Source organism: Aotus nancymaae, unplaced genomic scaffold, assembly GCF_030222135.1.
Source record: "Aotus nancymaae isolate 86718 unplaced genomic scaffold, 86718_ANA_hifiasm-v0.15.2.pri h1tg000028l, whole genome shotgun sequence".
Lineage (NCBI taxonomy): Eukaryota > Metazoa > Chordata > Mammalia > Primates > Aotidae > Aotus > Aotus nancymaae.
Genome location: NW_026988441.1, coordinates 40355600 through 40480787, shown reverse-complemented (window position 1 = coordinate 40480787; position 125188 = coordinate 40355600). Strand labels below are relative to the sequence as shown.

The 125188-nt window shown below is 56.6% G+C and overlaps 6 protein-coding genes across 9 annotated transcripts; 2 read left to right on the top strand and 4 right to left on the bottom strand.

Annotated features, from left to right (window-relative positions):
- Nucleotides 1-11189: 11189 nt before the first annotated feature.
- On the top strand, nucleotides 11190-36310 carry TJP3 (tight junction protein 3). Of its 2 annotated transcripts, XM_064382086.1 has the most exons (21): nucleotides 11190-11333; nucleotides 14947-15003; nucleotides 15125-15234; nucleotides 16331-16433; nucleotides 16657-17008; nucleotides 19649-19752; nucleotides 21921-22080; nucleotides 23031-23139; nucleotides 24220-24278; nucleotides 24523-24589; nucleotides 24811-24967; nucleotides 25619-25727; nucleotides 25973-26210; nucleotides 26830-27041; nucleotides 30101-30196; nucleotides 31808-31878; nucleotides 32283-32493; nucleotides 32567-32667; nucleotides 33612-33899; nucleotides 35295-35341; nucleotides 36058-36310. In XM_064382086.1, exons 1-21 carry the CDS (start codon nucleotides 11316-11318, stop codon nucleotides 36158-36160), a joined length of 2772 nt encoding a protein of 923 aa, XP_064238156.1. In that variant the 5' UTR covers nucleotides 11190-11315; the 3' UTR covers nucleotides 36161-36310. The 2 variants fall into 2 exon arrangements, with proteins under 2 accessions (XP_064238156.1, XP_064238155.1); XM_064382085.1 differs by lacking the exons at nucleotides 11190-11333; nucleotides 14947-15003; nucleotides 15125-15234; nucleotides 16331-16433 and having other exon boundaries at nucleotides 16900-17008; nucleotides 21921-22095.
- Nucleotides 36311-36503: 193 nt separating this feature from the next.
- On the bottom strand, nucleotides 36504-45774 carry APBA3 (amyloid beta precursor protein binding family A member 3). Its single transcript, XM_012436150.3, has 11 exons — nucleotides 45685-45774; nucleotides 43863-44475; nucleotides 43735-43774; nucleotides 39946-40091; nucleotides 39768-39854; nucleotides 39510-39674; nucleotides 38583-38762; nucleotides 38274-38486; nucleotides 36912-37031; nucleotides 36689-36829; nucleotides 36504-36602 (listed from the first exon to the last, which is right to left on the bottom strand). The coding sequence occupies exons 2-11, from the start codon at nucleotides 44436-44438 to the stop codon at nucleotides 36531-36533; spliced, it is 1740 nt and encodes a 579-aa protein (XP_012291573.2). The 5' UTR covers nucleotides 44439-44475; nucleotides 45685-45774; the 3' UTR covers nucleotides 36504-36530.
- Nucleotides 45775-46624: 850 nt separating this feature from the next.
- Nucleotides 46625-50837, top strand: MRPL54 (mitochondrial ribosomal protein L54). Its single transcript, XM_012436149.3, has 3 exons — nucleotides 46625-46849; nucleotides 48922-49087; nucleotides 50575-50837. Exons 1-3 carry the CDS (start codon nucleotides 46732-46734, stop codon nucleotides 50705-50707), a joined length of 417 nt encoding a protein of 138 aa, XP_012291572.1. The 5' UTR covers nucleotides 46625-46731; the 3' UTR covers nucleotides 50708-50837.
- Nucleotides 50838-53079: 2242 nt separating this feature from the next.
- On the bottom strand, nucleotides 53080-55634 carry RAX2 (retina and anterior neural fold homeobox 2). The gene is made up of 2 exons (XM_012436148.3): nucleotides 55419-55634; nucleotides 53080-54848 (listed from the first exon to the last, which is right to left on the bottom strand). Exons 1-2 carry the CDS (start codon nucleotides 55632-55634, stop codon nucleotides 54510-54512), a joined length of 555 nt encoding a protein of 184 aa, XP_012291571.2. The 3' UTR covers nucleotides 53080-54509.
- Nucleotides 55635-62282: 6648 nt separating this feature from the next.
- MATK (megakaryocyte-associated tyrosine kinase) lies at nucleotides 62283-83576 on the bottom strand. 3 transcript variants are annotated; one of them, XM_064382084.1, is made up of 15 exons: nucleotides 83316-83576; nucleotides 77506-77627; nucleotides 73528-73658; nucleotides 69068-69127; nucleotides 68316-68429; nucleotides 68102-68217; nucleotides 67787-68006; nucleotides 67107-67200; nucleotides 65583-65648; nucleotides 64019-64118; nucleotides 63855-63939; nucleotides 63698-63771; nucleotides 63314-63509; nucleotides 62824-62910; nucleotides 62283-62737 (listed from the first exon to the last, which is right to left on the bottom strand). In XM_064382084.1, exons 3-15 carry the CDS (start codon nucleotides 73600-73602, stop codon nucleotides 62498-62500), a joined length of 1527 nt encoding a protein of 508 aa, XP_064238154.1. In that variant the 5' UTR covers nucleotides 73603-73658; nucleotides 77506-77627; nucleotides 83316-83576; the 3' UTR covers nucleotides 62283-62497. The 3 variants fall into 3 exon arrangements, with proteins under 3 accessions (XP_064238154.1, XP_012291562.1, XP_012291566.1); XM_012436139.3 differs by lacking the exon at nucleotides 77506-77627; XM_012436143.3 differs by lacking the exons at nucleotides 73528-73658; nucleotides 77506-77627; nucleotides 83316-83576 and adding an exon at nucleotides 69315-69861.
- Nucleotides 83577-85977: 2401 nt separating this feature from the next.
- Nucleotides 85978-124070, bottom strand: ZFR2 (zinc finger RNA binding protein 2). The gene is given in 20 exon segments (XM_064382151.1): nucleotides 85978-88134; nucleotides 89164-89261; nucleotides 91463-91574; nucleotides 94056-94151; nucleotides 94588-94682; nucleotides 99124-99262; nucleotides 100780-100794; nucleotides 100796-100952; nucleotides 104483-104673; nucleotides 105629-105752; nucleotides 106692-106831; nucleotides 107397-107516; nucleotides 108609-108766; nucleotides 110883-111060; nucleotides 113384-113566; nucleotides 118302-118537; nucleotides 118635-118853; nucleotides 119978-120092; nucleotides 121067-121253; nucleotides 123535-124070. Coding segments are annotated over 20 exon segments (3285 nt in total). The 3' UTR covers nucleotides 85978-87948.
- Nucleotides 124071-125188: the final 1118 nt, after the last annotated feature.

Below are 125188 nucleotides of genomic sequence, written 5' to 3'. Positions count from 1 at the left end.
CTAATTTTTGTATTTTTAGTGGAGATGCGGTTTCACCATGTTGACCAGGCTGGTCTCGAACTCCTGACCTCAGGTGTTTCGCCCGCATCGGCCTCCCAAAGAGCTGGGATTACAGGCATGAGCCTCAGCACCCGGCCAAAATGAAGGGAGAGCTTTAAATGCTGGCCTGAAGCCATTTGGCTGTATGAAATTAAAGGACATTTTTTTCCCAAAACGGTAAAATCATAACTCTCACATAAGTACAAAATGAGCAGGTGCTGTATGCGTTTACTTAACTCATTCATTCATATGGGAACCAGTAAGATTTTATAGCCTATTCAGAGGGAAATTAATTTTTTTCCTCCCTCCCTCCCTCTCTCCCTCCCTTCCTGCCTTCCTCCCTCTCTTTCTCTTTCTTTTTGAGACAGAGTATCGCTCTTGTTGCCCAGGCTGAAGTGTAATGGCCCCATCTCGGCTCACCACAACCTCCGCCTCCCGGGTTCAAGCGATTCTCATGCCTCAGCCTCCCCAGTAGCTGGGATTATAGGCCCCCGCCACCACACCTGGCTATTTTTTTTTTTTTTTTTTGAGATGGCGTATTGCTATGTTGCCAGGCTGGAGTGCAGTGCATGATCTTGGCTCACCGCAACCTCTGACTCCTTGGTTCGAGCGATTCTCCTGCCTCAGCCTCCAGAGTACCTGGGATTATAGGCACGTGCCACCATGCCTGGATAATTTTTGTATTTTTAGTAGAGACGAGTTTCACCACGTTGGCCAGGCTGGTCTTGATCTCCTGACCTTGTGATCCGCCTGCCTCCACCTCCCAAAGTGCTGGGATTGCACACATGAGCCACCACACCTGGCCTAGTTTTGTGTTTTTAGTAGAGACAGGTTTTCTCCATGTTGGTCAGACTGGTCTTGAACTCCCAACCTCAGGTAATCTGCCTGCCTCGGCCTCCCAAAGTGCTAGTATTACAGACGTGAGCCACCATGCCTGGCTCTTCCTTTTTTAAAAGATTGAAAATAGAAATGGGGTTTTACTGTGTTGTCCGGGCTGGTCTTGAACTCCTGAGTTCAAGCAATCCACCCACCTCGGCCTCACACAGTGCTGGGATTTCAAGTGTGAGCCACCTCGCCGGGCCTCAGCCTTCTTGACTGCCACCGTGTTTGTGTTCTTTCAATTCTCCTTTGGGCCAGATGCAGAAGCTCACACCTGTAATCCCAGTACTTTGGAAGGCCGAGGTAGGTGGATCGTTTGAGCCCAGGAGTTCGAGACCAGCCTGGCCAACATGGTGAAAGCCTGTCTCTACCCAAAATACAAAAATTAGCCAGGCGTGGCGGTGTGCACCTGTAGTCCCAGCTACTTGGGAGGCTGAGGCAGGAGAATGGCTTGAACCCTGGAGGCACAGGTTGCAGTGAGCCGAAATCGTGCCACTGCACTCCAGCCTGGGTGACACAGCAAGACTCTGTCTCAAAAAAAAAAAAAAAAAATAGGTGTCAGGTGTCTTCCTCTACACCCAGCCACTGCCCAGAATGACAACACGGTAATGTAGTCGGTTTCCAGCGGGCAGGGCCCCTCCAGCTCTGGGACACCGTAATTCACCTTCCGTCTTCCTACTGGGGGCCCAAGTGGAGCTGGAAGCGTGGAGGGGCATCTGAGGCTAAACATTGGAGCATTCCTTGAAGTACTGCTCAGAGTTAAAACTGGGATCCCCATTTTACAGATGAGGAAACTGAGGCAGGGGCTGGAATTCCTGTGGGCTCGGCTCTTCTCTCTCTGTTGTGGAAATTTTTTCTTTTTCTTTTTTTGCGATGGGATCTTGCTATGTTGCCCAGGCTGGAGTGCAGTGGCGGTTCACAGGCGCGATCCCACTACTGATCAGCATGGGAGTTTTGACCTGCTCCGTTTCTGACCTGGGCCGGGTCACCCCTCCTTAGGCAACCTGGTGGTCCCCCTGCTCCTGGGAGGTCACCATATTGATGCCGAACTTAGTGTGGACACCCGATCTCGGCATAGCGCGCTACAGCCCAGAACTCCTGGGCTCAAGAGATCCTCCAGCCTCAGCCTCCCGAGTAGCTGGGACTACAGGCACGCGCCACCGCACCTGGCATGTGGAACTTTTTTCTAGAGCTCGGCCGTCCTCCCTTTTGTGGGAAAAAGCATCTTTGGCATGGCTTGGTGGCTCCCACCTGGAATCCCAACATTTTGGGAGGCCGACGTAGGAAGACCACTTGAGCCCAGCAGTTCAAGACCAGCCTGGGCAACATAGGGAGAGCCTGTCTCTATGAAATACACAAAAATCTGCTAGACGGGGTGCCGTGCGCCTGTGGTCCTAGCTACTTAAGAGGCTGGGGTGGGAGGATGGCTTGAGTCCAGGAAGTCGAGGCTGCAGTTAGCTATGATTGCACCACTGCGCACCAGCTTAGGTGACAGAGCTAGGCCCTGTCTCAAACCAAAACAAAACGAAAAGTCCTCTGTTGAGCCCCCTGAGCTGCATTCCACAATCCAGGCTTCCAGCAGATTCCACACTCCCCTCCTACTTCAAAATGCCCCCCATGAGGTCCTCCGGCCTCCCCAGGACGCCAAGTGCTGGGACATTCTTCAAGCCTCCAGGGCATTAGGGCTGAGCCGGCCACACCTTGAATCTGTCCTTCCTCAAAGGTCCTTCGGCTCAGCAAGCCACAGACCCGGGCGTCTCCTCCCACCCGGCCGCCCTCCGTCTCTGCCCTCTGTCTCTGCTCCTGCCCTGTCCTCTCCACACAGCTTCGTTAAAACCTCCCAGGGTCCCGCAAAACCCATCACCCCAGTCTAGTCAGGAGTGAAACTGCTGGTCCCCGATGTCCCCACCTTGAGGGACGTTCTGCAAAAGACCTGCCCAGCACAGACTGATAGGTCACAGAACAGGAAAGACAGAATCGGTCACAGTCCAGTGGCGTCTAAAGAGACGTGAAACTAAATGCCACGTGGAATCCTGGATGGGGCCCTGGGGCGGGAACGGGCCAGCGGAGAAACGTGAGTAAGTGTGGAGCTCAGTGAGCAGGTGATGCTTATGCTGGCGTCTTGCTTGTAATAGACGTACCCGGGTAATCGTGCAAGGTGATGTCAGTGGAAATCAGCTGCGTGTATAAAGGAATTCTCGGCATATTTACTTCCCTGCCCCTTTATTTATTTATTAATTGAGACGGAGTTTCACTCTTGTCACCCAGGCTGGAGTGCAATGGCGCGATCTCGGCTCACTGCAACCTCTCGCCTCCCGGGTTCAAGCGATTCTCCTGCCTCAGCCTCCTGAGTAGCTGGGACTACAGGCATGCGCCACCACGCCTGCCTAATTTTGTATTTTTTTTTCATTAGAGACGGGAGTTCCTCCATTTTGGTCAGGCTGGTCTCGAACTCCCGACCTCAGGTGATCCACCCAACCTCGGACTCCCAAAGTGCTGAGATTATAGGCCTGAGCCACCACACCTGGTCATAACTTAAAAATTACTATTATTATTATTATTACTTTTTTTTTTTTTTTTTGAGATGGAGTCTCACTCTGTCGCCCAGGCTGGAGTGCAGTGGTATGATCTCGGTTCACTGCAACCTCCACCTCCCCGGTTCAAGCAATTCTCCTGCCTCAGCCTCCTGAGTAGCTGGGATTACAGGCACGCACCATCACATCCGGCTAATTTTTGTATTTTTAGTAGAGACGGGGTTTCACCATGTTGGCCAGGACAGTCTTGATCTCTTGACCTCGTGATCCGCCCGCCTCGGCCTCCCAAAGTGCTGGGATTACAGGCGTGAGCCACCGCGCCCCGCCACGAATATACCCCTTACAGGCTTCCGCTGGGCCTGGGGCTCCCCCCCTGCACCGGCTCCCTCGTGACCTTCCCAGGAGCGTCCCTGTCCAGCCAGACCGCACCCACTGCCGCCCCATCTCCCTCCCACCTAATCCGGTCACCCCAGAGGCTTCACCCGCCGCTTCCGGAGGCCCAGGCATCCACACCTGGGAGTGGCCTCCCTTCTCCTCCCACATCCCGTCTGTCCCCAGTGGGAGAGGCTCCGCGTATAGGTGTTTTCAGAATCTCCCCGCGGTTCGCCCACCGCCATCTCCACCTGGTCCGGCTCCAGTCTCGCCTACCTGGGCGGGTTCAGCTCCCTCTGTCCTGGTCCCGGCTCCCATCCTTGCCCCCCACCGTCTGTCCTCCCTGTAGCAGCCACCAGAGGGCACCTGTGAGCACCATCGTCAGGGCCCCTCTCTCCCCTGCCCACAGCCCTCAGTGGTCAAAGCCCAAGTCCTCCCTGTAACCCGCAAGGCCCTGCTTGACCTGCCCCATCATCTCACCTCCCTGCCCTTCCCTTCTTCCTCTCTCTCCCTCACTCTGCCCCAGCCACACGGGTCTCTTCACTCTTACTGTTTCTCCAATGCGCCAGGCATGGGCCTGCCCCAGGGCGTGCCCTCTGCCCGGAACGCCATCCCCCAGACCTCTGCACGGCTCCGTGCTGACTTCCTGCAGGTCTAACTACCCCTTGCCTGGATTCCCCTCACCTAGTTCACTCCCCACACTCTTTTTTTTTTTTTTTTTTTTTGCCTGCAGTGGTGCAATCACAGCTCACTGTAGCCTCAAACTCCCGGGCTCAAGCGATCCTCCCACCTCAGCCTCCTGAGTACCTGAGACTATAGGCATGGGCCACCTGTATACCCGTGCATACAGGTGCATACATAAAAAGCTTATTTATTTATTTATTTATTTATTTATTTTTTTGAGACGGAGTTTCGCTCTTGTTACCCAGGCTGGAGTGCAATGGCGCGATCTCGGCTCACCGCAACCTTCGCCTCCTGGGTTCAGGCAATTCTGCCTCAGCCTCCTGAGTAACTGGGATTACAGGCACGTGCCACCATGCCAAGCTAATTTTTTGTATTTTTTTTTTTAGTAGAGACGGGGTTTCATCATGTTGACCAGGATGGTCTCGATCTCTTGACCTCGTGATCCACCCGCCTCGGCCTCCCAAAGTGCTGAGATTACAGGCGTGAGCCACCGTGCCTGGCCCGCTAATTTATTTATTTTTTTGAGACGGAGTCTTGCTCTGTTGCCCAGGCTGGAGTGCAGTAGCATGATCTCGGCTCACTGTAATCTCCGCCTCCTGGGTTCAAGCGATTCTCCTGCCTCAGCCTCCTGAGTAGCTGATGCCCAGCTAATTTTTAATTTTGTTTGTTTTTTTTTTTTTTTTTTTTTTTTTTTTTTTTTTTTTGAGACGGAGTTTCGCTCTTGATACCCAGGCTGGAGCGCAATGGCGCGATCTCGGCTCACCGCAATCTCCGCCTCCTGGGTTCAGGCAATTCTCCTGCCTCAGCCTCCTGAGTAGCTAGGATTACAGGCACGCGCCACCGTGCCCAGCTAATTTTTTGTATTAGTAGAGACGGGGTTTCACCATGTTGACCAGGATGGTCTCGATCTCTTGACCTCGTGATCCACCCGCCTCGGCCTCCCAAAGTGCTGGGATTACAGGCTTGAGCCACCGCGCCCGGCCATTTTGTTTTTAAAGAGATGGGGTCTTGCTACATTGCCCAGGCTGGTCTTGAATCCTTGGGTCCAAGTGATCCTCCTGTCTCAGCCTCCTCAAGTGCTGGGATTACAGGCATTAGCCACTGCACCTGGCTGGCCACTTGGCTTTTATTTATTTTTTTTTTTTTGAGATGGAGTCTCGCTCTGTCACCCAGGATGGAGTGCAGTGGCGCTATCTCGGCTCACTGCAACCTCTGCCTCCCGGGTTCAAGCGATTCTCCTGCCTCAGCCTCCCAAGTAGCTGGGACTACAGGTCTGGCTAATTTTTGTGCTTGTAGTAGAGATGGGGTTTCACCATGTTGGTCAGGCTGGTCTCAAACTCCTGACCTGGTGATCCGCCCGCCTCGGCCTCCCGAAGTGCTGGGATTACAGGCATGAGCCACTGCACCTGGCTGGTCACTTGTCTTAAAGCTCAGTCCTCCTCTCCAGCGCCACCTCCCCAGGGAAGCCCTCCCTGAGCTCTCAGCCTGGGAGAAGCCTCCCTGCATTGCTCCCTCCCTCTCTGGAGTGCAGTGGCGCAATCATAGCTCACTGCAGCCTCGACCTCCTGGGCCGAACGATCCTGCTGAGTAGATGGGACTGCGGGAAGCTCTCAGAGCCTAGACTGTACTTCTTAGTTCCGTATGCGATTATTCAATGATCCTCTGTTTCCCATAAAGACTTCGGGCTTCCACTGAGTCTGTCAATCAGTCCTCCTCCAGCCCCATCACCGTGTATGCAGTAGGTGCCCAATAAATACTAAAAGAATGAGCCAGAACCCAGGGGCCTGCAGAACTGCCTCAAGGCATCCTTGGGTTCTGGTCAGACCTGTTTGGCTACAGATACAATCTCAGCCTCCTCCGGCCCAGCCAAGCAACCCAAACCAGAGAGACCAAGCCCCAGAGTAACCCCCGCAAGGCTCCCCAGCTCCTGGTGGCCCTGAGTCCCCGGAGGACCTCAGCCCAGCCCCTGCTCTCCCATACGAAGGCATACATGAAGTAGATTGCTGAAAAGCAGATTTTCTCTTTTTTTCTTTTCTTTGTACCACTATTATTTTGACTTCCTGAGGTAATAGCAGAAAAGCAGGTTTTTAATTCACGATGGTGAGCTGAAGGTCAGGGGCGGTGGGAATAAGACGCTCAGGGCTATGCCCATCTCCAAAGCCTGGGATTTGAACTCAGGTTCGGAGAATGGTACTAGGGAGCCACTGAGTGTTCTTGAGCGTGGCACGGATATGGGAGCAGGCGGTGGGTGGCTGGATGTGTCCTGGGGTGGTTAGCCTGCTTGCTCTCTTAAAGGGGTGACAGTGTGATTTCTCTGCCCTGGCCATTGACATCTGGGGCCGGATCCTTCCTTGGGGTGGGCCGTCCTGGGCAAGGCAGGGTGCGGAGCAGGTCCCTGGCCTCCGCCCACTCCCTGCCAGCAGCACCTTCCAATTTTTTGTTTGTTTTTGGTTTCGTTTTGTTTTATTTTTGAGACCGAGTCTTGCTCTGTCGCCCGGGCTGGAGTGCAGCAGTGCGATCTCGGCTCACTGCAACCTCTGCCTTCCGGGTTCAAGTGATTCTCCTGCCTCAGCCTCCCGAGTAGCTGGGATTACTGGTGCACGACACCACGCCTGGCTAATTTTTCTATATTTAGTAGAGATGGGGTTTCGCCCTGTTGGCCAGGCTGGTCTTGAACTATTGACTTCAAGTGACCCGCCCATCTCAGCCTCCCAAAGTGCTGGGATTACAGGCGTGAGCCACCGCGCCCAGCTGTTTTATTTATTTTTGAGACAGTCTAGCTCTGTCACCCAGGCTGGAATGCAGGGGCATCATGGCTCACTGTGACCTCCACCGCCTGGGCTCAAGTGATCCTCCCACTTCAGCCTCCTGAGTCAGTGGGACTCCAGGTGCCTGCCCCACACCCAGCTCATATATACACGATCTCGGCTCACTGCAACCTCTGCCTCCCGGGTTCAAGCAATTCTCCTGCCTCGGCCTTCCAAGTACCTGGGATTACAGGCGTGTGCCACCGCGCCCAGCTAACTTTTATATTTTTAGTAGAGATGGGGTTTTACCATGTTGGCCAGGCTGGTCTTGAACTCCTGACCTCAAGTGATCTGGCCGCCTCGGCCTCCCAAAGTGCTGGGATTACAGGCGTGAATCACAGCACCCTGCCATAGCTAATATATATATGTTGAAACAGAGTCTCGCTCTGTCGCCCAGGCTGGAGTGCAATGGTGTGATATTGGCTCACTGCAACCTCTGCCTCCCAATGTCCCAGTCTCCTGAGTAGCTGTGATTACCGGCGCCTGCCACCACGCCTGGCTAGTTTTTCGTATTTTTGTAGAGCTGGGTTTCATCATGTTGGCCAGACTGGTCTTGAACTCCTGACTCAAGATCCACCTACTTTGGCCTCTAAAAGTGCTGGGATTACAGGCATGAGCCACCGCACCCGGCCTAAGATATTTTTAAAATTTGTTGTGGGTGTGGAGATGGGGGTCGCACTAGCGGCCCCGGAATGAGAGTGCGGTGGTGTGATCAGGTCTCACTGAAGCCTCCACCTCCCTCATGGCAGCCACGAACCCTGACTTGTGCAGGCCAGTAGGGAATTATGCTTTTTTTCCCCATGACTCACTAAAACAAATACACAGCTATTTAAAAACCGCTGGACTGGCCGGGCGTGGTGGCTCACGCCTGTAATCCAAGCACTTTGGAGACCAAGACGGGCGGATCACCTGAGGTCGGGAGTTCAAGACCAGCCTGACCCACGTGGTGAAACCCCGTTTAGAAAAAAAAAAAAACCGCCGGACCTTGTTCACCTTAAATCATTTTGGCGCCACCTGCTGGGGACCGGATGTCACACAGGGAAGGGCGGAGCTGCCTGTAGGTACACAGCAGGGGTTCAGCAAGCCTTAGTTTTCATTAATGGTGATTCTACATTGGCTCAGCATGGGGGCCTGGAAGGAGTTTGGGGGCCAGGAATCCTTCACTGCAGCCTTCAGTGCGCCTGGGGCCCTTTCTGAACCTTCACCTATAAAATATGTGTGTGTGGCTGGGGCGGTGGCTCATGCCCGTAATCCTAACACTTTGGGAGGCCGAGGTGGGCGGATCACTTGAGGCCAGGAGTTCTAGACCAGCCTGGACCACATGGTGAAACCCCATCTCTACTGAAAATAGAAAAGTGAGCTGGGCGTGGTGGCGAGCGCCTAGAATCCCAGCTACTTGGGAGGCTAAGGCAGGAGAATCGCCTGACCCCGGGAAGGCAGAGATCGCCGTGAGCAGAGATTGTGTCACTGCACTCCAACCTGGGCAACAGTGAGACGCTGTCTCAAAGATAAAATAAAATATGTGTGTGGAATTCCCTGATAAGTATAATAGCCAACACATAGTGAGATCTTTCTAAGAATATTGTGCACATTTACTTATTTAATGCTTTGAGGCAGACACTATTATTATTCCCATTTACAGATGGGGAAACTGAGGTACAGAGTGGTTTGCAGAAGGACATGCTGCTAGGATGAGACGACACATCACATTTACGTTCTATTCTAGGCCCCTTTTATTTATTTTATTTTATTTTATTTATTTATTTATTTATTTATTTTTGAGACGGAGTTTCGCTCTTGTTACCCAGGCTGGAGTGCAATGGCGCGATCTCGGCTCACTGCAACCTCCGCCTCCTGGGTTCAGGCAATTCTCCTACCTCAGCCTCCTAAGTAGCTGGGATTACAGGCACGCGCCACCATGCCCAGCTAATTTTTGTATTTTTAGTAGAGACGGAGTTTCACCATGTTGACCAGGATGGTCTCGATCTCTTGACCTCGTGATCCACCCGCCTCGGCCTCCCAAAGTGCTGGGATTATAGGCGTGAGCCACCGCGCCCGGCCTTCTATTTTTTTTTAAATAGAGATTGGATCTCACTATGTTGCCCAGGCTGGTCTTGAACTGCTGGCCTCAAGTGATCCTCCCACCTGGCCCTTCCAAGTGCTGGAATTACAGGCGTGAGCCACTGTGCCTGGCCTCTAAGCCCCTTTTAATCCTCTTGACACCCCTGTGATGTAGGGGCTACTATTTTCCCCAATTACAGATGTGGAAACTGAGGAACAGAGAGCGGAAAGTAAGTTGCCTGAGGTCATACAGCAAATAGGTGAGAACCGGTATTAGAACCCTCTCAGCTCTGAAGTTTCAAGCGGGTCCCTACCAGGGCCTTTGGGACCCTTGCGGGGCTGACTGTAGCTGACCTGGTCTCTGGACTAGTGCTTTGGGTAGAACTGCAGTGCAGGAGGTGAGACGTCATCTTCGGGGGCCCTCTAAGACTTTGATACCGTTAGTCTTGTTCACTGAGCAAACTCTTAACCAAACTTCAAAACCCCAGCTGTGATGCCCCCTCCTCCAGGAAGCCTTTCTTTTAGCCCCTAGAGTTTCTTCCATGCCTTCACCTCTGGCCACAATCTGGGACTCCTCTCCTTGCCCAGCCCTGACTGGAGAAGGCTGGAAACGGGTGTTTATGGGTAGGTTTGCCCCTTTAACCTTGGGGTGGGGCCCAGGCTCACTGGGGCTCAGGTTGTATTTTTTTTATAGTAAGGAATGTGTGGGTGCAGCCACGACCGGCCCCGCCCGCCCAGGTGACTGGCAGGTTTCCTACGCTGGTCCAGTCCTTTCTAGGTCTAACCTTAGGAATCCCAGAATCCCAGGCCCCTAGAGGGGAGGAGAAGGAAACCTGACCTTTACTCCCAGAGCCCAGAGAATTTCCTCCCGCCCTGCCTCTGTCTTTTTTTTGTCTTTCTTTCTTTCTCTTTCTTTCCTTTTCTTTTCTTTTTTCTTTTCTTTTCTTTTTTTTTTTTTTTTTTTGAGATAGGGTCTTGCTCTGTTGCCCAGACTGGAGTGCAGTGTGCGATCTCGGCTCACCGCAACCTCCGCCTCCAGGTTCAAGCGATTCTCCTGCCTCAGCCTCCCGAGTAGCTGGGATTATAGGCACGCACCACCACACTTGGCTAATTTTTGTATTTTTAGTAGAGACGGGGGTTTCACCATGTTGGTCAGGCTGGTCTCGAACTCCTGACCTCAGGTGATCCGCCCGCCTCAGCCTCCCCAAGTGCTGGGATTACAGGCGTGAGCCACCGCGCCTGACGCCGCCCTGCCTCTTTCTTTCCTGGGTCCTGGGTGTGAAGACAGAGCCCAGAGGCCAGGACCGCAGGAAAAAGGCATGCAGCCGCTGTTGTGCCTTCAGAAAGTCCACGCCCCTGGCCTCTGGGGCCTCAGTTTCCCCTCTGTGGAACCGGACAAACCTCCAGCAGATAAGGTGACCCAGGGACCAACCCTATGCTGCGGAGGTCTCTGGCCCTCGACAAACTTCTGATCCAAGAGGCCTCCCAGACGCACCTCAAAATATGCCCATTTCGCGGACGGAAAGAGCTTCCAAATAGCAGACTCCATTCCGAGTGCGGGGCTGACCCCTGCCGGGTCTTGCTAGCAGCCTTGTCGGGTCGGGCTCCAGCCGCGGCCGCCGGCCCCCGCTCGGCTGCGTGGACAACCCGGCCTGGCGATTCCGCCCCAGGGCTTGGCTCCTGCGATGGGAGGGGGAGGGAGAGAAAACCCGCGGTGTCCCGGGGGCGTGTCCGGGCAGGGGCGGGGCCGGCCTGGGACCTGGAGGAGGAAGAGGGGCAGGTGCAGCCGGGAGCTGCGGAGCTGGCGGGAGGAGGGCGACAACCGAGCCCTTGGCCCGCCGTGACCCTCCCAGCCTCCTCCCCCAGCCCGGGGTGGGGGCCGATTGACTGTTTCCAGGCCCCCCTCGGGTAGGGGGGTTGGAGAGCTCCGGGGTGGACCATGGCGGTGAGATTCCAGGCGAGTAACCCTCCAAGGGCGGCAGGGGGAGGGGATCGCTCTGGGGTAGGGGGAAGCAGGGTTTGGGAGTCGAACCCAGGACCCCAGAACACCTTTTACCTACATAACAGGCAGGGAAACTGAATCCCAGCGGGATGCGGTGGCTAGCTGGAGATGCGTCCAGGGCCCCCATCCCTACCTCCAAAGACCATCTCTCCCGGAGCCTCCTCTGCCCCAGGACCCGCCTCCTTTAATCCTGCAGAGCTGGGTTCAAATCCCGGATTTTCTGTCCACTTGCTATGTGTAACGTGGGGCCAGCGAGTGAAGCCCTTTTCTTCCCTCATCCGAAAGATGGGTGATCAGCACTTTAAACAGAGAGAAAACTGTGTTTTCAGAGATTGGGGCATCGTAGGTGGGCACAAAAGAAGTTCATGCCCCGTTGCCCGGGGTGTGCAGCCAGCTAAGCTTGGGCGCCCACAGCGGCACGGTGGCCAGGGGCTTCATTTGTGGGCTGGGTGGCTTTGGTGAACACTCACCTCTTGCAAAGCTGCAGGAGGGAGCACCAGCATTTATTGGGTGCCTACTGTGTACAGAGCCGTTAACAGGCATTACCAGGTGGAGGTGGCTGGGGTGTGCCATTGGGGTGGGTGACCCTTGTTTCTGGAGGGATTTCACCATCCAGGCATGGAGCCTGGACCGGCTCCTTCACACCCACCAGCCAGGGTAGACTGAGGCTGCAGAGGCGTGTGGTGAGACCCGCCACTCCACCCAAAGCTCCAGGACCCAGCACTCCTGGTTCCCGCTGACTTCTTCCTGGCCTCTAGGCAGAGCTCCCAGAATCCCTGCCCCAACTGGTGTATTTGTTCGCTGAAACCTCCCCCTCTGCCATTGTTCCTGGAGGTGGGGTGGGGAGGGGGAGAGGGGACGGCCGCCTGGGAGCCCCTTGCCCCGGGGCTGGGGGTGGTGTGACTTAGTCCCAGCCCTTGCCCTCTGGGCGGATCCCTTGCTTGGTGTTTGTGTCCAGCGCTGGGCGGAGGCCGGGGACAGACTCAAGCCCCGCCCTGTCAGAGCTCACCTGCACAGGGGCAGGGCTGGGAACTCAGCACACACCTGCTGAGTCGCTGGCCAGACTGTATTTTATTCCACCATTCACTTATTCTGAAACCTCTTCCTTAAGGGAGCCTGGTCCTATGGGGTCCCGGGGGCCCATCCCTGCTCATCGGGAGCCCTCCAGACTGAGGGGGAAGGCGTAGGGTGGACAAATGCAGTCTGACATCCCACAGCGCAATCATCACAGTTGGGCCAGAGCGAAGGATGTGAGATATGCGTATGGAGGAGGAGACTGGGGCTGTGAAGGATGAATAGGAGTTTGCCAGGGAGTCGAGCACCAGCACTCAAGGCCTGGAAAGGAGGCTTATGGCTGATCACCTGGGCCTTAAGTAGCTAGAGAGAGAGACACGCCTCCTTTCACAGCCTAAGAGGAAAGACCAGAAACTTACCAACCTTACCAACTGATGGTTACAGACAATAAAGATGGTTTTAGACGCCTGGAATAAAAAATAATAGAACAATGCCCGGCGCGGTGGCTCACGCCTGTAATCCCAGCACTTGGGAGACCGAGGTGGGCGGATCACGAGGTCAGGAGTTCCAGACCAGCCTGGCCAACACGGTGAAACCCTGTGTCTACTAAAAGTACAAAAAAATTAGCTGGGCGTGGTGGCACACGCCTGTAATCCCTGCTACTCGGGAGGCTGAGGCAGGAGAATCCCTTGAACCCGGGAGGCGGAGGTTGCAGTGGGCCCAGATCATGCCACTGCACTCCAGCCTGGGCGACAGAGCAAGACTCTGTCTCAAAAAAAGAAAAATTATAATAATGATAAAATCGGCAGGAGTGATAGGGGACCAGAGAAGATTGGTTAGCTGGGTGGTCAGGGAGGACTTCCTGAGGAGGTGGCATTTGAGCCTAGATCTCAGTGACAGGGGCCAGGCAGGCAGGAATCCCGTGAAACATGTCCCAGATCCGGAGGACAGACGAGGGAAAGGTTTGGAGGTGAACTGAGATGAGGCGGACTGTGGGGTTCGGCTAATCTCTCAGGCACTGAGGAGCCAGGAGCGTCTACACAAAGCTTCCGGTTTCCACGGAGACGAACCCGCACAAGCCGGGACAAGCCTGGACCACCTGCACTCCCTCAATTCTCTCCCCGTCTCGGGGCCCTGGTTCCCTGGGGACTGCCTCTTAACGTCAGGAAATACAAATTCCTTCGGGCCATTTTTAAAATGTTTTGAGACAGGATCTTGCTCCATCGCCCAGGCTGGAGTGCAGTGGCATGATCACAATTCACTGCAGCCTCCACCTCCTGGACTCAAGCGATCCTCCCGCCTCAGCCTCCGCAGGAGCTGGGACCACAGGTGCATGCCACCATGCCCGGCTAATTTATATACATAGACAGAGATAGAGTCTTGCTCTATTGCCCAAGCTGCAGTGCAATGGCACGATCTCAGCTCACCGCAACCTCCGCCTCCCCGGTTCAAACAATTCTCCTGCTTCAGCCTCCCGAGTACTGAAACTACAGGCAAGCACCACCACGCCCAGCTAATTTTTGTATTTTTAGTAGAGATGGGGTTTCACCATGTTGGCCAGAATGGTCTTGATCTCTTGACCTCGCGATCCACCCACCTCCGCCTCCCAAAGTGCTGGGATTACAGGTGTGAGCCCCCGCGCCAGGCCCCGCTCAGCTAGTTTTTGTATTTTTTTTTTTTTTGAGATGGAGTTTCGCTCTTGTTACCCAGGCTGGAGTGCAATGGCGCGATTTCGGCTCACCGCAACCTCCACCTCCTGGGTTCAGGCAATTCTCCTGCCTCAGCCTCCTGAGTAGCTGGGATTACAGACGTGCACCATGCTCAGCTAATTTTTTGTATTTTTAGTAGAGACGGGGTGTCACCATGTTGGCCAGGCTAGTCTTGAACTCCTGACATCGAGATCCACCCTCCTCGGCCTCCCAAAGTGCTGGGATTACAGGTGTGAGCCACCGGGCCCAGCCCTGGGCCAATTTAATGACACAAAGTATAAGATCAAAGCAGGTTAAAAAAAAAAAAAAGACACTATTTTGAAAAATAAGCTCAGAAGAAAAAGAATAAATCATCAGAAAGCCACTGTGGCCTGATGGTTAACAGCAAGAGTGAGGCCGGGCGCAGTGGCTCACGCCTGTAATCCCAGCACTTTGGGAGGCTGAGGCGGGTGGATCACCTGAGGTCAGGAGTTCGAGACCAGCCTGGTCAGCATGGTGAAATCCTGTGTCTACTAAAAATTCAAAATTAGCTGGACTTGGTGGTGCATGCCTGTAATCCCAGCTACTTGGGAGGCTGAGGCAGGAGAATCGCTTGAACCTGGATTTTGCAGTGAGCCGAGATCGTGCCACTGCACTCCAGCCTGCAAGACAGAGCCAGACTCCGTCTCAAAAAACAAAATGAAAAACAAGCAAAAAACCCTGAGGCCTGAGAGAGGTAGTAACTTGTCTACAGCCTCCAACCACAGGCCTGGCCGAGCTGGACTCCCTGGGCTGGGGACTGGGGCTCCCCCCGTGCTCGGATGGACCTGTGTGGCCTGACGCCCGCCTTCCCCATTCCCCTCCAGGTAGCTGACATGGAGGAGATGACCATCTGGGAGCAGCACACGGCCACGTTGTCCAAGGTGAGGCCGCCCTGCCCTGCCTGGGTGCCGGGGGGCATGTTGGCTTAGGCCCAGCTCAACAGAGGGGAGCCCCCTATCCTGGGGGAAATAGCAGCTCTTCCTTCCCCTTGTCCTCTCTCAGGACCCCCGCCGGGGCTTTGGGATTGCCATCTCTGGAGGCCGAGACCGGCCTGGTGGATCAGTGGTTGTGTCTGACGTGGTACCCGGAGGGCCGGCGGAGGGCAGGCTGCAGTGAGTATCCAGCAGCCGGGTTCTGGCAGCGGGAGGGCCTGTTCAGAGGAGAAATCAGGCCGGGCACAGTGGCTCATGCCTGTAATCCCAGCACTTTGGGAGGCCGAGGTGGGCAGATCACCTGAGGTCAGGAGTTTGAAACCAGCCTGGCCAACATGGAGAAACCCCATCTCTACCAAAATTACAAAAAGTAGCCAGGTGTGGTGGCGCATGCCTGTAATCCCAGCTACTCAGGAGGCTGAGGCAGGAGAATCACTTGAACCTGGGAGGCAGAGGTTGCAGTGAGCTGAGATCGCACCACTGCACTGCAGCCTGGGTGACAGAGTGAGAATCTGTCTCAAAAAAAAAAAAGAAAAAAAGAAAGGAGAAACCATGGTGAGCCAAATCGAGGGGACTTGAAGTGCCTGGTGCCTTCCCGCTCTGTCAACACAGGGCTTGGAGCTGGCAGTAGGACAACATGGGAGACTTGGCCCTCACTTCCCTAGGGCACTTCCTGGTCCGTCACAGAAGATCTTAGGGTCATAGTGGCCCCAGGGCCTTTTTTGGGACATAAAGTCCTGGAAACCTTTTTTTTTTTTTTTTTTTGTAGGAGAAAAGGAGACCCAGTGTCCTGAGTCTTTGAGGGTTTGAAGCTTCTTGGAATTATGTTGATTAAATGGTTCTGGGCCCCGAGTGGCTGACAGGTGATATGGCTTGGCCCAGCCCAGAATTAGGGACCACCAGGGCCCTGTAGTCCTAGCTATTAGGGAGGCTAAGGCAGGAGGATCACTTGAAACCAGGAGGTGGAGGTTGCAGTGAGTTGAGATCGTGCCATTGCACTCCAGCCTGGGTGACAGAGCAAGACCCTGTCTCAAAAAAAAAAAAAAGTAGCTTCCTACATTTCTATGATTAAAGTAAGTTCTACACTTGGCCCATTTTACAGATGAGAAAACGAACACCCAGAAGGATGAATGTCTTTGTGAACCTAGGGACACCAATAAATTAGAACCAGGCTTTGTAGACCTGGAGGTGCCAGGGACACCCCCTCCCCAGGAGGGCTTGGTACAACGGTCTTCTCTGCAAAGCCTCCTCCGTAAGACCCTCCCTCCTCTCTCAGGACAGGCGACCACATCGTCATGGTAAACGGGGTCTCCGTGGAGAATGTCACCTCCACGGTTGCCATTCAGATCCTCAAGACCTGCACCAAGATGGCCAACATTGTGAGTGGGCAGGCCCTGGCATGGGCGGCGTCTGACCCCAGCCTCGTCCTGCCTCGTGGGGGTTGGAAGCTTCAGAGAGCAAGCAGTCGCCTTCTTATCTTGCAGTTTGGACACTGAGGCCCAGAGAGGGGCTGGTGTCCCCCAGGACCACCCAGGGGCTGAGCAGAGAGCCTCCCCCAGCCCCTGTCTGCAGCTGACCCCCTCCTGTCCCCTCCTCTAACAGACAGTGAAACGTCCCCGGAGGATCCAGCTGCCCGCCACCAAGGCCAGCCCCTCCGGTCAACAGCACCAGGACTCGGACGAGGACGATGGGCCCCGGCGGCTGGAGGACGTGGACCAGGGCCGGGGCTATGACGGCGACTCATCCAGTGGCTCCGGCCGATCGTGGGATGGGCGCTCCCGCCGGCCGAGGCCTGGTCGCCGGGGCCAGGCCGGCAGCCACAGGCGTAGGAGCCCGGGTGGTGGCTCTGAGGCCAACGGGCTGGCCTTGGTGTCCGGCTTTAAGCGGCTGCCGCGGCAGGACGTACAGATGAAGCCCGTGAAGTCGGTGCTGGTGAAGAGGAGGGACAGCGAGGGTGAGCGGGGAGGTCGGGCCACCGTCAGCACTGGGCACGGAGCACCGTGGCCGGGTGGGAGGGGCTCGATGTCTCTGCCTTCGTCCCCGGGACCTGCTGCTTAGACCACCTCACTTAGCAAGCGGGACTCAGCAGGTGGGATGGAGTGAAGGACCCTGAGCTGGGAGGGGGTCCTGGATGATCTGGGGGGGTCAGTGCCACCACAGCGTCCTCATAAGAGGAGGCCGGGCCTAGTGTGGTGGCTCGTGCCTGTGATCCCCGCATCTTGGGAGGCCAAGGTGCAGGCAGATCACTTGAGGTCAGAAGTTCCAGACCAGCCTGGCCAAGATGGTGAAACTGTGTCTTTACTAAAAATACAAAAATTAGCCAGGTGTGGTGGCAGGTGTCCGTAGTCCCACCTACTCAGGAGGCTGAGGCAGGAGAATCGCTTGAGCCTGGGAGGCGGAGGTTGCAGTGAGCCGAGATCGCACCACTGCACACCAGCCTGGGCGACAGAGGGAGACTCTGTCTCAAAAAAAAAGAGGAGGCGGGCCAGGCTCAGTGGCTCATGCCTGTAATTCCAGTACTTTGGGAGGCCGAGGCGGGCGGATCACCTGAGGTCAGGAGTTCGAGACCAGCCTGGCCAACATGGTGAAACCCCGTCTCTAAAAAAAAAATAAATAAATAAATAAAATAAAAAAAGAGGAGGCGGGAGGGTGAAAATCAGAGAGAGACTAGAAGAGGCTGCGCTGTGGCTGTGAAGCAGGAGGAAGGGCCCCCTAGCCAAGGAATGCAGGCGCCCCTAGACGCTGGGAAAAGCAGGAGCTGGATTCCTGCCTGGAGCTTCCAGGAGCTCCCACCGCGAAACTGCGACATGACACATGTACATTATATTAACGCCACAGACTTGGTGACAGTTTGTCCTAGCTGCCACAGTAAATTCAAACATCACAACACGACAGAGTCCTGATATCAGAATTCCCATCATCTCATCAGCAACAGGCATGTGACTTCGACCCTTTCTAGGCAGCTGGCTTTTATTATTATTATTATTTTTTTGAGACGGAGTTTCGCTCTTGTTACCCAGGCTGGAGTGCAATGGCGCGATCTCGGCTCACCGCAACCTCTGCCTCCTGGGTTCAGGCAATTCTCCTGCCTCAGCCTCCTGAGTAGCTGGGATTACAGGCACGCGCCACCATGCCCAGCTAATTTTTTGTATTTTTAGTAGAGGCGGGGTTTCACCGTGTTGACCAGGATGGTCTCGATCTCTTGACCTCGTGATCCACCCGCTTCGGCCTCCCAAAGTGCTGGGATTATAGCGTGAGCCACCGCGCCCGGCTATTATTATTTTTTTTTGAGATGGAGTCTTCCTCTGTCACCCAGGCTGGAGTGCAGTGGCGCAATCTCAGCTCATTGCAACCTTCGCCTCCTGGGTTCAAGCGATTCCCCTGCTTCAGCCTCCCCAGCTTCAGCCTCCCCAGTAGCTGGGATTACAGGTGCATGCCACAGTGCCCAGCTAGTTTTTGTATTTTTAGTCGAGATGAGGTTTCACCATGTTGGCCAGGCCGGTCTCAAACTCCTGACCTCAGGTGATCCATCTGCCTAGGCCTTCCAAAGGGCTGGGATTACAGGCGTGAGCCACCGCGCCAGGCTGAGGCAGCTTTCTGACTTCAGAATTCTTGTCATGATATGACAGATGGCCCTGGGACACTCCTTCCTCACTCCCGCTACCATTCTCCCAGTCGTATTATTATTATTGTTTTAGATGAAGTCTCTGTCGCCCGGGCTGGAGGCAGTGGTGTGATCTCGGCCCACTACAACCTCTGCCTCCTGGGTTCAAGCTCCCAGTGCTGGGATTACAAGTGTGAACCACCAGGCCACCTGGGATGTGACTTTTTTTTTTTTTGAGACAGAGTCTCGCTCTGTCGCCAGGTGCCAGGCTGGAGTGCAGTGACGCGATCTCGGCTCACTGCAACCTCCGCCTTCCAGGTTCAGGCAATTCTCCTGCCTCAGCCTCCCGAGTAGCTGGGACTACAGGCTCACACCACTATGCCCAGCTAATTTTTGTATTTTTAGTAGAGACGGGGTTTCACCATGTTGGCCAGGATGGTCTTGATCTCTTGACCTCATGATCTGCCTGCCTTGGCCTCCCAAAGTGCTGGGATTACAGGCGTGAGCCACCGCGCCCGGCCGTGACCCTTGATGATAAAATACAACTGGGGCCAGGCACGGTGGCTCACACCTGTAATCTCGGCACTTTGGGGAGTCAAGGCAGGCAGATCACCAGAGGTCAGGAGTTCGAGACTAGCCTGGCCAACATGGTGAAACCCTGTGTCTACTAAAAATACAAAAATTAGGGGTGGTGGAGGGAGCCTATAATCTCAGCGACTCTGGAGGCTGAGGCAGGAGAATGGCTTGAACCTGAGAGGTGGGGGTTGCAGTGAGCCGAGATCGAGCCATTGTACTCCAGCCCATGCCATAGGCATGAGACTCCTCGAAAAAAATAACTCTGTCCGATCTCAGGTCCCACAGGCGACATCACCGTTCACATTATGATGCCATCAAGGTGTTAGGAAGGGAGGGCTGGCAACCAGACTCTGTCCTTACAGCAGGAGAACGTTCCCAGAGTCCTGCCTCAGTTTCCCTCCTCCCCCCTTACAGAGTTTGGCGTGAAGCTGGGCAGTCAGATTTTCATCAAGCACATTACAGACACGGGCCTGGCTGCGCGGAACCGAGGGCTGCAGGAAGGAGACCTCATTCTACAGGTGAGGCCAGGCTTCTCGTCCTGCGGGCAGGGAGACTGAGGCTGGGTGGGCGCGGGGTGGGGGCGGACAGTGCCAAGGAGTCACACAGCAAGGTCAGCGGAGCTGGGCCCCAAACCCGTTCCCTTCGGCGTTGGTGCTTGTATCTCAAAGGTTGCGGACGGCTGGGTATAAAACCCCCTTTCTCTCCAGATGTTGGTCTCCATCTGTTTCTAGTCCCCTCAAGCTTTGATGTGCATGAGACTCATGTGGGCAGTTGACTGCTGGACCCACCCCAGGTGGCTGGATGCTAATGACCCAGTCACCAGGTTTAGGGGAGCTGCCCTGCCCTCAAGGCTGGTTTCTTTCTGGATTCTTCCCCCAAAAGTGTTTCTGGTGACCTCCAGCGTTTGATTTCCAAACTGCTTTCAGCTGATGACTTCTAGTGTCTCCAAAAAGTTTTTTTTCTTTTTTTTTTTTTGAGACAGAGTCTCCCTCTGTCGCCCAGCTGGAGTGCAGTGGCGCAATCTTGGCTCAATGTAACCTCTGCTTCCTGGGTTCAAGTGATTCTCTCTACAAAAAAGAAAATTAGCTGGGTATGGTGCCACGCACCATGGAGGCTGAGGTGGGAGGAACACCTGAGCCTAGGAAGTTAAGGCTGCAGTGAGCTTGAGCTGTGATGGTGCCACTGTACTGCAGCCTGCGGGACAGAGCGAGACCCCGTGTCAAAAAATAAAAATAATTAAAAAAAAGGCAGGGCGTGGCGGCTTATGCCTGTAATCCCAGCACTTTAGGAGGCTGATTGCTTGAGGCCAGAAGTTTGAGACCAACCTGGGCAACACAGCGAGATGCCCGTATCTATTAAAAAACAAAATACGACAAAGCAAAAGAAAATAACAACAACAAAACAAACAAACTAGAAGAAACTGACAATCCCCAGGGTTACCGGGAAAAAAGCCCTCCCAAGGGAAAGGGTCAGAAGTGGATTCTTGGTGCCACTGCAGATGACGTTAAATGCTTTCTAGGAACTGTATGTTCGAATCTACCTCTAGATGACTTGGTTTTTCGTTTGTTTGATATGGAGTGTCGCTCTGTCGCCCAGGCTGGAGTGCAGTGGCGCGATCTTGGCTCACTGCAATCTCCACCTCCCAGGTTCAAGTGATTCTCCTGCCTCATCCTCCCGAGTAGCTGGGATTGGGGAGACTGCAATGACACCCAGCTAATTTTGTATTTTTAGTAGAGACGGGGTTTCTTCCATCTTGGTCAGGCTGGTCTTGAACTCCTGACCTCAGGTGATCCACCCGGCTCAGCCTCCCAAAGTGCTGGGATTACAGGTGTGAGCCACTGAGCCTGGCCCTAGATGTCTGTATCTAATATCTACCGGAGATTGTGTATTTCTAGTATCTTTTTTTTTTTTTTTTGAGACAGAGTTTTGCTCTTGTTACCCAGGCTGGAGTGCAATGGCGCGATCTCGGCTCACCGCAACCTCCGCCTCCTGGGTTCAGGCCATTCTCCTGCCTCAGCCTCCTGAGTAGCTGGGATTACAGGCACGCGCCACCTTGCCCAGCTATTTTTTTTGTATTTTTAGTAGAGACGGGCTTTCACCATGTTGACCAGGATGGTCTCGATCTCTTGACCTCGTGATCCACCCGCCTCGGCCTCTCAAAGTGCTGGGATTACAGGCTTGATATTTTTTTGTATTTTTAGTAGAGACGGGGTTTCACCATGTTGACCAGGATGGTCTCGATCTCTTGACCTCGTGATCCACCCTCCTCGGCCTCCCAAAGTGCTGGGATTACAGGCGTGAGCCACCGCACCCAGCCCTCTAGTATCTTTAAGTATCTGACACTCCCTCTCCTCCAATTAGAGCTGTTTATAATCACCCTCACATCTGTTCCTAGTATTCCGAGAAATTTCCACTTTTGGTCAGAGAGGAGACTCAACCTGTGTCTCATTTTCCCCAGCGTCTCCAACCCCTCTTAGAACATTTTCTGTTTCTAGAATTCTGTGGTCGGTTCTTTTGTGGTCTCCACTCACAGCAGGAATCCACTTCTAACATTTTCCTTAGGGGGTGTCAGTTTTTAGCAACCCCTGGGGGAATTATCTGTTTCTAGTCCCCCCACCAAGCTGTTTCTACTGTCTCCCATCTCTCATTTACTCACGTCCTCTCTTCCATTCCTGGTCCCTTTTAGATCAATGGGGTGTCCAGCCAGAACCTGTCACTGAGCGATACCCGGCGTTTGATTGAGCAGTCGGAAGGGACGCTGACCCTGCTGGTGCTGAGAGATCACGGGCAGTTCCTGGTGAACATTCCGCCTGCCGTCAGTGACAGCGAAAGCTCCCTATTGGAGGGTCAGGACCCAGGGGGTAGGGCCTGGGAGGGGTTGAATGGAGGGCGGGGAAGGTGGGAAGCCCCAGGCAGGGTCAAGGAGGAATCAATGAACCTGGTCCCTAAAGGTTCAGAGAGTGACAGGAACTTGCCAAAGGCCACACAGCAAGTGAGGAGGTCAGAAGCTGTGACCTCAAGTGAGGAGGACGCGGTGGCTCATGCCTGTAATCCCAGCACTCTGGGAGGCCGAGGCGGGTGGATCACGAGGTCAGGAGATCGAGACCATCCTGGCTAATACGGTGAAACCCTGTCTCTACTAAAAATACAAAAAATTAGCAGGACATGGTGATGGGCACCTGTAGTCCCAGCTACTCGGGAGGCTGAGGCAGAAGAATCGCTTGAACCTGGGAGGCGGAGGTTGTGGTGAGCCGAGATCGTGCCACTGCACTCCAGCCTGGGTGACAGAGCAAGACTCAGTTTCAAAAAAAAAAAAAAAAAGGTTGGGTAGGGTGGCTCACGCCTGTAATCCCAGCACTTTGGGAGGCCAAGGCTGGTGGATCTCCTGAGGTAAGGAGTTCAAGACCAACCTGGCCAACATGGTGAAACCCCATCTCTACTAAAAATACAAAAATTAGCCAGGCTGGTGGCGCACGCCTGTAATCGCAGCTACTCGGGAGGCCGATGCAGGAGAATCGCTGGAACCCAGGAGGCGGAGGTTGCAATGAGCCGAGATTGTGCCACTGCACTCCAGCCTGGATCACAGAGCGAGACTGCATCTCAAAAAAAAAAAAAAAAGGAGTACAGGGGCGTCATCTTGGCTCACTGCAATCTCCGCCTCCTGGGTTCAAGCGATTCCCGTGCCTCAGCCTCCCAAAGGCCCTTTGCTTACAGTGGCCTTGATATGCCCCTCTGTAAAACGGTTCCAGTCCGGAAGGCGTGACCACGGCTGATGAGATGTCCTCTCCCCCCACAGACATCTCGGACCTTGCCTCGGAGCTGTCTCAGGCGCCACCATCCCACATCCCACCACCACCCCGGCACGCTCAGCAGAGCCCCGAGGCCAGCCAGACCGACTCTCCCGTGTAAGTATCCCCCGTTGGCCAGAATAGTCGATGGGAGGGAGAGGGGAACGTGGGCAGGGCTTTCCAACTAGGGGTAACCTTGAGGGCGCTGTCCTGTATTTCTAGCACACGCCTCAAAATGCCCCCAGCCTCTACCCATTACCCAGTTCCAAAGCCGTGTCCACATTTGTAGGTGCTGGTTAAGCAGCACCCCACTTCCTGGTATCAAACGGTGCCTTAGGCCAGGCACGGTGGCTCATGCCTGTACTCTTTGGGAGGCCGAGGCAGGCGGATCACCTGAGGTCAGAAGTTCAAGACCAGCCTGGCCAACATGGTGAAACCCCGTCTCTACTAAAAATACAAAAATTAGCCGGACTTGGTGGTGGGCACCTGTAGTCCCAGCTACTTGGGAGGTTGAGGCAGGAGAATCGCTTGAACCCAGGAGGCAGAAGTTGCAGCGAGCTGAGATTGCGCCATCACACTCCAGCCTGGGAGACCAGAGCAAAACTCTGTCTCAAAAAAAAAAAAATTTGTTTTTCATCTATTGATTTGAGACCAGGTCATGTCAAACTGGCTGCTGTTTGTATTTTTGGTAGAGATGGGGTCCATATTGCCCAGCTATGTTGACACCCAGGCTGGTCTTGAACTCCCGGGCTCAAGCATTTGGCCTGCCTCAGCCTCCCAAAGTGCTGAGATTACAGGCATCAGCCACCATGCCTGGCAGATACATTACAATTCCCTCTATTTTATTTTTGGAGACGGAGTCTCGCTCTGTCGCCCAGGCTGGAGTGCAGTGGTGTGATCTTGTCTTACTGCAACCTCCACGTCCTGGGTTCAAGTGATTCTCCTGCCTCAGCCTCCTGAGTAGCTGGGACTACAGGCACCTGCCATCACGCCTGTCTTGTTTTGTATTTTTGTAGAGACAGGGTTTCGCCATGTTGGCTAAGCTGGTCTTGAACTTCTGACCTCAGGTGATCCGCCCACCTTGGCCTCCCAAAGTGCTAGGATTACAGGCGTGAGCCACCGTGCCCGGCCTAAAAATCTTTTTAAAATGGCCCCTTGACATCCACCCTGCCTCACTCCCAGTCTGCTCCCCACCAGGGAGAGACCCCAGCTTCAGCGGGAAAGTTCAGTGGATTCCAGAACCATCTCAGAACCAGGTGAGCGACGGGCAAGGGGGTGGTGACTCCGAGCACCCCTCTCCCTGATATTTCTGATACCTGACAGCGAGGCTGTGCCAGGCAGAGCTGGGGGAGGTCGGTGTGAGCCTAAGAGGTGAGACATGGTTTCCTGAGAAGGATTTGAGGTGGGTGACAGTCCTTCCAGGGTGAGGATATAAAGCCAAGGTTTGGAGGCTGGACCGAGCCAGTGTGCTTGGGAAAGAGACTGGCTTTTCCCTTTCAGAGTTGCCCAGGGAGAGCAGCTATGACATCTACAGAGTGCCCAGCAGCCAGAGCATGGAGGATCATGGGTACGCTGCCCAGAAGAAAGCCCACGTGCGCGAAACTCCTACATCTCTGCCTCCCTCATGCGAAATTCTGCCTGCTTGCATTAGTTGTCTTGAATGGGACCATTAATTGGGGACTTTGGGAAAACCGAGGCCTGGAGGGGGTAGGGGCTTTCCCAAGGACAACGCCGGGTCCTCCCCGGTCGGCCTGTTGTGGTCTGACCCCACCTCCGCTCCCCCTGCAGGTACAGTCCCGACACGAGGGTGGTCCGCTTCGTCAAGGGCAAGAGCATCGGGCTGCGGCTGGCAGGGGGCAATGACGTGGGCATCTTCGTGTCCGGGGTGCAGGCGGGCAGCCCGGCCGACGGGCAGGGCATCCAGGAGGGAGATCAGATCCTGCAGGTGCGCCGGGGCGACCGGCCACGCCCATCCATCGTGAGCGTGTCGTGTGCGAGGTCCTCCCATCCACCCTGGGGACTGCAGAGACCCCAGATGGGTATTTTAACACCCATGTCTGTATATTGCTGTCCCTGTCGTGACTCTGAGAGCAGGTGGCTGTGTCTGTATATTGCTGTCCCTGTCCTGACCCTGACAGCAGGTGGCTGTGTCCGTATATTGTCCCTGTCATGACCCTGATGGCAGGCATCTGTGACCCACCGTGTCCCTGTGTCTTGTCCATCACAACCCTGTGACTATGTCTGAATTCTTTCGAGCATTTCACAAAATCTCCACCGAGCTCCATGCCATGACATCTGTTCCCATGTTTTGATATCGACAACCTACCAAGACTTGATTATCAAGGACAGCGCAGTGCCTGTGCCCCCGTTTCTAGGTCAAAACCCCTGTATCTTTATAATGTCACCAGCTGTGTCACATGTCACACAGCCACGGGGTGATGCCCCCATCAGAAAGCCCTCCTGGAACTGCCAGGGCCCATGGCAGCAGCTCTGGAAGCAGCTGGGCCTGGGTTTTGCCCAGAGGAAGGTACAGGCTCTCATGCACGGCCAGGAGGTACCGGAGCCTTAGCCTACAGCTGTCCCTGCTTCCTGGCAGGTGAATGACGTGCCATTCCAGAACCTGACGCGGGAGGAGGCGGTGCAGTTCCTGCTGGGGCTGCCACCAGGCGAGGAGATGGAGCTGCTGACACAGCGGAAGCAGGACAGTGAGTGCGTGTGGATGTGCGTGTGCCTGTGTGTGTCGGGGGAGGCCCTGGCTGTGTGGCCTGATGGTGAGTGCACAGGTGTGGTCAAAGCTGCATCCCTGCACCCTCCATCCCTCTCCTGGCCCCTGCAGGGAGAGTGCCCCAAGTCTCCCCAGGGCGGGGTCCCTCCCTCCAGGCCCACTTTGCGGGGAGGGCTACGAGCAGGCAGCAGCCAGGCAGCTCACGTGGCCTCCCCCTCTCCGCAGTCTTCTGGAAAATGGTGCAGTCCCGTGTGGGCGACTCCTTCTACATCCGCACGCACTTTGAGCTGGAGCCCAGCCCGCCGTCCGGCCTGGGCTTCACCCGTGGCGACGTCTTCCACGTGCTGGACACACTGTACCCGGGCCCTGGGCAGAGCCACGCACGAGGAGGCCACTGGCTGGCGGTGCGCATGGGTCGTGACCTGCGGGAGCAAGAGCGGGGCGTCATTCCCAACCAGAGCAGGTGGGGACCGTACGCTCCGCATCGTGGCCTCCCCGTTAGAAATGGACACGCTGGCCCTGCTGAGCAGTGTTGCCGGCTCACTCTGAGGACGTCCACGAAAGGAGTGGGGTGGGACCCAGTTGATGCTGGTATGAGCTTCCTGTTGCTGCTGTAACAGATGCCCAGAAACAAGGGCCAGGCGCGGTGGCTCACGCCTGTAATCACAGCACTTTGGGAGGCTGAGGCAGGTGGATCACAAGGTCAGGAGATGGAGACCATGCCGGCTAACACAGTGAAACCCCGCCCGTCTCTACTAAAAATACAAAGATTATCCGGGTGTGGTGGCCGGTGCCAGTAATCCCAGCTACTCGGGAGGCTGAGGCAGGAGGACTGCTTGAACCCGGGAGGCGGAGGTTGTGGTGAGCAAAGATCAAGTCATTGCACTCCAGCCTGGGCAACAGAGCAAGACTTTGTCTCAAAAAAAAACAAAACAAATAATAATAAAATAATGATCCCATCTGCAAAGTCCCTTTTGCCATATGAAGTAGCCAGTCCACAGGTTCCCAGGGGGAGGATGAGGACGTCTTCGGGGCCGTCGTGCTGCCGACCAGTGCCCAGTACTGTCCCCTCTTCTCCGCAGGGCGGAGCAGCTGGCCAGCCTGGAAGCTGCCCAGAGGGCCGTGGGAGCCGGGCCCGGTTCCTCTGCAGTCTCCAATGCTCGGGCCGAGTTCTGGCGGCTGCGGGGTCTCCGTCGAGGGGCCAAGAAGACCACTCAGCGGAGCCGCGAGGACCTCTCGGCCCTGACCCGACAGGGCCACTACCCGCCCTATGAACGAGTGGTACTTCGAGAAGGTGGGGCCCGGGCGGGAGGGGGCCCTGGGGAGGCTCCACACAGAGGCAGTGGCGCAGCTGTTCACCAGCGTCCAGCCTCTAAAAGGCACAGGCTTGTAGACTGGAGGCTCACGCCTATAATCCTAACACTTTGGGAGGCTGAGGTAGGAGGATCACTGAGACCAGGAGTTCCAGACCAGCCTGGGCCGTAAAGCAAGACTGCATCTCTACATCACATTTAAAAAGACGGCTGGGCATGGTGGGGCCACCTGCAGCCCCAGCTATCCCAGCTACTCAGGAGGCTGAGGCAGGACGATCGCTTGAGCCAGGAGAGTGAGGCTACAGTGAGCTATGACTGCATGACTACATTCCAACCTGGGCCAGATTGACAAAGAAAAGAAAGAGAAAGAAAGAAAGAGAGAGAGAGAAAGAAAGAAAAGAAGGAAGGGAGGGAGGGAAAGGAAGGAAGGAAGGAGAAAGAAACAAAGGAAAGAAAAAAAGAAGGAAAAGAAAGAAACAAAGGGAGAAGGAATTTCTAACCACTCTCCTTCTATCAAAACTACTACTTCTGGGGCCAGGTGCAGTGGCTCACACTTGAAATCTCAACAGTTTGGGAGGCTGAGGTGGGCGGATCTCCTGAGGTCGGGAGTGTGAGACCAGCCTGGCCCCCAAGGTGAAACCCCATCTCTACTAAAAATACAAAAAATTAGCTAGTGGCTGGTGCCTGTCATCCCAGCTACTCAGGAGGCTGAGGCAGAAGAATCACTTAAACACAGGAGGCGGAGGTTGCGTTGAGCCGAGATCGTGTCATTGCACTCCAGCCTGGGTAACAAGAGCGAAACTCCATGTCAAAAAAAAAACCAAAAAACTTTTGGGTTATTTTAGGGGACAGAAGGAGACAGGAAGGGGCTTCACTCCTTAAAAATCTATTTGTGTCTCCAACAGAAATATGATTCAAGCATGTATATAGCCTTTAAAAAGGAAAAAGAAATAGCAGTAACAGTCATTTTAATAATTTACCTTTGGCTGGGCATGGTGGCTGATGCTTGTAATCCCAGTGCTTTGGGAGGCCGAGGCGGGCAGATCACCTGAGGTCAGGAGTTTGAGACCAGCCTGGCCAACATGGTGAAACCCCGTCTCTACTAAAAATACAAAAAATTAGCCGGGTGTGGTGGCAGGCACCTGTAATCCCAGCTACTTGGGAGGCTGAGGCAGGAGAATCGCTTGAACCCGGGAGGGGGAGGTTGCAGTGAGCCGAGTCTGCGCCACTGCACTCCAGCCTGGTGACAGAGCGAGGTGAGACTCCATCTCGAAAGAAAACATCAACAACAGCAACAGAAAAGCAACCCAGGTGCAGCAGATTTTCAAAATAAAACCACAGAAGCGGGGTGGGAATAGGAAGCTGCCTGGGACGGGTGAACGGACCTTGAGAGAAGCCTCTGATGCGGCCACTGCAATGCCGCTCGTATCCAGATGCAAAAGTCTTAGAAATACAAGCCCACACAGTTCTTTTTTTTTGAGATGGAGTCTCGCTCTGTCGCCCAGGCAGGAGTACAGTGGTGCGATCTCAGCTCACTGCAACCTCCGCATCCTGGGTTCAAGTGATTCTCCTGCCTCAGCCTCCCGGGTAGCTGGGATTAGAGGCACGCGCCACTACACCTGGCTAATTTTTGTATTTTTAGTAGAGGCGGGGTTTCACCATGTTGGCCAGGCTGGTCTCGAACTCCTGACCTCAGGCGATCCTCCCACCTCGGCCTCCCAAAGTGCTGGGATTACAGGCGTGAGCCACCATGCTTGCCCCACAACAGTTAATTTCTATTCCCAGCCACTGAAAGCATAAAAATATGACCAGGAAGCCTGGAAGAAAGGGAAAAAAGAGTCCGGACGCGATGGCTCACACCTGTGATCCCAGCACTTTGCGAAGGCTGAGGTGGGAGGATGGCTTGGTCCCAGGAATTTGAGTTCAGCCTGGGCAACACAGTGAGACCGCATCTCTATGAAAATCCAAAAAAATTAGCTAGGTGTCATGACTGGTGCCTTTAGTCCCAGCTACTCAGAAAGTTGAGGATCGCTTGAGCCTGGGAATTTGGGGCTGCAGTGAGCTATGATCGCACCACTGCACCCTAGCCTGGGTAACAGAGTGAGGCCAGGCCCGGTGGCTCACGCCTGTAACCCCAGCATTTTGGAAGGCCAAGGTGAGTGGATCACTTGAGTTTAGGAGTTCAAGATCAGCCTGGTGAGCATGGGGAAACCCCGTCTCTACTGAAAAAACAGAAACAAGTCGGGCGTGGTGGCGTGCGCCTGTAATCCCAGCTACTCAGGAGGCTGAGGCAGGAGAATCACTTGCACCTGGGAGGCAGAGATTGCAGTGAGCCGAGAGCAAGCCACTGCACCCCAGCCTGGGTGACAGAGTGAGACTCTGTCTCAAAAAAATAAGTAAATAAAACAGAAAGAAAGGGAGAGAAGGATTAACTTGCCAAGATCCTGAGGTGCCGCTTTCCCCCACTCAAGATGCTTCCGTGACTCTGTCTTCAGTGGTAAAATGGTGTATCTGGTAGGCCAGGTGTCAGCACACTTTTCCTGCAAAAGATCACGCAGCAACTATTTTAGGCTTTGTGGGCTAGTCTGTGGCAGAACTACTCAGCTTTGCTCAAAAGTAGCCACAGACAGGACATAAACAAGTGGCTGTGACTGTTTCAATAAAACTTTATTGACAAACATAGGCAGTGGGCCAGATGTGGCCCTTAGGTTGACTATGAGTTAGCTAGGTTCAACTGCTAAAAGAGACTCTACAGCCAGGGAGAAAAGGAATGAAGGCAGGAGAGGCGCTTATTCCTGCTCTTGAAGGAAGAAAGCCAGTAATGCGCCCATCAATTCTGCTCGCACTCCATTGGCTGGAATTTACTCACATGGCCAGCCTAGCTGCAAGGGACGCTGGGAGATGTAGTCTTTGGCTGGGCAGCCCATGGTCCTGGTTAAATAGGCTGTTTATTATAAGGAAGTGGAGGCGTTTGTACAACACATTAGCAGTCTTTACCGCAAATGGGACCCTGATTGTTTCACTTGTCTCTGCCCCTCAGCCAGTTTCAAGCGCCCGGTGGTGATCCTGGGACCCGTGGCCGACATTGCTATGCAGAAGTTGACTGCTGAGGTGCCTGACCAGTTTGAAATCGCAGGTGAGAAGCCAGATGCCCTGGAAACCTCGTTGGTGAATCGTGTTACAACTGCTGTTGTGCAGGGGGTGGGGGAGAGTTAGACTAATGATGGCAAATATGAGGCAGGCGAGCCGCCAGCACCCCTCCGATGCCCAGGCCAGACATGCTCAATCAATCCTGCCACTGTTGGTCTGGATTTGGAGCCTCTGAATCCTTCTTAAGGTGGTCACTGCCAGCTGAGGCAAAGTACCACCTGTTACTTGTTGAAGTTTATTGATCTTCTGAGACAGCAGTGAACAGGACAGGCAAGGTCCCTGGAAAAGACCCCAAATTCACAACCACAGAAGTGACTGGCCAGGCATGGTGGCTCACACCTGTAATTTCAGCACTTTGGGAGGCCACAGTGGGCGGATCACAAGAGATTGAGAGCATCCTGGCCAACATGGTGAAACCTCGTCTCTACTAAAAATACGAAAATTAGCGGGGCGTGGTGACACATGCCTGTAGTCACAGCTACTCGGGCTGAGGCAGGAGAATCACTTGAACCTGGGGGATAGAGGTTGCAGTGAGCTGAGATCAAGCCACTGCACTTCAGCCTGGTGACAGAGCAAGACTCTGTCTCAAAAAAATAAAAAAAACAATTAAGAAACAGTTTAGGAGGCCAGGCACGGTGGTCAGGAGTTCAAAACCATCCTGGCCAACATGGTAAAACCCCGTCTCTACTAAAAACACAAAACATTAGCTGGACGTGATGGCATGCCTGTAATCCCAGCTACTCAGAAGGCTGAGGCATGAGAATTGCTTGAGCCCAGGAGCCGGAGGGCACAGTGAGCAGAGATCATGCCACTGCACTCCAGCCTGGGCGACAGAGGGAGACCCTGTCTCAAAACAAAAAACAAGCCAAAAATAGTTAAGATGGCAAATTTTGGCCAGGTGTGGTGGCTGACGTCCAAAACTCCCAGCAGTTTGGGAGGCCAAGGTGAGAGGATCGCTTGAGCCCAGGAGTTTGAGACTAGCCTGGGCAACATGGCAAAATTACGTTTCTGTAAAAGAAAAAAAGAATTTAATTTAAAAAAGATGGCAAATTTTACATCTTTAACCACGAAAACAAAAAGTGGGGAAGAGGTCGTGGCTCCCTCCTTGAATCCCTCCATGGCACGCTGTCTCCTTCCTGAAACTTCACACAATACAGGAGGGCTTCCTGGAGGAAGCGGTGCTCCTCTCGGGTCCTAGAAGACAGGTGGGGGTGACAGTGGAGCTTCCTGAGGGGTCACAGCCTGAGCAGAGTCCCGGAGTTGGGACTGAGCCTGGGAGAACCAGGGGCTGCAGCTCAGGCCTCTGACCCTGTGACCCTGACCAAGTGGCCTTTTGTCTCTGAGCCTCAGTTTCCCCATCTACCACATGGGCCAGTACCAGCCCGCCCCACTCCTCCGAAGGAGGTGAGGGCTGAGGTCAGGAAGGGGCGTGAGTGCAGTGGCTGGCACTTGGCCAACAGGACTGCTGCTGGAGGATTTCTCTCCAGGGTAATGGGGAGCCGTGGTGGCTTCTTGAGCAGGGGTGGGGCAGGTAGGCATGAATCTGAGGGCCGGGGGCTGCCCTCCTGAAGCTGCTGGTCCCCTCTCCCATCCACAGAGACTGTGTCCAGGACGGACAGCCCCTCCAAGATCATCAAACTGGACACTGTGCGGGTGATTGCAGAAAAAGTAAGCCGGGTCCTACTACAGGTGCCTTTCATGGATGGGGGAAGCCAAGGCCTGGGCATCCAACTGAATGCTCTGACCTGTTCTCAGCCCGCACCCCATGAGTGCAGCCTCCCATGGAGCCCCTCTAGGAGGCTTTGTGAGGCAGAAGGCCCGAGACAGAAAAGGGCTTCCCGGAGTCAAACAGCAGCCAGCCCTGGGCAGAGGCAGCGAGACTCAAGCTGGGGCTTGAATGCCCCAGGATGCTGTGGCCTTAACTATTACCCACCCCCATCCCCAACATGCTAGCCCGTGGACGTAAGAGGCTGGGGTCCACTCTGACCCCAGACTCTTCATCTTTCTATCTGTCTCTCTCTGTCTGCCCTGCTGCAATCACCCTCACCCCAACCTCCGCGGGCCTGGCCCAGGACAAGCATGCGCTCCTGGATGTGACCCCCTCCGCCATCGAGCGCCTCAACTACGTGCAGTACTACCCCATCGTGGTCTTCTTCGCCCCCGAGAGCCGGCCGGCCCTCAAGGCACTGCGCCAGTGGCTGGCACCTGCCTCCCGCCGCAGTTCCCGCCGCCTCTACGCCCAAGCCCAGAAGCTGCGGAAGCACAGCGGCCACCTCTTTACAGGTTGGATGTCCCAGGGTAGGCGGGTGGGCCCCGGCCTGAGTCTCCTGCGCACATTAACGTCCCCTCCCTGCAGCCACCATCGCTCTGAATGGCACGAGTGACGCCTGGTACCAGGAGCTCAAAGCCATCATTCGAGAGCAGCAGACACGGCCCATCTGGACGGCAGAAGATCAGGTACTGCTGTGGTACAGGTGGGCAGGGGGCACGGGGGTCCCGCAGACCCTGCGCTGGCCCAGCTGGGGTTTGCAGCAGCCTGTGTCTGGGGTTAGGGCTTGGTCGGGGGTCAGGATTGCAGCTGAGGTCAAGATGGGACCTGAGATGAGGGGCTTGGCCTGGAAGCTGGGTAAGATGAGATTGGAGGACCTGCTTTCTGTTTGATTTGAGAGGGAGTCTCGCTCTGCTGCCCACGCTAGAGTGTAGTGGCTCGATCTCAGCTCGCTGCAACCTCCGCCTCCTGGGTTCAAGCGATTCTCCTGCCTCAGCCTCCTGAGTAGCTGGGACGACAGGCATGTGCCGCCACACCCAGCCAATTTTTGTATTTTTAGTTAAGACGAGGTTTCACCATATTGGCCAGGTTGGTCTCAAACTCCTGACCTCAGGTGATCCACCCACCTCAGCCTCCTAAAGTGCTGGGATTACAGGTGTGAGCCACCGCACCCAGCCCGGAGGAGCTGTTTTGAGAATGGAGTCAGTCGGGGAGGGGCGCTCAGGCCTGTAATCCCAGCTACTGGGGAGACTGAGGCAGGAGAATCCCTTGACCCGGAAGGTGAAGGTTGCAGCGGGCAGAGATTGCGCCACAGCGCTCCAGCCTGGATGAGGCTGTCACACACACACACACACACACACACACACACACAAAAAAAAAACAAATAGAGAACGGAATCTTCTGGGGCTGGAGTCAAGGTTTGGGGCTCAGCTTGGATTTGGGGACTGAGCCTCTCGGGTGAAGGGTCAATGGACACAGCTCACCTGCAGTGTGACAGTGATGGCTCCACGGACACTGGAGGTGCCAGGATCCTTGGCGTGATCTGGGACTGGAGTTTGAAGGTGGGGGCTGTCGTGGGTGGGGACTAGGGTCCTGGCCCGGGCCAGCCACGGCATCCACGCTCACCCCACAGCTGGACGGCTCCTTGGAGGACAACCTAGACCTCCCTCACCGCGGCCTGGCCGACAGCTCCGGCGACCTCAGCTGCGACAGCCGTGTCAACAGCGACTACGAGACGGATGGCGAGGGCGGCCCGTACACGGATGGCGAGGGCTGCACGGACGGCGAGGGGGGTGGCCACACGGATGTGGATGACGAGCCCCCGGCCCCGGCCCTGGCCCGGTCCTCGGAGCCTGTGCAGGCGGATGAGCCCCAGAGCCCGAGGGATCATGGGAGAATCTCGGCTCACCGGGAGGCCCAGGTGTGTGGGACGTGGGGGGCAGTCCTGGGAAGGGTCTCTGGAGGGGACCCCAGCACAGGGCAGACACACACTGGGAAGCCTGTTTTCTACCAAAACGTCAATGAACACGGCTTCCCTGGTCAGATCAGTTACCGGGACTCAGACCTGGGGTAGCCGAGACCCACGTGGCACTGAGCAACTTCAGCCATTGTTTTTTTTGAGACGGACTCTTGCTCTGTCGCCCCGGCTGGAGTGCAGTGGCTCGATCTCGGCTCACTGCGACCTCTGCCGCCTGGGTTCGAGCAGTTCTCCTGCCTCAGCCTCTTGAGTAGCTGGGATTACAGGTGCCTGCCACCATGCCCGACTAATTTTTGCATTTTTAATAGAGACGGGGTTTCACCGTCTTGGCCAGTCTGGTCTCAAACTCCTGACCTTGTGATCCACCCGCCTCAGCCTCCCAAAGTGCTGGGATTACAGGCGTGAGCCACCGCGCCCGGCCTCTAGCCAACATTTCAGCCTCTCCGTGCACTTGTTTCTCTCTCTAGGACGGGGTAGACGGTGTCAGACTTGGCAGCCCGTGGCGGTGGTGAGCACTGAATACGCTCAGCCCGAGCCGTGCACGTAGGAGTCGGGTTTTTGTTTTTCTGAACTTAACCTATTTAATTTACAAATGTATGATTTTTTTGGTAATTCTAGAGTTGGGATCCTGCCCTGCTGTCCAGGCTGGAGTGCAGTGGTGCAATCATAGCCCACTGCAGCCTCCAACTCCTGAGCTAAAGGGATCCTCCCCGCCCAGCCTCCCAAGGAGCTGGGACCACAAGCGTGCACCATCACACCCTGCTAGTTGTTATCATTTTTCGCAGAGATGGGGTCTCGCTCTGTGGCCCAGGCTGGTCTCTAACTCCTGGGCTCAAGTGATCCTCCTGCCCTGGCCCCCACAGTGCTGGGATTACAGGCGTGGACCACTGCACCCGGCTGTTGTAACGGTAACACGTGTACGTAGCTCTTAGTCTCTATGCCTCGGCATCATCTTCCACACTCTATGATTAGGATGATTTTCCTGGGCTTGTGCAGTACCCAACCTGCTCAACTGTCCATGGCAGCCTGCATGTGGAGCAGCCACTGTTCTAAGTCCCTTACATACATGGACTGATGGCAGTGGCCCTCTAAGGACCTGCGCAGAGGAGAAACCCAATTCCCCCTTTGCTGACAGCCTAGGAGGTCTCAGCTGAGGCCTTTCCCTATCCCAGCCTCGGTTTCCTCATTTAGGTTTGGGGATGACCCGCAGACTTGTCAGGGAGTTAACACATGGGCAGCACGGCCCAGGCTGGGTCGGGGATGGGATGATGGCAGTGACTGATCCCGACTTACCATGCTCTGGGGTGAATTGTGAAGCTCCTCTCCCTCTCCTCCCAGGTGGACAGCCGCCACCCGCAGGGTCAGTGGCGACAGGACAGCATGCGGTAAGAGCTCCATATTCCAGATTGCGGGCCCCCAACCCTTCCCTTGGGACTCAGACTCTGGGGTTAAGGCAGAGCTCTACATCCAAGCGCTGCCGTCACGGTGTCCCTACCCCCTAGTGGGGAAGACACAGCCTGATAGAGCCTCTGTAAGCCCTGTATCATCAGGGCCAAGGGAGTAGGAATCCACTTTCTGGGGGAGGACTGGGAAGGCTTCTTGACGGGCAGGACATTGCAGCTGGGGCTTTGAGGGATGCATAGGAGTTTGCTAACAATGCCCTACCCGGCCGAGTGAGGTGGCTCATGCCTCTAATCCCAGCACTTTGGGAGGCCGAGGCAGCAGATCAGCCGAGGTTGGGAGTTTGAGACCAGCCTGGCCAACATGGAGAAACCCCGTCTCTACTAAAAACACAAAGTTAGCTGGGTGTGGTGGTGCACGCCTGTAATCCCAGCTACTCGGGAAGCTGAGGCAAGAGAATCCCTTGAACCCGGGAGGCGGAGGTTGCGGTGAGCCAAGATTGCGCCACTGCACTCCAGCCTGGGCAACAAGAGCGAGGCTCTGTCTCTAAAAAAAAAAAAAAAACCAAAAAACAACAAAAAACAGACGTGCTTACCTCTGCCACACCCCCCCGCGCCCGGCACGGAGTCGGCCGCAGCTTCTGGTGGGCAAGTTCACACCCTCCTCACCCACAGCCTCGATTCTATTTCCTGGTCCCCAGAACCTACGAACGGGAAGCTCTGAAGAAAAAGTTTACACGAGCCCGCGACGCGGAATCCTCCGACGAAGACGGTTACGAGTGGGGGCCGGCCACGGACGTGTGACCTCCCCAGGCTGCCAGCCGGTCCGTCCTCCTCCTCCCTCCCTGGGGCTGGGACTCAGTTTCCCTACGGAACCCGCAACCCTGCCTCCCTCCGCCTGGTCTTTAATAAACCGAGTATTTTCACAGCACCGACTTCCGACGGCTTCCGGGAAGGACAAGGCAGGGGAGCGGGCCGGCCCCGGACTCACTTTCCTCGGTCCCACAGAGCCTGATCCGAGGCTTTGCCGACTGGATAAGCTTTTACTGTTTTTGTATTAGGGAATCATACAGGACCAAGGAACCGCTGGGGTCCTGGCCAGCCAAGGCGGGCCCGGGATGGGGCTCCAGGGCCGTGGAGGCGAAGGCACGGTGGCGGGCGGGGGACGGGGCGGTCACAGGTACACGGGCTGCTCCTGGCCTGTAAGGAGGCGGTATGTGGCGGCGGGCATCGTCTTGATGTGCACCTGCGGAGCGGAGGCGGATGAGGGTTCAGGGCAGGCTTGGGGCCGCGGCGGGGGACGCCCCGGGACACCGCCCACCACCCGCACACCTCGCCGTAGGCCTCGGTGAGCAACTGGACGATGCGGGCGTGCGGCGTGGCCACCACGCTCTGCCCATCGATCTCGATGATGCGGTGGCCCACGCGGATGCCCCCACGCTCGGCGATGCCCCCGCGGAGGAGGCTGCAGATCTGAGGGACGAAAGGGGGGTCACTCGGGGGCCGTGCTCGGGGCCGCCCCACCCCCCACCCGGGCCAGGGGCCAGGGCCTCACAATGCCGTCCTCCACGCAGAAGCCCAGCTGCTCGCGGGCGTGGGGCCGGCGGATGATGGCCGTGGTGACGGGCGGGCAGTGGACGATGCTGAGTGTCACTGACGTCTGCGACTTCGTCTCCTGCGGGATGGGGGCCGTTGGCGTCGCTGAGCTGCCGGACAGCTTGGCAGGCTGTACCCCCCTGGGCCTCAGTTTACCCTCTTGTAAACCAGAGACCTGGAGTCCAGGGGCTCAGTGCTGGTAGAGCCTCAGATGTGGTGAAGGACAGACTTGGGCCAGGTGGGCTCAGAGTGGAAGCCATCTGAACCGAGCCCTACGGCTTCCTTATGGCCGAAAGCCAAGCTGACGGCCGGGCTCTCCAGGCAGGTGTCAAACGTTCTGTATGAGGCTGTGCAGACCGTGGCCTCATCCCTCCGACTGGGGCAAGTCCCTCCCTATCTCTGGGCCTCAGTTTCCCCATCTGAGCAACAAAGGTTAAGATTCAAAAACAGGCCGGGCACGGTGGCTCACGTCTGTAATCCCAGCACTTTGGGAAGCCGAGGCAGGTGGATCACGAGGTCAAGAGATCGAGACCATCCTGACCAACATGGTGAAACTCCATCTCCACTAAAAATACAAAAAAATTTAGCTGGGCATGGTGATGCACGCCTGTGGTCCCAGCTACTCGAGAGGCTGAGGCAGGAGAATCACCTGAACCCGGGAAGCGGAGGTTGCAGTGAGCTGAGATTGCGCCACTGCATTCCAGCCTGGTGACAGACCGAGACTCCATCTCAAAAACAAACAAACAAAAAAAATTCAAAAACATGGCCGGGCGCAGTGGATCACGCCTGTAACACCAGTCCTGTGGGAGGCCAAGGCAGGTGGATCACTTGAGGCCAGGAGTTCAAGACCAGCCTGGCCAACATACTGAAACCCCATCTCTACAAAAAGTAAAACAATTAGCTGGGCGTGGTTGTGCACACCTGAGGTCCCAGCTACTTGGGAGGCCGAGGCAGGAGAATTGCTTGAGCCCAGGAGGTCAAGTCTGCAGTCAGCCACAGCTGCACCGCGGCACTCCAGCCTGGGCAACAGAGTGAGACCCTGTCTCAAACAACCCCCTAGACATCAGCTGTCTCTTGGCAGAGAGAAAGCCACCCGGCCCTGGAGCTGGGCCACCCGCATTTCCATCCTGGCTCTGGTGCCCTGGACAAGCAGCCTCCCTTCTCCAGGCCCAGTTTCCCCAAGGGCACACCAGTGGGACTTCTAAAGTTTGACTTTCTCCCTCCCAGCTGGGCTGGAGAGACCTGGAGAGGGAAGAGACCTCTCTGGGACTCAGCTCCCCTTCCTGGGAGCGTGGGGGCCCTGCCACCCCGGGAAACTCACGCGGACGGCGGCCTGGCACGCGGCCAGGGGCAGCCCCACCAGGCTGGTCCCATTGATGGCAGTCAGGCGGTCCCCGATGCTGAGGGCCCCTGAGCGCTCGGCGGGGCCCCCGTGCAGCAGGTTGGCGATGACGGCTGTGGGCAGCAGGGAGCCCCAGCCCGACTCCACCAGGGCCACACCCAGGCCCTCCCCTCGCCGCTTCTCGAGGCACACCTGAGACACAGAGGGGACGTGGAGGCTGCTGGGCGGGGCCTGGTGCAGGAGCGGGTGGGCAAGGGCCAGGCGGGGGCTGCCCAGCGCCTCGCTCACCTCCCGGCAGTTGTCGCTGTTGGAGAAGTGGTCCAGGTCCCCGTTGTGGAGGTGGCCGGGGCCGGCGGTGCCCAGGCTCGGGTGCGTGCCCACCTGGCTGGGGTCAATGCCGCTTTCCCGCAGGAACTGGCTGTAGGCAGCGGCGAAGGCCTGGCCAATGGCCTGGGCGATGAGCTGGGCCTGCAGGGAGGGGCGGCGTGTCCCTGGGGTGTCCCACCCCCTCCTCCAGGTTCCCGAAGTCCCCAGGGTCCTCAGAGCTCAGCCCTCCTGTCCCCACCTGGGGTGAGAGTCCCAGGACTCAGCCTCCTGCCCTGGGGCTTTGGGGGAACTGGAGAGATGGTCGGATCCTGGGGAGTCTACAGGGAGGAGGAGGGGGCAGCCCTGGGCTGGGGAACAATGAGGGACCAGCTCCCTGGGCACGGCTTGTGGGAAAAGCTACCAGAGAGCCAGCCAGGGGACCTGGGCCTGATGGGTCCTGTCAGGGGTCCCACAGGGACAACCCAGGAGCGGGCAAGGTTTCTGGGAGTTGGCTGAGTCTTGGAGGCTTATGGGAGGCTGGGCGAGGTGGCTCACGCCTGGAATCCCAACACTCTGGGAGGCTGAGGTGGGTGGATCGCTTGAGCCCGGGAGTTTGAGACTCTGTGTTTACCTGGGCAACAGACTGAGTGAGAACCTGTCTCTACAAAAAATACAAAAATTAGCCACACGTGGCGACATCCCTGTGGTCCCAGCTACTAGGGAGGCTGAGGGGGGAGCATCACTTGAGACTGGGGGGTGGAGGCTACGGGTACACTTCGGCCTGGTGACAGAAGGAGACCCTGACCCAAAAAAAGAATGGAAAAATAAGCTTATGGGTGGGAGGTTAAGTGCCAGGCGCAGCGGGGGGCACCGGTGTGGTCGGGAGGCGGCCGGGCCCCAGCTGCTCACGTCCTCCGCGTGGAACACGTGGCACAGCATCCTGTGGAGGTGGCGGCCGTGGTCCTGGGGTGCCGGCCCCCGCGCCCGCCGCCGCCGCCGCGCGATCAGCACCAGCACGCAGCCGATGTCGGCGATGTAGGAGATGGTATGCAGGGCGTGGTCCATCATGGCCTCCTGCGGGTGGGAGAAGCAGCCTGCGTGGGCTGGGGGCCGTGCCGGGCCCGGTCGCCCCACCCTCGTCCCTGGGGTCGGGTCCCCGCCCCGCACCTGGGAGTCTGCCGTCAAGACCTTGATCCTCTTGGTGGAGACAAAGAGGTCCACCTCCGTCATGGGCTGGGTCTCCCCGTCGGGGGCCTGTGGGTGCGGTGTGGGAGGTGGAGGCCCCCGCAGACCCAGCCAGCAGCGCACCGCCGCCCGCCCGCCCGCCCCCGGCCCCTCTTCTCACCTTGACGCGCTCCATGGCCTCCCGGGCCTGGGCCATGCGTGTGCTGGTGGGCGGGTTCCGCTCGGACACCAGCTGGGTGGAGCCCAGGTACCTGGCCCCAAATATGACACCATCCAGAAGGTCCTCATGGTCACAGGGACCAGGCACTGAGGGCGACAGCGAGCAGGTCGGCCCTCGGGAGCCCACTCCCACGGGCTCTGCCCCGGGGCTGCGCTCTTCGAGATGGTTAGGAGGCAGAGTTCTAGCTGGTGGCTTAGCACTCTCCAGCCAGGAAGCACCGCCCACTGTTCTAGAACCATCCAAGCAGCTTGGCCCGCACAGGCTAGAACCTTCTGTCCACCCCTCAAGGACTCACAGAGCGGAAAGCCAGCAAATCCAGACGATGGCTGGATTCAAAGCCAGATGTACCACCCACAGATACCTTCACCCCGGGTTCCCAGAATTCCAAGATCAGGCCAGAACCACACACTCCCACTCTATTTATTTATTTATTTATTTTTTGAGTTAGGGTCTTGCTCTGTCACCAGGCTGGAGTGCAGTGGCGCAATCTCGGCTCACTGCAACCTCTGCCTCCCGGATTCCAGTGATTCTCCTGCCTCACCCTCATGAGTAGCTGGGATTATAAGTGCACGCCATCACACCCGGCTAATTTTTGCATTTTTACTAGAGACATGGTTTCGCCACGTTGGCCAGGCTGGTCTCAAACTCCTGGCCTCAAGTGATCCGCCCGCCTCAGCCTCCCAACGCGCTGGGATGACAGGCATGAGAAACTGCGCCCGGCCCCGCTCCTATTTCTAAACCTTACAACATTCTGGAATGACAGCTGTCCCCTGCTGCTTGGTTCTGGAATTCCCTCAATAAATCTAGAACCGCCCAACTCTGCCCACTGCTCTGGAACTGTCTCCGGCCGGCCGGGGACAGCGGGCAGTTCCACAACCCGGGAACAGTTTTGTTCCGCCAGGATAGAATAGAGAATCGGCGCACGTCGAACACTCCCATACAGTCCAGAACCCCAGCTGGGTTCTGACCCTTGATTCCAGAACTCTCTGACAGGTCTCATCGCAATTCTGTCAGAAGTTCTAGAAACGCATTCTCACTCTGGAATCAGACTTCTCTGCTCCATGATTCCGGAACAGCTTAGTCACCATAGCATCAGGCAGCTCCTCCTGTGGTTCCAGAATCTCCTTCAGTAGTTCACACCTTTGGCTACACTGGGGATTCTAAGAATTCTCCCAATCCAGCCCAGAATACATGAAGCTTTACTCCTGGCCAGGCACAGGGGCTCACGCGTGGAATCCCAGCACTCTGGGAGGCTGAGGCGGGCGGATCACTTGAGATCTCACCAGGAGTTCGAGACCAGCCTCGCCAACAGGGTGAAACCCCACCTCTACTAAAAATACAAAGATTAGCCGGGCATGGTGGTGCATGCCTGTAATCCCAGCTATTTGGGAGGCTAAGGCAGGAGAATCACTTGAACTCAGGTAGCGGAGGTTGTGGTGAGCCGAGATCGCGCCACTGCACTCCGGCCTGGGCGAAAGAGCGAGATTCAGTCTCCAAAAACAAAAAGGAAAAATACAAAGCTTTACTCCCATGGTCTAAAATTCCCTGAGGTACCTAGAGCCAGAAGCTCTGCCAGTAGCCCGAGCGTGTTCTACTAACGAGTAACTACCGCATTTTGGTTTAGAAGCACAGGCCTAGGACCCAGTTCAGGACACCCCTAAGTGAATTTACACCACAGCCAGTCCTGCCCACTGTCCTTCAGGAGGTAAGCATTCTGGAACAGCTCCACTCTGGGGTTCCAGAGATGTGCCATTCACTGTGGAAATCACCAGGCACATGTAGCCATCACAGACTTGAAATGTGGCTCATCTGAATCGAGGTGTAAACAGAGAACAGACACTAGGGCCAGGCACGGTGGCTCACGCCTGTAATCCCAGCACTTTGGGAGGCCGAGGCGGGTGGATCATGAGGTCAGGGGATTGAGACCATCTTGGCCAACATGGTGAAACCCCGTCTCTACTAAAAATACAAAAAAAATTAGCTGGGCGTGGTGGCGCGTGCCTGTAGTCCCAGCTGCTCGGGAGGCTGAGGCAGGAGAATTGCTTGAATCCGGGAGGCGGAGACTGTAGTGAGCCGAGATCGCGCCACTCACTACAGCCTGGGCGACAGTGCTAGACTCCATCTCAAAAAAAAAAAAAATTTAAAAACAGAATTTTTTTTTTTTTTCCACTGAAATGGAGTCTTGCTCTGTGGCCCAGGCTGGAGTGCAGTGCTGCAGTCTCGGCTCACTACAACCTCCACCTCCTGGGCTCAAGCAATTCTCCTGCATCAGCCTCCCGAGTAGCTGGGATTACAGGCATGCACCACCACGCCCAGCTAATTTTTGTATTTTTAGTAGAGATGTGGTTTACCATGTTGGCCAGGCTGGTCTCAAACTCCTGACCTCATGATCCGCCCACCTCGGCCTCCCAAAGTGCTGGGATTACAGGCGTAAGCCACCACACCTGGCCTTAAATTATTTTTTCATACTAAATCTTCAGTATTTAGTGTGTATTTCTTTCTTTGTTTCTGACTGAGTCTTCCTCTGTTGCCCAGGCTGGAGTGCAGTGGCGCGATCTCGGCTCACTGCAACCTCTACCTCCTGGATTCAAGCTATTCTCCTGCCTCAGCCTCCAGAGTAGCTGGGACTACAGGCACATACCACCATGCCTAGCTAATTTTTTTTTGTATTTTTAGTAGAGACAGGGTTTCACCAAGTCGGCCAGGATGGTCTCGATCTCTTGACCTCATGATCCACCTACCTTGGCCTCCCAAAGGGCTGGGATTACAGGTAATGAGTCACCATATCCATTCTAAAATATCATTTTCACATGTCAATAAGTAATATTCTTCTTTCAATTAAAAAAAGAAATCCATTAAAAAGTCCAGGCAGGGTACCTGTAATCCCAGCACTTTGGGAGGCCAAGGCGGGTGGATCATGAGGTCAGGAGATCAAGACCATCCCGGCTAACATGGTGAAACCCTGTCTCTACTAAAAATACAAAAAATAAAAATAAAAAATTAGCTGGACGTGGTGGCACACGCCTATAGTCCCGGCTACTCGGTACTCGGGAGGCTGAGGCAGGAAAAATGCTTGAACCCAGCTGGTGGAGGTTGCAGTGAGCCGAGATTGCACATCTGCACTCTGGCCTGGGCAACAGAGTCTCCATCTCAAAAAAAAAAAAAAAAAAAAGCCAAGGCCATCCAGCATGATGGTTCACACCTGTCATCCCAGCACTTTGGGAGGCACAGGCAGGCAGATTGCTTGAGCTCAGGAGTTCGAAATCAGCTCGGGCAACATGGTGAAACCCCATCTCTACCCAAATAAACAAAATAAAATTAGGTGGGCGTGGTGGCACGCACCTGTAGTCTCGGCTATTCAGGAAACCGAGGTGGGAGGATGCCTTGAACCTGGAGATGGAGGCTGCAGTGAGCTGAGATCCAGCCACTGCATTCCAGCCTGGATAACAGAAATCATCAAAAAAAAAAAAAAAACAAAAAAAACCATCTTTAGCTGGAAACCTACGAGAGCAGGCACCGAGCTGGATCTGGCCCTCGATTATAATTTGCCAAGCCCGGCTCTGGAACTGAGTGTGACCAGTGGCCACAGCTGCTCCACAGTCCCCTCCTCACTCTACCCCATTGTCAAGGCTAGCTCGCCTCTCCCTGGCTAGCCGGCATCTGCTTTTGATTGATTCTGGCTGTCTGGGAACCCTAGGTGCCTGAGGCCAGGTTGGGCAGGACACTCACCCTCCTGGGGGGCAGGGTAGGAAGCCAGGGTCTCGGGGCTCTGGAAGAAGACAGAGGAGGGGCAGGACTGAGTCCCCCTGCTTGGCTCCAGGCAGTCCAGGACACTTGGAGGGTGGGGCGGGCACTACCTGGGCACCAGCAGGTGGCTCTTCAGCTGCGACTAGAGGCACCGTCTCCAGCCAGGATTCCGGGGAACTGCTTGAGCTCCTGCTGCCCCCCTGCTCAGCAGAGGCCCCCTCCGCCCATTCTGGGGGATCAGGATCCTCCTCTGGGTCCTCAGGGGGCTGCAACAGTCGGGGGGCAGGCCGCAGAGGCTCTTCAGGACCAGGCAGGGAAGGCGGGCATTCCTCAAAGCGCAAGAGGCCCAGCAGGTCATCCCGGCCTGCCTCCGCAGACAGGAGCCCGTGGGCATCGGCGATCTCCCCGGGGGCCAGGCCGTGGCCTGTGGCAATGTGTAGGGGGCAGGGGGCTCCGTCTGGGGACGGGCCCACCAGATCGCCCGGCAGAGCTTCAAACTGCTGCACCAGCTCCTGAATGCTTGACTCATCGAGTTCCATCTGACTCAGGCTGCCGGGGCCTCCTGGCACCGGATCCCACTGGCTGTCAGGGCTGAGGTCCTCAGAGGGCACAAGAACGTCCCTGGCCTCCTCCAAGTCCATGGCTGGAGGCCCCGAAGAGGATCGGGAGATCGTGGGGAAGTCCATGCCTGGACTCCAGGCTTAGGCCGGCATCTTCAGGCAGCTGAAAGAGAGAGGGTCAGCGCTGAAGTTTTGCCCAGGTACAGTGGCTCCTGCTTGTAATCCCAGCATTTTGGGAGGCCAAGGAGGGCAGACTGAACTCACGAGTTTGAGAGCAGCTTGGGCGACATAGCAAGACCCTATCTCTACAAAAATTACAAAAATTAGCTAGAGGTGGTGGTGCACGCCTGAAGTCCCAGCTACTTGGGAGGCTGAGGTGGGAGGATGGCCTGAGCCAGAGCAGGGGGAGCCTGCAGCAAGCCTTGATTGTGCAACTGCGCTCCAGTCTGGGCAACACACTGAAACCCTGTCTCAAAAAAAAAAACAAAAACCCAAAGGCTGGGCGAGGTAGCTTATGCCTGTCATCCCGGCACTTTGGGAGGCTGAGGTGGGTGGATCACGAGGTCAGGAGTTCGAAACCAGCCTGGCCAACATGGTGAAACCCTGTCTCTACTAAAAGTACAAAAATTAGCCAGGTGTGTTAGGGCACACCTGTAGACCGAGCTACTTAGAGGCTGAGGCAGGAGAATCACTTAAACCCAGGAGGTAGAGGTTGTAGTGAGCCGAGATTAAACCACTGCACTCCAGCCTGAGCAACAGAACAGAACTGTGTGTCAAAAAAAAATCCCCCCAAAACAAAAACCTTGAGGTTTCCTGGGTGCCTATCCAATGCTAGGCCCTAGCTGGGTACTGTTCGTACAGGACACATAATCTAATCCTCACCAACCCTTTCAAGGAAGTTCGGATTCTCATTTAACAGACAAGAAACTGAGGCACAGAATGGGGAGGGGTGAGGCAGTGGCTTCCCGAGCCCCTGTAGCTCTCACCCCAGACCTCTCCCAACTAATGGAGTCTGTTCACTCCAGCCCTGATTCTTGCAAGTCCTCCTCCCGCCAGACGCGGAACCCAGGCTGGAGACCCAGACCTCACACCCTGACTCTACAGACTCGTCAGAGGCAGGTCCCCAAGACCCCAGTCCCATGACCTCAACCCCCAATACCCCCATCCAGAACTTCAGACCCAGGACCCTGGACTTAATACCAGAGACCAAAGACGCCATAAAGCAGACCCCAGTCTCCAAACTTCCAACGCTACTCCAGATTCAGACCCCGACTTCAGGACCCAGCCCCAATCCCATATTCCAGACCCCGCCCTCAGACCCCCGACCTCTGACGCCGACTCAGATCCCGCTCTGCACCTCGAGGACACTCACTTCCCAAACCGGGGCCGCCTCAGCCCCGTGCAGCCTCCAGGACTCCGCGCCCCCAGGAGTGCCCCGGCATAGCCCGTGCCGCACCCCCAGAAGCCGCAGCTCTAGGATTCCGGTCCCGGCGCCGGACCCTCTTACCAGCGTAGCGCCCTGGCCCACTGAGCATGCGTGGCCTCGCGAGGCCTGCTGGGAAATGTAGTTCTCCCAGTCAGTCTCGCCACGCGGGGGCGCTGGGACTACGGCAGGTGTCGGAGCCCATGGTTCGAATCCCAGGCTTCCCTCCCCGCGGACAGCCCGGCCTGGCCCCAGGAACCGTTTCTTCTGCAAAACAACGTTAATAATCACTGCCTGGCTACTGGGGCTGTGTTCATTATTGCAAAGGAGGGCAGATGGAGAGAAGTGGGGTTGGGAAATATTAAAGAAGTGTGAGCGGTGGTTTCCTTGGGACCTTGAGGCACCGGAAGCGGCGTGGGGACTCTGTTGAAGATGGACTTCCGGTTTGGCTCACAGTTGGGAGACAGATTGATGCACCCTGGACTTGGGTTCGGCCTGAGACTTTTATCTCTTTGGAGCCTCGGTTTCCTCACTATTATTAGCTGGGGATAAAATAGTACCTACCTCCTAATTGTGAGGATTAAATTAGATCAAGCGGGTCAAGGATTTAGCAGTAGGGCTGGAAAAGAATATACATATGCAATATATAATAATGTAAAAAATATGTTATAAAAATTAACAATGATTAGACTCCAGCCCTACTGCTGGAGTAAAGGGCCTTACTTATTGGCTGGAATCAGGAACATATAAAGTGTGATATTTTTAGTAAATGTTACGTAATTGAAGAAGGACAAGAAGTCAATGAAACATACCTTGAACGTCTTCTCGTACAGCAACTGGTTATGTCTACAAAAGTCTGAAGAAACCCCCGTAGAGTATGAAAGCTTGGGAGACTACATTTCCCAGACACCTCCACGGGGCCTACAACTCCCAAGTACCCCTTGGGCCACTGACATCTCCCGGAAACGTGCACGTGCAAGCTGCCTGCAATACGTCATGGCGACCAGACACCTTTTCGGGGCTACCCGGACGTGGGCTGGCTGGGGGGCCCGGGAGTTCCTAGAGCCCGCCGCTCCTGGAAGACTCCTGGTCCGCGATTATGCCAAGAAACCGGGTGAGCGGGGTTAAGAGCTAGGGTCGGTGAGTACACTGAGGAATTGGCAGTGCGCAGGCGCTGGTTGGGGAGGCGTGTTAGACCTAATGCGCACGCGCAGAGAGAGAGAGCGCGAGACGGCTGCCAGGCTACAAGCGCAGGCGCAGTTTGAGGGACCCAGCGCCGCTTTGAGCGCGGGCGTCTGTCTCAGATACCTTAGCCATTGGACTCAATGCGCAGGCGCCAGCGTGGGGCGGATCGGCCTGGGAGGAGGATGTCGGTTACGTAGACCCCACGCGTTGCACTGCGCCGGCGCGGGTTGGAAGGGCTTTGCAGGGAGGCTGGGGAGGTCATGAATTTGGGTTCCAATCCTGTTTCTCTGCCTTTCTCCAAATCGTAGGGTGACCTTGGTCAAGCCGTTACCAAAAATTCAAGGAAACTGTGGAGCGCATTTAAGTCTTAGCCACTTAAGCAAGAACAAAACAAGGTTATTAAGTTTCAGCTGGATACAGCCTTGCCTGATTTCCTCTGTTGAACGGGGGAAATTGGCAAATGTTCAGCCTTAAACACAGTCACATAGCAGCCAGTGGAGACTTTCTCAGTGAGATAAACAGAAGCAACCAAAATGTAACTTAAAGGGAATGACTTGGTCACTTCGGGCATCAGAGTTGTTTAATGCTGTGTCCAAATTATACTTAAAGTGATTTTGAGGCCAGGCAGGGTGGTTCACACCTTTATTTCCAGCACTTTGGGAGGCCGAGGAGGAGGATCGATCACTTGAACCCAGGAGTTTGAGACCAGCCTGGGCAACATAGCAGGACCCTGTTTGTATAAAAAATAAATCGGGCATGGTGGCACACACCTGTGGTCCCAGCTACTTGGGAGGCTGAGACAGGAGGATTGCTTGAGCTTGGGAGTTTGAGGCTGCAGTGTGCCATGATCCATGATCGCGCTTCTGCACTCCAGCCTAGGTGACAGAGCAAGACCCTGTCTTTGCTTTTTATTTTTAAAATTTTTTTATTTTTTATTTTTTTGAGACAGAGTTTTGCTCTGTCGCCAGGTGCCAGGCGGGAGTGCAGTGGTGCTATCTCGGCTCACTGCAACCTCTGCCTCCTGGGTTCAAGCAATTCTCCTGCCTCAGCCTCCCGAGTAGCTGGGACTACAGACGCATGCCACCATGCCCTGCTAATTTCTGTATTTTAGTAGAGACGGGGTTTCACCACGTTGGCCAGGACAGTCTCAATCTTTTGACCTCGTAATCTGCCCGCCTCGGCCTCCCAGAGTGCTGGGATTACAGGTGTGAGCCACTGCACCTAGCTATTTTTAAAGTTTTTTTAAATTATTTTTGAGACAGAATCTTGCTCTGTCACCCAGACTGGAGTGCAGTGATGCCCACTGCAACCTCCGCCTCCTGGGTTCAAACAGTTTTCCTGCCTCAGCCTCCCAAGTAGCTGGGATCACAGGCATGCACCACCATGCCCAGCTAAGTTTTTTTTTTTTTTTTGTATTTTTAGTAGAGATGAGATTTCACCATGTTGATCAGGCTAGTCTGGAACTCCCAACCCCAAGTGATCTGCCCACCTTGGCCTCCCAGAGTGCTGGGATTACAGACATGAGCCACTGTGCCTGGCTGAGATCCTCTTGTCTTTAAAAAAAAAAAAAAGTTTTGAGCCAGCACGGTTGCTCACGCCTATAATCACAGCACTTTGGGAGGCTGAGGCAGGCAGATCACCTGAGGTCAGGAGTATGAGACCAGCCTGACCAACATAGAGAAACTCTGTCTCTACTAAATATACAAAATAAGCCACGTGTGGTGGTGCATGCCTATAATCCCAGCTACTCAGGAGGCCGAGGCAGGAGAATCGCTTGAACCTGGGAGGCGGAGGTTGCGGTGAGCCGAGATCACACCATCGCACTCCAGCCTCGGCAACAAGACCGAATCTCCGTCTCAAAAAAAAAAAATAAGTTTTGAGTGTAGCAGAGTTCCGCCAGTGGCTGAGGCCACCTGAGACGGGGACAGGGAGCTCTGGGAGGGAGGTTGGCTTTCCAGGGGTGGAGCTGGGTTGCAGTGACTCTCGCTCTCCTCCCCACAGCTGTGAAGATGGGCAAATCGGGAAAGGGTGCAGTGGCCAGCGATGCCCTCAAGGACCCTGAGGTGTGCACAGATCCCGTCCAGCTCACCACGTACGCCATGGGCGTCAACATCTACAAGGAAGGGCAGGATGTACCCCTGAAACCGAATGCTGAGTACCCCGAATGGTGAGTGGGCCAGGCTGTGTCATCCTGCACCAACTCTTCCTTCCTCTGCCCCAGGAGGACCCGTTCCGGGAGAGGCGAATCCCCACTCCAGCCAGAAGCCTAATGGTGACAACTGTCCATCCTGGCTTCAGGGCTCTGCGCCTGGGTGGTCCCGTCTTTAACAGGGGGTGATGGGACCCATCCCTCCATCCGAGGACTATGAGGGATTCATGAGATTACAACACTTGTCAAGTACCTAAAACAATGCCCATTTTGGCCGGGCGTGGTAGCTCACGCCTGTAATCCCAGCACTTCGGGAGGCTGAGGCAGGCAGATCACCTGAAGTTGGGAGTTCGAGACCAGCCTGACCAACATGGTGAAACCCCATATCTACTAAAAATAGAGAATTACTGGATGTGGTGGCATGCGCCTGTAATCCCAGCTACTTGGGAGGCTGAGGCAGGAGAATTGCTTAAACCTGGGAGGAGGAGGTTGTGGTGAGCTGAGATTGTGCCATTGCACTCCAGCCTGGGTGACAAGAATGAAACTCCATCTCTAAATAAATAAATGCTCTTTTTTCTTTAGCAAATACTTAAAAACAAATTTTTTTTTTGAGATGGAGTCTCGCTCTGTCACCACCATGCGCCACCATGCCTGGCTGATTTTGTGTGTTTAGTAGAGACAGGGTTTCACCATGTTGGTCAGGCTGGTCTCGAAATCCTGACCTCAGGTGATCCACCCGCTTCGGCCTCCCAAAGTGCTGGGATTACAAGCGTGAGCCACCGCGCCCGGCCTGCAAATACTAACTGAGCACGGACTCCATATCAGGCCCTGTTCTAGGCTTCAGGGACACGGAAGGACTCGAAATAGGCCCAAGTCTACACCCGGCGGAGCCCGCTGGGGAGGCGGACAGGAAGCAGGGAATCAGGCAGCTTCGGTGGTGACACGCCCGGGAAGGGGGCAGGAGTGACACAGCGGGGGCGTTTGGCTGCTCTAGTCTGAGCTCTGGGGGAGGAGACACAGAAGCCAAGACGTGAGTGGGTGGAAGGGGCTTTCTAGGCAGAGGGCCCAGCCCGTGCAAAGGCCCTGGGGCAGGACCGCACCTGGGGTGCTGGAGGAACAGCGGGGAGGCCTGTGTGGCTGGAGCACAGTGAGGAGCGGGAGAGAGGATGGAGGTGAGGGTAGGGCCTGTGGGCTGTGGGGAAGGCTCTGCTCTGGTTGCAAGCTGATCTGAAGGCTGGGGAGGGTCAGGAAGGCTGAGCAGGTGTGGGCAGCGCTGGAGGCGGGACGGGGCTTGGCGCTGGTGCCGTTGGGATGGGGTTGGCTCCACTGCAGCAAGGCCAGGGACCCACCCAGCCCAGGGTCGGGGAGGGACCAGCCTGACATGATGCAGCCAAGCAGTGGGACTGGGACCCAGCCCTGTCGCCGCCTCTGCCTGAGGTGCCCAGGACGCCAGGGAGCCCAGGGGGTTGCCGTGTAGCTCTGACTCCTGCCCGCGCCCCCGTCAGGCTGTTCGAGATGAACGTGGGCCCCCCGAAGAAACTGGAGGAGCTGGACCCCGAGAGCCGGGAGTACTGGCGGCTGCTGCGCAAACACAACATCTGGCGCCACAACCGGCTGAGCAAGAACAAGAAATTCTAGTGCGGTGTGCCCGGACTCCCAACCCCGGCCCCGGCCCCGAACCCGGACCCCTGACCCCTGACCCTGGACGCCCAACCCTGGACCCCGGACCCCCGACCCCGACGCCCAACCCTGGACCCCAGACCCCCAACCCGTGACCCCGGACCCCCGACCCACAACCCCGGATGCCCGATCCCAGACCCCGGACCCCGGACCCCCGACCCTGGCCCCTACCCCGGCCCCTGGACCCCTGACCCCCGACCCCGGACGCCTGACCCCGGGCCCCCGACCCTGGACCCTACCCCGGACCCCAGACCCCCGACCCCGGACCCTAGAGCCCTGACCCTGGACCCCAGACCCCGGACCCCTTACCTCGGCCCCAACCCTGGACCCTCGACCCCCGACCCCGGCCCCTGGACCCCTGACCCCCGACCCTGGCCCTAACCTCAGCCCGGAGGACTTGCCGTTTTCCCAGAGAACGTGGACTTTCATGAGACAGAAGGCGGCTCCCCAGTCTGGTTTCCCTGCGACCCCACAGCGGGGCTGGACCAGGGCCGTGGAGGGCAATAAAGACCTCTCTGGGTACACCCTGGTCCCCCTTGGCTACTGTCTGACGTCAGCCCCGCGGGAGGTGGGCCCCTCAGACCCCGGGGATCCCGGCCTCCACCCCAGCCAGTGGCCGGCCGGCCGCAGGTCCCCTGTACCTCCAGCCCTTGGCTTCTCTCCCCAACTCCTGGAATTCCTGACACCACCCATGAGGCCCCAGCTCCGAATCTCAAGTTGAGGGGTGATGGGGGGGTCCTAGCTAAGCCTCTCGGTTGCAAGGGACTAAAACCAATTCAAGCCGTCAGTCAGAAAAGAGGCTTTGTGAGCTTCAGGAACGGAGATGTCGGCCAGGCGCGGTGGCTCACACCTGTCATCCCAGCACTTTGGGAGGCCAAGATGGGCGGATCATGAGGTCAAGAGATCGAGACCAGCCTGGCCAACATGGTGAAACCCCGTCTCTACTAAAAAAAATACCAATATTAGCTGGGTGTGGTGGTGCGTGCCTGTGGTCCCAGCTACTCCGGAGGCTGAGGCAGAAGAATCGCTTGAACTGGGGAGGCGGAGGTTGCAGTGAGCCGAGATGGCGCTGCTGCACTCCAGCCCAGGCAACAAAGCAAGCCTCAGTCTCAAAAAAAAAAAAAAAGAAAGGAGATGTCCCGGGGTAGGTGTATGGCTTCAGGTGTGGCTGGATCCAGGTGCTTCCGTATTCAGACATGTGGCTCTCTCTATCTCAGGGTCCATGGATCCCCCAGGGGTGGCACTCATGGGCAGGGTAGCCACAGGGCTCCTGGCTAATGTCCCCCACCAGCGCAGCAAGTAGAGTCAGAGGGAAGGGACCACCCCTTCCTTCCTGCCACAGTCACAGCGTGACTATCCCTGGAGGCCAGGAGCCTGGGCCTTCCTTCCCCTCCCCAAGCCGCCTTGTCCACTCCACTGGAGGCCAGGCCTCAACCTCCGCCTCCGGTCCACCCTCTGGAGTCTGCTTTCGGCACCCTCACCCTGCCCCCGACCCTGACCCTGACCCACAGCCAGAGTGAGGACAGGACTCCCTGCAGTCCCAGCTTCTGCCCTGCCCGGCTGTGATGAGGGACCAGTGGGGCAGGGTCCCGAGGGCTGGAGCCCACCAATTGGAGGAGGTGGGGTGGGGGGATGCCTCCTTAGGGAGTGATGGGGGTGGGTCTCATGGACCCCCATCCTGAAAGACCCCAAGGGTCACGCCCTCTGTCCCACCCTTGCCACAGCAGCCCCGCCCATTCCTAGATGGGTGCCCTGGGGGCTTTGGGCTGGGCTCACCCACCCTCCTGCTTCCTCTGTCCACAAGCCGGACGGGCAGGGCAGAGGCCCAAGGCTAATTCCGCCCTCCAAGGGAAACCCTGACTTCATCCTCTTAGAGGACTCTGGAGCGGATTACCGCGCACCTGCTCTCCTGCCGGCCTCCCTGGACAGGTGGGGGTGTGAGCGCGCCTTGTGTCACACCCCGAAGGCGGTGCCAGCCCTGTTCCCACCCTCCTGTGCTTCCCCAAGGTTCTCGGTAAAAATCAAAGTGGTAACAGCCACTGGCCCTTCCTGGCCTCCCCTGTCCCCTCCGTCCTTCACCTCCTTCACTCTGCTCCAGCCACACGGGCCTCCCCTCCGTTCCTCCAATGCACCAGGCGTGGTCCTGCCCCAGGGCCTTTGCACAGGCTGCGCCTCTGCCCGGCCGCCTTTCCCCTAACCTCCTCCCTCCCGCCCCCGGCCTCCACGCCAGCCTCCCCTCCTCCAGAACTCCCCGGTGAAACTGCAGCCCCGCCAGACTCCCCGTCCGCCCTTCCTGTTTCTTTTTGTGCTCATCACTGATCACTGAAGTCTTACGTTTTAGGTTTGCTTTTTATTGGTTTTGAGTCAGGGTCTGGCTGGGTGGCCCGGGCTGGAGTGCAGTGGCGTGATCACAGCTCACTGCAGCCTCGACCTTTGGGGCTCAAGCCATCCTCCTGCCTCAGCTTCTGGGGTAGTTGGGATGACAGGTATGCTCCACCCCACCCGGCAAATTTTAGAAAGTGTCGTGGAGACAGGGTCTTGCTGTGTCACCCAGGCTGGTCTGCAGCTCCTGGGCTCAAGCGATCCTTCCGCCTCGGCCTCCCGAAGCACTGGGATTACCGGCGTGAGCCACTGCACCTGGCCTGGTTTCGCTTTTAAAGAACACATCTTTCCTGTGCTGACTGCCGTGTCCCGAGTGACTGGTGCACGGTGACACTGGGTGGTGACCGGGCGTTGGGCCTCAGGACTGGTGTGAGGTGCCGCCTGGAGATGGGGTGCCCCGGTGACTTGGGAGCAATCTGGGAGCCTGGGCTGGAGGCGGGGAGGGTGGCCGCCGCAGCTCCTACCCTGGCCTGGGGGGTGGCCCTGGCCCAGGCGGTCCCATCCCGTGGCTCCGGCCTCTCCTGCTGCTCTATGACCGGGTTGGACAGAGCAGATGCTGGCCGTGCCCCCGCGGGACTGGGGGACACGCACGGGGCCTGGAGTCGGTGGGGACGTGAGGAGCAGGGGCTGACAATGACGACACTGCCTCAGCCTCACCCGCCTCTGCACGAGGGTCCCACCAGTCCCTGGCCCGGGACCCACCCTCCCTCCAGAACCTGCCGCCGTGCCTCGGATGGTGGGGACAGGGATGAGTCTGAAAGGCAGCTCCACCCACTCCTGGCCATGCAACCTCGGGGACCTGGCTTCCTGCCCGAGCCCCGCTTTCCCTCCCTGTAGAATGGGCTGACGGCCGTGCCCGAGGTCCAGGGCGGACTGGAGGGGGGGCACTGGCACAGCGGGCACATGGCGAATGGAGGCCGGGCTGGCCAGAGCTGCTATTATTTGTCATCTCCTGGGGACGGGGAGCCCTGGAGAGCGGGTATCTCTGCTGACAGGGATTAGGGGCAGGCAGAGAGATTTAGACTTACGTCACGGAGTCATCGGCCCAGCCACCCACAGCCCAGGAATGGAATCTCAGACGCGCCTATGCCCACCTGACAGATGGGGAGACTGAGGCCCGAGGAGGGGAGGAGGGCCCTGCCCCAGGCCTGGGAATGCTCAGAACGCCTCCTGCCTGACACTCAGGGCCGGGCCACTGCCAGCAGGATGGGTGGTGACGGGGTGGGGGATGGGGGCCGGGGACCCAGCAGGCTGTCTCTCTGGTCCCGCTCCCCAGTGATGGCCTGGTCTGACCATGGCTGCTCCGTGACCTCGGCCTAGCCCAAGGCGTGGTGGCTGTCACCAGGGCACGTCCCCAGGGGCCTGGAGGGGCGCAGGCTCAGGCTGGCGGCCAGGCCCTGTCCAGAGCCTGCGCGTGTTCCTTCGCCAGCAGCCGCAGAGACGCCTCCTCCAGGGCGAAGCCGTCTGCGAAGGGGGGACCAAAGGCATGGGGCGAGAAGGACGCTTGCAGCCCCGGGCCCGGGCCCAGGAGGCGGGGCAGGCCTGGCACAGCCGGCGGTCCGGGGCCCAGCCAGGGCTCCAGGGGCAGCGGCACGGCTGGGGCGCGGGCGAACGGCAGCGCCGGGGCCTCGGGGAGTCTCGGGGCCGTCACGGCGCCTGAGCCCGACTCCAGCCGCTCCTGGCGCCGCCACTTGGCCCGGCGGTTCTGGAACCACACCTGGAGGGTGCCGGAGGGTGCTGTGAGCTCCGTCTCGCCCTGCCACTCCTTGGAGCCTCTCTGCACACCCCAGCCCGGCGGTTCTGCTTCCCGTCTGACCCGACTCCCACCTGCTCTTTCACTGTTCCACCCAAGACGACGAGCCTGGAAAGGATCCAGCCCCTCCCAACCGTTCCCTAAGCCCAAGCTCCCCTCGAGCTCCTCACTCTCCTCCCTGGTCTCCCGTGGCCCTCAGCAAGAAGCCTGAGCCGCCCAACTCGGCATTCAAGGCCTTCAAAAGCGCCGTTACCCGCACGATTCTCTGCCTCCTCCTTCATCCACCTCACACTCAGCTCAAGGGACACACCTCCAACTTATCCCCTCCACATCTTTGCACACACTGGGATACCTAGAAAAATGCCGTTTCCTTCCCCGCTGGCACACTCCTACTCAAACGTCAAAACCTCAGCTCCCACACCCCCTCCTCCAGGAAGCCTTCCCAGCTTCTCTTCTGCTCATGCACCGGGAGGGTCCGGATCTCGCTTCGCCTCCCTCCCTAGGTGGTGGGAGATGTTGGGGTGGTGCCCTCACCTGTACCCGCACCTCAGGCAGGTGCACCTTGGCTGCCAGCTCCTCGCGGCTGTACACATCCGGGTAGTGGGAGGCCTCGAACGCCCGCTCCAGCTGGTGCAGCTGGTAGGTGGTGAAGGTCGTGCGGTTCCTCCGGTGCTTCTTCTTGGGGGCCTCCTCGCCCGGCCCTAGACCCCCACCCTCGGCCACCGGCCCCTCGCCCGGGCTCAGGAACATGGCTCCCACCTGGAGGGATGGCAGTGGGACACATGGCGGGGAGGCGGCCGGGGGCACTGCTGGCAGGGACAGGGCAGGGGAGCCCCAGGCTTGCCTCCCGGCTCCGGGGAAATCCGCTCCCTCCACTGGGGCCGGCATGGGCTGCGCATCCCCAGCTGGCCTCCTGGGCTCAGGGGTCTCCCACTGGGCCTGTCTGCCCGTCCTTCCCTCTGCGTCTGTGACTGTCATGGCCTGTGTGTGTGGGGGGGGAGTGCGGGGGGTCGAGGATGCCCCACCCAGAAGGGCAGGATCTCTCCCTCGTCCTAAGCCCTCCACCCTGGGGGGATCTCTGCCCCCACCACGTCCCACCCAGGCCCACCGGTGCCCGTCCCGCACTCACCGCCCACGGCAGCCCCTCCGTCGATCTCCACGGGGCACCTGCCCCGGCGGGCCGGCGCCGCGTCTGCCAGGTCGGGGTTGGGGGAGGGGTGAGGATTAGCTCCAGGTGCTTAATTGACGCGGCCCCTCCCGCTCCGACTCAGGCTGTTCTGAGCCACGAGGGAGGGCAGGTGGGCGGAGGGCTGGGGCTCTGAGGGGGTGGCTGGGTCGGCCAGGCTCCATTGCCCCTCGCCATAGGATGCCAAGGGCCTCTCCCTCTCTGGGCCTCAGTTTCCCTGGCTGTAAAACTGCCACAATGGGACCTACCCTGGGGGGTATTTCACTTTCTCAGAGCATTGCACAGGGATTAGCATACAGGGGGCACTTAATGAATGCCCACTGTTCATATTATCAGCCAGGGGCAGAAAAAGGGGGCTTAGGACTCACAGATGTCAGAGGGGGTTGGGGAAGCTGAGTTCCCGGAGGTGAAGGCACTGCAGTTGGCTCCTCTGGACACAAGGGGTAGGGGCCCTTTTAGCTGGGTCTTGAGATACGAATAGAAGTTCACCATTCACAGCTGGGCTCGGTGCTTCACACCTGTTATCCCAGCATTTTGGGAGGCCGAGGCGGGTGGATCACCTGAGGTCAAGAGTTTGAGACCAGCCTCGCCAACATGGCAAAACCCTGCCTACTAAAATCACAAAAATTATCCAGGTGTGGTGGCGGGCACCTGTAATCCCAGCTACTTGGGAGGCTGAGGCAGGAGAATTGCTTGAACCTGGGGGAGGTGGAGGTTGCAGTGAGCCAAGATTGCACCACTGCACTACAGCCTGGGCAAAAGAGTTAAACTCCTCAAAAAAAAAAAAGTTCACTATTTATGCCAATAAACATTTACTGAGCACTTACTGTGTACCAGGTACTGCTCAGAGCAGTAGTGACCAAAACAGACAGACATCACGGAGCAGACTTTCTAGCGGGGCAGACAGACAACCGTGTTAAAATGCAGAGTGTGTCCAGTGTCCACGAGCCCAGAGAGAAAACCTACGGGGGGAGGGGGGGGCGTGTGGGGCAAGACGGGTTGCTATTTAATTTAGGTTTTGTTTTTTTTTTGAGATGGAGTCTCACTGTGTCACCCAGGCTGGAGTGCAGTGTTGAGATCTCGGCTCACTGCAACCTCCGCCTCCCGGGTTCAAGTGATTCTCCTGCCTCAGTCTCCTGAGTAGCTGGGATTACAGGTGTGCGCCACACGCCTGGCTAATTTTTGTATTTTTAGTAGAGATGAGATTTCACCATATTGGCCAGGCTGGTCTCAAACTCCTGACCTTGTGATCCACCTGCCTTGGCCTCCCAAAGTGCTGGGATTAGAGGTGTGAGCCACCGCACCCAGCCTATTTTTGTGTTTTTGAGACCGGGTCTCTGTCTTGTCGCCCAGGCTGGAGTGCAGTGGTGCAGTCTTGGCTCACTGCAACCTCCGCCTCCTGGGTTCAAGCGATTTTCCTGCCTCAGCCTCCCCAGTAGCTGGGATTACAGGTGCATGCCACCACACCCAGCTAATTTTTATATTTTTACTAGAGACAGGTTTCACCGTGTTGCCCAGGCTGATCTTGAACTCCCAACCTCAGGTGATCTGCCTGCCTTGGCCTCCCGAAATGCTGGGATTCCAGGTGTGAGCCACCACAGCTGGCCAGGTTGCTATGTTAAGGAAGGTGGGGAGAATGGAAGATGGGGCACAAAGCCGCAGGTTCTGGACACGTTGGGTGTGAAGTTCGCGGTGCTGGGGAGCCATGGGAGGCTGCGGAGCCGGGATACAGTGGCATCTTATACAAACATCAGTGAAGAGCAGCTGAGAAACCAGGGGCAGGCGCCAGGCAGGCGGGGCTGCAGGGCCTGGTCAGGGCAAGGGACGGGCGGTGGGGAAGACGGAAGGGAGTGGGGAGTGATTCCAGAGGAAGGAAGTTTGAGAGGGGCAGGGTGTGGGCGTGGGGAGGCAAGGGCAATACCGAGGCCCATTCTGGGCTGTGAGGTGGGACTGTTTCAGAGGCGGAGGCCTCAGAGGTGGAGCGGGCTCCTCCGGGAAGCCCCAGAGACCAGGATCCCCCAAGTCCAAGGAGCCAGGAGGCTGGAGCTCAGGCAGGGGAGGGCCCTAAACACAGAGAGGAGGGGGACAGCGGGAAGCGGAGATGAGGGGAGGCCTGATTTAGTGACACGGAGTACGGGGGGAGGTGATTGTGGGGGAGTGAGGGGGAGCCCCAGGCCTGCGGATGGCCCCAGTGAAGTAAAGAGATCCTTGCGGAATGTTGGCATGGCGGCTTTGAAGAAAGAGACACATAACGAAAGAGAGAGAGAAAGGCATCACACACACACACTCACACGCTCACACACGTGCACACGCACACACGCTCACACGCAGTCACACACGCTCACACACGTGCACACGCACACACGCTCACACACGCTCACAGTCACACTCACGTGCACACACGCTCACACTCACACACACGCTCACACGCACGTGCAAACACCCACACGCCCACACACATTCACACTCACGCTGTCACAGTCACGTGCACACACACGCTCTCACACTCACATGTGCACACGCACACACACGCTCAGTCACACACGTGCTCACACACAGCCACGCGCACACGCGCGCACGCGTGCACGCTCTCACACTCACATGTACACACACACTCACACACGCTCACACTCACACACTATCTCTCTCACACACACACTCGAGAAATCAGGTGCCCAGGCCTCAGAGGAGCCCGGGTCAGACCCTAGGGAGCAGGTGGCTTTGGCCCAGGACCGGCTGTGGCTGCCCCATCCCTGGATCCAAGTTCAGGTGGGCAAGGTGCAGAGGGACACGGGTTCAGGCTTGAGCCACAGGGGCAGCTGCAGCTTGTGGGGCTCCCGGTGCCTCCCCCGGCCTCAGTTTCCCATCAGCACAGTGGGCCCGCCAGGCTGTGTGTCCAGGGCGGAGCCAGACCTGTGGCCGCTGCAGGGACAGGGCTGGGGGGAGGGGAGAGATAATTCCCCCGATGTCTTCATCACGAGCTGCTTCAGGTCTCAGGCCACAATTAACTAATTGGCCAGGTGGGTTAAGAGGCCGCAGGAAGGATTCAGCGTGAGGTGCAGGGGGCTTTGGGCGACTTAGCCGGACAGGCAGAAGCCGCAGACGCTGTGTCAGCTTAGAGGGCCAGATTAGGAGCGTGGGCCGGCGGGCAGGGCCACGGGGACAGGTGCTTCCCTGCCTCGGATTAGCCAGGGGCCAGGCCACTCCGGGCCCTTCCAGACGCCACCCTTCAATTTTCCCCCAGAAAGAACCACTAACCTGCTTCAGGTGCTGCTGGGGGAAGTGAGGCCGGAGGGCGCGCAGGGCTTTAAGGGGCCACACACACAGGAGGTCGGCGTGACCTTGGGACATTTCTGTCTCAGCTCAGGCTCTGCTTGGGCAAGATGGGAGGGTGGCCTGGGAGTCCTGGGGTGGGGGCTGTGCCCAGCCTGGCCAGAGACCCCTCTCTGTGTATCCTCAAAGGCTGGCTCCATGGGAAACTCAGCTGAGAGCCCAGCAATAATGGAGTGCCAGCTGTATGCCTGCCTTCCAGGTGCCCCTCGCTTCACCACTGTGGGTGCTCGGGGCCCTCACGCCCCTCTGGGAAAAGGTGCCTGTTGGCTGGAGGAGGCTGCTGAGGCTCGGAGAGGGAAAAAGCCCTTGTCTGCCCAGGACTTTTCTGGATTTGGCACTGAAGTCCCACAGCCTGGACAAGTCCTCAGCCCGGAGCAAACCAGGGTGGTCACTCCAGGACCAGCATCACAGCTAGGGGGCGAGGCAGCACTGAACCCATGTGTGCAAACTCGAAACCTCGGCCCACTGTGCCAGAGTGGACGGGGGGAGGGCCAGTGTGTCCCCGTGAATCTGTCCCCCAGCGTCACTGGCTCAGCCAGCTAGGTCCCTGGACATTTGGCCTGCCTTTGTTCAAGGGCAGTGTCATCTGAGAGCTGTCACTGCAGAAGCCGTGGTAAGGCTCAGGGCCCAGAGGGCCAGCACACAGTCAGCCTGAGACAGAGGCTGGGGCGCCTGCGCTCTCAAGCTCCTGGGCCAGCTTCTCGGCCAGCTTGTGGAAGGGTGGCCAGCGGGCGAACTCTGCCTCATGGCACCTGCTCATGGGGACATGCGTGGGGCCTGGACAGCCGTCGGGGGGCTTCATGCGGCACCCCTTCTCCACAGCCCGTGCCACCTCCTTCAGCCTGGGTTTGCTGAGTGTAGGGGAGGGGTGGATGGATGCGTGCATGGATGGTGGGTAGGGAGACACATTGATGGATCAGTGGTAAGTGGATGGAGGGACGCATGAATGGGTGAGTGGACCAGTGGATGGAGAGGTGGATGAATAGAGACCTGGATGGGCGAGTGGATGACATGAGGATGGTGGGGAGATGGGTAGATAAGTGGATGGGTTGGTGGATGGATGGATGGGTAGATGGATGGATGGATGGGTGGGTGGGTGGATCAGGAGATGGTGAGTGGATGGATGGATGGATGGACGGATGGATGATTAGGTGGATGGGTGGACGGGTGGATGGATGATTGGTGGATCAGGAGATGGTGAGTGGATGGATGGATGGATGGACGAATGGATGGATAGACGGATGATCAGGTGGATGGGTGGATGGATATATGGGTGGATGGATGAGTGGATAGTAGGTGAATGGATGGATAGACGGGTGAGTGGACACATGGATGGATGGGTGGGTGGATGGATGCATGGATGGGTGGATGGTGGGTGTATGATTGGTGTGTGGATGAGTAGGTGGATGGGTGGACACATGGGTGGATGGGTGAATAGGTGGGTACACAGGTGGATGGGTGGACCAGACAGGTGGATGGATGAGTGGATGGATGGGTGGATGAATGGGCGTGTGGGTGGATGGATGGATGGACCAGACAGGTGGATGGATGGGTGGATGAATGGGCGTGTGGGTGGATGATGGGCGTGTGGGTGGATAGATGGATGGGTGGGTGGATGGATGGATGGGTAGATCATGGGTGTGTGGATGGATGGATGAGTGGATGAATGGGTAGATGATGGGTATGTGGGTGGATGGATGGGTGGATCTGTGGGTAGGTGGATGGACATATGGGTGGATGAACAGGTGGGTACATGGGTGAATGGATGATTGGGAGGATGGATGAATGAGTGGATGGCAGGTGGACAATGTGTAGGTGACGGACAGGTGGGGATTGTGGGTGGGTGGACAGGTGACTGGTGGGTAGATGCTTGGATCAGGGGATGGTGAGAGGACAGATGGGAGGGTGGATGGGTGAGGTTTTCATGACTGGTTCAGGCCGGCATGAAAGAAACACAAGTGAGGGAGATGCAGAAAGCGGGGGCTGGAACAGGAATAGAGGGGAATGAAACCAGGGCTGTGGACCCGAACAGGCCCAGGTTCAAATCCAGGCTCTACCACGTCTCCCTGGGGCAACCAGTGTGAGCAACCTGCCCTCTCTGGGCCTCAGCGTCCTCGTCTGTGAAATGGGTGTAATCTTGGCATTCACTTCCAGTGGCATTTTTGGGATTTGACCTGATACCATCGACATGGTGCCTGGCCATGAAGGCGGAGGCAGGAGGAGGAGGAGGGTGGCCTCCCCAAGCCATCCCTAAGGGGCTGCTGCCACACACGCAGACCCTCCCAGGGGTCCCATCACGGGGGCTACCGTAGGGTTGTGGGGCGCTGGGGCCTGAAAAAGGGATGTGGTGGGAGGGGAGATTTGGACCTTGAGGGCAGTCGGCAGCCTTGCAAGATCCTTTAAGCCTGGGACCCCATGGGTCGGGACGGGGTCCCCGCCACTGAATACCACATCCCCTGGGGGACTGCAGTGGGGAACCCATGGGCAATGGCAAGTGGATCCCTGCCCAGAACTCCCCAGGGAACCATGTCCCCACAGTGGCCAGCGGGCAGGTTCCAGCTGGGCAGATCCTCCGTGGGCAGAGGTGGGGAAGGGAGACAGACACCTGGAGGCAGGAGGCAGGGGCTCAGGGCCAGTGGGTGCTCAAGACTCGGCCAAGGATCAGTGGGGTCCCAGTGAATTGGTCCCATCGGGTGGGCTGCAGCGGGTTCCACAGAGTAGGGAAGTGAGTGCTGGGGCTGGGCATCCAGGGCACCCAGGGGTGGATCTCTACGGGAGGACCCAGGATGCCTGGCGCCTGGGGTGCCAGAAAGCAGATCGCCAAGGGCGGCCCCCGGGGAAGAGGGCACAGGGACACAGAGAGACACAGGCGCCCGCAGTCCTTGGAATCCATCTTTATCGGGGCGATCAGCCTTCGCTTTCGCAAGTCTGGGGCGTCCACGGGCCGCCCGGAGCCCCCTACGCGGGCCAGCCCCTGCTGTGGGCACCAGGAGGACGCCTTGCTGGCCTGGACCCTCCTTGGCCTGGCCGGGGCTCCCATGCCGCACTCCCCACTCTCTCGGTCCTCTGGGGCCAGGGGCCCTGCCGGGTGGGGTCAGGGCTCCTGGCTTCGGGGCGAGGTGGAGCCGTCGGCGTCCTGCCCTGAGACAGAGGCCGGGGCGCCCGCGCTGCGCAGCTCCCGGCCCAGCTTCTCTGCCAGCTTGCGGAAGGGCGGCCGTCGGGCGGGCTCCGCCTCCCAGCAGCTGCTCATGAGGACATGCACGGGGCCTGGACAGCCCTCGGGGGGTTCCATGCGGTACCCCTTCTCCACAGCCTCTGACACCTCCTTTAGTGACTGCGGACGGCAGGCGTGGGCAGGGGTCAGGGCCACGGTCCCAGGACCTGCCCAGAACCCAGTGCCTCCTTGGGGACCCTGCTCACCATTTTAGGGTACGGAGCCCGTCCATAGGAGAAGACCTCCCAGAGCAGCACCCCGAAACTCCAGACATCCGACTTGCTAGTGAACTTCTGTGGGGCCCAAGATGGGGGTGAGGAGGGGCCCCCTCAGGGCTTCTGCTCCAGCCCCTGCTTCCTCTAGGAAGCCCTCCTTGATTGACCTCTCTGGTCTGTTCCTCATTGACTCCTCCCCCACGCCGCCCACAGTTGAGTCCAGCTCAGCCTCAGTGCAGGAAGGAAGCCTGGTTATTCTTCCCCTCAGTCCTAAGCCCACGCCTGTTTCAGAGCTGGAGAAACTGGGGCCCAGAGGGGGCTACAAGGAACAGCTGTGGGCTGAGAGCTGCCTGGGGAGGCGGAGCCATCGCTCTTGAAGGCTCCAAGGGGCCAAGTGACACACCCAGGGTCACACAGCAGAGCTGGGGGGACAGGTCCCCTCAGACCCCAAAGCCCCAGGGCTGGGTGAAGGGGGGCTCACCCCGTGTTTGAGAGCCTCGGGCGCCGTCCACTTGACGGGCAGCCGGCTCGAGTCCAGCCCCTTCCGCTCTGCTTTGGCTAGGCCAAAGTCGCTGACCTTGGCCACCAGGTCCTCGGAGACCAGGATGTTGCGGGCGGCCAGGTCACGGTGCACCAGTTTCTTGCTCTCCAGGTACTCCATGCCCTCGGCCACGTGCCTGGGGGTGGCAGGGGGCAGCGGGGGCTCAGGTGCCATGACGCCTGCATTCAGGGCTCAGAAAATTAAGGGTGCCGGGGCCACAAACTCACAAAGCCTCACTGCCCTGTGCCTCAGTGTCCCCTTGATGGATCTTGGGGTCCATCCCCGACCACTGCCGTGCCCCAGCACCCCAAGAGCCCCACTCACAGAGAAAACTGCAGGAGCTGGGCAGTGTTCACGAGGGCTCGGCCCCGGGTCCGCAGGAAGTTCACCAGGTTGCCCTGTTGGGCGGGGTGGGAGACGGCTGGGGGGTGTCGGGACTGCCCGGCTGCATGCCCCCCTCCCTGCCGGGGCCCCGCCCCACCTTGCTCACGTGCTCCATGACGATGTACAGCCCCTGGTGCAGGATCACACCCAGGAGACGCACCAGGTTCTTGTGCTGCATCTTCCTGGGGGCGGTGGGGTGGGCGTGAGGGCGGAGCTGGGAGCCCCCATCCCAGGGTCCCCGACCCCCACCCCGGGACTCACGTCATGACGGCTGTCTCATCCAGGAAGGCTTGGGCCGTCACGTCACACTTGATGTTCTTCACGGCCACCTTTTGCCCCAGATACTCACCCTGCAGGACGGCTGGGAGAGTGGGGGTGGGGAATGGGGCGAGATCAGAACCCCCAACAGAAACAGGGACCGAGAGACAGGCAGACAGACCCACTCACACCGATGCCTGTGTAACAGTCACACAGCTGTGAGTCCCCAGACCTTGAAATGCAGCTCCCACGCTCCCAATCCTCCCAGCCCTCACAAGCTCCTGGAGACCCCAAATCTAAGAGATCTCGATCTGGCCGAGCGCGGTGGCTCACGCCTGTCATCCCAGCACTTTGAGAGGCCCAGGCAGGTGGATCACCTGAGGTCAGGAACTCGAGACCAGCCTGACCAACACGGAGAAACTCTGTCTCTACTAAAAATACAAAATTAGCTGGGCATGGTGACACATGCCTGTAATCCCAGCTACTCTGGTGGCTGAGGCAGGAGAATCACTTGAACCCAGGAGGTGGAGGGTGCAGTGAGCCAAGATTGCACCACTGCACTCCAGCCTGGCAACTAGAACAAAACTCCATCTCAAAAATAAAAAAGAACCATCTAAGGCAGGGGTCTGCAAACCTCTACCTGCCGGGGGCCAAATCTACTGCGTCACCTCTTTTTGCAAGGCTCTTGAGCTCAAAATGTTTTTTGCACTTTTATTTTTAAAATATTGATTGATTAAGACAGAGTCTCAGTCTCTCACCCGTGTGACGTGCAGTGGCATGATCACAGCTCACTGCAGCTTCAAATTCCTGAGCTCAAGGGATCCTCCCATCCCAGCCTCCCGAGTAGCTAGGATTACAAGCATGCTCCACCATGCCTGGCTAATTTTTTTTTTTTTTTTTTTTTGTAGAGATGGGGGTCTTGCTACGTTGCCCAGGCTGGACCTGAACTCCTGAGCTCAAGGGATCCTCCTTCCCCGGCCTCCCAGAGTGCTGGGATTCCAGGCATGAGCCACTGCACCTGGCTGGTTTTTGCATCTTTAAATGACTGGAAAAACAAATCAAAAGATAAGTACTGTTTCAGGCTATGTGGGCATTATATGAAATTCAAATTTCTCAGCCACAGTTCTCATGGCCACGCCCACATGTTTACATATTGCCTGCGGTCGCCTTCACTCCACAAGGGCAGGCTTGAGCAGTTGTGACGGGAACTACCTGACCCACAAAGGAGAAAACATTTACAATCTGGCCTTTTACAGAGAGTCTGCCGACCCCTGATCGACACCCCAGAGCCTTCCAGAATAATAATTTCAGGGAATGGTGTTCCGAACAGAGGGACTGACTATTCAAGGGCCTGGAGTGTGAAGAGCTCACTAACATCGACTGTGTGCCTGCCTGAGTGAATTTACTCCTCATGACAGCTGCCGTTACGGCTCAGGCGATTTGTGTGTCCTCAGGTGCACGGCCAGTAGGTGGTTAAGTATGGTCTGAATTCAGCTCTGTGACTCCAAAGCCTCCAGATGCACCCTCCACCTTTCTCCAGCACCCCCAACCCAGTCTGTCCACTCACCTCCAAACTCTCCCTCTCCGATCTGCGCTCCCAATGTCAAATGCTGCAGGTTCAGCAACCAGCCCGCTGTGGAGTGAAGACCCAGTCAGGGCAGTAATGGGCCCCCCAAACCCTCCCACTGGGGGTTCTACTTGGTGAGACTAGGTGATGTCTTTCACAGTGCTGCAGCTGTGGATACACATGTGATTGGCTGCTGGGCCTGGCAATGCCCCTGGGACATATCAGAGACACCCCACTCCTGGTACCAATTATTGTTGTTGGAAGAAACAGAATTATCATCTCAGGCTGACCTGAGCAAAAAGGAGCTTGCAGGAGGGACAGTGGGGTGAATGGTCAAAGCTGGGGGCCTGGCTGAGACCCTCAGACTCCACACTTGCCCTCCAGGAACTCCCTGCCAGGCCCAGGGGGCAGTGCCAGGAAACGTTTCAGGTCTCAGAGATAAGAGCTGCCCTTTTCTCTTTGGCTACCTGGAGACCTCTTGTCCCTCCAAATACCCTCTGGGCTCTTCCCTACATAGTTCTTTACCTCTGACCACCCAGAAACACACACAGGGCGAAAGAATAAATAAATAAAATAAAAACCCATAAAGGTTCCAGAATATTCCAGGATCTGGCCTCCCTAACCCTTCTCCCAGGCACTCCTGTGTTGGCCCCTCCACTGTCCTCTGGTTGGTTCTGCAGGCTTCCCCCTCCCCCTCCAGAAAGCACCCCCTCCAAATGCGGTGCTCTTAAGGGATCATTGGTCAGGGTGATGGTAGTCTCCACTTGGGTGCCATCCCTGATGGGTACAGATTTCCCCAGCAGAGACGAACTTCCAAGGAGGCAGACATGGGGTGGGAGGAGGCATTTGCTTTTGACCTTAAATATTGAGGATTTCACTACTCAGGGGATGGAAAAGCATTTCAGGCGAAGGGAACGGAATAAACAATGGCTCAGAGGCATGAAGGAAACAATGATGATCACAGTTGACTTGGGAGGGGTGGATGCGTGGAGGAAGGGCTTTGCAGATGAGGCTGGAAGGGTGGCTCAGGCCATGCGGGCAGGTTCTGGAAGGCAGAAAAGCTGCGGGCCTGTCTTCCCGGAGGCACGATTTCATGATAGAAAGATAACCTTGGGGCTGCACTCAAGGCCTGGCCTGGAAGGGGGACTTGCCCCCTGGGAAGGAGGTGGTCTGATCAGAGGGACTGAGGCTGGGCTGTGTGGGGAGGAGAGGGGAGCAGGTTCACCAGGTCAAAGAGGGAATGCTGGAGGGGGAGGTGGGTGGAGGTTCGGGGCCAGGTTTCTGGCTCAGATGATATGGTGGATGATGGTGACAGAGATTAGCAGCAAAGGTGGGGGCCTAGTGAATAAAGGACTGATCGGCGTCTGTGGACCCCCAAGGCAGCCCAGGTCTTCTATCCCATAGCTGTGCATGGGGACAGGCTTGGATGATCTGGCCTCAGAGGCCCAGGGTCCCAGGGTCCTTCCTCCTGGGCTGCGCTAACATGGGCGGGGAAGGAGGCGTGCCCTCCCGGGCGTCCCCTACCCCTGGCCAGCTCCTCCTCGGCCGACTTGGTCCCGTGCTTCCGCTTTGGCCTCACCAGCTTGGTGCAGATAGCGCCCTTTTCCTTGGTGTAATGCTGCAGGATACGGGGGTGGCCGTGAGCCCTGCCCCAGGGCAGGGAACCCTGGCGTCCCGTCCCTTTCCCTGGTGGGCTCTGGCTGGGGTGGGCGGGACCAGGGAGAAGAGAGGCTGGTTTCCACTGGAATGGGAAAAGAGGCAGGCCAAAAGGAGCGGAGGTCCTCTGGATTGGTGTCAACCTGGGGAGTCCTGGGGGTCCCCAAAGAAGTCATCCTAGTCCCTGGAGGTAGAACCAGGCTGACTCAGGTCTCCTGTGGGACAGGCAGTCCTTAGGGATCAGCCCCCTCATTTCTGCATTAGGGAGGATACTAGCGTGGGGGTCCCCCTGTCTGCCCATCTGAGATGGAGTGGGGGTCTGGGGGGCCCAGGGAATACTCCCTTCATCTCCGTATTGGAGAAGCACAGAGCTCAGGGGTTCCCGGGTGGTCAGCACAGGAGGTAGGGATGGTGTCTGCCCAGCTGCTGGGGAGGGGATGGGGCTGTGGAGGTCAGGTGACCAGCCCCTCCATCTCTACACAGGAGAGTCTGGGGGTCCCGGGGCTACCCCCCTGCAGGGACGGGGTGGGGCCTCCGGGTGGCAGCACCTCCACCATGTCCATGAGGTTGCAGAAGAACACGGCCTCGTCGATGGTGAGGTGCCCGTCGCGGTGCAGCACGCGGTAGTGGATGACGTCGCGGCCGAAGCTCACGCACAGGACGTAGTCGCCGGGGTGGCGCGCGGACTCTCGCACCAGGAACAGCCCGTCCTCGGGCGGCTGCAGCTGCTGGACTGCCTCCTGGCCGGAGATCTTCCCATGGAACCACCTGTGGCCACAGAAGGGGCGGGTCAGGCCGGGCTGTGGACCGGGCAGGGGGTCACCTCCTGCCCCCCACCCCAGGCCCCCGTCCCACCCACTCACGGCATGAGGCTCAGCTTGGGGTCCGCGGAGAGGGCCTCCCGCTCCCGCAGCGCCCCGGCCGCCAGCAGCCCCTCTTGCCCACTGGTGTGGTGCTTGGCGCGGTACCAGCTCTTGTTCTGCCAGGGAGGAAGCACAGCGTTGGTGTGGCGGGTGGGGTGGGGGTCCTGGGGGAGCCCCCATTCCCGAGCACCCATGCCCACCACCTGCCGCTCACCTCGCAGGCCTCCAGGATGGTGACCACGTCTCCCTTTCGGAAGGCCAGCTCCCCCGGCTTGGGGCGGGTGTGCTCGCATTTGGTGATACACTGGGTGCCCGGGGTCCAGCGCCTCTGCAGAGGGGCCCGGAGTGGGGGAGGGGGGACATCACGGAGATGTGGGGAGCAGAGGCACAGGGGGTGAGAGAGGACAGGAGGGAGAAAGGCATGGAGACTGGGAAAGAGCAGAGAGGCAGACATCGGGGAAGGAGGGAGATGGGGAGAGCGGGGCTCACAGAAAGAAATCGTAGAGTCACAAACAGAGGCGGGGCTCGGGGGCTCACACCTGTAATCCCAGCACTTTGGGAGGCCGAGATGGGTGGATCACCTGAGGTCAGGACTTTGAGACCAGCCTGGCCAAAATGGAGAAAACCTGTCTCTACTAAAAATACAAAAAAATTAGCTGGGCGTTCTGGCGGTAGCCTGTAATCCCAGCTACTTGGGAGGCTGAGGCAAGAGAATTGCTTAAACCCAGGAATTGGAGGTTGCAGTGAGCCGAGATTGCACCATTGCACTCCAGCCCGGGCGACAGAGTGGGACTCCGTCTCAAAAAAAAAAAAAAAAAAGGGTCACAAACAGAGGGGGCCCGGGACAGAAGGTCAGGATGCCAAGGTGACTAAGAAAGACCAGGCAGAGTCCAGCAAGGGGGATAGGGGGGCAGACAGGACAGCCCCCCGAGGAAGGGGGCAGAGGAACCGGCTGGACACACTCACCGTTGGCATCCTGGCTGAGATGGGTGGGGGGTGCCGGGCGCGGAGGAAGCAGGGGCTCACCTGGGGAAGGGGCAGAGTCCAGATGGGAGGGAGCTGGGCTGGGACCCAGGGTCCAGTTCCTACCACTTCCTCCCCAGGCCAGGTGGGGACAACGGCCAGGGGCGGGGTACAGAGAGAGCCCCCCAGAGGCATCCCAGGTGGGACCCAAGGCTGGCTCCCCTAGGCCCTTCTGGGAGGTGATCGTTACCCGGGGAAGTTCCTTAGCAGAATCACAGCCATGAAATGCCCGCCAGGAAACCAGGGAACCTCGACCCGCCATCGCCCCCCGAGGGAAACTGAGGCAGAGGAGAGGCACACTGAGCAAGTGGCCACAGTTGGGGGCGCTGGGAATGGCCTGCCACAGGCTGGGTGGCTGGCACAGGAGGCAGGGAGCTGGGTGCCACTGGATGGAGCCTGGTTCTTCCTCTTTTCTGGTAAGTAGGCAGAGGCAGGGTGGGGAGATAGGGATGAGTCAAGGTCATTCCCAAGAATCTCTGACCCTGGGGTGGAGCTGGGGCCAGGGGCGGGTCCTGCAGCCCTATTGGGCTCCTCTGGCCACCCGGCCAAGCCTCTCTGATCCCCCCCCAACAAACCCAGGACAGACACACAACGTCACTCATTGCTACAGGAGTGGGGGACCCTCCCTGCCTCCCTCATCTCCCCAACTGCTGGTCGATGGGAAATGGAGGGTGTTGGGGGGTGAGTCTCAGCACCTCCAATATGCACTTCCCCTGAAATCATCCAATCCCACGTGTACTCACACGCATACAGATGCATGTACACGCACAGAAACGCACGGGGCTCGGACGCAGGTGCGCGCAGATAAGCAAAGGACCCTGTCCACCTGGAAACAGGTGTGTGCACACGTCCCCGCACGTCCGCGCGCCCAGGCGCTCCACACCCGGGAACGTGCGCACCTGTCCTCAGCCCCCGGCACACACACACAGCCACCCCACACTGCAACACCTGGGCGCCAGCGCCGGGCCACCCAGGCACGCAGGGCGCCACGCAGGGCCGCGCACACGCATCTCGACCACACACGCGCACAGCCCTCCACGTGGACGCGCGGGTACACACGCCCGGGGCTCGCAGCCGCGCACACCCGCACCCGGGAACCCCCCGCCACCGCCACGCCGGGTCCGGTCGCCTCGGAGCACCCTCCGCCCCCGCCGCGCGCCCGCCGCGCGCCCGGGACGCGCACACTCGCGCGCACACCGGCCCTTCCTGCGCACGTCCCGGGCCCACCCCCGCCCCGAGCCCTCGGGGTTTCCCCCACCCCGCCCTCGGAGTGTCCCCACCTCTCCCCGTGGACACGCTCACCTGCTCAGGGGGCGTCCCCGGGCCGCGCCCCGCGCCCGCCCCCAGGAGGGCCTCCGCGAGCCGGCTGCGCACCCCGAGGCGGTCCCGGCTGCACAACTTGGAGCGAGTTGCTCCGTTTCCTCATTTTGGGGGCGAAGGAGGGTCGGGGAGTGGGGGTAAGCGGGAGGCGCCGCGGCCTGAGAGGCCCCCGCGGGTCCTAGCGCCGGCCGCACTGCGGTCTGCTCGGCGCGCCGCCGCCGCCGCCGGCCCCTCCCCGCCCCGCCCCCGCGGCCCCCGGCGCCTCTCGAGCGCCCCGGGCACGCGGGCTCCAAGCCGGGCGCTAACCTACCTCCGTCTGGCGTGCACCCCCGCTCCACCCTGGGAAGCGGGGTTCTTGGGAGCGGGGGCTAGGGGGTGAGAGAGAGTGAGCTGCCCGTCCGGGGAGGTAAGCAAGGCGCCCAGCCCGGACACCCAGAGGGCCTTTCGCACTCTGCAATTTCAACTCTCTCCGTGCCGCCCATTTTAGCACCCAGCGCCTCAGAGAGCTATTTGTGGTTGACCAAAAAAGAGCCCCCCAAAATGTCAGCCACTATGGATATCATCATCATCAACATTAAGGGAAAATTGGGGTAACAGAAAGCATCCTCGGGAGCTTCAGTCATCCGGATGCAAACTCCTTAGACCAGCCCTCCTTGGAGGGTAAAAGGGGCTTCTGGGAGCTGGGGGGTCCTGGCTCTGCCCAGAGGCAGGAGCTACCCATTTTCCAGCCGGGATTGCCTCCTCCATAGGGAGGGTGGGGGCCCCACTCGCTTCCGCCTCACGGAAGAGTTTGCGCTCACGTGGTCTTGGTGGACAGGGCCCTGCCCCTAGCGATGGCTTCGTGGTTCCGGTGACCAAACCACCCAATCCACTTTCACCCATTGCAGGTCCTTATCTTTTTTTTAATTTTTTTGAGACGGACTCCCTCTGTCCCTGTCCCTCAGGCTGGAGCGCAGTGGTATGATCATAGCTAATTACAGCCTTGACCACCTGGGCTCAAGCCCGCCTCCTGCCTCAGCCTCGGGAGTAGCTGGGACTACGGGGTAATTGTTTCTTTTTCCAACTTTTCGTAGACATGAAGTTTCACTTTGTTGCCCAGGCTGGTCTTGGACTCCTGGGATCAAGCGATCCTCCCACCTCGGCCTCCCAAAGGCTGGGATGACAGGCGTGAGTCACCACGCCTGGAACCTTATCTCCTTTCTAAGGGATGAGTCCTCTAAAACAAAGATGAAGCTCATCTCAGGAGGGCAATGAACCAAGGCGCCCAGGTGGCCTGCACCCATAATTAATCGTCTGTTACCCCAAAAGGCTAAGTGTCTGGACTTGGAGGCGTCGCATGATTTTAGAGGGAGCAGAGGCCCAAATACAAGAGAATTACAGAACAGCTGTATTAAGGAACTTAGGCAGCAGACTAGGCAACTATATTATTATTATTAGAGATGGGGTCTCTCTGTGTTGCCCAGGCTGGCCTCAAACTCCTGGGCTCAAGCGATCCTCCTGCCTTAGCCTCCCCTTTGCTGGGACTACAGGTGCACAGCACAAGGCCTGTTATCTTACATCACATGTATTTTATTATATATTATACACCCGGATCACCCAGGATGCCCTCTCATCTCAATAGCAACAATTTAATCCCATCTACAGACTGGGCCGAGTGGCTCACGCCTGTAATCCCAGCACTTTGGGAAGCCGAGGCAGGCGGATCACCTGAGGTCAGGGGCTCCAGACCAGCCTGGCCAACATGTTGAAACCCTGTCTCTACTGAAAATACAAAAATTAGTCGGGTGCGGTGGCAGGTGCCTGTAATTTCAGCTACTCTGGAGGCTGAGGCAGGAGAATTGTCGGAACCTGGGTGGCAGAGGTTGCAGTGAGCCGAGATCACACCTCTGTACTCCAGCCTGGGAGACAGAGAGACTCTGTTCCAAAAAAAAAAAAAAGGGAGGGAGAGAGAAAATCTCCAGTTGTTAGAAACAACCTTACCACCGCCAGCATGCTGCTGTTCAATAAAGAGTCACCACAAGCAAATCCAAGGGGAAAGTTCTAGAAGGAGACTCGCCCGCTGACAGCAGGGTTACCCCAGGGATACGAGGGCAGGTGAGGCTGGGAGGGGACAGCTTTGCTTTTTGTTTTATTTTTTAAAAATAGAGATGGGGTCTGGCTACGTTGCCCAGCCTGGTCTCAAACTCCTGCACTCAAATGTTCCTCCTACCTCGGCCTCCCAAAGTGCTGGGATTACAGATGTGAGCCACTGCACGATCTCAGCTCACTGCGACCTCTGCCTCTCAGTTTCAAGCAATTCTCCTGTCTCAGCCTCCTGAGTAGCTGGGATTACAGGTGCACGGCATTGCACATAGCTAATATTTGTACTTTTAGTAGAAACGGGGTTTCACCATATTGTTCGGGCTGGTCTCAAACTCCTGACCTCAGATGATCCACCCACCTTGGCCTCCCAAAGTGCTGGGATTATAGGCGTGAGCGACCGTGCCTGGTCTACTGGCCTCAATTTTCTTTCATGGAGTTGTAATTTACTATTTGAAGATCTTTGGGGGGCTGCGTGCAGTAGCTCATGCCTGTAATCCCAGCACTTTGGGAGGCCGAGGCGGGAGGATCACCTGAGGTACGGAGTTCGAGACCAGCCTGACCAACATGGAGAAACCTAGCCTCTACTAAAAATACAAAAATTAGCCGGGCGTGGTGGCGGGTGCCTGTAATCCCAGCTATCCAGGAGGCTGAGGCAGGAGAATCGCTTGAACCGGGGAGGTGGAGGTTGTGGTGAGCCGAGATCACGCCACTGCACTCCAGCCTGGGCAACAAGAGTGAGACTCCATCTCAAAAAAAAAAAAAAAAGATCTTTGAGGAGGATGCCTCTGTCTACGATTTTAGCACCTACAGCTTTATGGATCTGGCTGTGGGATAGTCTAGGGTGTGGCTCCCTGGAAGGGGCTGGGGACCCTGCAGCTGTCCATCTGTCACGGTCACTGCGGGCCCATCGTATATGATAAACCACCGTGACTTGCCTCAGCTGGAAGCGTTATGTCAAAATATTTGCAGCGGAAAACCCAGCCGCCTAATTTGTCTCTCACCAGAAGCTGCTGCTGACCACAGGTCCCTCGCCGAGGTCCGCCTTCTCTTCGTTCAGCAGGGAAATGTCCCGGCATGAGAGGGACGTTGAAGAAACTCTAGCACCCACGGAGACTTTCTCCTCTTCCTCTCTCTGCAAATGAATGGTATTTCGTGTCAGTCCTCCCAAGCAGCCCCAGGGCTCCCGGTGGGAGGCCTCACCCCAGGAGCGATAATAAGAGGAACCAACGGGATTGAGTCCAGAGGAGGGTGGGCTTCAGGAGCTGCTGTCGGGTTCCCAGATCGCCAAGGGAGCTCCCCTGCACTGAGTGGAGACGTAGACACCGAGCTGTGCCTGACTCTAGGGGGACAGATTTGAGCCTGTGGTTTATTTGAATCCGCAGAGCTACAGAAGGGGTAGCCTCAGGAGGGGGTGAGCCCCCCGTCCTGGGAGGCATCCAAGAGTTGGCCACTTTGCTTTTTTTTTTTTTGAGATGGAGTCCTGCTCTGTCACCCAGGCTGGAGTGCAATGGTGCGATCTTCGCTCACTGCAACCTCCACCCACTAGGTTCAAGCGATTCTCCTGCCTCAGCCTCCGAAGTAGCTGAAGTTACAGGCACATGCCACCACACCCAGCTAACCTTCGATTTGTTTATTTATTTATTTTCTTTGAGATGGAGTTTCACTCCCGTCATTGCAGGCTGGAGTGCAGTGGCGCAATCTCGGCTCACTGCAACCTCTACCTCCCAGGTTCAAGTGATTCTCCTGCCTCAGCCTCCTGAGTAGCTGGGATTACAGGTGCCCACCATCATGCCCAGCTAATTTTTGTATTTTTAGTAGAGACAGGGTTTTGCCATGTTGGCCAGGCTGGTCTCGAACTCCTGACCTCAGGTGATCCACCTGCCTCTGTCTCCCAAAGTGCTGGGATTGATCACAGGCGTGCACCACTGCGCCTGGCCAAGAATTGGCCACATTGAATCACAAAGACTCCAGGCTCTTTCAGGCCCCAGAGGTGGCTGCACCAGTCTCTAATGCCTTCCGCCAGGGTGCTGGGGACTCACCCCTCCTTGGGTGGACTAGTTCCAGCTACTCAGGCGGCTGAGTTGGGATAGTTGCTTGAGGCCGGGGAGGGCCAGGTGACAGTGAGCTGTGATCGCGCCACTGCACTCCAGCCTGGGCGACAGAGTAAGACCCTATCTGAAATATACCAGACTGAGTGGGTAGCCTGCACTCCCAGATGCTTCCAGTCCTGAACTCCCCACCCTCCACTTTTCATCCTTGGTAACCCCCTGTCAACTTGATTTCAGAAGTTCTCTGATCCGCAGGTCACCCTCCTGGTGCAGGCTGGTGACAGAGCAGTCCCCTTTCTGGTGTCCTGGCTGCCTCCAGATTTTCACCTTTCACTGCATAGCCAAGGGATGGAAATGTGACTGTGGCCCTCCCACACTCTAAATCCTTCCATAGCTCCCTACTGCCTGCAGGAGAGCGCCTAAAATGCTCAGCCTGGCATCCGGGGCTCTTCATCTTTGGCCTCCAGCTGATCCCCCACGTCCTGTTTTCTTATTCTCCCACCGAGGACCTAATAATCTAGTGAGTCCCAGCTGCAGGAGTTTCCATGCTTTTGCACTGGCTGTTCCCTTTCCCTGGAATGCCCTTCCCCCTGTGTCCATCTGGCCTCTCCAAGCTCACCCTCCCACGTACAACTCACGTGGCACCATTTGGGGAAAGCCTTCCCCAAGGACACCCCCACACTTCCTAGAGCAAAGTCCCCTTGAAAGAATCCCTTGCTAGAGACACTAGCTCTCTTATCTCACTGTATGACAGGTGTGGGCCTGGCCGTCTCACCTTGGCCTTGGTGACTGAGCCCGTCAGCCTGTCTGATAAGGAGGCCAGCCTGAAGGAAACACAGCCAAGACAGAGACTGAATCCCAAGGGAAGGACTGGTTCCATATCCTTAGGACCAGCGACGCCTGGCATTCACATGACACCGTTTCAGAAGCCAGTCTCTCCTTTTTGATTTCTTCCCGAAGGGGTTCCTGCCACTTACAAACAAAGGGATTCCCAATACTCAAACTAGTACCAGAAGTGAGGAGTTGGAATTAACAGACTAATGTGGAATTGCTGACTCAAATTAGATTTCCCTGATCACAGCCGGGCAGAGGGATGAGCACATCCTTCCATCACTCCGTAAACCCACTTCCATTCCGAGTCAGGTGACACTAGGTTTTTGTTCTTTGCAACGGACCAGCTCACCAGACGCCGAACTCTCCACCTCCTCCCCTTATTTATTTATTTATTTATTTATTTTGAGCCAGAGTCTCGCTCCGTCGCCCAGGCGGGAGTCCAGTGGCTCGATCTCGGCTCGCTACAACCCTGCCTCCCTGGTTCAAGTGATTCTCCTGCCTCAGCCTCCTGAGTAGCTGTGATTACAGGTACCCACCACCATGCCTGGTTAATTTTTGTATTTTTAGTAGAGACGGGGTTTCACCATCTTGGCCAGGCTGGTATTGAACTCCTGATCTCGTGATCCACCAGCCTTGGCCTCCCAAAGTGCTGGGATTACAGGCATAAGCCACCGCAAACCAGCCATGCCTGGCTAATTTTTTAAATTATTTGTAGAGACAGGAGGTCTTACCATATTGCCCAGGTGAGCCAGGGTGCCTGGCCCCTTCTCTCTCTCTCTTTTTTTTTTGTTACGGAGTCTCACTGTGTTGCCCAGGCTGGAGTGCAGTGGTGTGATCTCGACTCACTGCAACCTCTGCCTCCCAGGTTCAAGCAATTCTCCTGCCTCAGCCTCCTGAGTAGCTAGGATTACAGGCATGCACCAGCACGCCCAGCTAATTTTTGTATTTTTAGTAGAGACGGGGTTTCACCATGTTGGCCAGGCTGGTCTCAAACTCCTGACATCAGGTGATCTGCCTGCCTCAGCCTCCCAAAGTGCTGAGATTATAGGTGTGAGCCACCACATTCGGCCTCACAATTGGGCCTTCTGAACTTGGAGGACAGGCTGGGTGGGGGGCTGCTGCAGCTGGACGTGGGGACACCCAAGCCGCCGTGGCCTCCGTGGAAGCCTTCCCCTGCCTAGCCAGTCCTTGGCTGGAGTCCGCAGTCAGATCACACTGCCCCAATTAGCACGCCTTTAAATTTAGCTTTCTCCCCCCAGCCAGGGGACTCCGGGATTCAGGGGAGGAATGCTGGCTCTTTCGAGGAAGAACGCTGCATCACTCATTCTGGAACCACAGCTGCTGTCTGCCACGCCATTCTCAAATCCTTGAGCGGAGGGCCTCTTGGGGCGAGCTGCTTTGGGTGCCTCTGATGGAAAACCCTTGCCCCATCTTCCTCATCCTTAAGATGCAGCCGGGGAGGCTGCTCTCCAGCCACACCTGCAGGTTTCATCCATGGGAACTGGATCTGTGTCACATCTGGCCTTAAAAGCTTCCCGGCCGGGCACGGTGGCTCACGCCTGTAATCCCAGCACGTTAGGAGGCCGAGGCGGGTGGAACAACTAAGGTCAGAGTTCGAGACCAGCCTGACCAATGTGGTGAAACCCCGTCTCTATTAAAAAATACAAAAGTTAGCCGGGCGTGGTGGCAGATGTCCGTAATCCCAGCTGCTCGGGAGGCTGAGGCATGAGAATCAGTTGAGCCCAGGAGGCGGAGGTTGCATTGAACTGACATCAGACCACTGCACTCCAGCCTGGGCGACAGAGAGTGAGACTCTCAAAAAAAAAAATAAAAGCTTCCCATGGCTCCCACTAAGCTCAGCGCACCTCCCGGCACTTCACTACCCTCATGGTCCAGTGGCTGTCACCTCTGCTTCCAGCTTCTCCTGTCTCCCAAAACCTCCAGGCACAGGCAACCTCAGGACCTTTGCACGTGCTCTCCCCAGCTCTTCTCAAGGCCAACTACTTCTCTGCACTTTCAGCTTCTCCAAGAGACCCTCCCTGGCCAGCCCATCGTGGCCACCCTTAGTTACTCTATTGTCAAAGCCAGAATCCCTACCTGTTATCCTGTCCCCCGCATTACTGTCAATCTCACCGCGTCCTTGCTTCCCACGGAAGACTATATGTTCCCCGCTAGGGTAATGATCAGGCCTGGCTCCGGCATCCATTCATGTCTGAAGCCTGGAACAGAAAAGGCTCTTACAGAACAATAAACGGAAGCAGATGAAAGGGTAAAGTCCGAGGAAGGAGGGGCCGGGCACGAAGGCTCACGCCTGTAATCCCAGCACTTTGGGAGGCCGAGGTGGGAGGACTGCTTGAGCCCTGGAGATCCAGACCAGCCTGGCCTACACAGTGAGATCCTGTCTCTACAAAAAAATAAAAGAAATTAGCTGGGTGTGGTGATGCATGCCTGTAGTCCCGGTTACTCGGGAGGCTGAAGCAGGAGGATCACTTGAGCCTGGGAGGTCGAGGCTACAGTGAGCTATGATTATGCCACTGCACTCCAGCTTGGGCAACAGAGCAAGACCCTATCTCAAAAAAAAAAAAAGAAAAAAGAAAAAAGAAAAAAAGAAAAGACCAAGGGACATACACATGATTGTGGAAGACAAACCCCGTCTACTCATGAGCAGCCCCCAAGTCTCTCCTCCAGGCCCCCTCTTACCTTCATCCTCCATGACCTCATCCTTGAACTCAGGGCCAGGAAACTGTCTCTATAAAGGGCCTGCTGGTCTCTGTCCCAACTGACATCACAGATAGCACAGAAGCCAAAGACCATGGCTGCATTCCAAGAAAACTTTATTCATGGACATTGAAATTTGACTTTCATGTTACTTTTTTTTTTTTTCAGACAGAGTCTCGCTCTGTCACCCAGGCTGGAGTGCAGCGGCATGATCTCGGCTCACTGCAACCTCTGCCTCCTGGGTTCAAGCGATTCTTCTGCCTCAGCCTCCTGAGTAGCTGGGATTAAAGGCGCATGTCACCATGCCCGGCTAATTTTTGTATTTTAGTAGAGACGGGGTTTCACCATGTTGGCCAGGATGGTCTCGATCTCTTGAGCTCGTGATCCGCCCTCCTCAGCCTCCCAAAGGGCTGGGATTACAGGCGTGAGCCACCGCGCCCAGCCCTGGCTGCATTTTTCAATCTGTTAGATTAAATGTGCTGATACTCATGGCATGTAATAAGCTCTCAAGAAGTGTTTAAAAAAAAATAAGACCAAAATATATAAATAGAGCTCCTCAACTCAGCAATGAGCCCCTTCTTGTTGGTACAAACAGTAGATGATATGTATAGATTGTTTTACTGTGTGCTGAAGACATAGCAATATGATGCCCTCAGGGGTTGCTGTTGCTGTTTACATTGGCTGTTTTCAAGGTGTTTACCTCCATATTCCCAAGTCATGTGTTTGACCCATCTCTTGATTTATCAGTCGGATGTCGTCCATTGACTTCCTATTCTGGAAGGTCAAGATTTAGCTCTCTTAGGCATTCTGCTCCCCCAGTAGTTAAATCACAATTTTTGCTTACATGAAAATTCAGTGCTTATAGTACATATTAATATAAGTATTATTTACAGTGGAACAATGGATACTAAGAACATCATTTTCTGGGACCTGCTTTTTTATTTCCCTGGAGTTAGTCATCGCCTTGGTTTTATGTGTCTGTGGCTCTCTCTTTTCCCCAGCCTCTCCACCGTAACTGACTTCTCCACTCAGGACTCGTTGCTCCTCCTGCCCAGCTGTGATCCTGGACCCCCTCTTCTTCAGCACAAGGGGATTCTTGGGATGTAGCTCCTGTTTCTTGGGTGTGGGTCTTCCTGTTTCTTGGTTTGCTTCCTGGTTTTAGGGATGTGTACCCCCTAGTGTTTCCAGAGAAAGTGTTTTTCTCCTATTCTCCCGGGTAATTGGTGGTTTGGCTAAGGAGAGTATTGTGGGTGGATAATCTTCTTTTGACCCATGTTTTCCAGCTTCTAGTCTTGGGCAGCTGCAAGATCATAAGTTGTCCTGTTTCCTCATCCTTTGCCTGTCTCATGGTTAATTTCTCTTTCTCTCTCTCTGGAAGCTTCTAGAATCTTCTTGTTCTCTACCTCTGCACTTTCACAGTGGTGGGTTTGGTGTGGGTCTATTTTCAACCATTGTGCCAAGTACTTGGTGGGCTCTTTCATGTGTTCTCTTCCTGGAAAATTTTCTTGAATGCTATCATTGGTGATTTCTTCCCCTTTGGCTTCTCTGGTGTCTTTGTGGAACACGCTGTTGACATAGGGTGGACCTCTTGGACTGAGCTGCTCATTTTCTTGCCTACCTTCCCCCATGCCCCCATTTTCTACTTTTTCTTCCAACTCATTCTATTGACATTTTAATTTTGACTATTAGATTTTTTTTTTTTTTTGAGACAGGGTCTCACTCTGTTGCTTAGGCTGGAGTGATGCAATCACAGCTCACTGTACCTCGACCTCCTGGGCTCAAGCGATCCTCCTGCCTCAGCCTCCCAAGTAGCTGGGACTACAGGTGCCTGTCGCCATGTTGGCTAATTTTTTTATTTTTATTTTTAGTCTCACTATGTTGCCCAGGCTGGTCTCAAACTCCTGAGCTCAAGCCATCTGCCTGCCGCAGCCTCCCAAAGTGTTGGGATTACAGGCATGTGCCACCATACCCAGTGGCTATCAGAGTTTTAATTTCCAAGGGCTCTTTCTGGTTCTTTCAATGTTCCTCTTTAAAAGACAAACTTGGCTGGATGCGGTGGCTCACGCCTGTAATCCCCGCACTTTGGGGGGCCAAGGTGGGTGGATCACGAGGTCAAGAGATCAAGACCATCCTGGCCAACATGGTGAAACCCCGTCTCTACTAAAAAAAAATACAAAAATTAGCCGGGTGTGGTGGCATGCACCTGTGGTCCCAGCTACTCAGAACGCTGAGGCGGAAGAATCGCTTGAACCCAGGAGGCGGAGGTTGCAGTGAGACGAGATTGTGCCACTGCACTCCAGCCTGGCGACAGAGCAAGACTCCATGTCAAAAAAAAAAAAAAAGACAAACTTGGCTGGGCTCAGTGGCTCATGGAGCTCAGGAGTTTGAGACCAGCCTGGGCAACACAGTGAGACCCCCATCTCCAAATAATACATAAATAAATACAAGAATTTCTGGGCCCAATGCAGTGGTTCATGCCTGTCATCCCAGCACTTTGGGAGGCCGAGGTGGGAGAATCACCTGAGGATAGGAGTTTGAAACCAGGCTGGCCAACATGGCGCAACCCCGTCTCTACTAAATATACAAAAATTAGCCAGGTGTGGTGGCGCACACCTGTAATCCCTGTTACTTGGGAGGCTGAGGCAGGAGAATCACTGGAACCCAGGAGGTGGAGGTTGCAGTGAGCCGAGATCACACCACTGCACTCCAGCCTGGGTGACGGAGAGGGAGACTTCATCTCAAAAAATAAATAAATCGGCCGGGCGCGGTGGCTCATGCCTGTAATCCTAGCACTTTGGGAGGCCGAGGTGGGTGGATCACCTGAGGTCAGGAGTTCAAGACCAGCCTGGCCATCATCGTGAAACCCCATCTTTTTTAAAAAAAAATAAAAATTATAAATAAATAAAGTAAGTAAAAGCAAACTTATACTTGTTGCTTGGCTGTTACATCCTCTGCGATCCTCTGAGGATAAGACGCACGTGGGTTTTGCTTTTTTCTGTCTCTGTGTTGGAATCAGGAACATAAGGATTTTTCTAAAACTATTTTCTTCTGCCCTCTTTGTCTCTCTCCTTCAAGTTACTTTTCTTTGTGGATTTTGGTCTCTCTGTTGGCGAACGACGATGGTGTGCCACAGAGCTGATGGAAGCCTCCTCACCACAGACTGGCTTCACTGTCGGGTGATGGGGGCAGGTGGGGTGGGGTGGGGAGGTGGGGGCTGGTCACTGGGCAGGGAGCCTGAAACATCAGCAGCACCTGGAAAGATCTTCTCATAGCCTAGAATCCAGCGTTCACGAGGGAAAGCATCTGGGGTCACTATTCTGTGTGCGACTTTCATTTTAATTACCTGTGTATGTGATTTTTAAAAAAATTATTTATGTATTTAGAGACGGAGTTTTGCTCTTGTTGGCCAGGCTGGAGTGCTGCAGTGGTGCAATTTCAGCTCACCCCAACCTCCGCCTCCCAGGTTCAAGAGATTCTCCTGCCTCAGCCTTCCAAGTAGCTGGGACTACAGGGCGTGCAACCAGCTAGTTTTTTTGTGTTTTTAGTAGAGACAGGGTTTCACCGTGTTAGCCAGGCTTCTGGCTCATCCTTGGGTGCCCCAAGGAAGGCGGTGTTTCCTGATTGTCTACGGAATAAATGTCAACATTCTCAATGGGAGAAACAGGGAAACCATGTGAATGATGGCCCAGCACACATCACAGGCGTTCAACACACATATGGAATGAATGAGCAGATGGAAGAACAGGAGTTGAGGCTGGGCGCGGTGGCTCACGCCTGCCATCCCAGCACTTTGGGAGGCTGAAGTGGGTGGATCACCCGAGGTTGGGAGTTTGAGACCAGCCTGGGCAACACAGTGAAACCCTGTCTCTACCAAAATACAAAAAAAATTAGCCAGTTACGATGGCGTGCACCTGTGGTCCCAGCTACTTGGGAGGCTGAGGCAGGAGAATCACTTGAACCCAGGAGGTGGAGGTTGCAGTGAGCTGAAATTGTGCCACTGCAGCACTCCAGCCTGGACAAGAAGAGTGAGACTGTCTCAAAAAAAAAAAAAAGTCGGCCAGGTGCAGTGGCTCACACCTGTAATCCCAGCACTTTGGGAGGCCAAGGAGGGTAGATCACCTGAGGTCAGGAGTTCGAGACCAGCCTGGCCAACATGGTGAAACCCTGTCTCTACTAAAAATGCAAAAATTAGTCAGGCGTGGTGGCGTGTGCCTATAATCCCAGCTACTAGGGAGGCTGAGGCAGGAGAATCGCCTGAACCCAGGAGGCGGAGGTTGCAGTGAGCAGAGATCACACCATTGCACTCCAGCCTGGGTAACAAGAGCAAAACTCCATCTAAAAAAATTAAAAAACACACAAAGAAAAAGCACAAGAAAGCAGGAGGGACCAGAGTGTTCACGGTCGCTGCTTTGTTTCCTTCTTCTGTTCTTCTGGATTGTCCAAGTTTTTCATTGTGGGAAAAACCCAATTCATGGGAAAAACAAATTTATGTGGAAAAATATGCGTAACATAAATGTTGCCGTCTTATTTTTTATTTTATTCTTTTTGTTTATTTATTTGAGACGGTGTCTTGCTCTGTGGCCCAGGCTGGAGTGCAGTGGCGCGATCTGGACTCACCATAACCTCCGCCTCCCGGGTTCAAGCGATTCTCCTGCCTCAGCCTCCCGAATAGCTGGGATTACAGGCGCCCGCCACCACGCCTGGCTAATTTTTGGATTTTTAGTAGAGACGAGGTTTCGAACTCCTGACCTCAAGTGATCCTCCCACCTCAGCCTCCCACAGTGCTGGTATGACAGGCGTGAGCCTCCGCGCCTGGCTGACGGTTCCTGATGCGTTTCATTTCCAAAACTTGGGAGTGACCATTTCCCACCCAGGTCCCTTCTCCACCTTAACGACATAAGCGGGTCTTTTCTGCTCACCCCAAACATCTTAGTCCTAGATGCTCAACTAGGGAGGCAGCCAGCGACAAGACCAGCAGCGACAATCTTTTCCCCAAGGACCCTGAGCCCGGCCAGGGACACGCTGCCCGCCACACTGATAGTGACATCCCAGCGACCGTGTCTCTGTGCTGTCCGTGACCTTGCAGAGGCAGCTGTCAGCCTGCCCTTCCGTTTTGTCTTTCCAGCACCTCCTGCAGGATTGGGCTCCAGCCCTGCCCACACGCCCGGTATCATCCCACCCACACTCACCGAGGTCGCCTAGCAACCCAGCTCACCGCCAGCATCCGCAGCCGAGGGCCCCGCGCTCCAGTTCTCTGTTGTGGGAGGGGGTTGCTTCTCCAGCCCCTGCAGTCTGGGGTGTCTTCCCTCCACCCGCTGGCCTGCTCCAGGTAGGGCTGGGGAGGACGGGTCAGGAACGACTGCTTTTCAGGCCCCTGGGCTCCGCAGCCCAGACGGTCCATCCATCTGCACCCAATCCCTTTGCTAACCAACTGCTGGATTTTGCTGTCGCGCCGCCTAAACTTGGTGTTTTGGAGTTGCTAGGAGGGCCGACTTAACTCTTTGTCAGCGGGGCTGGCTGGCATCCACCTGGCGGTGGGAATCCTCTTCGCCTTCCCCGGGAGCCAGGGATGGGAACGGGAGCCGTGGGTGGGAGGCTTCCGAGAACTGCCTCTCCCAGGGTGTAACGAAGGAAGCGGGCCTGCAGGTACCGCCTTGGGTTCACGGTAGGGGACGAGGTGCCTCCCACCAGGGGGCTGCTGTGATCGCCAGGCCTGCCAGGGTGTGCCCCTTCCCCCATCCCTTCCCTCTGTCCCCATTGCCTTGGCTGGAGTCTCTCTCCCGTAACGAGATGGAGACAAATGGTGTTCTTTTCATGTTTGAGACTTGTCGCTCAGGCTGGAGTGCGGTGGCGCGATCTCAGCTCACTGCAACCTCCGCCTCCTGGGCTCAAGAGATTCTCCTGCCTCAGCCTCCAGAGTAGCTGGGACTACAGGCACCCGTCACCATGCCCCACTAATTTTTGTATTTTTAGTAGAGACAGGGTTTCACCTTGTGGACCAGGCTGGTCTCAAACCCCTGACCTCAGGTGATCCTCCCGCCTCAGCCTTCCACAGTGCTGTGATTACAGGCGTGAGCCACCATGCCTGGCCAAGTATTGTCTTTTTGAGACAGAGTCTCGCTCAGTCACCAGGCTGGAGTGCAGTGGCGCGATCTCAGCTCACTGCAACCACCGCCTCCTGGGTTCAAGTGATTCTCCTGCCTTAGCCTCCCAAGTAGTTGAAATTACAGGCTCCCGCCACCACGCCCAGCTAACTTTTGTATTTTTAGTAGAGACAGAGTTTCACCACGTTGGCCAGGCTGGTCTCGAACTCCTGACCTCTATTGGTCTGCTGGCCTGACCTCGCAAATTGCTGGGTCCACCTAACCCGCCCAAGATCTGGGCATACAGTGGTGACTGCACTGGTGATGCCAGGCTTCCTGCCCAGCACTTTGGGAGGCCGAGGCGGGCAGATCACAAGGTCAGGAGATTGAGACCAGCCTGTCTAATGCCGTGAAACCCCGTCTCTACTAAAAATACAACGAACTAGCCAGGCGTGGTGGCGGGCGCCTGTAGTCCCAGCTACTCGGGAGGCTTAGGCAGGAGAATCGCTTGAACCTGGGAAGCAGAGGTTGCAGTAAGACCAGATCGCGCCACTGCACTCCAGCCTGGGCCACAGAACAAGACTCTGTCCCCCCCACCAAAAAAAGAAAAAAGTGAAGGAATAGGCTGGGCGTGGTGGCTCAGGCGGGTCACCTGAGGTCAGGAGTTTGAGACCAGCCTGGGCAACACGGCAAAACCCCGTCTCTACTAGAAATACAAAAAATTAGCTGGGCCTGGTGACGCAGGCCTGTAGTCCCAGCTACTAGGAAGGCTTGAGGCGGGAGGATAGCTGGAACCCTAGAGGCGCAGTTTGCAGTGAGCTGAGATCGAGCTGCTGTACTGCGGCCTGGGCGACAGAGAGAGATCCTGTCTCAGAAACAAAAACGAAAAGGAAGTGGAACTGGAATTGACAAGATATCCTCGTGGATTGGCCGGGAGCACAGAGGAATCCAGGAGGGCTCCCTGGTGGTGGCAGTTGTCATCTTGGGCCCTGGGCAAATGGCGGTGCTGTTTGCCGTGAAGCTGACAGAGAGGGGCTGTGGAGGGGGTAGAGTGTGTAGGAAGGGAGGTGAAGTTCCCAAGAAATTTGGAAAAGAGCAGAAAGCAGGAGAGAGGGTGTGAGATGGAGGAGGCTGGTGGCCGAGAGGTCGCCTGCCCTCCGGGGAGGCTAACAGTGATTCCTGTTGCTGACAGATGGTCCCTGCTAGAAGGGAACCCCTCGCTGGCTCCCCACCCCCTTCCTTTGGCCTGGGCCTGAAACAGCGGTCCCTCCATGCCCAGCCCCTGCCACTCCCATCCTGCCGCCCCCCGCCCTGCATCTGCCTCCTCCCCACTCTCCTAACCACCTGCCCCGAAAACACTGCCAGGGAAGCCCTGAGGGCTGGAAGGTATCACAGAACTCTTCCACCATGACCAGGTCTCAACATCTCAACACCCTCCGCCCGCCTTCTGAGGGTTTGGGGATACGGCAGGGAAAGCACTCTGGGCAGAGACATCTCTCCCAAACTCAGCATAGTTGCCTCCTCCTCCAGGAAGCCCTCGGGGAGCCTCCAGAGCGTCTTGCTGTGTGCCTCTAGATTGGGGCCAGGCGAACCCTTGAGGACTGAGGCAGAGAACTGGTTATGGGAGACACTGAGACACGTGTGTCTGTGTTCCCAGGGGACCCTCATGAGGGGGCAGCCTGAAGGTGCCCATGCCTTGGGGAGAAGCCACTGAGCAGTGCCAGCCCCTTGGGGCCCTCCCAGCCCACATTCGGGCTGCAGAGTTCCTGGGAGACCCCCACTGGGGACCCCAAGAAGGAGGTGAAGAGCCCAGCGTTGGGGGTCTTCACCACACATGGCAGTGACCCTACACACCGCGGGAAGGACAGCACGGCTCACACAGAAGACAGGTGGTTTCCTTTATTCCCCTGTCTGCCAGTTTTCAGGCAGCTCCACAAAGACGTGCACACAGCGGGCCACGCGCAGGCTGTCCCTTCCTTCAAACACAGAGAAGCGAAACCGAGCCGGCGGCCGGAGATCACCTCTGCCCAAAGGCAGACTCCTCATCCAATGCCGTTGGGCAGCCCAGCCAAAAAAAACCTGACCAAGTGGGAGGTCTGAACAGGTTGTGGTGGGGGGGCTCAGAAGGGGGTGCCCCCATATCCATGAGTGCCAGGAGGTACTTGCCCACCACAGTCAGCATCCACAGGATAGCGGCACCTCCCCGGGTTCCCCAGGCACGGGTCCCGGGCCCTGCTCCCACAAGGGGGGGATTTGGGGACCCCTGGCCTCAGGGTCAGCCGCTGCCTACATCAGGGAAGGAGGGAGGAAGGACGAAAGCTGAATTCCAGGCGTCAGTGACACATGTCAGAGGGTTTTCTCTGTGAAAGGCACTCAGTGGTACAGGGCTGGGGTGGGGTGGGGATGTGTCTGGGCTCCGGGTCTGTCGGGCACATCTGTTCCCGGAGGAGGCCCAGCCAGCACCCTTATCGCCTGTTGGGGTGTTCACTGGCCCCGTGGCCCTCCCCACAGGGAAAGAGCCTGGCTCAGGCCCTGCTGACGTCCCGGCTGCCAAGCTGGGCAGGGGGTCTGTTTGGGCTGGGGTCCTAAGGATGCCAGCCGGGTGCTCCCCGGGGCTTGTCCACACACATGGTGGGGCCCCAGAACACGGCCCGCCCACGTGATTTCAAATCCATGCCACAGGGCACCCAAAGAAAGTTTTGTTTTGCTTTTGAGACAGGGTCTTGCTCTGTCACCCAGGCTGGAGTTCAGTAGTGTAATCTTGGCTCACTGCAGCCTTGACCTCCTCGGCTCAAGGGATCCTATGGCCTCAGCCTCCTGAGTAGCTGGGACTGCAGGCTTGGGCCACCACACCCGGCTAATTTTTTGTAGAGATGGAGTGTCACCATATTGCTCAGGCTGATCTCAAACTCCTCGGCTCAAGTGATCCACCAACCTTGGCCCCCGAAGTGCTGGGATTATAGGCACGAGCCACCATGCCCGGTCCAAAGGAAGCATTTTACATCCCCCCCTTCCTGCAGCACAAGGTGAGTTCAGAGCCAGAAAGAAAGCCTGGAGTTAGAATCTGCTTGCTGTAGTGCTGGCCCACGTGGCTGGGGGGACAGGGCCCTCCAGGAAGGGGGTGCCACTCCCAGTGCCGGATGCTGCCATCTCTCTAACAATTCAAGCACAAATGTTAAAAAAAAACAGTCCTTTAAGAGACAAGGTCTTCTGTTGCCCAGGCTGCAGTGCAGTGGTGTGGAGTTCACCGCCCTCCTAGCCTCCAGGAATCCTCCAGACTCAGCCTCCCGAGTAGCTGGGACTACAGGTGCACGCCACCATGCCAGGATAATTTTTGTGTTTTTACCAGAGACAGGCTTTCACCATGTTAGCAGGCTGGTCTCGAACTCCTGACCTCATGTGATCTGCCCACTTCGGGCAGATTGCAGGTGTGAGTCACCGCGCCTGGCCAGCCACCACGCCAAGCTTTTAAAAATATTTTGGAGAGATGGGGGTCTCACTCTGCTGCCCAGGCTGGCCTTGAACTCTCGGGCTCAAGCAACTCGGCCTCCGAAAGTGCTGGGATTAAATGCATGCACCACGGCGCCCGGCCTCAAGCACACGTTTTAAAAGAAACCAACGGAGCGTTACTCAAAGGAACTACTGTTGTCCAGCGTCGGGGATGAAACAGCCATTGGTCAGCGTCCATGTGTCCAGGAGTGCAGGGGTGCGAAGGCTGGCAGTAGCAGGGGCAGGCGGCTCATATGAACCCCTCTCTGCCCTCTCTGCCCCTCCGGCCCCGCTTCTCCTCCCCTGCGCCCTCCTCGGCCTCGCCAGGCCCCCGATGCCTCTTCCGGAAGCGGGCCCCGAGCTGGTGTCTGGGCGGCAGGAGATCCATGCCCAGGACTTTGTGTGTCTGCCGGAAGGCCAGCATTCGCAGGGCATGCTGCAGGGCACACACCACCCGTCAGGACCCCCATCCGGCCTGCTCCCCGGGTGCTAGGGACACAGAGGGGCTGGCGTCTGTGGCCACCAGCAGATAGGCCAGGCCTATCCTGTGTCCCTCGAGACACTCTCCCCCTTTTGTTTTGAGATGGAGTCTTGCTCTGTCCCCCAGGCTGGAGTGCAGTGGCACGATCTCAGCTCATCGCAACCTCCGCCTCCCAGGTTCAAGGGATCCTCCTGCCTCAGCCTCCTGAGTAGCTGGGATTACAAGCACCCACCACCACGCCCAGCTAATTTTTGTATTTTTAGTAGAGATGGGGTTTCACCATGTTGGCCAGACTGGTCTCAAACTCCTAACCTCAGGTGATCCGCCCGCCTCCACCTCCCAAAGGGCTGGAATGACAGGCGTGAGCCACCGCGCCCGGCCAAGACACCGCTTCCTGCGACTGCTGAGTTTGGGTCACCGCAGGGCCTGAGGAATTTTCGCTTGCTCCTGGCTGACCGCCAGGACTGTCCCAGGAAGCCCCCGCTCCACTGACAACCAGGCTTTCTGCCTAACCGGCGGGACCCCACATCCTGCGCTGCGAGCGATGCCACTGATCCCGTTTTAAAACGTCAGACCCAGTGCGGTTTGGGTTTTGTGCTGCTGGGAGACTTTTCTTACAAACACGTGGAAATAAGGAAACCACAAGTGAGGGCTGGCCAGGCCAAGCTGCTGGCCACGGCTGGGCTTTTAGGACTGTGGTCAGGAGCGTGGCCGGAGGACGGTCCCCACCAGTGAAACTTGAGGTCTGGGCCTGGTTACGGTGGTGGCTTTGGCTCTGAGCTGCCAGCCCCATGACAGCAAGCCAGGCCGGCCCTGTCCCCAGGTGCAGTCCTGCCACCCACAGGCTGTCCTCCTGTTCCTGTACACCTCTGTGGGAGGGAGGGAAGGGGAACCCAGGGCTATTTCAGGGAACGCTGCACAGCTGTACGATGGAGCTGGGACCCCTGCCGTGGATTCGGTGGCCGAGGGGCCCAGGCCTCCTACCTGGGCGCTGGCGGTCACGTCCTCCCGCTCCTGGAGGGTCATGGGTTCGAGGGCGTCTGTCTGTTCTCTCTCACAGGGATCCTGGAGCCCGGGGCCGTCTTTGTGAGGGGGAGTGGGAGCAGCAAAGAAAGTGAGACACCCTCGTGAAACACGGTGACAAGCCTGTCCCACGACACCACGGGGCCTCAGGGGCCCGTGCACGGGCTATACCTGCAGCCACAGTGCGGCTGACCCTCAGGCCTCGCTCAGCAGGTGTGGGGGCTCACCCGGGCTCATGGGGGAGTCCTCCCAGCTCCTCAAGGCCCACTGGGCTGCCAGCACCTCCCGGGCTTTGTGTGTGCACGCCTGTGTGCACCCATGCATGTACGTGGGTATGCTCGTGTGTCCATGGGTGCCCGTGTGCACATGCATGTTTGTGTGTGCCTGTGTCTGCCTGTGTCTGTGTGTGTGCATATGTGCCTGTATGTGCATGCATGTTTGTGTGTGCATATGCATGTCTGTGTATATGTGTACCTGTGTGTGCATGCATGTCCATGTGTATGTGCCTGTGTGTGCATGTATCTGTGTGCCTGTGTGCATGTGTGCACGTGTGCCTGTGTCCGTGTGCACGTGTCTGTGTGCATGTGTGCCTGTGTGCATACATGTCCGTGTGTGCATGTGTGTGCATGTATGTCCATGTGTGGGCCATGTACACATGCAGGTGCACCTGTGCACATATGTGCCTGTGCCTGTGTGCATGTCCATGTGTCCATGTGTGTCTATGTATGTGTGTGCCCATGCATGTTGTGTGCCTGTGTGCCCATGCATGTCCTTATGCACAGGCATGTCTGTGTGTGCATGTGTGTGCCCGTGCCTATGTGCCTGCATGTCTGTGTGCATATACATCTGCAGATGTCTGTTCCTGTATGTGCGTGCCTGTGTACCTGTGTGCATGCAAGTCTATGTGCCCGTGTGTGCGTGCCTGTGTGCCCGTGTGCATGCATGTCCATGTGTGCCCGTGTGTGTGCATGCCTGTGTGCCCATGTGTGCACGTCCATGTGCCCACACGAGTGCCTGTCAGTGTGTTCCCATGCGTCCATGTGCCCGTCCACGTGCCCGCACGTGTGCCTGTGTGTGCACTCATGTCAGTGTGTTCCCATGCGTCCGTGTGCCCGTGTGCACGTCCACGTGCCCGCACGAGTGCCTGTGTGCGCACTCATGTCAGTGTGTTCCCATGCGTCCGTGTGCCCGTGTGCACGTCCACGTGCCCGCACGTGTGCCTGTGTGTGCACTCGTCAGTGTGTTCCCATGCGTCCGTGTGCCCGTGTGCACGTCCACGTGCCCGCACGAGTGCCTGTGTGCGCACTCATGTCAGTGTGTTCCCATGCGTCCGTGTGCCCGTGTGCACGTCCACGTGCCCGCACGTGCCTGTGTGTGCACTCGTCAGTGTGTTCCCATGCGTCCGTGTGCCCGTGTGCATGTCCATGTGCCCGCACGAGTGCCTGTGTGCGCACTCATGTCAGTGTGTTCCCATGCGTCCGTGTGCCCGTGTGCACGTCCACGTGCCCGCACGTGTGCCTGTGTGTGCACTCGTCAGTGTGTTCCCATGCTTCTGTGTGCCCATGTGCATGTCCATGTGCCCGCACGAGTGCCTGTGTGTGCACTCATGTCAGTGTGTTCCCATGCGTCCGTGTGCCCGTGTGCAAGTCTATATGCGTGCCCACACACGTGCTTTACATAATGGCTCAGGCCACGGGCCCAATGCTTTACTCTTCCTTTTCACTTGGTATCATCCTATGTCACTAAAAATGACTCAGAAACACCTTTTCCGTATGTGACCGCCACCCCCTCACACGAGTGTATCCTGGCGCGTTCTCTCCCCTGTGCTGGTGCAGAATGCACTGTGCCATGCAGCTCTGTGCCCCCTATCCTCCTTGGGTACTGGCTGTTCCCTCTGGATAATCTCTGGAGGACAGGCATCAGGGTGGCTATGTGCCGGAGTGGCTCTGTGCCAGGGTGGGTCTGTGCCACGGCCGCTGGTAGGCGTGGCCACAAGAGAACATAACTGCTGGCTCCTGGGTGGGGGCTGAGCCCTCCTCTGGCGACCTGTGTGTCTGTGCCCTGCGTGCAGGGCGGTGCCCTCCATGGCTGCAGACTGCCTGCCCCCCTGCTGGGAGCACGTGTGTGTCGTGGGCCGCTCTCCTGCCTGGGCTGCAGGCTTCCTCTGTGTCTGTGACCCCAGCTCTCTGTGCCACGGCTACGGGCCCTGGTCTCTGTGATTTGCTGCCCACCTTCTGGGCCCTCCATCCCAACAACTGACCTGGCAGGAGCGTCCCCGTGGCCACGCACTCCAGGACCCGCCTCACTGCGTCCCTGGGGCCCAGGGGCCCAGCCGCCGTGTTCACGGCCTTCTCCACCAGCAGCTCCATGGCCTAGTGGGGAAAGAAGAGCGGGTGCTGTGCTTTCGGGGGGTACAGCACCCCCTGCCTGTGGGGGAGGTCCCAGGGGCCCTGGGACAAGAGGCCCCTCCCAGCTCTTTCTTTTTTTTTTTTTTTGAGATGAGTCTCACTCTGTTGCCCAGGCTGGAGTGCAATGTCACCATCTTGGCTCACTGCAACCTCTGCCTCCCAGATTGAAGCGATTCTCCTGCCTCAGCCTCCCACATGGGCTGGTTTCTTCACCCGTTTGAGCCTCAGTTTGCCCGGCTGGTCCACAGTAACATCACACGCCAGCGTCATAAGGACTGTCCAACACATGGGGCCCGCCTCAGCTGAGGGGAAGGAGCCATCCTACCCCACCACGTCCTGTGTGGCCAGCTCCCGAGGGCACGGGGGGACATGGGCAGTGGTGGCGTCCCAAAGCAGTATGCAGGCGCCCCTACATTCACAGCAGGAAAACAGCTTTCAGGGAACACAGGCCCTCTCCACGTCAGCTCCGTGCTGGAGCTGGCTGCTGTGACCTCCTCCCAGGAGTGGAGAGGACATTTCCCCTAAACGATGGGTGTGTAAGGCTGGGTGCGGTGGCTCACCCCTGTAATTCCAGCCCTTAGGGAGGCCGAGGTGGGCGGATCACATGGGGTTAGGAGTTCGAGATCAGTCTGGCCAACATGGTGAAACCCCGTCTCTACTGAAAATACCAAAATTAGCCAGTCATGGTGGTGGTCGCCTGTAATCCCAGCTACTTGGGAGCCCGAGGCAGGAGAATCACTTGAACCAGGAGGCAGAGGTTACAGTGAGCCGATATTGCATCACTGCACTCCAGCCCGAGTGACAAAGCAAGACTCCATCTCAAAAAAAAAACCAAAGCCTCCCCAGAACAAATAAACGTGGGTGTCCCCTGAGGCCTCTGGTTTCGGATATAGCCAAGGGTGGCTGGGGCTAGGGTGTGAAGCGGCCTGCTTGCCTGAGAACCAGGTTTTGGGCACGGAAGGGAGGGTCTGGCAGTGGGAGGGTGTGTGTAGCATGTGAATATCCCTTAAATTTCAGAGGCAGTAACATCATGGACAGATATGGTCACTTCCCAAACACTCGTGTAGAAGCCAAAAGACTTAAAAGCTTCCATAGGCTGGGTACGGTGGCTGATGCCTGTAATCCCAGCACTTTGGGAGGCTAAGGCAGGAGGATTGCTTGAGCCCAGGAGTTTGAGACCAGCCTGGGCAATGTAGCAAGACCCCATCTCTACAAAACAATTTTAAAATTAGTGATGGCATGCACCTGTGGTCCCAGCTGCTTGGGAGGTGAGGTGGGAGGATCACTTGAGCCCAGGATATTGAGGCTGCAGTGAGCTATGATGGTGTCACTGCACTCCTGCCTGGGCAACAGAGCAAGACTCTGTCTTAAGTTAAAAAATAAAAACAGGCGAGGCACGGTGGCTCACGCCTATAATCCCAGCACTCTGGAAGGCTGAGGCAGGCGGATCACCTGAGGTCAGGAGTTTGAGACGAGCCTGACCAACATGACAAAACCCTGTCCCTACTAAAAGTACAAAAATTAGCTGGGCGTGGTGGTGTGCACCTATAATCCCAGCTACTCGGGAGGCTGAGGCAGGAGTATTGCTCGAGCCCAGGAGGCAGAGGTTGCAGTGAGCCAAGATCGCGCCACTGCACTCCAGCCTGGACAACAGAACGAGACTCCATCCAAAAAAATAATTAAGTAAACGAAATAAAAATAAAAAGGAGACTGTATTTTTTTACAAAAAGCCTCTGTACTGGGCTGTGTTCTGGACACTGGGCAGTGGGTGGGTGGGTGTGGATAAGGGACGGGGCCCTGTGGGAGGGACCAGAGGCAAGACACCATTCCACCATGAGATGGGGGACACCTGCAGGGCAGGGGAGGAGGCCGGGTGTGGACAGCTGGCCTGTGGCTGGTGAAGAAGGTGTGGGGACTAGGTGGGGACCTGAGGTCTTCGTGGGGAGCATGGGCATGGGGCCTGCTCTGTGAGCCTTCTTGGGGGAGGGGGGTTCTGCTTCTCTTCCCTCCCCTTTCTACCAGGAGGGGCTGGGGGTGGTGTCAGAGCGACAGGGGGTCTTCTCCCCTCCAGAGCAGGTGGGTCTGGGGCGGGTCAACCAGAGGCCGGCATGCAGCCAGGATGGGGAGTCCCGCTTCCTGTCCTCTGCCTGGGCCCCTCCACCCAGTGCCACAAGGTCAAGCGGTCACTGCTCATTTCCCTTGCCGGTCCCGAATTTGCATGCAACGTTCTGTGTTTTGAATAATGACAGTCAAATGAGGCTCTGGAGGGGGCCGTCTCCCCCGCCCAGGGGACCGCAGGGGCTCCCACACCTTCTCTTGAGCACTAGGTCTCTCGCTGGCCCCTTCGAGGGAAGCCGCACTCTGGGAAACGGGCTGTCTCGGCCCGGGTCTGTCAAGGCCATGGAGCCTCTTGGGGTTCCCAGTGGAGGGCCGGGCATGCCTTACCCAGGCTGGCAGGGCCCCCCAGGTGGGCACACGCCGGCAGAGGTCTCGCAGGACCCTGATGACGATCACACATGGCTGCAGGCCGCTGGCTCGAGCCTTGGGGGGAGAAGCACACGGTTAGCTCTTGGGGGCTCACGGGGTCACACGGGCGCCAGGTGCTGTCGTGAACGTGAACCCCAGGGAGGATGATGGAGAGCCTGGCCGGCCTCAAAGGTGACAGGTGGAAGCGGAGTCCACTTCCAGATAAGTTTGGTCCCACCAGGCCACTGAGTGGCCATGGGACGGCAGCGTCCGCATCCCACGGGCAGCACCCGCTCCTTCCACGTTGCCCGACCCCATCAGCCAGGAGCCAGCGCTGGTTGTGAAGTCAGCGCTCAGCAAGGACAAGCCATGAGCCAGGAAGCTGATGGCGGGCGTCCCGGTCTGCGCGGGGAGCCCACGGGCTGAGGCGGCCACACCGGGTCGGGCTGATGCCTCTGAGCCATGTTCCCCAAAGCTGCCCCTCCCCCCGCTCTACCCCTGTCCCCCTGACCTGAAACCACCTGGCATGACGGAGGGCGGCCAGGGACTCCAGGCACCTCTCCCGGCTCAGGACGTCACCTGGGTCAGCCTGTGGCTCCTCCACACCTTCTAGAAGAAAAACCTCGAGGTATGTGGGGACGGTGCCCTGTCCCGCTCTGCTCCCGACCGGGTGAGGGGCTCAGTGTGTGCCCCTCAATTCTTTTTTTTCTTTTTTTTTGAGACACAGTCACCCAGGCAGTGGCATGATCTCGGCTCACTGCAACCTCCACCTCCTGGGTTCGAGTGATTCTCCCGCTCAGCCTCATGAGCACCTGAGATTACAGGCGCCCACCACCACGTTTGGCTAATGTTTGTATTTTTTGTAGAGAAGGGGTTTCACCACGTTGGCCAGGCTGGTCTCAAACTCCTGACCTCAGGTGATTCTCATGCCTCGGCCTCCCGAAGTGCTGGCCACCGTGCCAGTCTCAATCTTTTAGGCCTCGTTTTATTTATCTGGGGAGTGATGGTCCTCCAGAGAGGACTGGACACACCGTTCCTAGAAAACCTCATCTTCCTGGAAGTTCCGAGCTTACCGATAGCTACTGAGGGATTTCAGCCCTGATGCTCTTGGTTAGTCAGTTAGGGTGAAGACAGGATACTGAATTAAGCCATATTTCTAGAAACTTCCACATGCATCATGGAAAGGGAGAAAGTGGGTCAGATTTCAGCACGTCCTGTCATTGACGACGACGACCCCGGAGTCTGGGAGAGATGTGGGTCCCTGTTCCCTCCCCTGTTATTATTTACCTTTACGACTATTTTTCTCAGCCTGGCGCGGTGGCTCATGCCTGTCATCCCAGCACTTTGGGAGGCCGAGGCGGGTGGATCATGAGGTCAGGAGTTCAAGACCAGACTGGCCAACATGGTGAAACCCCGACTCTGCTAAAAAATACAAAAATTAGCTGGGCATGGTGGTGCGTGCCTATAATCTCAGCTACGTGGGAGGCTGAGGTAGGAGAACTGCTTGAACCGGGATCCGGGAGGTGGAGGTTTCAGTGAGCCAAGATTGTGCCACTGCACTCCAGCCTGGGCTACAGAGCAAGACTCCATCTCAAAAAAAATAAAAAAGAGCCGGGCGCGGTGGCTCACGCCTGTAATCCCAGCACTTTGGGAGGCTGAGGCGGGTGGATCACGAGGTCAAGAGATCGAGACCATCCTGGTCAACATGGTGAAACCCCGTCTCTACTAAAATTACAAAAAATTAGCTGGGCACGGTGGCGCGTGCCTGTAATCCCAGCTACTCAGGAAGCTGAGGCAGGAGAATTGCCTGAACCCAGGAGGCGGAGGTTGCAGTGAGCCAAGATCGCGCCATTGCACTCCAGCCTGGGTAACAAGAGCGAAACTCCATCTCAAAAAAAATAAAAATAAAAATAAAAAATAAATAAAAAAGAATATTTTTCTCGGCTGGGCACAGTGGCTCACACCTGTAATCCCAGCACTTTGGGAGGCTGAGGTAGGCAGATCACAAGGTCAGGAGTTCAAGACCAGCCTGGCCAACATGGCAAAAACCCATCTCTACTAAAAATTCAAAAATTAGCAGCCAGGCATGGCAGTGCATGCCTGTAATCCCAGCAACTCAGGAGGCTGAGGCAGGAGAATCACTTTAACCCGAGGAGCAGAGGTTGCAGTGAGCCGAGATCTCGCCAATGCCCTCCAGCCTGTGTGACAGAGTAAGACCCCATCACAAAAAATTTTTTTTCTCAACTGTACACAGTGGCTCACACCTGTAATTCCAGCACTTTGGGAGGCTGAGGCAGGAGGATTGCTCGAGCCCAGGAGTTTGAGATCAGCCTGGGCAAAACGGTGAGACCCTGTTTCTACAAAAAATAAAATTAGCCGGTGTGGTGGCACACACCTGTGGTCCCAGCTATTCGGCAGGCTGAGGTGGAAGGATTGCTGGAGCCCCAGAGGTGGAGGCTGCAGTGAGCTATGACTGCACCACTGCACTCCAGCCTGGACCACAGTGAAACCCTGTCTCTTAAAAACCAAGAAACAAAATGGGATATTTTTCTTATTTCATTACATGCAATACTGTGGGAGACCCTGGGTTCATGCAGGTCACGTGATGGTACACAGGTTACCCCTTGGTCCACAAATATCCCTGCTGGTCTGTCAGGGAAATTACTCCTTTGGGGCTGAGAGGGAAATGGCAGAGGTGTATATGAGGAATGTTTTTTTTTAATTTTTATTTTTATGTATTTAGAGACAGGGTCTCGCTCTGTGGCCCAGGCTGGAGTGCAGTGGTGCGACCGTAGCTCATTGCAGCCTTGAACTCCTGGGCTCATGTGATCCTCCTGCCTTAGCCTCCTGCGTCGCTGGGACTCCAGGTGTGCGCCACCACATCCGGCTAATATTTATTTAGAGATGGAGTCTCTCTCGGTCACCCAGGCTGGAGTACAATGGCGCGATCTCGGGTCACTGCAACCTCCGCCTCCCGGGTTCAAGCAATTCTCCTGCCTCAGCCTCCCAAGTAGCTGGGACTACAGGTGCCTGCCACCAAGCCTGGCTAATATTTCATATTTTTAGTAGAGACGGGGTTTCACCATGTTGGTCTCGAATTCCTGACCTCAGGTGAACTGCCGGCCTTGTGCTGGGATTAGAGGCATGAGCCACAGCACCCGGCCAATTTTCTTTTTTTCTTTTTAGATAGGGGTCTCACTACATTGCCCAGCTGGTCTGGAATTCCTGGAGTCAAGTGATCCTCCCACCTTGATCTCCAAATGTGCCGGGATTAGAGCCATGGGCCACTGTGGCCAGCCTAGAAAGGGAGTTTTAGAAGCTCACGTCCCCACCACGCTGCGCCCGGGGAGGGAAACGGGCAGGAAAAGGCAAACAGGAAGTGCAGTTTCCTGGGGGGCGGCTCACGGGGCTGTTCTGTCGCTGATCTGTCCTCACAGAAGGATTTCCGCTCACTTAATCACCCACCCAAGTCAGGAAAGAGCCACTGTCTAGTGGCCGCCAACCCTTTACCCATCCCCCGCCCCCGCCACTTCCCAACCGCCTCCGAGCTTGTCAGAGCCTTCAGCTAGCATGGAAAGGCTCTCTTCGCCACACTGTACTTATTTTTTAGGTGACTATTTATGAGGACCGCTCATGGCTTCCCACTTGATGATTTAAAGGTTCTCCTTAAAAAAAAACACACAAAAAACTTAAGCTTTAAAAAGCAAATGGGGATGGCTCGGTACGGTGGCTCACGCCTGTAACCCCAGCACTTTGGGAGGCCGAGGCAGGCAGATCGCCTGAGATTGAGAGTTTGAGACCAGCCGGACTAACATGGTGAAACCCCGTCTCTACTAAAAACACAAAAATTGGCTGGGCATAGTGGCGCATGCCTGTCATCCCAGCTACTCAGGAAGCTGAGGCAAGAGAATCGCTTGAACCCGGGAGGTGGAGGTTGCAGTGAGCTGAGATCGCGCCACTGCGCTTCAGCCTGGGCAACAAGAGCAAGACTCTGTCTCAAAAAAACAAAAAAACAAATGGGGCTGGGCAACGTGGCTCACGCCTGTAATCCCAGTACTTTGAGAGGCTGAGGTGGGCAGATCGCCTGAGGTCAAGAGTTTGAGACTAGCCTGGCCAAGCTGGTAAAACCCCATCTCTACTAAAAATATAAAACAATTAGCACGGCATGGCGGCTCAGGCCTGTAGTCCCAGCTGCCCGAGAGGCTGAGGCAGGAGAATTGCGTGAACCCGGGAGGCGGAGGATACAATGAGCTGTGATCATCCCACTGCACTGCAGCCTGGGTGACAGAGCAAGACTCTGTCTCAAAAAACAAACAAAAAACCCAAATCGATTGAAAGATAAACATCAGTAGGTCACGGCCCTCAGTTATGACCAAAAAAGATTATGAACGGGTGAAAGATGACGGGAGTTTTGCCAGCTGCCCTAGAGACTGTTCTGGAAGATTCCACAGCTGGCTGAGACTTCGGGAGCACAGACATGCAGTGCATTACCGATGCCCGCCTCTGCAGGGGTCACTGGCCAAGACCCTCACTGCCCCCAGCCTGGCCCAGCCCCTCACCCATCCTCCCAGGCCTGGCAGGTCTGGCTTTCAGCCCCTCGAGCGCCCACGTCCCTAATCAGTGGCACTGGGACCGCAGTGACTGACGGACACTCAAACTGAGCTGCTGCTGTGACACGGGAGAAATGGCTCAGACCAGAAGCAGCTCAGACCTGCCTGTTGCTGCCGGGGCTGGTGTCACCAGCGCTGGAGAAGCAGGTGCCACCCCTGGGTGAGGGAAGGGAGGGGACACGGTGCCCCTCACCCCCTCTGCCGCCCCTCACCCCCTCTGCCGCCCCCCACCCCCTCGGCCGCCCCCCACCCCCTCGGCCGCCCCCCACCTCCTCGGCTGCCCCGAGACCCAGCTCCCGTGTGACCCATGGAATCCTCAGCGGGGCAGCAGTGCTGGAGGATGGCTGCTGCTGCATTTCCTGCTCAGGCCTGGGTGTGGGCAGTGCCCCAGGGAAGTGTTCGGGGGACAGTGGCTGGAAGGATGGGCTGTGCCACACCTGGGTCCGTGGAGGGGTCCTCCCGCATCAGGGGTGAGGTGACAGATACGGTGACCTGCATCCTGGGCTCCTCGCAGGAGGAGATGACAATGTTGGCTTCGGGGTCGCAGGAGACCTCATACTCATCCTCGGTCACCATCTGGGAGGGGCAAATACAACACAAGGCCGCTTACTGCAGCCCGAATCATGTGTCAATCAGCCAGGACGCGGTCGGTGTGTGCAAGTTAACCCTGTCAAGCCTCCCACGCTTGCTGCCTGGGTGCCAGGTCCTGTGCCCCGTGTCTGAAACCTCCGAGTGAGCGAGACACAGCTGCAGCCCTCTAGGAGCACACACGTGAGATATGTGCAGACAACAGACCCTGTGATGTAAGGAGCCTCCATATGTAAAGAACACCTGCAATTCAGTAAGAAGAAGACCAGCAGTCCAATAAAAAACTACTAACTGGCAGAAAAAGAAACGCAAACGGCCCTTTTTACACAATGACACACGTTACCCCATAGTCAGGGAGGAGTAAATAGAAACCATAATGAGACGCCCTCATCTCCAGTGAGAAGGACATGACTCAAGAGGTCTGTGTTGCAGTCTGGCCTTCCTGTCCACGGTCGCCACCCTCCATGTGGCCTGTGCCCACACCTGGGCCTGGCCTCCCACCTGAAACCCACCTCTCTCCTCATCCTCCACCCCTTCCCTTCTCAGGGCCTCCCTGCTGCAAAGCAGCCCCCAGGAGCTCTGTTGACATCACTGGGGTGGATGCTGCCAGCCTCCCCACAGCCTTAGCCAGTCTCGTGGGCCTCAGAAATTGTCTTTGCCACTGGGCTGCAAGTTTTCCCGAAAGCAGGGGCTGTATCTGAACCACCGCCATGTTGCAGGTGTGCAGGAAAAGATGCTATCGGTGAAGTCAGAGCATGTCACTCCTCTGCTCAAAACCCTCTATCCTCCCCACTTCCCTGAGAATGCGATCCTACCTCCGGGTATGGCCTTCAGGCCCGGCTTGATCCAGGCACCCTCTTATCCCCTCACACCCACCCCTCCTCGCCCTGGGCCTCCTGCTTTGGGCTCTGCAGGTGCTGGTCCTTCTATGGGGAATACTGTCTACCCAATCAGGCGCTGCCCGGCCCCTGGGCATCCAGTGCCCACTGGAAAACTCAAAGGAGTAAGGCTGAGTTCTCCCAGGGACTGTGACAGACACTCAGGAAGAAGGGACTACTCTGGGGACCGATTTTTCATTTTTCTTTCTTTTTTTTTTTTTTGAGATGGAGTCTCACTCTGTGGCCCAGGCTGGAGTGCAGTGGTGCGATCTCGGCTCACTGCCACCTCTGCCTCCAGGGCTCAAACGATTCTCCTTCCTCAGCCTCCTGAGTAGCTGGGATTACAGGCGCCTGCCACCACGCCCTGCTAATTTTTGTACTTTTGGTAGAGACAGGGTTTTGCCGTGTTGGCCAGGCTGGTCTCGAGCTCCTGACCTCAGGTGATCCGCCTGCCTCAGCCTCCCAGAATGCTGGGATCACAGGCGTGAGCCGCTTGCCTGGCTGCTTCTTGTATCTTAAGTTGTGTCGTAACGAAGCTCCCCTGCCATCTAGGAGCTCGGGGGGCTGCGGGGAGAGGGCTGGCAGCCAGACACCAGGGAGCAGCGATGAGCGGGGTCCTGACCTCACCTGGAGCTGCCGGGGGCAGCTGCTGAGCGATCCTCCGTGGCAGGCTGTGCGTGGGCTTCACGGAGCAGAGCAGAGCGAGACGCACGTTCCTGTCCCCACGCAGGAGGAGGCCCTTCGCCAGGATACCTACCCGCATGACTCCTTTCAGGACCTGAGCCTGGGGGGCCACGCTGCTGTGGGGACAAAGGCACAGACGTGCACCATCAGTGGAGAGGCACCGGGTGCCCCAGCTGCCTTGCTCCTGAGCTACGGGGACCCCGCAATTTGCAAAGCATCTCTATGCCTTGGCGTCCTCGTCCATGAAATGGGACCAGGCCACTCTGGCCAAGGTACTTCCAGGATGAAATGGGACACCGTGAGATCCATCTCGGAGGTGCTGCCACCGGGCAAGCCTCGGGGTAGCCAAGACTGTGGCCAAACCCACATTTTCCTTCCTCGTGAGCAAACGCTAAGCCCCAGGCACGCCCTGGGAGGTCTGACGCCTCCAGCGTTCATACACTTTGTCACATCGTTGTTTTGGCTTCACGTGGGTTCCAGAAAAAACAGAAAGCAATGCTTCTTTGTGCCCTTGATTCACTGGGGTTAATAAAATTCAGGAACCCAGGATGGGCACGGTGGCTCACGCCTGTAATGCCAGCACTTTGGGAGGCCGAGGCGGGTGGATCACAAGGTCAAGAGATCGAGAGCATCCTGGTCAACATAGTGAAACCCTGTCTCTACTAAAAATAGAAAAATTAGCTGTGCATTGGTGGCATGCGCCTGTGGTCCCAGCTACTCAGGAGACTGAGGCAGGAGAATTGCTTGAACTCGGGAGGCAGAGGTTGCAGTGAGCCGAGATCACACCACTGCACTCTAGCCTGGGAGACAGGGTGAGCCTTTGTCTCAAAATAATAATAATAACATAATAATAATTAAAATAAAAATTAGCTGGGTGTGGTGGTACATGCCTGTAGTTCTAGGACTTGGAAGGCTGAGGCAGGAGAATCACTTGAACCCAGGAGGAGGCAGAGGTTGCTATGAGCCGAAATCACACCACTGCACTCCAGCCTGGACAACAGAGTGGGAATCAGCCTCAAAAAAAAAAACAGAAAAAAAAAGCAGCGGGCAAGGTCCTGGGTGCTGATTGTACTGGGACACTTTGCAATGCACAGTGTGAGGCTCACACTTCCTCTGTGGAGTCAGCACTCTCTACTCCAGCAGAAGGAAGCCCTCAGGCAGAGTGGGACAGCCAGACATGAAAGGCCACATGGTGTGTGACCCCATTTCTATGAACTGTCCAGCGCAGGCCAATCCACAGAGACGGGGGCGGAGGCACGCGTGGGTGCGTGACACAAAATGAGGAGTTTGCTTAATCGAGACAGAGTTTCAGTTTAGGAAGATGAGACCGTTCTGGGGATGGACGGGGTGACAGTGGCACGACTGTATGAAGTTTCATGCCCCTGAACGGTGTACTTAGACACGGTGAAAATGCTAAGTATTGTGTTAGGTAGATTTTACCAAAAAGAAAAGTTTTCAGGCTGAGCGCAGTGGCTCACGCTTGTAATCCCAGCACTTCGGGAGGCCAAGGTGGGCTGATCGCCTGAGGTCAGGAGTTCGAGACCATCCTGGCCAACATGGTGAAACCCTGTCTCTACTAAAAATACAAAAATTAGCTGGGCGTGGTGGCGCATGCCTGTAATCCCAGCTTCTCAGGAGGCTGAGGCAGGAGAATCACTTGAACCCTGGAGCAGGAGGTTGTGGTGAGCTGAGATCGAGCCACTGCACTCCAGCCTGGGTGACAGAGCAAGACTCTGTCAAAAAAAAAAGCAAAGCATTCAAAGAGGAAAGTGAACCTGCAACCTCCTGGCACTTTGGGAGGCTGAGATGGGAGGATCGCTTGAGCCCAGGAGCCCAGGAGTCCAAGACCAGACTGGCTAACATAACAAGACATCTCTTAAAAATTTTTTTTTAATTAGCAGGGGGGTGATGGCATGTCTAGTCTCAGCTACTTGAGAGGCTTGAGCCCAGGAGTTCAAGACCAGCCTGGCCAACACAGCAAGATCCCATTTCTTTTTCTTTTTTTTGAGATGGAGTCTCTGTCTATCGCCCAGGCTGGAGTGCATTGGTGCAGTTTCAGCTCACTGCAACCTCCGCCTCCTGTGCTCAAGCAATTCTCCTGCCTCAGCCTCCTGAGTAGCTGCGATTGCAGACACTCACCACCACACCCAGCTAATTTTTTTGTATGTTCAGTAGAGACAGGTTTCACCGTGTTAACCAGGATGGTCTTGATCTCCTGACCTCATGATCCACCCACCTCAGACTCCCAAAGTGCTGGAATTACAGGCATGAGCCACCGTGCCCAGCTGCAAGACCCCTATTTCTACAAAAAGTTAACAATTAGCTAGGTGTGGTGTGGGCGCCTATAGTCCCAGCCACTACGGAGGCTGAGGCGGGAGGATCGCTTAAATATGGGGGTCTGAGGCTCAGTGAGCTCTGATCACACCACTGCCTACTCCGGCCTGGGTAACAGATCCTGCTTCTTAAAAAACAAAACAAAACAAAACAAAACAAAAAACCAGCACCTCCCAGAGCAGGAAGGACTTTGAAAAAAGGTAACTCCCACTCGGATGACTTAACTCCATGGCAATGACTTAGGAGACGTAGGGACTTTCTTGCTTCCTAAGAATCACAGGGCTTGGAGCTGATTCACATGGGTGCTCAGTGACATGAGCTACTCTGATTACTCAATTACTCCCCGAGGCAGAGACGTCCTTTCAGAATCACGCTCAGCTTCCCTTTGCAGATGAGGAAACTGGGGTTTACAGAGATTGTCAATTCCTCATCAACCATGTTTTTTTTTTTTTTTTTTTTTTTTGAGACAGAGTCTTGCTCTGTCGCCAGACACCAGGCTGTAGTGCAGTCGCGCGATCTCGGCTCACTGCAACCTCCACCTCCCAGGTTCAAGCCATTCTCCTGTCTCAGCCTCCCAAGTAGCTGGGACTACAGGCGCACACCACCTCGCCCAGCTAATTTTTGTATTTTTTAGTACAGAGGGGGTTTCACTGTGTTGGCCAGGATGGTCTCAATCTCTTGACCTCATGATCCGCCCACCTCAGCCTCCCAAAGTGCTGGGATTACAGGCGTGAACCACTGTACCCGGCCTTTTTTTTTTCTTTTTTTTGAGATGGAGTCTTGCACTGCCGCCCACGCTGGAGTGCAGTGGCGCCATCTCGACTCACTGCAACTTCTCCCTCCCAGGTTCAAGCGATTCTCCTGCCTCTGCCTCCAAGTAGCTGGGATTACAGGTGCACACCACCATGCCCGGCTGATTTTTAGTAGAGACAGGGTTTCACTATGTTGGCCAAGCTGGTCTCAAACGCCTGACCTAGTAATCCACCCACCTCGGCCTCCCAAAGTGCTGGATCACAGGCGTGAACCACCGTGCCCGACCCATGAACTACATTTTTAGATGCGCCTTCAATAGCAAAGGGAACGCTAAGGCATTAGAACAGCACGGATCACTGCTTCAACTCAGACTCGATCAGCGCCCAGAAGCTCCAGCTCTGAGATCTGGGAACTTCCCACTCCAGGGGCTGGAAAGCTGCCTGGGCCACCGAGGGCTTCAGGTCCATCAGAGCTGGGGGTTCCTGCAGGATCTTGTCCGGAGGAGCTGACCTCTGTCCTGCCTGAGAGCCGGGCCCCGGGGAAGGGGCTCTCCAGTCACCTGCACGTGCCACCCTCTTCCTCTCGGTGCCCCTGGTCCTCCTCGGCCAGCGTGTCGGACACCAGCTTGAGGGCCTGCTCGGCGTGGGACACGGCCCTCTGCACGGCCAGGAGCTCCTGCTCCGTGGGGTAGATTGCAGCATGCCTGCACATGACTTGCCGATCCTCACTGGACACTGGCCGCTGCCCGGGCTGTGGGGAGAGGCCAAGCACGTCAAGGGTGGGCTGTGGGGTCTCCTGGGGAGTGCTGGGCAGGTGGGAGCAGATGGCCGTGCCCGGCTGGGTTACGAGGCAGCAGCGTGGCCAGGTGAGAATCCAGCGCACCGAGAGACCCGGGTGGGGAACAGGGAGGTGCCTTGGGCTGCCCCTGATGGCTACAGGAAGCTTGGATCTGAGCGGGTTGGGGGATTGAGGGGACCCCCACCTTTGGCTACATTCTTACATTTCCAGACCAGAGGCTTTTGAGTCAGCCTGGGAACCTGTTCCCCACAGCAAGGTGCAAATCTAAGTTTCCCATTTAGGCTGGGCGTGGTGGCTCATGCCTGTAATCCCAGCACTTAGGGAGGCCGAGGCGGGTGGATCACCTGAGGTCAGGAGTTCCAGACCAGCCTGGCCGACATGGCGAAACCCCGTCTCTACTAAAAATACAAAAAATAGCCGTGCGTAATGGCAGGCACCCTTAGTCCCAGCTACTAGGGAGGCTGAGGTATGAGAATCGCTTAAACCTGGGAAGCAGAGCTTGTAATGAGCTGAGATTGCACCACTACACTCCAGCCTGGGTGACGGAGCGAGACTCCATCTCAAAAAAAAAAAAAAGGTTCCCATTGACCTGGGGTCTTGGACCGCAGGGACAGATGCATCTGAGAAAACACAGTGGTGGCCACAGAGTCAGGGGGCTCCCCAAGGGAGGTGACCACCCAGGGCTCCAGGAAGCAGATGGGACCTGTGTGTCCCAGCAGTAGGGGCTGGGGTGCTGAGGCTCCCATCTATGGAGTGAGGGTTCCTGGGCCGTGGCGGCCCCATCACCTCAGTACTATGTGGGAGCCTGGGACGAGGCCGGGGCCTCCCAAGGAGGTGTCTGCTGCTCCGGGGGGTGTAAGGTCGCCCACATTTGTGCACAGAGGACAAACTCATCCGCCGTACCTACCAGGAGTGGGGCGCTGGCAGGTGGCCCCAGCCTGCCTTTGAGCAGAGGCTGGGGCCAGTCGGGCGACGTGTGGGGCAGCGCATGGGACTGCTTGTCCTGGAGCAGTGGCTTCTCCTCCAGCCGCCTGCGGGACGGAGACGGGACAGATGCAAAGTGCCAATCTAAGGTTCAGGCCAGCAGCAGCCCTCAGCTGGGGGCACGTCAGAAACGCCGGGGCCTCGTGCTCCCAGCAAGGAAGGCAGGGCCAAAGCTCTCACCGGGGCTCCACCACACTGCATGGGAGCCTGCTGTATGCACAGAAGACTGAGGCTGGGAAGGAAGGGGGCTCACAGGGTGGACAAAGACACGCGTTATACAAAAGAGGCCAGCCCGGGTGGCCACGGCCCTCAGGAGGTCCCGGACCCCTTCCCAATGCAGGCCTGCTGCTGCTGGACACATCAGAGTCAGATGTTCCATCAGAAAATGCTCCGGGATAGATATGGGATTCCAGAGGTCAGGGGACACAAGGGACTCCAGGGGTCAGGGGACACGGAACATGAGGGGTCAGGGGTCACAGGGACACCAGGGGTCAGGGGACACAAGGACACCAGGGGTCAGAGGACATGGGACTCCAGGGGTCAGGGGTCACAGAGCACACGAGGGGTCAGGGGACACAAGGACACCAGGGGTCAGGGGATACACGGGACTCCAGGAGTTAGGGGCCATGGGTCACAGGGCACACCAGGGGTCAGGGGACACAGGGGACACAAAGATCAGGGGACATAGAGGACGCCAGGGGTCAGGGAGACACAGGGTCACCAGGCAACTCTGCAGCTGTGCGGTCCATTGGGTTGGCAGGCAGTGTCCCTGGGTCTGTGGAGGCCCTGGCACCCACGTGTCTGGTCTGCTCTGGAACCCTCTCATGCTCCCACATCAGGACGTGGCCACTTCCCGGGTGCCCATCTCCCACACTGCCTAAGAGCTCACACGGGGGAGCCCCACAGTCTGCAGCGGCGGGCGTCCGGTTCCATCCGGACCTGCCCTCGCTCTTCAGGTCCCCTTGCCAAGACCCGCAGCCGGGCACCTCCTCTCCGCGTGCCAGCGCCGCAGCTCCTCCAGCCGCTCCTCCGCCAGGCGCCGCTGCTTCCTTATCCGTTCTTCCAGGAGCCTCCGAGCCCGGCTGCTGGGCTCTGTGGCGATGGGAAGGTCGGGGTTCACTTTCTTCTGGAAGGAGAGGCCAGGCTGTGAGACAGTTGCTTTAGACAGGGGTGCCGGGAGGGTCTCAGGGTGCAGGGAGAGGCTGGGAGACTAGAACCGTAGGGCTGAAATCTCCCAAAGTCTTTTTTTTGAGACAGAGTTTCGCAATTGTCGCCCAGGCTGGAGTGCAGCGGCGTGATCTCAGCTCACTGCAACCTCCGCCTCCCAGGTTCAAGCGATTCTCCTGCCTCAGTCTCCTGAGTAGCTGGGACTACAGGCATGTGCCACCACGCCTGGCTAAATTTTTTTTTAGTAGAGACAGCGTTTCACCATGTTGGCCAGGCTAGTGTTGAACTCCTGACCTCAGGTGATCCTCTTGCTCAACATCCCAAAGTGCGGGGATGACAGGCGTCAGACACCGCACCCCGCCCAAGACGCACTTTGAGACGTGAACGTGAACGAAGATATCGGAAAAAAAACAATCACCCCACCCTCTGAGTTCGTGGGATCACCAGACCAGAGGCCTCCCCGCCAGCGCCCGCCTGGGCCAAGCCGCCCGGACGGGTGTCGGGGCTCCCCCTGCTGGACACACCCGGTACTGCAGCCGGTGCCGCCGCCCCCTCACGTGTAGGTCCTTGGCGTTAAGGTCGTTGAAACTGCACTCGCACAGCTTGCAATGGAAGCGAAGCACTCGCCCTTCCTCGCTGCACACCTGAGGCACAAAACAGCAGCACGCGCACCAGGCACGAGGCCGGGACGATGGGAGCCACCTCCGCCTCTCAGGTTCAAGCAATTCTCCTGCCTCAGCCGCCCAAGTAGCTGGGATCACAGGTGTGCGCTATTACACTCAGCTAGTTTTTGTATTTTTAGTAGAGACGGGTTTCACCATGTTGGTCAGGCTGGTCTCGAACTCCTGACCTCGTGATCCACCTGCCTCAGCCTCCCAAAGTGTTGGGATTACACGCATGAGCCACTGCGCCGGCCCTTAATTATTTATTTTTAGAGACAGGGTCTTGCTGTGTCACCAGGGCTGGAGTGCAGTGGCTTGATCTCAGCTCACTGCAGCCTCAAACTCCTACAGGCACGCACCACCATGGGAGGCGGGAGGACTGCTTGAGCCCAAAAGTTCAAGACCAGCCTGGTCAACATAGCGAGACCGTGTTTCTACAAAAAAATAAAAATTAGCTGGGAATGATGGCTCATGCCTGTAGTCCCAGCTGCATGGGAGACTGAGGTGGGAGGATTGACTGAGCCCAGGAGGTCGAGGCTGCAGTGCGCTGTGATGGCACCACGGCACTCTAGCCTGGGTGACAGAGCAAGACTCTGTCTCTTAAAAAAAAAAAAAGGAATCCCAGGCCTACCTCTTTGGAACGCGCAAGGCCAACCAGCTCAAGAAGGGTCTGAGCTGCCGCTGGCCCGGAGCTTGGCCCCACTGCTCACCAGGCTGGCCTTGGTAGGTTCCAAGGTCCCCCAGGCCCAGGAAAGGGGCTGGACAGACAGGCCTGCAGCCTCCCAGGGACTTTCCACTGCATGGAGTCCTTTCCGCCTCCCAGACAGGCAGCTCCTCGGGGACCCCTGTTGGCAATGCCTCGGCCTGTGTCTGACCTCACAGATCCATATTCATTCATTTCCTGCTAATATCTGAAATCTGGCACCCAAAGTGTCAAGCAGGTCTGCAGGGGCAGCTCAGGAACGGGGCTGGTTCGTAAATGTCGCTGGGAGAACCCGGGTGAGGTCTCAAAGCCTGAGCCACGGGAAGGTCCTTCCCTGACCGGAGCACCAGGGCTCCTCAGCCTCCACGTACCTCCTCCACGTACTCCGGCCCCACCGGCTGCGCATCAGAGCAACCCTGGGGAGCTTCCTCCGAGTCTCCTCGGGTGGGTGCTCCGGGACCCTCTGATTTGGGTGGGGTTGGTTTCTCCCACTGGGGTCTGCAGGCTGCTGCCTGCGGCTCAGGAGGCCCTGAGGGGAAAAACCATGTCACTTGTAACCTGTTCCGTGAGAAGGCACTGCGGCAGCAGACCACCAGGCGGCAGTGGGTGGAGAGCCACCGAGACCCCGGGCTCTGCCATCCCCTTCCCTCCTCCCGATACTGGGGGGTGGTGGGGGGAATGGCCTGGGAGCGACCTCACCCTCCCTTTCATGCCAGCTGTGACCCAGCCGAAAAAAAGGCCGCTTTCTTTCTTTCTTTCTTTTTTGAGATGGCGCCTTGCTCTATCACCCAGGCTGAAGTGCAGTGGCGCGATCTCGGCTCACTGCAACCTCCGCCTCCCAGGTTCAAGCAATTCTCCTGCCTCAGCCTTCTGAGTAGCTGGGACTATAGGTGTGCACCACCATACCCGGCTAATTTCTTGTATTTTTAGTAGAGATGGGGTTTCCCCATGCTGGCCTCGAAGTCCTGACCTCGTGATCCACCCGCCTCAGCCTTCCAGAGTGCTGGGATTATAGGGATAAGCCACCGCGCCCAGCCTATGAGGCCAATTTCAATCCATCTGTGGAGAAGTGCTGGTTTTAGGTTCTTTGCTTGAGGAACCCACCGACAGCACAAAATCCACATCCCTTAATCGTTGATCAAGTGTCAGGTGGACCAAGGCTTGCACTTAACCTGCCCCCGCTGGGCAAAATTACGGAGCCTCAGGGCAGACAAATGTCTCTGTTAGCAGCATGACCTGATGGCTCCATCTTCAAAATCATGTTTCTATTCAAGAATCAAGGCTGCTGAGGCTAAAAACAGAGCGTCCCCCAGCCCCGGCCCATGCACAGCACGGTGGCCCAGGGCAGAGACTCTTACACAGACAGCTCAGTTCCGCCTCCACCATTTACAGCTTTTCCGTCTACACTGAGGGACTGGTGTCAACATCGACTTCAATGAGTTTCGGGCTGGGCACAGTGGCTCACGCCTCACGCCTGTAATCCCAGCGCTGTGGGAGGCCGAGGCGGGAGGATCGCTTAAGCCTAGGAGTTTCAGACCAGCCTGAGGGACATAGCAAGACCCCATCTCTAAAAAAAAAAAAAATACAAAATGTAGTGGGGAGTGGTGGTGCGCACCTGTAGTCCCAGCTACTCCTGGCCGAGCTGGGAGGATCGCTTGAGCCCAGGAGGCAGAGGCTGCAGTGAGCTATGATAGCACCTCTGTACTCTAGACCGGGCGACAAAGCGAGGCTGTCCCAAAAAGCAAACAAAAACCCAGGAAAAAAGTTGTCGTGGAGGGAAAGTGAAGCAACACACACATTTACTCCTAGTTACCGCGGGTCAGCTCGGATAGCTGGGGCTTTGCACGCAGGGCAGGCAGGGCCACAGGGGAGGGCGCAAGGATGCCACCTTCATTTCCTGGTACTCACATAACTTTGGTTCTGAGCCCAATTTGTTCACCGTGAGCCCCAGGGCGTGTAGGGGAGCACAGTGGAGGTGGCAGTTCAGGGAATCCTCAGAGTGCAGGGTGGGGGGCTTCCAGAGAACCCCAGCACCCAGCACCAGCCCAAATTGTACCAGAAGAGGCCGGGCGCGGTGGCTCAAGCCTGTAATCCCAGCACTCTGGGAGGCCGAGGTGGTGGATCACCTGAGGTCAGGAGTTGGAGACCATCCTGGCCAACATGGTGAAACCCCGTCTCTACTAAAAACACAAAAATTAACCCGGCGAGGTGGCACACGCCTGTAGTCCCAACTACTTGGGAGGCTGAGGTAGGTGAACTGCTTAAACCCAGGAGGCGGAGGTTGCAGTGAGTAGAGATGGCGCCAATGCACTCCAGCCTGGGCGACAGAGCAGTGAGACGCCATCTCGAAAAGAAAACACGACTCTATAGGAAGAAATGGCATTACCATTTTATCGGTTCCGCTTGCTCTCTCTGGAAATGGTCTCTAAGGTTGAGGGTGGTGTGGGCCAGCGGGAGGCCATCCTGCTCTGCTGCAGTGCGGGAGAGACAGCACCAGCCCCTCGCCCCTCCCCGGGAAGACATGAAATCTCTTTCGTGAAAATCGACTGGACGGTGACCGCTCATGAAACTCTCACTAGGCAGCCAGGGCGCCAGTGGGTACGTGAACACATAGCAGACATGGTAGAGAATGCAGAGACACGTACCCTTGTGTGAGGCCTTTGAGGCCACAGGTCTCCTGGCCAGTGCTGGCCTGCTCGGGGCATACACGCTGGGGCCGGTGGGGGGCGTGGCCTTGGCTTCAGCCCCGGGGGCACTCTCTGTGGCCTGGGCAGGCTCGAGGGTGGGAATGGGCTTCCCCAGTTTGGTGTGCAGCTTGAAGACCTGGAAGAGACAGAGCTGGACCCTGTGTGAGGGCCACCCTGAGGCCTGATGGCCTTTTCCAAGAGGTAGGAAGGGCCTCCATGGGAGCGCAGCGGAAGTGTGGGTGGGCGGGTCCCGGGGACCCCACCTCCTCTCTGGCTCTGACTCTCTGGAACTCACCCCCTCCAGAAGGCCCTTGCCAGGTGGCCTCCTGCCTTGCACACGTGCTTGTGACTCCTCTAGCGCTGTGATACCCTCACCGGCTCACATGGACTCTCTTCCCCCTCCTTCACCATGTGGGCTTTGAGGTGGGGACGTGTCTCTGCCTCCCAAGCCCCAGGCTAGTGCCCCCGACAGCCCGGGACTCAGCGTGTGTGGGTGGACTGTGGGTGTGCACACATCCCTGGATGCACGCCCACGTTCTGCACGCACACGTGCACGTGATCACGTCCGTATTCTGGCCATGCCCTATTCTTGGCACCTCCGGGTGCAAGGCACAAAGGTTCCATGTGCACAGGGTCACTGTGTGTGTTCTGGGGACCTTCTCAGACACACTCGCCAGCTCTGAGTGTCTGAGACGCACTGCACAGATTTCCCCTGCACCCCCAAACCCACAGTGGGCTGCAGGGCCTCCCTGACCCCCAGGTCAAGCCCTAATCTGTGAGGGTGACGCCTGCAGCTCCGCCCCAGCCAGCCCCTAGCTCTCCCATCCCCAGGCCAGTGAGTCCCCCTCCCGTTTCTCCCACCGCCTCCCTCCCTCCTCCATGCCTCCCTGCCCATTCCTCTTTCCCCTGAGGGTTCACACAGGCCCTCAGCAGGCTGTCCTGAGCTGAGCCAGAGAATGAGGCCCTGGATGAGCTTCTGGGCAGCTGGGGGAGATAAGCCAGGTCCCCAGCCAGGCCTCCCAGGGTGGTCCAGCCTGGCAGCAGAGGCTGCAGCACAAGCCGGCTGTCCCTCTCCCTGCCCTCGGGTGGGGACTCCATCCCCTCTACCCTAGAACGTGACATAACCCAGGCCTTTTTTCTTGAGATGGAGCTTTGCTCTATCGCCCAGGCTGGAGTGCAGTGGCACCATCTCAGCTCACTGCAACCTCTGCCTCCCAGGTTCAAGCAATTCTCCCGCCTCAGCCTTCCCAGTAGCTGGGATTACAGGCACACGCCCCTAAACCCGGCTAATTTTTGTATTTTTAGCAGAGATGGGGTTTTGCCATGTTGGCCAGGCTGGTCTTGGACTCCTGACCTCACGTGATCCATCTGCCTCAGCCTCCCAAAGTGCTGGGATGACAGGCGTGAGCCACTGCGCCCGGCCTAACCCGGGCCTTTTTAAGGCCATAGGAAAACAGTGATATTACAGCTGGCAGTGTGGAAAGCAAGACCCCAATGGGAACACGGCGTGTGCTCTCATCGCAGTGCAAGCCCTGTCTGTGGCCGCGCCTGAATGCTAACACTTTGTTGAAAGTGCGGGTGTGAGTGTCTCAGCCACTTCCTGCTTTTGTGCAATGAGCAGGAGCTCCTTTTACAAGTGGACAGGAGTCTAGGAGTATAATCCCAGCACTTTGGGAGGCCGAGGCGGGTGGATCACTTGACCTCAACAGTTCCAGACCAGGCTGGCCAACAGGGCAAAACCCCGTCTCTACTAAAAATACAAAAGTTAGCCAGGCTTGGTGGTGGGCGCCTGTAGTCCCAGGTACTCAGGAGACTGAGGCAGGAGAATTGCTTGAACCCGGGAGGTGGAGGTTGCAGTGGGCCGAGATTGTGCCACTACACTCCAGCCTGGCGACAGAGTGAGGATCCATCTCAAAAAAGAATAGTAAAATGAAAAATAAAATAAAATAATATAACTGGGCCAGGTGCAGTGGCTCACGCCTGTAATCGCAACACTTTGGGAGGCCGAGGCAGGCAGATCACTTGAGCTCAGAGTTCGAGACCAGCCTGGCTAACATGGTGAAACCCTGTCTCTACTAAAAATACAAAAGTTAACCAGGCTTGGTGGCGGGCACCTGTAATCCCAGCTACTGGGGAGGCCAAGGCAGGAGAATCGCTTGAACCTGAGAGGCAGACGTTGCAGTGAGCCGAGATGGTGCCACTGCACCCTAGCCCGGGAGACGGTGCGAGACTCCATCTCTAAATAAATGAATGAACGAATGAATGAAATATCAGGAAAACAGTCTGGCTCCTCGGAGATGAGGAGGCATGGGCCTGGGCAGCCGGCCCCGGGGTGCGCTCCACTTGGGGAGGCTTTTCTGGGCCCCCTCTTATCTCCCCAGGTGCCTCTCTGGGTCCCAAGTGCTGACCTTGGGCTTCCTCCCCAGGGGTCGGGGAGCCTGGGCTGGGGCATGGCATACCTTCTGGTGCTTGGCTCCCCGGATGTGGGCCACGTAGGCATCTGCCCCGGTGCAGGACACAGCACACAGGTCACAGTGGAGCTGCGCCTGCACCCGCCGCGGGCTGCTGTTGGGCTGCAGGCCTGTCTTCTGGGCCACCTCCTTCTTCCTGTGCTTCTGCCCTCCCAGATGCTGCCGGAAGGTCTGCAGCAAGGGGCGAGAGGTGGCCTAAGAGGGGGTCGGCACACTGGGGGCCGCCCCTCCCCCTGCAGCCCCCGGCTCAGCAGAGGAACTTGGCGGGTAGCAGAGGCCTGCTGTCCCCATTCCTCCATTGCCTGATGCCAGGGAAGTTCAAGTGTCCCTTTATTTTTCTAATTATTATTATTATTATTATTTGAGATGGAGTCTCGCTCTGTTGCCCAGGCTGGAGTCTCACGCTGTTGCCCAGGCTGGAGTGCAATGGTGTGATCTCAGCTTGCTGCGACCTCCCACTCCTGGGTTGAAGTGATTCTCCCACCTCAGCCTCCTGAGTAGCTGGGACTCCAGGCGCATGCCGCCACGCCTGGATAAGTTTTGTTTTGTTTTGTTTTGTTTTGTTTTGAGACAGAGTCTGGCTCTGTTGCCCAGGCTGGAGTACAATGCAGCGATCTCGGCTCACTGCAACCTCTGCCTCCCGCGTTCAAGCAGTTCTCTGCCTCAGCCTCCTGAATAGCTGGGATTCTAAGTACCCACCACCATGCCCGGCTAATTTTTGTATTTTTAGTAGAGATGGGGTTTCACCATGTTGACCAGGATGATCTTGAACCGCTGACCTCATGATCCACCCACCTCGGCTCCAAAAGTGCTGGGATTACAGGCATGAGCCACTGTGCCCCGCATAATTTTTGTATTTTTAGTAGACACGGAGTTTCACCATGTTGACCAAACGGGTCTTGAACTCCTGACTTCAAGTATCTGCCCCCTTCAGCCTCCCAAAGTGCTGGGATTACGGAAGCGCACCACCACACCCTATCTTCTTACTATAGACTTCTCAAACTTTTTTTTTTTGAGAGAGGGTCTCGCTCTGTCACCCAAGTTGGAGTGCAGTGCAGTCATCTCAGCTCACTGCAACCTCAGGAGTTTGAGACCAGCCTGGCCAAGATGGTGAAACCCCATCTCTACCAAAAATATAAAAATTAGCCAGGCGTGGTATTGGGCGCCTGTAATCCCAGCTTCTCAGGAGGCTGAGACCAAGAATTGCTTGAACCTGGAAGGCAGAGGCTGCAGTGAGCGGAGATGGTGCCACTGCACTCCAGCCTGGGCGACAGAACGTGGCTCTGTCTCAAAAAAAAAAAAAAAAAAAATTAGCTGGGCGTGGTGGCCTGCACCTGTAGTCCCAGCTACCTGAGAGGCCTCCTGGGTTCAAGCGATTCTCCTGCCTCAGCCTCCCCAGTAGCTGGGACTACATGCGCCCGCCACCATGCCTGGCTAATTCAAGTGTTCCTTTATGAAGCCCACGTTAACAAACCCACAGGCTCAGACTGGTAGACATAAGGCTTCTTCCTTCTTCTGGAATTCCAGGAGTGCCTTAAGAAAGCATGCTCCATGCATCACACGTTCCTGCTGTACACAGAACATTCTGGCTTTTCAGAGTTCAACCTTGGAAACCAAGCAAGGGCACATGCTGCCCCAAGCATGGTCATGTACACTTCCTTCTTAGAAAACTGCTAACAGCCAGCCAGGCGCGGCGGCTCACGCCTGGAATCCCAGCACTTTGGGAGGCTGAGACGGGCAGATCACGAGGTCAAGAGTTCAAGACCAGCTTGGCCAACATGGTGAAACCCCGCCTCTACTAAAAATACAAAAAATAGCTGGGCATGGTGGTGTGCGCCTGTAGTCCCAGCTACTCGGGAGGCTGAGGTGGGAGAATCGCTCGAACCCGGGAGGCGGAGGCTGCAGTGAGCCAAGACCGTGCCACTGCCCTCCAGCCTGGGTGGCAGAGTGAGACTCCATTTAAAAAAAGAAAGAAAGAAAGAAAAAGGAAAAGACAACTGCTAATAGACGCAGGGGCTCCACCCAGGGGAAGCTACCGTGAGTCACAGGCCTACGCGTCCGGTACTGCCGGGCCCAAAATATCTGACTGTGTTTGGGGAAGCGACAGCCAAGCCCTTAGGTAGAATCCCGGGTGTGCTTCTCAAAATCCTGAAATGCAGCCGGCCACACACAAGATGTGGCAGGTGGGCCACGAAACTAACACGCCCTGACCATGCCAAGAGGGAACGTTCCGCAGACTGAAGAGTGCCCCTGAAAATCCTGGGGCACACCGGGCACTGCCCCCTCACCTGCAGGCTACCGGCTTAGTGCACTGCAACTTGGTGACATCGTCGGGTTTTACAGAGGAAAAGCAGGAGGCGGGAGAGGTACACGCACACATTTTACTGTATGTGTGCTCTCTGGAACTCAGGAATCTGTTTGTTTGTCTGAGACAGAGTCTCACTCTGTCTCCCAGGCTGAAGTGCAGTGGTGTGATCTCGGCTCACTGCAACCTCCGCCTTCTGGGTTCAAGTGATTCTCCTGCCTCTGCCTCCTGCGTAGCTGGGATTACAGGCACCTGCCACCACGCCTGGCTAATTTTTGTATTTTTAGTAGAGACAGGGGTTTCACCATGTTGGCCAGGCTGGTGTCGAATTCCTGACCTCAGGTGATCCTCCCGCCTCAGACTCCCTAAGTGCTGGCCACTGTGCCTGGCCTGGAACTTAGCAATCTTGAACCTCATAAATGTATTCCAATGCAACAGAGTAAATACACACGCTTGTACACACATGCTAACTCGGAAAAAGAGAGACTGCCTATGGAATAGAGAAGACTCTGGAAGAATACACACCAAGATGCTACCGTTAATTCATTTCAGGGTGTTGGGATTATAGGTAGGTTTTTTTTTTTGTAAGACAAAGGGTCTCGCTCTGTCGCCCAGGCTGGGGTGCAGTAGTGTGATTGATCGTAGCTCACTGCAGCCTCTGACTCCTGGGCTCAGATGATCCTCCCACCTCAGCCTTCGAAGTGGCCAGGACTACAGGTACACACGACCATGCCCAGCTAATTTTTAAATTTTTTTAGACACAGGGTTTCACCCATGTTGCCCAGGCTGGTCTTGAACTCCTAGGCTCAAGCGATGACCACTGGTGGCAGCCTCCCGAGGTGCTGGGATTGCAGGCATGAGCCAGCGTGCCCGGCCAGTAGGCTGTCTTTGTGCGCTTTTTGGGTCTACTGTAGTAATTAGCCGTATGGGTTTCAACACATCTTGGTCTGATTTATGCCCTGGTCACTAAAACTTACTCTGATTTCCTCAAAGTACTGACCGTTTCTGAGCCTCTGGGATTTTATCTGCCACACAGAGATGGTAGCCGTAGGGCAGTTATAAGGATTAAATAACCCACGTGGGCCGGGTGGGGGGACTCAGCTTGTCATCCTGGCACTATGGGAGGCGGAGGCAGGATGATCCCTTGAGCTTAGGAGTTTGAGACCAGTCTGGGCAACATAGTAAGACTCTGTATCTACAAAAAATGAAAAAAAAAACAGTCGGGCATGGTGGTGTGCACCTGTAATCCCAGTTACTCAGGAGGCTGGGGTGGGAGGATCGCTTGAGCCCAGGAGTTCAAGACCAGCCTGAACAACATAGCGAGACCCCATCTCTACTCAAAATAAAAAAAAATTAGCTGGGCATAGTGGTTTGCATCTGTCTCACAGCTACTTGGGAGGCTGAGGTGGGAGGATCACTTGAACCCAGGGGGTGGAGGTTGCAATGAGCTGTGATGGCACCACTCCACTCCAGCCTGGGCAACAGAGCGGGACCCTGTCTCTAACAAAACCCCCAAACTTTTATCTGAGCACTGTGCAAAGAATGCCAAGGTCTCTCCCAGCATGAGTGGGAAAGACCAGCATGAGTGGAAAGCTGCTGGGGGAAGGTCCTGAGGCAAGGAAAGGGTGATCTGGGGTGGGAGAGTTCCCTGAGCAGGGCCCGGTCCCACAACCCAGCTGGGGCAGGGGCCCTGAGCCTTCTCACACCTCTCCAGAGTCTGCGATTGCCGACTCCGTGTCTCTCCACGGTCCAGAGCTTTCTTTCAGGAGATCACAGTATGTGTTTTGCAAAGATAGCGCTCTAGGGTTTAATTATCCTTCTAGGAAATGAGCCCACGATCTCAGCTGGGTGATTTGCACGTTTACAATCTCAGGCTCGTGCGTTTGGTAAGGAGTCCTTCACGTGTGCCCCAAATGAGCACTGCCATGCACAAGCACATGGGCACACACACGCACACGCATACACACATACATATGCACGCACGCATACACACCCACACATACATATGCACATACACATATACACACATGCATGCACACATACACACATGCAACATATACACGTGTACATGCATGTGCATAAACACACACGTTCATGCACACATACACATGCATGCGCACAGTACATACATATGCACACATGCATGCAACACATGCACAAGCGCACACACATATGCACACTCATGCATGCATGCACATACATACGCATGCACATACATGCACACGTGCACACACATGCATGCACATATGCACGCATACACATACACATGTGCACTCACTTGCACACATATGCACACACACATGCTTGCACACACAGGCACACATGCAAATACACACATGCACTCTCGCTTGCACATACACATGCACACACGCATGCTTGCACACACATAAACACATACATATGCACTCACTTGTACACGAGTGCTTGCACACACATGAACACACACAAGCGCTTGCACACACACACGCACATGCATACACCATGCATAACACCAGACCTTCCTTAGCAGGTGGCAGCCCTGACCCCTGGTGCCCACATTTGGGTTCAGATACTGGAGACGGAGAGGTCTCCAGGCCCTGCCCAGGCGGTGGGGCTGCTGACCTGGGGGCCCGCGCAGCTGATCTTGCAGACGTCACAGTAGTGAAGCTGGAGCTGCCTGGGCCCTGCCTTGGGAAGTGGTGGCTTCGGGTCGGCTCTGGGGCTGCTTCCTGAGCCCGTGGGCGTGGGCAGCGGGGGCAGCTGCTGTGGGGTTCCTGGGGGAGACGTGGGCTGCGCTGGAGGATAGAAAGGGCTGGCTGTGGAGTACACCAAGGCGTCACAGCTCGGGTAGCTTGGTCCTAAGGAGGAGGGAGAACAATGAGTGAAGAGGGGAGATGCTGATCCCACCCACCCGAGTTGATGCGGGGGCCGACAGGCAGGGAACGCTGGTCTTACCCGTGTAGGGGGTGCAGGTGGGATCGTAGGAGGGCAGGGGGTAGGAGGTCACGATGGACGCTGAGGCCTCGGGCTGGATGCCTGTCTCCGTGGGGTAGGTGTAGCCTGAAGACAAGGCGCTCGCTGGCTGCCCAGCCTCCACCATGGGCGCCTGTCGTGGGGGCTGAGCGTGGCTGTGACCGCCGTGGGGGCCAGGCTGCCCGCAGGCCTCTTGGGTCCCTAGGGGACAGGCACAGGTCCTCTGCAGAGCCAACCCCCACCCCACTGTCCCCCACCTGCAGATGAGCCCCTGGCTCAGCTGGCTGGAACACGATAGATGCTCAAGCTGGGACCAGAGTCCGGAGCCTTGGGCCAGGTCCCGGCAGCGACTGGCAGGTGACCTTGTGTCCACCTCTCCTTTCCAGAGTCCGTCTTCTCCCTCCTGCTATCGGGGAGGAGGGCTGTGGGCGCCCTGGCCGAGCTCCTATGTGTCTCCAGCTGCGACACCCACAGAGCTCACCTCCTGCCACCTCGGGAAAGCTGCCTTGAAAAAACTGTTAGCTGCATTTTTGGTTCTCGCTCTCCCACGGTCAGGCCGGCACCTAGCAGAGCCCCCGGGCGTGCCTGAGCAGCCAGTCCTGATGCTCCCTGCAAACCTACCGCATTAGGTTTGCTTTTGTTGACGGGGTCTCGCTCTGCTGCCCAGGCTGGAGTGCAGTGGTGTGATCACAGCTCATCCACCTCCTGGGCTCAGGCGAACCTCCTCCTACCTCAGCCTCCTGAGTAGCTGGGATTACAGGAGCATACCACCAGACCTGCCTAATTTTTTTTTTTTTTTTTTGCATTTTTTATAGAGATGGGGTCTTACTGTGTTGCCCAGGCTGGTCTCGAACTCCTAGGCTCAAGCCATCCTCCCACCTCAGGCCTCCCAAAGTGTGGGATTACAGGCGTGAGCCACCGTGCACAGCCTCTAGGATGGTTAAGATGTAACTTTCACCAGGTGTGGTGGCTCATGCCTGTAATCCCAGCACTTTCGGAGACTGAGGCGGGAGATCACCTGAGGTCAGGAGTTTGAGACCAGCCTGGCCAACATGGTGAAACCCTGTCTCTACTAAAAATACAAAAATTAGCTGGGTGTGGTGGTGCGCACCTGTAATCCCAGCTACTCGGGAGGCTGAGACAAGAGAATTGCTTGACCCTGGGAGGCAGAGGTTGCAGCGAGCCAAGACTGTGCCACTGTACTCCAGCTTGGGCGACAGAGCAAGGCTCCGTCTCAAAAAAAAAAAAAGATGTAACTTTCATGAGGTTTTCCTGTGCTGTGAGGAATGTCTCCTTGCCCCAGCCCCACACTGCAGATGGCTCACCTGGCTGGCAGGAGTCTGCAGCTGTCGCGCACCCAGGCTGGGGGGCAGGAGGCTGGAAGTATGGCCTGTCCTCGTAGCTCCTGGAAGCTGTGGACTGTCGGTAGCCGTAATTGTCCTGTGGGGAGGTTTTCACAGGAGACAGACAGAGAGCAGGTGAGAGCAGCTCAGATGCCAGGTGCGACCCGCCCTGGCTACACTGACTCTGCACGATGTCCTTCCTACAGCGCTGGATCCTGAGCATCTGCCCAGGACCAGGCCCAGGCTCTGGGTCAGGGGGCAGGGGGCAGGGTGTGTGGCTGATACGGCAGCTCTTATGGAGCCGACACTCCTTTCCAAGAGTCTGACTTAGATTCACAAGAGGACACTGGGCGTGGTAGGAGACGGGGGCCTGCAGGGAGAAGGCCCTGAGGCCTTGGCGAGGAAATGGAGACGGGAGGAAGAGGGTGGGGTCAGGTGGGTGCTTAGCTTGGGTGACAGGGTGGCCTCTGGTGCCATTGGCCCACACAATCTGGGGACGAGGTGTGGCTGGCAGGGCTGTGAGTTGGAGCATGGTCACGGGAGATGTCTTTGCGACACCAAGTAGGAACACCGAGGCTGGTTCTGCAGCCCTGAGTACCTCAGCTGGGAAAGGGGTGTTCAGCACCAGGTGTGCCCCACACACCACAGACTCCCTCTTACAAAGGTAGGAACCCGGAGCGTGGGGAAGGTGGGGTGAGTCCTGGTCTCTTTGGGGCCAGGTGGCTGAGGCCATCTGCTGTGGCCAGGGAGGGGTCCTCCAACCCAGCAGACCCTCCTCCTCCTTCAGAGTCACTGCTGAGGCTGGGACAAAGCTCTAGGTGCCATCGCTGTCCCCACAGCCCTGATGTAGAGGTATGCATGGGACCTGTCCTTGAGAGCAGCGGATTGTCTCGGGAGCTGCTGTCCTGATTTCTCCCCACTGCGGGCACATAATCCCAGCAGAAGGATCCCGAAGGAAGGAGCATGGTCAAGAGGCCTGGGAGAAGGAGTTGCTGCGGGGAGCCCACCGCTCTCACCCACGCAAGGCTACCACGTTTCCCGGCAATGCAAGTCAAAGAAAGGACTGGGTACCTGGTAGGGAGCCATGGTGATGGCCGCAGGGATGGGCTCCTGGGGTTGGCTGTGGCAGGCAAAGTCCTGGCTGGAGTGGGGCTGGTGCCCGCTATACCCCGCCAGGGCAGCTGGGCCCGTGCCAGGAGTGGGCTGTGCAGTAGAGCTGGCCCCCACGGTGGGCAGGGGAAGGGTTGGAGGCTGGGCGCTAGAACCACAAACACACAGAAAAGCCCCATGGGGTTAGAGCGAGTTCTCAGCCGCACTGAGTTGACGGTGTCAATTCCAGCTGCCACTGGACCTGAGCTGCCCTGCTTCCTAGAGACGCTCCGAGGAGCCCGGGCATGGTCAGAAGCACTTTCCACAAATTAACACCATCTCACAGCAACGCTGTACTAACGCTGGGACCATCATTGTACCCAGTTTACAGACGAGGAAACTGAGGCACTGTCAGTGGCAAAGGTGGGACTGGAACCCATCTGCGTGCTGCTTCGCAGATGATCTACTGTGTGGCCGGGCTTCTTCTCCACATCAGGGTGTTTCAGAGAAAACTAAACTTTAACAGTACAGTGTCCGGGCAGGTGTGGTGGCTCACATCTGTAATCCCAGCACCTTGGGAGGCTGAGGCGGGAGGATCGCTTGAGTTCGGAAGTTCGAGACCAGCCTGGGAAACACAGTGAGACCTTGTCTCTACTAAAATTTAAAAAAAAAAATTAGCGAGTGTGATGGTGCACACCTGTAGTGCCGGCTGCTCAGGAGGCTGAGGTGGGAGGATGGCTTGAGCCCAGGAAGTAGAGGCTGCACTGAGCTGTGATTTCACTACTGCACTCCAGCCTGAGCAACAGAGTAAGACTCTGTCTCAAAAGCAGCAAAACAAAAAATGGTACAGCTGTCCCTCAGTATCTGCAAGGAATGAGTTCCAGGACCCGCTCAGATCCCGAAATCCATGGAGGCTCGAGTCCCTGACAGAAACAGCACGGTGTCTGCACATAACCTAAATGTATCATCCCTCATACTGCCAATCATCTCTGGATTACTTGCCCTACCTAACACAACGTCAGCACGGTGTCAATAGCTGTTATATTGCCTCGTTTAGGGAATAATGAGAAGGAAAGAGTCCATACATGTTCAGTACAGACGCATTCTTTTTCCAAATATTTTCTATCTGTCATTGGTTGACTCCACGGAAGCAGTGCCCATGAATACGGAGGGCCAACTGTATTTTCTCTTAAAAAAAATTTTTTTTTGAGACAGGGTCTCACTCTGTCTCCCAGGCTGAGGGATACGATCACAGCTCACTGCAGCCTCAACTTCCTGAGCTCAAGCAATCCTCCTGCCTCAGCCTCTGAGTAGCTGGGAACACAAGTGTGCAACCATGTCCAGCTAATTTCAAAAAATAACTTGGCAGAGGTGGGGTCTCACTATGCTGCCCAGGCTCTGATTGTATTTTTTTTAACACAACAAGTCAGTCCACCTGATTATTAAGATAATTATTTTAGTTAGCACTAAAGTAAAAACTCTTCCCTAAAAAGAATGAATCTGTGTTGGGTTTGCACGGTGCTGAGGCCCTCGTCCACATGCCCTCATTCACTCTTCAGAGGAGGTGTGGTACCATCGCTAACCACGGTCTAGACGAGAAAACCTCCAAGGAGGAGGGAGGGGCTTACATCAAGTGCAGGGGCGGGTTCAGACCTAGATCTTTCTGACCCTAGCGCCCCTTGCTCGGCTAAATATCACGCACCCAGTAGACAGTTCTGGAGTCTAAAAGCCCATTTGGCTGGGCGTGGCTCACACCTGTAATCCCAGCACTTTGGGAGGCCGAGGCGGGCAGATCACGAGGTCAAGAGATCAAGACCATCCTGGCCAACATGGTGAAACCCCGTCTCTACTAAAAACACAAAAGTTAGTCAGGCATGGTGGCACGCTCCTGTGATCCCAGCTACTCAGGAGGCTGAGGCAGAAGAGTCTCTTGAACCCAGGAGGCAGAGGTTGCAGTGAGTCGAGATTGCGCCACTGCACTCCAGCCTGGCGACAGAGCAAGACTCTGTCTCAAAAAATAAAAATAAAAATAAAAATAAATAAATAAATAAAAGCCCATTTGCCAGGGAGAAGTAGCAGTAAAGATCATAGCCCAATACCACTATGAATATATATTAAAAAGTGAACCTCCTACCCCATAGGGAAGGAGCAAGTTGTGAGGGTCATTTTGGGGAAAATGGATTAGAAGGCAGAGACTCCACACCACCCAGCCCCCAACTGGGCCGTGCTGTAGACTCCTGCCAGCCAGGTGAGTCATCCGGAGGGTCAGGGCCAGGGACAAGGAGACATTCTCCGCGGCACAGGAAAATCTTGTGAGTTACATCTTTTTTTATTTTTTGAGACAGAGCCTGACTCTGTCACCCAGGCTGGAATGCAGTGGCATGATCTCGGCTCACTACAACCTCTGTCTCCTGGGTTCAAGCATTCATTCCTCTGGAATTTTCACACACTTATCCTGAGCCACAAGCTGCACACTCATGAACACCATGACTGTAAACACTTGATGAACACCATGACTGTGACACTCAGTGAACATTGTGACTGTGACACTCGTGGACACCGTGACTGTGACACTCGATGGACACCGTGACTGTGACACTCGATGGACACCGTGACTGTGACACTCGGTGAACATTGTGACTGTGACACTCGTGGACACCGTGACTGTGACACTCGGTGAACACCGTGACTGTGACACTCGATGGACACCGTGACTGTGACACTCGGTGAACACCGTGACTGTGACACTCGTGGACACCGTGACTGTGACACTCAATGAACACCATGACTGTGACACTCGGTGGACACCGTGACTGTGACACTCGATGGACACCGTGACTGTGACACTCAATGAACACCGTGACTGTGACACTCGGTGGACACCGTGACTGTGACACTCGATGGACACCGTGACTGTGACACTCGGTGAACACCATGACTGTGACACTCGGTGAACTCTGTGACTGTGACACTCAATGAACACCATGACTGTGACACTCAGTGAACATCGTGACTATGACACTCGGTGAACACCGTGACTGTGACACTTCTGGACACCGTGACTGTGACACTTGATGGACACCGTGACTGACACTCGGTGAACACTGTGACTATGACACTCGATGAAAACCATGACTATGGACACTCAAACACCATGACGGTGGCAGTACTCCTGTCCCCACATCTCCATAAGCGGCCGTGAAAAAACCAGAATAACAGACAGTGCTATCCAGGCTGCGCTGAGCGCCGATAGATGGGCCAAAGTGAGCACGTGTGGAAGGTTCGATGCAGGAGCTGGGGCAGAGCAGAGCCTGGCCTCGGCTGCACAGCCCTTGCTGCAGACCACCTAGCCCCTCCCCCTCCTCCCTCCCCACCAGCATCTGTGTCCTCCTGGCAGCCAGAGAGGGGTCCTCTCAAAGTACAGCCCTAACCATGCCATCTCCTGCTCAAAGCCCTCCCCCCATCCCACCAACCCCATACCCCCTTGTCTAGGGCTCCCCTCCCTGCTGCCTGCAGGTGGCTACTTCAGTGACACCCTGGACGAGCCACCTGGAGCCCCTGTGGCCTGACACTTATCCCCCTCTGTCTCCTGGTCCTGCTTTCTTTTTCTTCCTGGCACCGCCCAGGATCCACTGTGCATCTCTTCACCGGCCATCTCCTCCCTAGCCCTGACACCCTGGAATGCAGGACAGCAGCATGAGCCCAGCTGTCTCCTGGGGCTGTGACGTGTGGCACGCAGCAAGGGCTCCGCTCACATTTAGGGAGGGCAGGTGCTTTGCTGGGGAGGAGTCCATCAACCACCTCAGCCTGTTTCTCCAGATTCTCCTGAAGGACCAGAAATAGGGGGCTCTACAGAAGGATGGAAATGTCCACTGGGACCACACACGTTCTGATCTGCACCATCGCGGGGTGTTTCCATCTCTCCCAGGAAAAGCAGAAGCGCCCTACCCGTTACGAAGAAACATTTAGATTCCACACAAAGCCCATTGTGAGATCTGCGTTTCTCTTCTGGAAGTCTCAGGGACTCTATTGGCCAAAATGTTGATCAAGAAAGGGGTCCAGGCTACGTACGTGGCTCACGCCTGTCATCCCAGTACTCTGGTA

What these genes read in the sequence shown, in the direction of transcription:
- TJP3 (XM_064382086.1), top strand. An exon ending in AGGGAGATCAGATCCTGCAG is followed by an intron (nt 24,968 to 25,618) that starts GTGCGCCGGGGC and finishes GCTTCCTGGCAG; the next exon opens with GTGAATGACGTGCCATTCCA. An exon ending in TGGCGACAGGACAGCATGCG is followed by an intron (nt 35,342 to 36,057) that starts GTAAGAGCTCCA and finishes CCTGGTCCCCAG; the next exon opens with AACCTACGAACGGGAAGCTC.
- APBA3 (XM_012436150.3), bottom strand. Translation starts at nt 44,438, where the DNA reads ATGGACTTCCCCACGATCTCCCGATCCTCTTCGGGGCCTCCAGCCATG. An exon ending in AGGCCATGGAGCGCGTCAAG is followed by an intron (nt 39,855 to 39,945) that starts GTGAGAAGAGGG and finishes CCGCACCCACAG; the next exon opens with GCCCCCGACGGGGAGACCCA. An exon ending in ACGTGTTCCACGCGGAGGAC is followed by an intron (nt 38,763 to 39,509) that starts GTGAGCAGCTGG and finishes CCCTCCCTGCAG; the next exon opens with GCCCAGCTCATCGCCCAGGC.
- MRPL54 (XM_012436149.3), top strand. Translation starts at nt 46,732, where the DNA reads ATGGCGACCAGACACCTTTTCGGGGCTACCCGGACGTGGGCTGGCTGG. An exon ending in CGATTATGCCAAGAAACCGG is followed by an intron (nt 46,850 to 48,921) that starts GTGAGCGGGGTT and finishes TCCTCCCCACAG; the next exon opens with CTGTGAAGATGGGCAAATCG. An exon ending in AATGCTGAGTACCCCGAATG is followed by an intron (nt 49,088 to 50,574) that starts GTGAGTGGGCCA and finishes CGCCCCCGTCAG; the next exon opens with GCTGTTCGAGATGAACGTGG.
- RAX2 (XM_012436148.3), bottom strand. Translation starts at nt 55,634, where the DNA reads ATGTTCCTGAGCCCGGGCGAGGGGCCGGTGGCCGAGGGTGGGGGTCTA. An exon ending in TGCCTGAGGTGCGGGTACAG is followed by an intron (nt 54,849 to 55,418) that starts GTGAGGGCACCA and finishes GGCACCCTCCAG; the next exon opens with GTGTGGTTCCAGAACCGCCG.
- MATK (XM_064382084.1), bottom strand. Translation starts at nt 73,602, where the DNA reads ATGCCGGGACATTTCCCTGCTGAACGAAGAGAAGGCGGACCTCGGCGA. An exon ending in GTGGTCAGCAGCAGCTTCTG is followed by an intron (nt 69,128 to 73,527) that starts GTGAGAGACAAA and finishes CCCCTTCCCCAG; the next exon opens with GTGAGCCCCTGCTTCCTCCG. An exon ending in CAGCTCCTGCAGTTTTCTCT is followed by an intron (nt 63,510 to 63,697) that starts GTGAGTGGGGCT and finishes TGCCACCCCCAG; the next exon opens with GCACGTGGCCGAGGGCATGG.